Consider the following 144179-nt stretch of genomic DNA (forward strand, 5'->3'; position numbering starts at 1 on the left):
TTAACCTGAAATATTAATTCTAATGTTATCTTTTCACTCTCTACAGATGCTGACTGACCTGGTGAGCTTTTCTATCCTTTTTTGTTTTTATTTCAGATTATGAGCATCTCTTACTTTTGGATTTCTGTTTAAGTAGGTATATTTTGTCCCTAAGCCAGTTCACTGGCTTAGAAATGTTTCTGGGTTTGTCTCTGTCAATGAGTCTGCGAAGGAAGTTGAGGCCTCTGGTGACAATGAGAGCCATTAGTAGGGAATAATCACTTGGTCCAGGAGACTTCCAGGAGACTTGGAATCCCTGTACCACCTCAATTATCTGAGTTTCCTGCGCTACTGATTTTCCAACACGTCAAGGAAGTTCAATATATGCTGTTGACCCTGTGTTGCAGGCATGGCTTGCTGCAAAGTTTGCTGATGCTTTTTCTCCTGTGGCGTAGCAGATTTGACAACTATACACTGCCACTGATCCTGCTACCGGATGATTCCGATTATTCCAGGCGCTACTTTTGCTGCTGGTACGAGTCATCTAGGTCTTCAGCTGAGGGCTAAAATACCACAGCAGAATCAACACCCATTTCTGATCTAACAGATCTGAGTTGTACAATGCAGATCATACTGATATAATGTAAAAAAGAGAGCAAAATATCAAAGGCTGGACACAGTTTGATTCTCTTTTGAGACAGGGAGGTAGTCAGAGAAGAACTTCTTAGATTTGTTTCCTCATTTTGTCCTGTTTTTTCCCGCCACTTTATCAGGTATAGAATCACAGCTCAGATAAAATTTCAGCAATTTGCACATTGACACAGCTTGTTAGCAAGCTTGAGAAGACTCAACAATGTCAGTAACAAAATATCTTTTCTTGGATCATCAGTTACAAAATCCAATATGCACTAGCTTGGTTTGTTTCCAAACTTTGTGTTTGATGACAATTGTTATTTTTTCTCTGTATAAATACCTCCAACTCCAAACTGAGAGTAACATTCTTTACAATTAGAACTATTTCAGTAGATTCTGAATTCTTTGTGGATTCCTTTCATTTTTCTAAATATTGTACTTTCTTTTCCGACACTTATTTTATTGGCTTTGCAGTTTAGTGATGTATCTATGAGTCAACCTTTTCTTGTCAAGTAACTGTCAATTAGGTTCAATAGCCAAATCTTTTTATTTGATTCAGAAGTTTGTGATTCGAGCCCCATTTCAAAACATGGATAGATGATCTTAGCCCACTATTCTGTGCAATACTGAAGGATTTCTATATTAGTGAAAATATTGTATTTTCAATAATGATTAGACTCATCCAAGGAATGCACAAAACCACATGTCAACATTAGAATACGAGGCAAGCAGTATCTGACCATTCAAACACTGTAACTAACAAACAGATTAACGGATTAAATTAAAGCAATTATTTAAAAGAACGAAAGTTTCAGCTGAACAGTGTTTAAAACTGTCACCCTTGTTTTCAAATTCCTCCATTTCTTGCTCCTCCTACTTATGTTGTCTCTCCAACCACATCATACTCAAATTCTGTCACCCTACTTAGGCCTGAATCTAATTGCTCTGCCATTGACAGCTGCAACCGTAGCTCTGAATTTCCCTTCCCAAACCTCTCTGTCTAGCAATCACTCATTCCTTCTTTAAGATCTGCTTAAGATCTACCTCATTGACCAAACGTTTGGTCCTTATGTGGTTTGACAAGAACTTCTGTGTCATTACGTTATTGTGAAATGCCCCAGGACATTTTATTATGTTGTTTGCCTAGTACAAATGAAAGATGTTGTTATTGGTGTTGTAGCTCTTTGTCGAGTGTAAATTGGAAGCTACATTTACCTACAAAACAACTGTGAAATGCTTTAGGATATCTTGAAAATGTTAAAATTTTCCCGAGTTTTTCTTTTGCAGCTGATATTATACAACCTCCTGCTGTTATTTACCAACTCACTTCATCTCATACTGCAAGGCACCTCCAGGGTGGACTGAACATTGGAATCATCTCTTCAGCAATTCAAAAGTACGTTGCAATAAGTCTTCTAGCAAGCATCTCACTAGAGGTATTTACCTGAAGGGTACAGAGGCCTCTACCAAAGTACCAGTACTCAAGATTCGAGCGAGTTTGTCCCAGAGGCTACGGTTAATTTGTTTACTCTTCCAGCTGTATGTGATCATCAAAATGTGCACAGTGTGCAGTGTCTTTTCCAAAAAGACAAGGCACCATTTCTTGCCTTTAGTTCAGGTTGGACTTATTCCTGTGTCTCTTGACCACTGCTGTCCAGTCATACACCTTATTGGCTCTTCAGTATTCTTACACAAAATAATTTGAAGGATCTGAACAAAAGGATTTTAATGCTTCCTGAGCTGTTTGTAGCAGTACTCAGAATATTACTCTTTAAATCTTAAGATCTCACAAAAATCATGGAAGGTTCCCACCGTTATCTGTGGCCACATACCATCGTTTGACCTAAGCCAGTAGAGTACCTTTGCAATGGAAATGAGGCACATAAACACAAATAATGGGCTAGAAAATGTCAAAATTGTAAAATTCCTGGGCACATGGGCAAGTCCCGAAATGGTAGGCTAAACTTTGTCAGTGAGTACACCGAGGATTCTGCCCACTGAAATTGAGTTAACTTGGTGCAAAAACAGACAGAGCCCTTTCATTTGAATGGGGAGGTGTAAATGAGAGACCCACATAAATACAAAGAAAATTATATATTTTAAATAATTGAATTCTCACTAATGTCATAATTTAATTGGTTAAAATTACTTTAGAGTGCTTTAATACTGTTTTATTTAAAATGTTTATTATAATTCACATTTTTTTTATTATCTATTTTGTATGGTTATTTTTATTGTCTATATTTTAATAATTATATTAAATTATTAACAGTAAAATTTACTGTTTTTAATTGTTTTCTTGTTTGATAATTGTTTTCAAAAAGTTTCTGAATTTGCTGACATTTTGAAACATTTAAGGTCCATCATCTCTGTGGCATGAATTCACTGGCTGCCAAATTGTTTGCCAATGTTTCATGTCCAGTATTTTTTCTGGTATTACACCAGACTGGGCTCCAGCAGTGTGCAGGGCTTTGTCATTTTAGATCAGGAGATCACAATGTCAACATCAGTACATCCAGAAAAGGCAAGTCCATAGCCACCACATAAGTCAGTGTCAAGTGTCAATGACACTGTGCAAGCAACTATTTTTTACCTGATATTGAGTAACACTGTGAAACACCTCTACTTGATGTACCACGCCGCTCTAATATGGGCAGATTTTGACCCAGGCTTGATTTCATGCTCAGATTGACGACTGTTTGATTAGCACGTGCCCAAATCAACAGATGAGCAATGGGAATTGGGCTTTCCCAGGAGGGGAATACAAAACTGGACAAACTGTCTCATTAAGGATAATCATCTGTTTTTAGGTTTAACAAAGGTGTGCTTGAAGACCACATGTTCGAGACCATTACAAATAACACAATGCAATACATGATTTTGACAGGGAAAGGCCTTGATCCAATGGAAAGAAGATCCAAAGACAATTGGAGTCCAGGCTCTTCTGTACAGAATTAGCATATGCAGGAGAGGTTAATTGGCCACAGTATTTGTCCCAAGTAGCAGGTGAATTAGGGGGGAGAGTGGAGAATTTTGGCATGTGAGAATGGTTCAGGGAAACATGTGTGTGGCACTGCTTGCAGTACTCTGAGAGTTTCATCCATGTTATTATAAATATATACATAAAGACACATGACCACACTCTCTTCCTTGACTGCCACCACCCAAACCCCTTCCTACTCTCATCTCAGTTTCACTGCTTCTCTCCCCTAACTGCCACCCTTTAATCTCTATCCCCTTTTCATTCGCCCTTTTAGCCTGCATTATTTTCTCTCAGCCACACATTCCTGTTGTTAACCACTCGCTCTCACCCACCACCTCCCTCCCCTGGTCTCACCCTTCCTTCCCTTCCCACCTCAGGCCAAAGCAGCTTGAAGCCTGCGGTGAAGCCTTGCACTGCCAAACCGGCGCTAGGAAACCACGGCCGAATGTTTGCCTTCCCGGCGAAGGCAGGTGGCGGTCTCCCCGTGCTCTTGCGGCTGGCTCCGCAGCGGGTTCAAGCGAGTGGCTTCCCACAGAAAGGGTGGGACGTTCGCCCAGCGGGACTAGGCCCGACTCACCCGGCTGCCATGGTTACATCGCACCTGCAATGATCCTGCACTCAGCGGGACGCCGCCCGCGCTCTTCCATGGATACACTATTTCATTCTTTGCTCCCTAATAATAGTTATTTTTTTAAAACATTGATTTGAATTTACCGCAGGTTGCTGGCGCGTCGAGCTGCTGAATGTGTCCGCCCTTTGCTCGTCCAGGTGAGCGTTACACCTGAGCACGTGCGCGCTGGGCAACCGGTCTCCATCCATCTGCGGAGAGAGATCTGTCAGCTCTGCGGTGCATATATAAACTGATTCAACTCATATAAACTGACTCACTTTATCGCTTAGATAAAAAGCAAATTAAAAAAACCCATAGGTGTGAAAAAAATGCAGGAGGTATTGAGAAACTCAGGAATTATCTGTGGAGGGAGAAACAGTTAATGTTTTCAGGTCGCTGATATTTCATCAGAAATGAGAAAAAAAAATCAGAGATGAGTCTTTGATGCAGAGAAAGTACCACATTTCGAATGCCCTGAGGTTGTGAAAGGTGTTATGTAAGTAAAACCTTTTTATTCTTTGTTTGCTGGATCTGGATGATTCATTTGGGGAGTCAATTACTTGTCCTGGTTGGGGATGTTGTGTTGGCATAATATTGTTTGAATTAAAATATCTTCTGTCTGTTGTGATAAATAAATTGGAGCCAGCCAACAGACTATGCTGGCTTCACCTATTGCTTTCTGCAACTGTTTATCTGTCTTTCAACGTGTCAAAAAGTACATTATTTATTTGGGTTGCTTTAATGAATCGTGCTGTTTTATTTTGGGAACTATTTGGTGGTCTGGAGCTGGGGAATATCTTGAATTAATATTTTGTAATGGACAGCTGATTGACCTTCCTAGACTTGTGAAGATTTGGACATTTAAAAGAACAAATACATTGGGGGATAAAATGCAACACATGATGGTGGGGAAAAAAGGCAAATTTGAGAGGAAGTCGTGCCCCATAACAGTTGTTGAAGGAAGATCATCCCAATGACCAATACCACATCTGACTTCTGGACTCATAATTTCAGATTCTTTGGTTAGGAAAGCTACCAGTTTATCTCAGGAGAAATGCACACAAAGGAAATGCTTAAAGTACAATAGCAAATCATCTATTTGAGTGAATATTATTCAGGATTTCAATATGAAAAGGAATACTCGCGAGGTCAGGCAGCATCTGGGAGTTAAGATTAAAATGTGAAAGCTACCGAGTGAAAGCCTGGATCGTTTCTACAAGTCCTTGCTGGGGCTTGCTGACAACAGACTCCTTTTCCAACCAAAGGGGAATCAACAAATATTTATTCCAGCAGGGTAAACTTGCTGATAACATCAGCAAGGCCTTTGCTAGTTGTTTGTCAGCTCTGTTCTGCACCTTCTCCCACCCTTCCTCCGACATAATCCACTTACCAAAGGCACTGTTTATTAAATGATGAACTGTTAAGATGACATGTTTAGGTAAGCAATGAACAGATTAATTTTTGAAATGTAAAAGTGCTGCTATTAATCTGCTGTAGAAATGTTTTTTTGTGGCTGGACTGTAAATTCTTGTACATCCATTATTGGAGCAGAAATACGTGGGATAATATATTATGTAAAAAAAAATCCATACACTTAAATTTGTTTAAATGTAATAAGTATGAACTTGATTAGGTTTACTGTATAGTATTTTCCTGATACTGATTTTATCATTGCTAATGAGCTCGACCCAATTATAATCTGTTAATGAAAATGGTAAGGCTTCTCACTGTGAGATTAAGATGGGTTCACTTACGGAGATTGCAGATTGAAAAACGATGTAATCATAATCCCTCACATTTTGCTAAAGAAGGTATTTTAGACCCTACAAGATTAATGTTGATCAAATTAAGCGCATTAAATTAAACAGATCCATCATTTTTCGTAAAAATGACAAAAACAACATACAATTATAAATGGAGAATTTCACTTTAAAAATTGATACTGACAAGCTTTCGTGGAACAGATACAAAGTTCAATTCTTATAACTGTCAGACAGTAGTGATAATGCTTATCTTTAAAGATTATTTTCTGACCACAGAAATAGTGTAAATGTGTTACTTCAGGAAAAATAAAAATTTATTTTATTTTGAAACCCTCCCCCCACACCTAACTTGCCACATAATTATGCTCAGCTTGTGAATGATCATTTTCTGCACTCTGCCAAGCATAAAACGAGTAGATGAAGATAGGGCTCCCACTTCATTTCATTTCTACGTAATTGTCAGTCTCTCACATGAAGTTCAGTTTAAAGGTTGACAAATACATTCTGAATTCAACATTTTCTCCAGTGAAAGCTGCACACAAATTAAATTACATCACTACAATGATTAAAGAATATGTGTGGACTTGAACATCTACATAGCTCATCAAGAAATTACGGCCATAAAACTGGGCTCAGGAGCGAGCTTTGTTGTTTTGTGTTACAATGCATATTTGGCTGCATTTTCTTAATGAAGAGCATGCACATTTTTAATCCAGCTCATATTGCCCATAAAAATGAAAAGGACACAACATGTGTTTTGTTCCTGAAACCAGACAGATCTCGATGCCCAACCACATATTTATAAATAACATTGATTTGATGGCACCGTATCTCCTGTCCTTCAACATGATTGGAGATGAGGCAAAGGGTGATTGTACATAAATGCCTCTCAGGAGAGAGAGGTAGTGGAGGAGCAGGAAATCTCAGTTGAAGATTCCATCTATAACGTGCATTCCAGAAGCAGTCTCCAAAATGAAACTGACCAGGGAGTTTGAAGAGATTCCACTTTATCAAGGAAGCCCAATTGGGACCTGTCAAAAGTTGCAAACTAGAACTGCTACTGCAGTAACAACTTTCAAGAGGCAGTAAAGGTCAATTGTATAATTCTTTTAGTTCCAGGCAGGAGCCTGGGATACCAGGACCATCATTAAATTTGGCGCATATGGCTAATTTAGACAAATGACCATGGTTTGCACAGAAAGAGAATCAAATTCTACCTCTCTCTGGACAAAGAGGAACAGATAGAGTTACAGCACTAAAGCCATGAATTAAACAAGTGGCATCCAAAAATGTTATGTATGTTTCGATGTGTAATACACAAAGAAAACAATTCTCAAGGAATTCCAGACACAAAAATGGCACCAACCCCCTCCTCAAGCTAAAACCAGGGATTGTATCAGCGATCTTCACAGGTTATAAAATTAAAATTTGATTCAACCATGGTCTAAATACAAAGTGCTAGAGTAACTCAACGGGTCGGGCATCATCTGTGGAGAGAATGAATAGGCAATGTTTCCTTTCGGGATCCTGCTTCAGACTCTCTTCCCTCTACAGATGCTGCCTGACCTGCTGGGTTACTCCAGCATTTTGTGTTTTGCTCACGATTCCAATATTTGCCAGTCCTTGTATCTCAACCATGGTCAATCTGGACCCTCCCTGAACCCAAGGATATAATGCAACACATGATGTCACACCTCACCTGACAATCACCATATACATAATAATCTGAAATATGTTTTTGCTCAAGTTGACAAGTTCTAACTGAGATGGAAGTGATTTTGATAAGCAGTCAAAAGAAAAGACTTGCCATTGTTAAAATGTACTTAGCAATTTCTGACCTGTCCACGCTATCATGAATGAGTGATAAGAACACACACCCAACACAACCAAAACCTGGTGCACAATAGTTGGTTCCTCGGAAGATCACGTCAGGTAGTTAATTCTGGATTGCCTGTCTAGTAGAGGATTCTTCAGTGTGGTCAAGGAATGATGCTGCTGCTGCTTATGTTATTCATAAAGGGCCCAAATCCCCTATCGTCTGGTGCTGCATGAGATCAAATTCCTGTTGACCATACATTTCCACTGAAACATCTGTGGGCAGCCTTCGGGTATTGAATGATGCGCACCATTTCTTTATAACAGTCTGAATATTCCAGACCAATATTTAATGTGTGGCAATATCCACATTTGGGTAATTGCTCACTAAGACCTTTATAAAAAAATAAACCCAAAGGAAAAATAAATTAACGATGAAAGTCCAGGAATTAAAAATGAACAAAGCCTATTTGGCTCACCGTTCATATTACAGTCTGATTTGCATTTAAAGTGCTATGTGCGAAAAAATTATGCTGTAATGTGTGAAGTGTCAATACTGCACATTTGACTACTTCTTTCTCCTTGTAACAAAAAATACTAATTATATCACTTTTGGTGACTTGTTAATGTCAGTTAGTAAAGTGTGAAATTTTTAATGAAGTGGTAACTCTTTAATTTAAAGATTAAAAATAGAACTGGATAGGCACCCTATAATATGCTCCCAGGACAATGCTGGTTTGAGAATTCTACTTTTCCATGTAACATAAGATGTTTTTGTAACCCACCATGAAAATAATATTTTAAGTTGTACACACTGGCAAAAAGACATTTATGCGACATTAAATTGATATTCTCAGGGATGAATTCTGCTGAGTTTCCACTTAGAACTGTAAAATTAACAGTGGTTCTCCCACCTTCTCATGCATTCATCTGTTACCTTATATAATAGTTATTTTGTAGGTCCCCCTGCAGCAGAAATCCACATATTATTCTGGAATTGTTACATGGATAAGCCACATAAATAAAAATTTAAAATACTACGAACTTTCATCAGGTCAGGCAGCATTGTGGAAAGAGAGCCCTAGTTAATGTTTTCGATCAAAAACGCTGTCAGAACCTGGACAGACAAATAGTATTCATTTTCCTACACAATAGTATTCATTAACATTTCCCTTTCCATGGATACTTCTTGACCTGCTGAAGATTTCCAGCATTTTATTTTTATTTCAGATTTCCAGCAGCTGCAGATGTTTTGATTTTCACATCAGCCATTTGTTGTATAACTAAAGGAATAGAATAAACACACTCTGACTGTAGATGAAAATGGTGTCAGCCACAGCTCATGTCCCCAAGTCAGAGAGTTGTAGATAAAAGTCCCACACCAGAGACTTGTAGTCTGGTGCAGTTCTGAGAGAGTGCTGAACTGTCCTTTGGATAAAATTTCAAACACTATGCTCAGTTTGCACTTTTATCTCCACACTAAAGATCCCACACCAATATGTTGAAGGGAGATATTTGGCCAATAATTTCCTTACCCAGCATGAATAATTCAGATCTATAGAAATTTACCTTTGGCTTCTTGTGCTGAACAGGCACTTTATTAGTCATGACCCTTGGTACTCCTATCCCAAAATTAGATTCGAATCGCATTAACAGACCTGGATAGCAGACAGAATAGGGGAAATGGGGATTACGGCACATATTATTCATGGTATTTTAATGTTTAATATTGGACAGCACAATGACACAACTAGTGAAGCTTCTGCCTCACAGTGCCAAATAAATAGGATCAGTCCTAACCCCCTGTTGTCTGTGTGGAGTTTACACATTCTCGCTATGAGTGTGGGTTTCCTCTGGGTGCTGTGGTTTCCTCCCGTATCCCAAAGACATGCTGGTTGGTCGGTTAATTGGCCACTGTAGATTGTCCCTAAGTAGGGAAGTGGTAGAATCTGGGGGTGGGGGGGAGAGTTCACCAAAATGTGGGGAGAATAATAAATGTGATGATTGTGGGATTTGTGTAAATGGTTGGTATAGATTCAGCGGGCTGAATGTTTATTTCTGTGTTGCATCCTTCTTTGATTCCATGACCAAACACAAATAACTGTAACTGAACATTGAGAGAAATGAAGATTTCTTTTCTTTTGTTGAAAAAGGTTATTGGTTAGCACTTGGGCGATGGAACATATACATGTAGGTTCAAGCTGAAATGTTGCACGGCTCATGCTGTTGACAGTTGTTGCTAACCTGTGAGTGGACCCATAGAATCTTGCACATCCACCTGAGTGGACAGGCATAGCCATCAGTTAATGTCTCACATAAAAATCAGCAATTCCAACATTTCCTCTTTAGTGTGCTGGAGTGGCAGGCAAGAATTTTGATCAGTCAGATGCAGAGGCAAGAATACTACTTCATCCTTCAGCCAGAGTCCACTTTCAAACGTCGCCCATCCTTACTCTCCATTGATGCTGCCTGACCCGCTGAGTTACTCCAGCACTTTGTGTCTATATCTAGTTCAATTAAAAACATTGTTGGATGTTATTCAGCTCTTGTTGCCCAACAGCACCTTAACAATATCCAACTTCAGACTACTAAAATCTCCTTCCTGAGAGTGATAATTCCCTACACCATGACAGGAACAGAACCCATTCCATTTCCATAGACGTTGCTTGACCTGCTAAGTTTCTCCAGCATTTTCAGGTTTTGTTTTCTGATTTTAAACAACTGCAGGTTTTTGATTTTCATATTAGACATACAGTGCATTCAGAAAATACTCAGACCCCTTCACTTTTTCCACATTTTGCTACGTTACAGCCTTATTTTAACATGGATTAAATTCTTTTTTTTTTAAATCATCAATCTACACACAATACCCCATAATCAAAAAGTGAAAACAGATGTTTAGAAATTTTTGCAAAGTAATTAAAAAGAAATAATTGAAATATCACATTTACATAAGTATTCAGACCCTTTACTCAGTACTTTGTTGAGGCACCTTTGACAGCGATTACAGCCTCAAGTCTTCTTGGGTATGACGCTACAAGCTTGGCACACCTGTATTTGGGTAATTTCTCCCAGTGTTCTCTGCAGATCCTCTCAAGCTCTGTCAGGTTGGACGGGGAGCGTAGATGCACAGCTATTTTCAGGTCCCTCCAGAGATGATCAATCAGGTTCAAGTCCGAGCTCTGGCTGGGCCACTCAAGGACATTCACAGACTTGTCACAAAGCCACTCCTGTGTTGTCTTGGCTGTGTGCTTAGGGCCATTGTCCTGTTGGAAGGTGAACCTCCGCCCCAGTCTGAGGTCCAGAACACTCTGGAGCAGGTTGTCATCAAGGATCTCTCTGTACTTTGCTCCGTTCATCGCTCCCTCGATCCTGACTAGTCTTCCAGTTCTTGCCGCTGAAAAACATCCCCACAGCATGATGCTGCCACCACCATGCTTCACCGTAGGTATGGTATTGGCCAGGTGATGAGCGGTGCCACTTGGCATTTAGGCCAAAGAGTTCAATCTTGATTTCATCAGACCAGAGAATCCTGTTTCTCATGGTCTGAGAGTCCTTTAGGTGCCTTTTGGCAAACTCCAAACGGGCTGTCATGTGCCTTTTACTGAGGAGTGGCTTCCGTCTGGCCACTCTACCATAAAGGCCTGATTGGTGGAGTGCTGCAGATATAGTTGTCCTTCTGGAAGGTTCTCCCATCTTCACAGAGGAACTCTGGAGCTCTATCAGAGTGACCATCGGGTTCATGGTCACCTCCCTGAACAAGGCCTTTCACCCCCGATTGCTCAGTTTGGCCGGGCGGCCAGCTCTATAAAGAGTCCTGGTGGTTCCAAAGTTCTTCCATTTAAGAATGACGGAGGCCACTGTGCTCTTCAGGACCTGCAATGCTGCAGAAATTGTTTTATATCCTTCCCCCGATCTGTGTCTCGACATAGTCCTGTCTCGGACGTCTATGGACAATTCCTTCGTTTTCATGGCTTGGTTTTTGCTCTGACATGCACTGTCAACTGTGGGACCTTATATAGGCAATTGTGTGCCTTTCCAAATCATGTCCAATCAATTTACTGGTGGACTCCAATCAAGTTGTAGAAACATCTCAAGGATAATCAATGGAAACAGGATGAACATAAGCTCAATTCTGAGTGTCATAGCAAAGGGTCTGAATACTTATGTAAATGTGATATTTCAGTTATTTATTTGTAATTACTAAACTTAAATTCTAAATTTCTAAACATCTGTTTTTGCTTTTTTATTATGGGGTATTGTGTAGATTGTTGATTTAAAAAAATGAATTTAATCAATTTTAAAATAAGGCTGTAACGTAGCAAAATGTGGAAAAAGTTAAGGGGTCTGAATACTTTCTGAATGCACTGTATGTTACATAACTAAAGCAATCCAATGTCCACTCTGATTGTAGATTAAAATGATGGCAGTCACATCTTTTCTCCACTTTACTGATAATTTCAAGATATTGGTGAGAAAGGCATTGCAGGATTTCCATAATCTCAATTCAGCCTTGTTACAGTTTGAAGCATTTCAACAATTCTAAAGGGTCACAAGGGCAGAGACTACAGATTGTGAGAATTATCTTGCATTTATCTCATGCCTTTAACAATGAAACACACTTCAAGTTCTTTGCACTGGTAAATTCAAAATAAATAGACATGTGTGTACCAGTTTTCCTGCTGCTAAATCATAATTAATAAAATTAATAATTGGGTTTAATAGTCTGCTATGATTGGATTATGATATCTGAATTCAGCATTATAATATCTAGGTTGCTCCACTACACTAAATTTGAATTACTTGATCAATAACAATGTGATTTAACTCAGTCCAGTGACAAAATAACAATTTCTACCAGAAATGTATATTTATATACCTATAGAAAACAATTGAAATGGGGGAAAAAAAGCTTTGAGTGTCTACTTAAATATTCTATGGTAAACTATGTTTATTAATTGATGAAAAGTGAGTGAGAGTTCCTCAAATCAGAAACAATACAAATACATAGATAACTTTTCAATTGCATTTGGTGCTCCTGATGTGGCCTCCATTACATTGGCGAGACCACATGTAGTCTAGGCGACCGCTTCGCTGAATGCTTGCCAAGGCCTGCTGGATCTCCCGGTCGCGAATCATTTTAACTTCCCTTACCATTCCCTAAATGACCTTTCTCTCCTTGGCCTCCTCCATCACCAGTGTGAGGCCAAACACAAGCCGGAAGAAGAGTACTTCATTTTCCACTTGGGGAGATTACAACCCAACAGTATGAACATTGAATTCTCCAAGTAATACTCCCCTCCTCTTCCTATATTTTCCCCGATCCATCCCTATCCTGGTGTGCACACATTTCTCCCACCATTTCCCACCAATCTAGTCATCTTGCTCCTTTCCCCTTCTCCATTCATTGATCTCCTCACCCCGCATCTTATACTTCCTTTTATATCCTCATCCCTCCCATCTGTCCCCTTCCACCGATATCTTTCCCTTTGGCTTTACATTTCATTTCTCCTCTTTCCTTATTTAGCTCTTTATTGTCTCCTTTTCACCCCCTGACTTTATCATTTACTCCACCCATTTGCCAATCACCCTCCTGTAACTGGTGACTCTGGTATCCAGACTTTGCCCCACCCAACTTCTCTCTTCCAGACTTCTCTCCTCTACTCCATCAGTCTGAAGAATGATTTTGATCTGAAAAGTCTAACCATTTCCTCCACAAATGCTGCCTGACCCGCTGAGTTTCTCCAGCCTTTTGTTTTTTGCTCAAGATTCCAGCATTTGCAGTCTCTCGAATCTCCCAATATATATGTGGATAAAAGGCTTGGCTATCCTCATCATGAATGCCAACAGTAATTCTGCCTTTATTTATTTAATATGAAAACAGATATACAAGACTTCAGAAGAAAAACAATAGGGATGTGCTTACCTGAACAACTGATTGAAAATAATTTGGTCATCTTTTTCATATATGTGCCACCCAGCTTCCTGATGGACTTGGTGTCCTACCTCAATGAATGCCCTGCTGGCATAAGAAATTCAAGGTCTTGATGATGGTGGTAATCAGTGATCAGGTTTCCTCAACAGCCTTTTTTATGGTATGATTTTACTTCCATCAAAAAGGTAAACTTAGAATGTGGAACAGAACAGCACAGGAACAGGCCTTTGGGTCTGCACTGTCCATGCCGAACATGGTGCTGAATTAAATTAATCCCCTTTGCCTGCACATAATTCATATCCCTCCATTCCTGCCATATACATGTTGCCCTTAAATGCCACAATTGTATCTGCTTCCACTACCACTCTTGGCAGTGCGTTCCAGGCACACACATTCTCTGTATTAAAAAGACTTGCCCTGTGCATCTCCTTTAAACTTCTGTCCTCTCACCTTAAAGCAGCTGCCCTCTAGATTTTGACATTTCCACCCTGAGAAAAACGGTTCTGGCTGTTTACCTCAATTCATATCTCTCATTATTTAATATACTTCTATCAGGTCTCCCCAAACCTCCCGACATGCCAGAGGAGATAATCAAAGATATTCAAGATTGTGTTATTTGGTTTTCCATCATGATGGAAAATAGCACAGTACCTATTCAATTAGTCCAACAATCTGAAAGAAGTAGATATATGTGGTTAATATGATTAAGTATATTCATGGTGGATACGAACAGCAATTCAATCTCGGTTAAAGGGGAAAATCTGCATCATTTTCTTTATTTGAAAGCTAAAAGAAAAAATTGAGCCAACGTTTGTTGTACCTGGGCAGATAATGCCTATGCTGTTAGTTTGACTTGCTTTTCCCTATTGGGATACTTTTATTTTGCATGGGAAATAATTGAAAGTCCAAGCTGATAATGTAGCAAGTGCAGGGGAGACATCAAATAATGGAGCTAGCAAGTCTTCATCTCCTTGACCAGTTAGATTGTGAAATTAACAGCACTAGGATTGGGAAGGAACCAAAACATTAAATTCAGTGTTGCTCAGTTGAGGATGAGGAAATAGAGAGAAAGGATATTTTAAATTTGACACTTTTCAAATCCCTATTAATTAATGTTTACAGAAATGAAAGTTCACACTTCGGATGGTTAATATCTGTGCCAGTGAACTTATTGGCACTAATTAATAGATTCATCCCTTGATTTGCAGTGGGATTCTTGGAAAAAGTTTAAGTGGATTTCAGAAGTTGAAAAGGCCAGGCATTTTGGTAGTGTGTTTCTTTGCATAGAGAGTGTCAAGTTATTTATCATCGGGAGAAATAGCTTCCTAAATTGATGCTGCATACCTCAAAGAGGCAATGGGATTACAATAACAATTTGTAAAACAAATATCATTAAATCAAGGGATTACTGTACATCACATTATTAAAAGAGTACTTATAACCAAGATGGCTAAAAGCAACTTTTTGTGTGAGTTTAGTTCATCTCTGTCATCCAAATGTCATCACTTTCTGGCATTCAATGTATTTCAATGCAAGGCTGATGGTGAGATCCATTTTTTTTTTAATGAAGAGATAGTTGAGTAGTGTAACTGCAATGGCGTTATTGATATTTGAGATGAACTTGCATCTGCCTCTTGCCTTCAATTGCTGTACCATTTGTGCTTAAATAGTAGGAAGTACTATTAGCCTCACCTTTATTTTGACATAAAATTACAACCATGAAAGACAGATTAATGCACATGATTAAGAGAATAGTAACACCACAACCTTAAATAAACTGTTCATAAAATAAGCAGAAAATGTACATTTTAATTGTTAGCAAGCAGACATACATTGAAGCTTACTTACTGAGTAAAAGTCTTCAATGGGGACATGTTAATACTCTGGGAAGCTATTAAATATTTAGTCATTGATTTATATTTTTAAGAATTAATGAACTTAGTAAGGAACATACATTACAAGACTAGCTTCATAAAAAATGTTATAGCCTACTTTTAAGTAAAGTGCTGCTCAATTAGATCGACCCTTATAGCCCTGGGCTTTTCACGACTGGACCTGCCAAAGGCAGCAAATCTACCTCCAGTCTTTGTGCCTGTCATCGATCGTCAGAATTGTCAGCTGCATTGAGTGAAGTAGTAGAGAGCAGAGCATGCCACAACAGCCCAGCAAATCTGGTGAGGATTGTGCAGCACACCATGCAACCAATCTGAGTATCCTGTGTTTTTAGCATGCCAACGCCTCAGTCAATTACATAGCAAGAGGACCGATGAATATCATATTTCTCTTCATTAGCAGTAATTGAAATGAGACCAGTTGTTTCCATTCAGGGTTTTGACTGCAATGCTATAACCTGAAATCCATGTACATTGAGATTTGAGCAACCACTTCCTTGATTTTTGCATCTATTGTGTTGCAGATATCTCCCATCGGCGTGATCTGTGGGTTTAAAAAAAATCTCTATTGTGTGTAAGAAGGCAATTGAGATGGAAAAGGAATCAGTTATGATATGATGCTAGCGTGTTTTCACGTGACTGCTTGATAAGGTTTCCGTTCAAAATTTCACATGAAACACCATTGGCACAGGAGGGTTTAATTTTTATAAATCTGGTATGCTTGTCTCAACTGAAGGTCCATAATGTTCAGTGCAGTCAGTGCAAATAAGGCAAAAGGAATAATTGCTCTCAACTAAAGGAGAAATGCTACACCAGTGAAAATGTATTCACGCACTGATCCTTTGTCTGATCCATTATTTCAAAAGCAATGTTTTCAATGGATCAATTTTCTCACTTAATAAAAATGTCTTTAGTGAGGATATTCCAAATGATGTGACATGCAGTTAGTTTACTGCTTACTAAAGCCCAGAAATTATTGCTTGTGATATTAGTGCATAAATGCTTAATTCATTTGTATGAATTGCCTTTGTCCATTATTTCAATGGAGGGGTAACAGGTTAATGCTTAAATTATAATGGCAGACATTAATATTATCAGAAATAATTTATCACCTAAAATGCTTTGCATTGTTTATTCCAGAATGCTTAAATGTATTTAAAGGATAAGTTAGATAACTAAATACAGAAATGTCATTAGATTTGTTCTGTTTAACAATCGTGCAGCAACAAAGAAAAGGCTATTTTGGTATAGATCTAAAGTCAATATGTAAATGAGTCAATGAGCATATTTTCGTAAAATCATTAAGTGATACAAATGAAGATCAATTACCATACCATGGTTGTATGTTTTTGCACTTTCAAAATTACTAATATATTTTTGTCTTTGGGGAAAATCAATACTCAACTATAATTTTTGTAGGAAGAAACTGCAGACGCTGGTTTAAACCGAAGATAGACGCAAAATGTTGGTGTAACTCAGCAGGACATGCAGCATCTCTGGAGAGAAGGAATAGGTGATGTTTTTTGACTAACATGTTTATGATTATAGATTCCTTCTGCAATTGGCTGTAGGAAAGCAGTGCATTCTCCAAATTTCTTAAAATCTATTCAAATTTGGAAAAGATTGCTCTGAAACAAAGAACTATCTTCCATACTTCAAAGAAAGAATGAAGGAATAAAATGCAAATCCCACTTTATTTACACTTGTGTACTGTATAAAGATATCACAACTGCCAAGGACAAAGCAGTTTGGAGGTCATCTGAGACCGTGAAATCAATCTAAAAGAAAGGAAATTTATTTCGGCTTGAGTTGCTGTGAACTTGAGGGCTGCATCTGAGGGCTCAATGGAGCCAAAGAGTTATGACTGACTGTATACCTTACTTAACCCTGTAGCAGAAGAGGAAAACCTTCCTAATATTAGACTACATAAATATTTTTGCACTTTGAAAAATAATTTCAAGTCATTGCCTCGGTGTACTTTAGGAGTTTACCCTTTGTGTCAGTAGCACAATCTACATAAGGAAGTGGAAAATGATGAGTTGTGGATGTAATAGAGAAAGCCTAGGATGGGGGTGATGGTACAGTTGTATTGAGGTAAGGTTTAACTTATTGACAAGTAATCTCGGGTTAGCAAGATATCCAATGGTATATTTTGGAAAACATACATTTTTAATGTATAAAGCAGAAAAAAATCAAAAAGACTATTCAATGATATTTAAATACAAAATCCCTATGTGCTATGTTTTAAGCACTATGGTCATAAATATCCCTGTTTTCTGAGACAATATCTAATATTGTCTAATCTGTTTGATGTCAATTTGGGAATTAGGGTTAGCTTCTTTGACCCACAAAACAATATTTCCTCCCAGCTAATTCAGCTTCATGCTTTTCAGATGACGCATTATTAAAATCAGGTTGAAAAGACAGAATTTATTAGCTAAGATTGTAATCACTGCACCAGAAAGGATGCCGTTCTATTGTCACTAATGTTACATGCAGATCTTGTGTAAGGTCTTTCTTGGCACCATCTGGAAATGGTGTGGACTTGATCTTGGCAAGCCCAATTATAGAATCACATTTTGAAGCTCTGGCAAAAAAAGCAAACTGAAATGCTATCATTTAGTTGTAAGATAGCCAAGGATTTGTTATACTCCTGCACAGACCTCTTCCAACAGAGAGCTGTCTGTGTGCAATGATGCATGTGAATCAATGATAGTGAATGGGGAAAATAATAAGCCTTTTAAATAACAGATGTTGGAATTTCTATTTGGTTGTAACTGTAGTGATCAAATACAAACAATATAATGTTCCGTGTAAAAGTAATGATAGAAACAGAATCCAAATATTTTTTTTAGATTTTCCGTATTATAAATATTCTGTGAGCAGCACCTTGGCTGATATGATAGACAAGTGAATTATGTCCGGGAATCTATGATTCCAAAGTAAGCAAGTAGAATATTTGGGTTTTGCCTTGATCTACGGCAAGAAGGATGTGCTTGCCATGGCTGTGAACTCCAGATGAACAAAATTGTGACATGCACTCATGTCTCACATCAGCACCGTTCAAATTTATTTGGATGCTTGCATTGATTTTCTCTCCAATAAATTAGAATGACCATTTCCAATGCCATTCTAAATAACTTTCCTGCCATCAGATAGGGGAGGCAAGTAAACATTAATCGTTCTTCTTTCCTGTGAAATTGAAATGTGCATTGAATCAGCATGTAACCAAATCATGAAGTTAAATAGCTGTCATGGATGTTTTTCATTGCTAAAAACAACTACCTCCGTCGCTTTTTATTTTCCCAAACATTAAAACCACAGTGGTAGTACTAATCTAGAAATTCATAGAAACATATAAAATAGGTGCAGGAGGAGGCCATTTGACCCTTCGAGCCAGCACCGCCATTCATTGTGATCATGGCTGACCATTTACAATCAGTAACCTGTGCCTGCCTTCTCCCCATATCCCTTGATTCCACTAGCCCCTAGAACTCTATCTAACTCTCTTTTAAATTCATCCAGTGAATTGGCCTCCACTGCCTTCTGTAGCAGAGAATTCCATAAATTCACAACTCTCTGGGTGAAAAGGTTTCTTCTCACCTCAGTTTTAAATGGCCTCCCCTTTATTCTTAGACTGTGTCCCCTGGTTCTGGACTCCCCAACATTGGGAAACATTTTCCTGCATCGAGCTTGTCTAGTCCTTTATAATTCTATACGTCTCTATAAGATCCCCTCTCATCCTTCTAAACTCCAGTGAATACAAGCGCAGTCTTTTCAGTTACATAGCGCTGTTCTTTTTAAAACAAATTTACAGAGTGTAATAAGCTAGCAACCATTTTGGGGTCAAATTGTGTCATATCCAAAATTTGGCATAGCATTTCTTGTCATAAATCACCTCTGCACCAGTATTGCATACAGGATGACATCATTTACTTGCACTGCTCCTTTGTGTATTGGTAAGTGTTTGGAAAGATCCTTTTTCCATACTGAGACCCCAATCAAGTCTCACCTGGTATGTTCTCTCCTCATTACTATGGCACCCAACAATGTCACTGAATGACTTGACAAACTCCTTCAAATTCCAGGTCTGCAGCCACCTCTGCCCACCACCACTCCAACCGTCATTTGCAGGCTGTGGATGTGCAAAAGTCGTTAGCATGTCATGTAAAAATATTTTGAGACAATTTTTTTACACCCAGTGGCCTCCACTGGTGTGCTTGACCTGTGCACAGATCACCTGGATCAAGTTTGTTGAAGTGTGCAACATGCATTCAGGTTTACATAAAATCCATTGGGAACTCACAAAAATGTGCATCAAGGCAAATTATGGTGGATATTTTTAGAATACATAGTTTATTATCTGGAATAACATGTTCATTTGTTGCTGTTTAAACAGGACTTTCTTTAAATGTAAATGGAATCAATGAAAATAATGAATTATAACAATGTATCCTGAGAAATAATTTGTGAAAATAAAAAAAACCGTCTTAGTATTCTGTTTATAAATTTTAAGCTCTAAAGCATGGTAAAGGTATTTGGAGTGAGTTTCTGAGGGGTTGCTGGAAAGAATGGCATTTTAAACTGTCAGAAGTAGAAGGTGTAACCCAACAATCAGTGAGGGTAATGAATGTTAGCATTCCTCTCCCAGCCGACTGGGTGTGACATCCTATTGTAGAGAAAAGTGACACATCATTCGTCCTGTCAACTGCTGTGTCCCTCCTGCTGGCTGAGCAGCAGAGGAGCTCTGCTGTAGAAAGCTTTGAAGGAATGAGCTGGTGGTTGGAGAATACAGCAAGAACATGAAGACTAGGAAAGGCTGAAGTTCACAGCTGAGTACAAAAGCAACCCCTACATTTTGTGCTTATACCTGTTCTGCATTCAGAAGAGTCCCATCCAAAATACAAGAATGGCTGGCAGTGTGTGGAATTTTGCATTCAAAACATAACCGGGCAGTACAGTAAGAACAGTGAATAATATTGGAAAAATATAAAAGATATCTATGCAAATAAAGAAGAGCTCATTGATTTCCTTTTAATTAAATTTATTCACTTGGAACATATAAAACTGAAAAACATCCACAGTTGATAGGAATTTTGATCACAATTATTTAGTTTAGATATCTGTCACAGGACTGTTCATTAAAGGCTGAGAAAACCTTGCATTTTGTTGCCAATATTGTTGTATTTAAACCCATCAACATATGTAGTCTTGTCCTAAATTCTATTTTCAGCATTTGTTTTTGAGATAGCAGAATTAATAATGTTAAGAGCTGTTTTGTAATATCATTATCTTGGAATTATCAGCTGGAGCCTTACTGTAAAGAGATTTGGCTCTGCTGATGGAATATATCATATAGATTGAGTAATCTCCAGATAGATTACATTACATAAACTACTAATAATAACTCGGATCGATTATATATTGCAGTCAACATGAAATGAAGAAGGCATTCACAAATATGTCTGAACTCGCTCACTATCTAACCATGAAAAATAAAATCATGGTAACATACACCTTGTTAAATGTTTATATTCTGTAGGCTGATTGCCCTTTTTTCAAGGCGCAGGTACTTTAGGGTTGGAAAATGTAAATTAAGTAGTTAAGTGCATGGATTTCCTATTCAGAACATTGCTACAAGCAAAGCTGAATGTGCATAAAGTAAAACGCAGCATCATCTTTCCCAAATTACTAGCTATTTATTACATGATGCGCTGGATCATTAGGATTAACATTGCACACTGAATTTATTTCAAATATCATTTTTTTCTGTAGAGCAAGAAAAAGGTTAAGCTAGCTTTGACACTGTCAGCTAGGACACTATAGGAGGCTGATGGGATTTATTTAATCTCAAAAGAGATTGCCTATGGTGCTTTTAAGCAAATACAACAAGGGCTTCCCATTGGTTTAAACGTAACATCTTACCACTGTATTAGTATATGTAATCTCACTTGAACCTTGACCTGCAGCTTGATAAAAGACGGCTGTGATGCCTTGGAATGCTTTTGAATGAGCAAGGACCACAAAGTAAACCTGCTAAAATAAGCAAAGCTTTGTGCATAGGTAATCAAGAGCATATTATAGGAACATTACATTGAAATGCTGTTCAAATCGCACTCCATCCTAATTTGAAAACCTTCTGCGTTTCCTACATCACAGCCAGGTCAATTCAGTACATATCGCATTGGAGAAGTATCATCATTGCAAGAGTGTGTCAGAGCAACAAAGGATGTGAAATAAATACAGTGCTGCCAGCATTTCCCGTAACCTGAATGCCAGTACTCATTGAGCAAGGATATCCTAATGAACAGAATTCTTCACATCAAACAAGGTATCAAATTTACGTATGCTGCCCTGGATTCGTACAGGTGAGCTAATACAGTGCAGGTCCACCAACAATTTACCGGCACCCTTGGTTCCAGAGTCGTGCCATATTATCTGTTTTGCCGGACCAACAGAGGTCATGGCCTCGGAGGGGCTGGGTCGAGATACCAGCCCGCAAAGTCGGTCACGGAACTCAGCTATGGGAACGGATCTGCCGATCTGGTCGGGCCGGAGTTCCAGAGCCCCAGCCACAGGCAGCAAATTCGATCCGCCAATCTGCCAGGGAAGTCAACGATGTGAACAGATCTGTCTAGTCCATCCAGGCTGGAGTTCCAGAACCCCAGCCGCAGGGGGCAAATTCGACCCGCTGATCGGCCGTGGAAGTCCCCATGAGGTCAAGGTGCTCGCCCAGCCTAGGCGCTACATTTTCAGGGGGACTTCCCGGGCGAGATTTCAAGTGCATTCTCATAATTCTGTCTGGATTAAAGGCGATGCCGGATGACGAGTTGCTGAAAAATCATTGGTGGATGAAAAAATGTTTAATTGTAGCACTTGTAGTGCAAGGAAACAGTCAGAAATACGTGCATCACAAGATCCTAAAATAAATGACCTGATGATCTAATTTATTGCTTAGGTTGATGGGTCGCTGGGAGATCAAGAAATTCAATTTTGGATGCTCTTCAATGTTTTCGTTCCATAAGAATTATGAATAGAGAATAGCGAGAAAGAAGTGCGCTTTTCTCGAAAATTAAAGGCCAAGGACAAACCTGATAAAGATTTAATATTTCTGAAGGGATTTAATAGAAAAGGACACAAAGGTCTGGAGGAACTCAGCGGGTCAGGGAGAACATGGGAAGATGATGTTTCGGGTCAGGACCCTTCCTTAGACTGATTGAAGGGGGCGGGAGGAGAAAAGGGAACACTGGGAGAGAGGAGAGGCAGGACTCAGCGTGGCAGGTGATAGGTAGACACATGTGAGGGGGGGGGGGGGGGGTTGATAGGTAGGCAGATGGCCAAAGATTTAATAGGGTTAACATAGAGATGTTCCCCCTTGTAGATGTGTACAAATCCAGACATCTTAAATCAAAGGAAATGATAAATCCAAGTGCAAGATCAAGCTTAGAGTTGCAGAGCATGGGCCGTGTCACTATATTGCAGAGAAGAAGCTAGGATGTTTGTCGATGGCTTGTTTCAGAACGTGGTCATCACACAGGTACAGAAATTTAAGGATGAGAATGTCTGAGTGAGTACCAGGCATCCAGTGCAGGGAAAACAACATGCACAAGTCAATATTTATTGTTAAATAACAAGGAGAATAATTACTTCTTAAGGGAATACAAACACAAGCAAATGTGGTTTGACAGATTTGGAAGGGTGTGGTTTAGAGATCTAAGAGTATAGAAATACAGTACGTGAGGGATGTGACAAATGACAGAGCGAGACACAGTGACGGTAGGGAATTCTTAACCCCTCACCAGGGGAAGCACGAGGCTTCAAACGTATTTGCACATAGATCAGCAAAAACCCAGGAGAATCAAAATGGTAGTACTTTTGCAGGAGTATCACAATGTATCTGCCCTTTCCTCTTCCCCACAGCAGATATGGTGATATCCCAGATACATTTACCATACTCGACAAGATGATTCATTTTATGTCTTCCGCAAAGTTCCCAAAGGGAAACTCAAATATCCATTTCCACAACATTTCAGTGCAAATTGACCTCCAGGACCAGTCTGATTCTGAAGAAGGGTCTCGACCCAAAACGTCACCCATTCCTTCTCTCCAGAAATGCTGCCTGTCCCGCTGAGTTACTCCAGCTTTTTGTGTCTATCTCCAGGAGCAGTCTGTTCTGCAGCGATCATATGCATAATTAACCATTTGGTGGGTGATTTGACTGTGTTGAAATGTCAAGGCTGAAGTGCAACAACATGAAAGGACATTGCTTTGGCAATTTGCACTATCACCAAAGCAGTTTTTCTCTACTCGGCAACGTCCAAGGACAACTGTCCTCACTGTGGGTCTTCAGGGAACCAATCACAGAGCACCTGCAATATTGACATGGTCTGCCAATGAAAACCAATGTCATCACCTCCCACAATGTTTACCTCTTTGGTTCATTCCGGGATAGTACATCAAACAGGTTCATCATTTGAAGGTGAACAATAGGCTTTAAAAAATAGTAGGAGTGCTTTTTTCATCTTGCACACATCAAGTATGGTCTCTACATTTTAGCTGATAAGCACCGGGAATGTATTATCACTTCAAGATATTTAACAAATCATTATTATGGAACGTGAATATTGTTGTTCATAGTTTGGCTGGGGTTGTGAGGGCTATTATTTGGTCTTGACCTTGATGAAAAGCTTATTCTATATCTTTGCGATGAATTACAAATTTTCTTGTGATCAACCCTAGTTTAAAAAAATGTATCCTCTGCATCTAATAATCCATTGCAATTATTTTATTATATAATTATTAATTCTGGGTTATGAATTGTAAGAATCTTGTGATTATCGTGATTCTTGTGAATGAATTGTGATTATCTATATTGACCATTACAAACAACAGGATGATTTTTGAAGTCCCCACAGTTCCAACAGGCCCTAATCATAAAAAGAGCAATGAGTAGCCATCTACCACCACTGACACCAGAGACCCCTTTGCCACTAAACACTTAACAAATAAACAAACTCAATCTTAATGTGCCTTTGGTTGAATCCTGAAGAGGTCATTGATTCTGATGGAAGACGGATTTCCCCATTCCAAACATGCAGTGATATAAAAAATCCTGCCCCAATTGTGCAAAAATATATATCCCTCTTCTCTCATTGGAGAACCTGGATAGACCCCAACTGTATATGGTAGCACATTGGCTCCAATAACAATGAGCCCACCCCCTGATCATACAGCGACACTTAGTGGACCAATCAGTGAGTTACAACATTCTCTCTTTTCGACCACAATGCACCCCCTTCCCCCACCCCAGGTCCATTCAGCAATGTTCATAGAGTTGCCCCTGAACCATTTCAAATAAATAAGGTGGACATCAACAAATCTGGCCTCGTTCACAGGGTGACTCCCACCCCAGTCAAATTGTGCAAGGAGCACCCTTTTCTGGCCTCTCACAGAGAGATTCCCCTGGCGGCTTCAGTCGTGGGGAGATCCATCTCTCCTGAGCCAAATGCATATGTTATTATTGTCAGGTTCATGCTGATGATCAAGGGTGTAACTTTTGCCTTCTTCACACTGATACTGGACACATTGGATCAGTTTCTCCTTCTACTGCCAATGCCCACGTCGCTGATGTGATTGTTCTCAGTGTTTTAAGCTATCCAGCAACAGTGGTATTTTGCTGTATGTTAGGATTATTTAATTCAGTTTTACTTTGTTGAGATCCTCGGATTTCCCACAGTTACTTATAAAGTCTATTTCTTGCATTTTAGGATCATTCACTGGAGTCAACTTACCTCTTCAATCTTTTACACACTAAGTTACAAAGAAGCAATGTAGAAACAGCGTATTTTACACCCTTGGCTTTAAATTGACTCAAATATTAGTTCCACCAATCCCTGGTTCCTCCAGTCTTCTGACCACTTCCCCCCTTTTGTCATAATTTGAGTTTACTGCAAGCCACTCGTCAAGTTCATCAGATCCATACTATTTCTCCAATGATTTGACTGCAACTATGCATAGTTAATGTGATCATGTTCAGAAAAGCCTTTATACAGCCAAAGAAAAACGTTGCAGGCATATTGCTTCACTTCAAACAAAATCATTCCACATTTAAATTAAACAGAGTACAAAAAAGTAGGGCAATGTAAAACCCAGTTCATTCCAGTGATGGAAGCATTTCATAATTCATGAAGAACAGAAAACTCCAGTCACCCTCAATAAGACTTAGAATTTCCTCAGAATTGCAGCAGATATGGTTTCAGAAAAGCTGAATTCCTTTTGAGTTTATAAAATACTGAATATATAAGATTAGCATCAGTTAAACAGAAGCTTTCTGCAGGGAGGGTAGTTAAGTTTTAAGACAGGCACATTCCTCTGAACATTTTGTATAAAATAGAAACTTTCCATATAATGGAAAAATATATATATTTCTTTATTTTTAATCTTTAAACCTTCCTGACAATCAATTATAATTCCTAAGTATTTTGAACAGCCATTCTGCAAAGTTTAAACAGGATCATTGTCTTTTTTAATGCTGTGGTAGTTGGCTAGTATTCTGTGAAACAGTACCACTTTAGTTAATTGGATTCTGGAACTGTGATAAGAAATTTCAGCATAAGAAAATAATATTGGTTCTGTTTATTAAAATGCAATTTTCTCAGTACACTTACAGATCATAAATATGTTGTAGTGCATGCATAAACCAATCAAGCATCTATGACATCCAACAATGGCAACTGTATGACATAAAATTATACTAAAATGAACAACATGCTTTCCACTGAAACTATAAACAATGTGTTTCAAATTAAACAATGGAACCATTGCATAATTAACAAATAAAGTATAACACAGAATGCCTCCAAATCAGCTGCAAACTATTACTTGGTAAATTTGTTATAATAATTTATTAATCCAAATCTATCTAATGTGAATCACTGACACTGAACAGAGTGTCATTGCAATTGACAGCCTGTTGCACAAAATTTTATCCAACAACTGCATTGAATATAAATACTCATATGTTAACTGGTGGAGCATAGCACAAACAATATTGACCCACCAATCATTCCCAGCTCTGCACAATTCAAGACATCACTAGAATATTTCCATTGCCGCAAAATACAGAATTTTGTCTTGTTACCGGATAAAAACAGCTGCAGTAACACTGAAGCTGTCCACAACAGTTGAAATTATATATGAAAGTAGTCCTTCTGACTTTACATCTGATGCTGATCTTAAGTTGCTCCAGGGTAATATAGCTGTCAACATGTGCACACATCTTCAGGTAATTCCACAGAAATCACACTGCTTTAAATCTGATGAAATTCTGATGCCAAATGTGCTTTGTGCAGCAATAGACAGAAAATATCTCTGGAGTATCAACTCCCTGTTTCCCCCACCCCAAGCATGGTGATATTTTTCAGAGATACAATGCCTTCTTTGATTTAATGATCATTTCACACAGACTGCAAGGTTTATGATTATTTTAATATGAACTGCAGCTGCTGGAAATCTGAAACAAAATCAGAAAAGCTGGAAAAACTCAGCAGGCCAGGCAGCATGTGTTTCTCTTTCCACAGATATTGCCTGACCTATAATTTCAGTGCTAATTGACACCAGCTTCAATTCAAATAGACTAAAAATCTGCTTGCCTGACACTTTTATTCAGCATTGCATGGTTGATAATTACTCAAATGACATTTCCAGGTAATTATGTTACTCCAGAAACTTGAATGGCATTCCCGAGAAGGATTCTCCTTTGCATCTCTGCATAAATTCTATCTCAAACATGCATGTGATGAAACTTTTCAGCACTTCTTTTGGGTCATTGTGAGATAGACACAAAATGCTGGAGTACCTCAGCGGGACAGGCAGCATCTCTGGAGAGAGGAATGGTAGATGTTTTGGGTCGAGATCCTTCTTCAGACTGAGCGTCAGGGGAGAGGGAGACAGATATGGAAGGGTAAGGTGTAAAAATAAAAGGCAATGAGTTTCACTGCCCTGATTAAATGTTACTGATTGTATGCCTCGTTATCACCTTCCCCTCAGCTAACAATGATCCATTCTACATTTTCCTTTTAACCTCATCCCCTTTGATCTCTTGTTTTCACACCTTACCATTCCATACTCTATGTCTCCCTCTTCCCTGACTCTCTGAAGAAGGGTCTCAACCTGAAACATCACCAATTCCTTCTTGCCAGAGATGCAGCCCAGATCCATCAATAAACAAACCCCTCTTGCTTGCCACAACCTTGGCATGTGTTCGACAATAAAAATCTGCAATGACCTTTCAAGAGTGCACAAACTTGAGCCTGGGATGCCACTGAAATGTGTAATAAAGAGAATTTGAGTGAAACAATCATTAACTGGTCACTACTGTAACCATCATGTGCACCCACATGGTTACATCAGGATTCCCGGACCTGTGTTTATATTTTAAAACATGAATTTAAGATGCCTATAAATAAGTTATCCACATGCAGAATATATATATTTTAAGTAAATGGGTGACAGTGTATATTCCTCAGTATGTTCCTTTTGCATGTGCAGGGAAAGCCAGGGCAGAATTCCCCCATAACTTACTCTGGAAGATTGCCTTGATTTGCTGCTTCAGTTCAGATTATACATCTAGATTTACAGAATACACAAAGGAATTTAATTCAAAATATATTGATAATATATGTCTTGAAGAAATGACATACCTTCAAATACATACATTCTAAATTAGGATATGTGTCAGCAAAGGATAATATTCATATGAGCAAGTTACAGTTGTACTGTTTACTGGATCTACACAGCAAGGCATTTGGAGTACTCCTTGTTTATCTGCAGTTTAACTGGGCATGCTCTTGGAATTTACACATGCATAACTTTATATACAGAATGAACTGTAAAGGCAAAACAAAGTCCAACACAGTGTTTCAATATATTGAACATTTTGCATTATTTAGTACTGAGTTATTTTTGTGTATTTAATATATTGATTTAAATATTTTTATGTCTTTTGCCTTGTTAGGCTTCCAAGGAATTCTAGCAATTTAGTAGCTTTCTCAAAATGGAATATTAATTGTTATGGTTTTGCACATAATAGCACTTTGCATCAGCTTTGAATACTCTGGTTTTCTAGTTCAGTTAACCTAATCAGAACTTTTAAAAAAATAAACAAGCATTTCTCCATTAAATATGAGCTATTGTTAACCAGGATTAGTACGGCCTAAAATAAAAGATCAGAAAAGCTTGGTAGTTCATTAAGAGACTTATCAATTTGTCCTTAGTTCATCACTGAAGATCATTGTGTCATCCATTACTGTATAATTTATTCCATTTTTTCATTCTTAATTATTTTTCCCTATTTGCCAGCGGCCATATACATCAGACTAGATGTCATTACAGGATACGATTAGATGTCAGTCTGATGTTTGGTGCAGCCTTCCAAAGTATTTGCTTTTCCTGCTTCTTATATATTTGGTTCATTTTTTATGTTAATGTTTCTGCTGGTCCTTCTCACTTACTCAGAAGAGTAGGGATCAATTATATGCCAGAAACCCAGACACAGCTGTCTACGTAAATGCTCAAATGGAATCCTGATGGTATACTGCATTGTGAAAGATGCTGTCTTTCAGATGAGATAGTAAATCAAATCCGTTTCTAGTTGTATGGCACTATTTTGAAGATGAGGAGATTTATTGTTGTGGTCTGACCAATATTTAATTCTAGATTAACATAAGGAAAAACAGATCATTTAGTTATTTGCATATTGCAGTTTACGGAAGCTTCCTTTATACAAATTGGTGCTGTTTTTCAACTGTGCTGCATAATTAATAGGCTGTAGTGCGATCTGGGAATAGTCTCAAAACATGAATATCTATCTATCCATCTATCCATCTATCTATCCCTCTATCTATCTATCCCTCTATCTTTCCCTTTTTTGGTTCGCTCAGCCAAAAGGGTACACCAGAGCGCTACAATTTTTGGCCCATGTTACTCGCCATTATCCTGGGCATAATGTCCAACAACTCTCATTCAAATTGAAGTTACATTTTTAATGTTAGAGAGATTTCAAAGTTTAAAATGTTCCTTTCTAACCCATTTCTTGAAGGTCTTCAGCGTGTGACGTCACAATGGAACCCGTGCGACTGAGAGAGATGAGCTCGCGCTCCCCCCTCCCCGCCGGTATTCAGCATGTGACGTCACAATAGGACACGCACGACCTCCTCACTCGCCCAAACAAGATGGCCGCTGTTAGCGGGGCCCCATCTCAGTGCCTCCCCTCTCCTCTCTCCCCACTCTCCCACACCCGGGGGACATTCCAAGCAGGAGGGAGATGGTCGGACTGATGGTCCACTGATCCCTTTCGTCCCTTGAACCCACGGCATCCTCCAGTTCCCGCTCCCGCCCGGGCCCAGTGCCCCGCGCCATTACCGCAACACAAGCCGCAGCGGGCAGCTTCTTCTCCTCCTCCTTCAGCGCCCATTTCCACCGACGGCCCCGTCGCGGCACCAGAAAAATGGTGGCCGCTCTCCTCCTCCTCACGCTCCGCCATCTTGGGCGCGGCGCCGCGCCGCCGGCCTCGAGTAGTCCCAGCTCGGCCGACGCGCTGCCCGCCTCGAGTAGTCCCAGGTGGGGGAGAGTGAGACTGGGGGTGGGGGAGGAGAGGGAGGGGGTGGTGGAGAAGAGGGAGGGTGGGTGGAGGAGGGATTGGGGGTGGGGGTGGGGGGAGAGTGGGGCTGGGGAGGCCAGGGTGGGGTGGGGAGGAGGGAAGAGTGGGAGTGGGGGAGAGTGGGTGGGGAAGAGGAGGGGTGGGGGGAAGGGGGACAGTGGTGGTGGGGGGCAAGGGAGGGTGGGGGGAAGGGGGTGGTGGTGGGGGGAAGAGAGAGTGGGGGTGGGGAGGAGGGAAGAGGGAGTGGGGGAGAGTGGGAGTGGGGCAGAGTGGGGGTGGGGGAGAGTGGGGTGCGGGCAGGGAGAGTGGGGGGAGGGGAGGGTGGTGGGTGTGAGGGGAGAGGGGAATAGGGATGGGGAGGGGGGAATGGGGGTGGAGGCAGGGCTGGGGGGAGTGGGGGTTGGGCAGGGGAGGGGCAAGTGGGGACGGGATAGGGGGGATGGAGTGGGTCAGTCGGGGGAGGAGGGGGGATTGAGTGGGGCGGTTGAGGGTGCTACACCAATACAGGAGAGGCTTTGGGTCCAGGGCTCAGTGAGTCACACCCTCTCCCCTTCCCTGTTCCCCCTCACTTGGTCTAGTAAATTATAAATTCAAATTTTATTTCTTGCTTAATATTCTCAGTTTGATTCCTGACATTGGCCCTGGTGTCATGCCTCTCATTAGGATCTTTTGAAGAGCTTCCTCAGCGGAGGTTTTGTCAAGGCTACTGCACCTGCTTGACAATGATCACATCATTAGAGTTACCACTTCACACATTAGGAATCAAACTTACTGGGTTTCCAAAAAAATGATGTAAAGTGCTGGAGTAACTCAGCGGGTCAGGCAGTATTTCTGGGGGACTTGGATAGGTAATGTTTTGGGTCAGAACCTTTCTTCATGCTGATTGTAGGGGGGTGCGGGAAGAAAACCAGGGCAGACCAAAGCCTGGCAAATAATATATTGGGGGGTTTTGATAGGCAGATGGTTGGACCAGTTACTGGGTTTCCAATCTTTCATATTTACATTTTCAGCCGAAAACAAATCCAGCATCACCTGTCTCTATCTTTTAAGATTGCATGCTACATGAGAACCATTCTGATCAATATTTTTTTTTTTTAAATACTGCACCTTGTTTTAGTATAAAGCCCTTTCAGTTATAAGCAAAGGAGAAAATTGGAAGCAAAAATTGACTATGCAGAAGACATAATACACAATCTATATCCAATTTGAACTTTAAAAAAACCTGGGCACTTGTAGATGAGTTTCATTTCTTCCAACATCCATATCCTGAAGATGGCACTCCCATGCCACAAGTTTACATGCAGTCGTTTTGATTAACTGAATTTACGAAATAACTAAAAACTGGTTTTCATGGGCACTGTATGGACCTTTGTTATGTGTTTCTGGGACATAGCATTTTGTTCAGATGAACAGCGATCTGGGCTGACCACAATTTTTTCCCATCAAGTTTCCATTGCAATGCAATTGTAAATCCACAAATGCAAACTTTGAATGAATTGACAGGAAAAAGCATGTAACTTTCCTCTCCCTAGTTAAAGTAATTGGGTCCCAACAGTCCACTCAAATTACAAGGTACCCTTGCTCATCATTGACATTGCTTAATCTGAAAATATTGTAAGCATGGTACTGCTTGTAAACTAGTGAATTGAAATTAGTATTGTCATAAATATATTTTAGTCTTTTTGTGTGTAACCCTATGCGAGAACAGAGGGAAACACCTATCACCTTTTTTTCCAGCTTTCTCTCCCCCCCCCCCCCCCCAACACAATCAGTCTGAACCAGGGTTCTGACCCAAAACATTGCCCATCCATGTCTTCTAGAGATGCTGCCTGATCCGCTGAGTTACTCCAGCACTTTGTGTTCTATGCAAGACACACTTATGGAATTGTTTTCCTTTCTACGTGTCACATGCACATGATTGTGGAATTTTAAACACAGATTATGACCACAGGAAACAGAGTTACTACAACACTTGCATTGGTTTAAAAGTATTGCACCAGAAACCAGTGTGACTCAAACTTGGCTTCACCCTTACCATAAATTTATTAGTTATTTTCACTAACTATGCTCATAGCATTTTGAAGTGACTCCAAAATTAAGCTTGTTCATGTGGATGCAAGGATGATATTAGGCTTATTTAAAAAGGGTTTTGAACATTGTTTTTATATTTATTTAGAAGTTGACTATTTTACTCCAATGTAACCAGCAAACGATTCTCCAAATTTTGAAGTGAATATTTAATCATTTATAATAGACCAATGGATTGACACTGTGACCAGAAGGACCAGTTTTTTTTGTGATAATGCTGAAATAATGCCAAAAATATCAAAAATATTTTCAGTGCATTGTTTGAAATGCTGCCACTATATGACAAAACCAATTTCTATGCTTACAATATTTTCAGATTAAGCAATGTCAATAATGACCCAAGGTACCTTGTAATTTGAGTGGGCTGTTGGGACCCAATTACTTTAACTGGGTAGGTGAAAGTTACTTACGAAAGATTTAAAATTATAAACGTAAGAAAGTGGCATTTCTGTATGATTATTTGGTGTTAATAATTTCAATAAAGAGAATAGAATGCTCACAATGAAATAAACAGAACTGAATTAAAAACAGTGACTCACAATAAATAATGCATTCAAAACAACAATAATATAGAAAATAGAGTGATACAGTGTGGAAACAGGCCCTTCGACCCAACTTACCCACCAGCCAACATGTCCCAGCTACACTTGTCTCACCTGCCCGCGTTTGATCCATATTCCTCCAAACCTGTCCTATCCATGTTTCTGTCTAACTTTCTTAAATGTTGGGATAGTCCCTGGCTCAACTATCTCCTCTTGCAGCTTGTCCCATACACCCACCACCCTTTGTGTGAAAAAGCTACCCCTCTGATTCCTATTAAATCTTTTCCCCTTCACCTTAAACGTATGTCCTCTGGTCCTCGATTCACCTACTCTGGGATCAAAGGGTGACTGCCTACAAAATCATCCCAATTGATAATGCTAAACATTCCATATTCTAGCTTCAACAGAAGCAAATTTGGGGAGTGGAGAAGATCATACAATCATTACAATATTGCACTTTTAGCCGAACTGACCTGGGATGGATTTCTAGATGTATTTACTCCAGGACCAATAAACGGGGCAAAAGCATTGCGAGATGTTGGCTAATCCCATTGGTGAGTCACTGGGACTCCAGATTGACTTCTTGATAGTGAAACCAATGCCATGACGAACATCTCCTGTATATTGGCAAGCAAAGCGTAGACGTGACAACCACTTCACTGAGCACTTACACCAAGGCGCACTGCTATCCATTTTAACTCTCCTTCCCAGTCCCATACTGACCCTTCTGTCCTAGGCTTCCTCCATTGCCAGAGTGAGAACACATGCAAATTAGAGGAGTAGCACCTCATATTTTGCTTGGGTAGCTTACATCCCTGTGGTATGAACGTTGAATTCTCTAATTTTAGTTAACTTCTACAAACACTCTCCTCCCTCTTCCCCTCACCCCCAAATTTCCCCCACCAAAAGTCAGTTAACCAGTTCCACAGTTTGCAACAATGTATGTCTCTTTGGATCACACCATCTCCAGCCCACAATCAGCCTAACAGGGAACCTCCCTGCCTGAGATCATCTGTTGCTGATTTGTCCAGGTTTTGTCTTGCTTCCAGACCCCCCCAGCCACCCGCCCCCCCTTCAATTAGTCTGACAGAGGGCCCTAACCCGAAATGTCATCTATTTTCTCCACAGACGTTGCATGACGCGCTAACTTATTTCAGCATTTTGTGTCTACTCTTGAAGAATGGTGTTTTCTTCCTGTTTGACCTTCCAGAGGTGTTGTACAGATGGCTTTGCTCCTTTAACTCTCTTTCTCATGCCCATCATGTCTCATTCACCACAATGAGATCAATGCTGATAGCAGTGTGCCATTCAGATCACTCTCTCTACATTGTTTATGAGGGCCCTGGTGCTCCGGAACTCGAACTGCATGGTAAGGAGTGGAAAATATGTATGCACAATTCTTTTAATGTGGGGCAGACATTATATACCTGCTACCGTACACTCTCGGCAGAGTAAGGTTTTTGCCTAACAGTAAGGATGTCCAAGATGGTTGGGGATTATGAGATAAAAAGTAAAGGCAAGTAATGCAGAAAGTGATAAAGCACAGAAAGAGGCTCTTGAGACTTGAATCTTTAAGCTTAGACTGGGTTTTGTGTCCTCCTTTTGCTTGCATCAGTCACCTGCTCTTTCACCTTTACAATAGGATTGATGATTGTGTCTACAACCTGCTGTGTTATAGATTACCAGGTTTCAGCTGTGAACTAGCCAATATGGTCATGTTTGATGGTAATTTTTGTTTACTTCCAAGAACTGACTGTATTCTGTCTCATGCTATTGTTAGGTAAAACCTTTTGAAGAGGCCTTGGTCAAGACTTGTAGAAACTATTGGCTTGAGATCCTCCTCTTACCTTTGTTGGAATGTCCAGGGAAACAGAACAGCACAAACTTGACTTGACTAGACTTGACCTTTGCTCAGGACTGCAGAGTTTTTTCCTTGTGCAGAGAAATTGAGAGTATCTACCAAAAAAATAATTGACCCCTGTCAGTGTCATCACGAGTTAAAACAATATCTATTCATGGAGACTACTATGCAATCTGCTGAACAACATTTGGGAACACAGACAAGTTCTTTTGATGAAGGAAGTGTTGACGGATATATGAAAAATAAAAAATATTTAAACATTCTCTTTTCTAAAGCCATTGAGCAGTTCTTAATTTTAATAATTTAGATGGGAGGCAACCTCCAGCACACAAACAGTTGAATGGGTATACAGCAACTCGTGGCTGTCACAGATTCAAACAATATGGGATAAATTTAAAGTTTTTTGTTATCCCTCTCGGAAAACGCACAGAAGGGAAATAATGGGTCATAGTTACAGTTGCAACTATATACCCTGATTCTCTGACCTATTGTTCCTTTGAATGTTGTCTCCACAGGGACTGTTGGGAGCATTAATTGTGCTCCATGGTAAACTGAAGTGGCTTGATGCTAATATGCAATATCACCACTAGCAATGTTTTCGGTATTGCATTAGTCTCATGGGAAAAATCTGTAGACTGGGGAAACCATCAATTAAAAAGGATCAGATTGCAGCAAAATGAGCAGTGAACCAAATTTCAATCAACTGAAAAATGTGCTTTCATGGGTTATTACTAATGGTTGAGAAATCTTGCTTACAAAACAGTCCTGAACAGAGAAGCACAGGTAAAACAGTTATCCATTTAGCCCCTCAAGCTTGTTCCATTGTTCAATGAAATCACAGACATCTTCTGACCCAATTCCATATATATGCCATTGCTGATTTCCTTTAACTCCTTAAATAATATGTTATTTCAGATGCAAAATTAACGATCATTCCTTCATCAATTGCTATTTGCAGGATTCCAAACAAAGCATTAGAAGTATATAGAAATATTTTGCAAATTTAGTCCTAATCTTTATGGATTGATATCTACCCACTTAATGGGCCTTGACTTGCTGGAAATGCAAGCATTTCTGTGCCCATATATCAGCATTTCTCAGTTTCAATCCCACCAGGTTCATCATTCATTCATGGAAGCTACAAGCCTGATCCTCAAGCCATTCTTTTTTGGTGAATCCGTGGCAAAATACAAAATATACTATATTCCTGGGGGGTCTTGGAAGAGTAGATATGGAGCTGACACTTCCGCTGGCTGGGGTGGATAAAACCAGTGGTTCACAGAATCAAAACTAAGGGTTGACCATGCAGAACAGAGATGAAAAGAGATTTATTTCATTGTGTAATAAAGTTTTGAAATTCTTCACGCAAGCAGGCTTGGAGATTTTGTCACTGAATATATTCAAGAATAAGATCAATAGACTTCTAGGTATTAAGAGAATTAAAAGGCGATTTCAGGAATATGGAGTTGAGGTAGAAGACGGGTTATGATCTCATTGAATAAATGAGCAGGCACAAATTGCCTTTCCCAGAGTTTATTTGTTATGTGCTTCAATGATGGGCACCTCAGAGACAGCCAGGCAGAGCAAGAACTGTCAGTTAAACAGGGAATCTGACCAATAATCTGGTGATGAGACCAAGGATCTGGTGTATGTTAAATCTTATGCAGGAGCAGCTAATCCTCTCCCTTGAATGAAGAGTGAGAAAAGGAAAGGATAAAATAATTTACATTTTTTAATTCATTGAGTTTGCTTAAATGTTTTTAATACTTTTCGAAAAGTTTTAAAGTATTTTCATTTTTTATATATTTGTAATAAATTTGATAGTTTAATTTTTATATACCATTGAAGTTGATAAGAATTGAATGTTTCTGAACATGAAAGATTCTAAGATCTTCTCTGGTTTTATTGTTGGCTCATGCTGGGGTGCAGCTTTGCTGATGGCAAAGGTGTTTTGTGTTGTTTCTCACGTCCAGCTTTTCTCTCTCCCATTCTCCCTCCACAGAATTACATTATTCAAAATCTCATCATTTTTTATAGGGAAAGCTTTGGTCAACAAGCCAAGAATGGTGGATCTGGTAATGGTGAGTATTACCTCACAGGACCGTGGCAGCTTGGCTTGACAGCAAATTTTGTTCAAGTATCTTTAAAACTGAACAGATGACCCCCGATACTTCTAGAATGCACAACCATGTTTTATTTCCTGTTTATTGACTCCAAGCCTTATTTATGCTTTTTAGTATGTGGTCCCAGAATACTCCTAGTGTGAACATCTATCGAGATGAAGGCCAGCATTCCATTTTGCCTCTTTCATAATTTTCTGCCCCAGTCCATGATGTTTCAATTATTATTTACCTGGACTACCAGATCTATTAGCATTTGATTGCTTATAGGTTTTCACAACTTGGAAAATATGCTGAACTTCTCTTTCTAGCACATAATCTTATATTTGAGCTACCATTAACAACAAATGGATTTTTTTTAAACTGTAGAAGCCAATAATACTAGAAACACTCAACAGGTCAGGCAGCATCTGTGTAAAGAGAAAAAGAGTTATTTCAGGTCTGATTAATCTTTGTTAGACGCAAAGTTCTAAAGTTACATCTCCTCGTGCTTATACTGATGGAACAGCAGAATGCAAACCCAAGATTCACTATTAAAACCTATTCAGATTCTTATTATTAGACAACATCATCCATCAGGCCAAAGTAACACTGGAACAGTTAGATTGGTTGTTGAGATGGGTATCAGGGTCAGGTATCTTTTGTAGCCCTGTAGGAGCATTGGAAGAATAACAATTACTATCCAGTGATGAAGGTGTAGGTAGTGATCATGCAGACGAACATTTAATTCATAAAAAAGAGGGAATGTTGGATAGGCAGCATCTACGATAAATAAACATTTTTCTTTGATCCACTTCCTTCCATAACCACTTTTACATGTGTAACTACATGAACTGATATTGCACTACCAACCAAGAGTAATCCCCAGACATGTCAATCAAAGCATCTTGTTGATCCCTAGCAGTCATGCGCTGATGCAGGAAATTGGTTGCAGATGTCCTTCCTTCACATGGCAAATCTCTGCAAGTAATTTCCTGTTGAAGTAAACAATAAGATTTGGAAGTTGTTCCTGAGCATGGACAATTGAAATGCACATTTCTCCCAATGCTGGGGAGAGGAAAAGATGCGTGGACTCATTATTCTGTGATTTTTGGGGCCGATTGCCAGGTCATTCTTCTCAGCTTAATTGTGTTTAAATTCCTATTACAAGTACGTTTCAGGAATTTGGTTTGAGGTTTATGTAATTGGACACCACACAGCAATGGAACTCATCATCAAACCAAAGAGAACAATAGATATAACCAAAGATAGACACAAAAAGCTGGAGTACAATGACAAGATATATTGTATATTGTGTCTCTGGAGAAAAGGAATAGGTGACATTTCGGGTCGAGACCCATCTTCAGACTGAGTCAGGGGAAAGGGAAACGAGAGATATAGATGGTGATATACAGAGATATATAGAACAAATAAATGAAAGATATGCAAAAAAGTTACGATGATAAAGGAAACAGGTCATTGTTAGCTGTGACCTAGGTGAAAACCAGTACAGACCATGAAACTCAACAAGACTACTTTGAAGCTGGTACGACTTGGGGGGGGGGGGGGGGATGGAGAGAGGGGTTACTTGGAGTTAGAGAATTCAATATTCATAGCACTTGGTTATAAGCTGCCCAATCGAAATATGAGATACTGTTCCTCATTCTGATTTGGCCTCATTCTGACAATGGAGGAGGCCTGGGACAAAAAGGTCAATGTGGGAATGGGAAGGGGAATTGAACTGTTTCGAAATCAGGTAGGTCCAGGCGAACTGAGTGAAGGTGTTCAACGATACGACTGCCCAGTCTACGTTTGGTGTCGCTGATGTATAAGAATCCACACCTTGAGCAACGGATACAGTAGATCAGGTTGAAGGAGGTGCAAGTGAACCTCTTGCCTAAGCTGAAAGGGCTGTCATGGTCCCTGGACAGAATCGAGGGAGGAAGTATAGGGACAGGTGTTGCATCTCCTGTGGTTGCTGGAGAAGTTACCTGGGGAGGGGGTGGTTTGGGTGGGAAGGGATGAGTTAACCAGAGAGTTGAGGAGGGATTTGTCTCTGCGGAAGGCGGAAAGGGGTGGAGATGGGATGATGTGACAAGTGGTTGGATCCCGTTGGAGGTGGTGAAAATGTCAGTGGATTATGTGTTGTATTGAATGGCTGATGGTGTGAAAGGTAAGAACTAGAGGGACTGTCCCTGTTGCGACTAGGGGGAGGGCGTGCAAGAGCAGAGCTGTGGGGTACTGAGGAGACACGTGTGAAGGCCTCATCTATGATGGAAGAGGTGAACCCTCGTTCCCTAAAGAATGAGGACATCTCGGATGTCCTGGTATGGAACAGCTCATCTTGGGCGCAGATGCGGAGTAGATGGAGGAATTGGGAGTAGGGGATAGAGTTTTTGCAGGAAGCTGGGTTGGAAGAGGTGTAATCTAGATAGTTGTGGGAGTCAGTAGGTTATAATGGACGTCAGTTGATAGTCTATCTCCTGTGATGGAGGCGGTGAGATCAAGAAAGGGAAGGGAGGTATCGGAAATGGTCCAGGTGAATTTAAGTGCAGGACATAAATTGGTGGTGAAATTAATTAAGTCCATGTGTTCTACATGGGTGCAGGAGGTAGCATTGATGCAGTTGTCAATGCAACGGAGATAGAGTTTGGGGATAGGGCCAATGTCCCCAACCTTTGCTGAATAAAAGCAACTGATCCAGAAAATTAACATATTAGGATCCAGCTACATTTCCAAAAATTTATTAAAAATATGAACCAACTCCCTCATAAAAAGCTGCACTTAAAAATAATCCTGTAAACATTGCAATGCCAAGCTTTAACCAAGCTTTTTTTTTCCCATGGCCAATTTTCTGTCCATGTCAGCACCCTACCCCCAATACCATGTGCTCTAATCTTGCCCACTAATCTCCTATGTGGGACTTTATCAAAGGCTTTCTGAAAGTCCAGGTTGAGCCAAGATTAAATGCATTTACATCCTTCAAAAGTGGCAAAAATCTGCAGAAGCACTATTAAGACATAGAATTACTGAAAGCCTGCACTTAAAAAGTTAATTCAGTCATCATATTTACTATTTCCTGGAATTTGTAAGAATGTAGGGAATAGGAGCAGAGAAGCCTCCAGGTTGCTCCACCATTCATTGAGATGATGGCTGATCTGGTTTTGGCCTCAACATGTCCTTGCTCATTGCCATTAAATTTGATTTCCCTTAGGTCCACATATCTTTTATAGCATTGAATAAATTTAATGACTCGACAAGCAAAAATAAAACCAAAATATTCTGTTCCTACTTTTCTCAGTCTTATGAGGCTTATTCTTTATCAGGAGACATTGTCTCCACATTCTAGGCTTTCCCACAAGATGAAAAATCCTCTCATCATCTATCCTGTCAAGCCTCCTTGGGATCTTATATATCTCATATTCAAGAGAATATAAAGCCCATTCTGCTCAATCTTTTCTCATAGGCCAACCACCTATTTCAATGAATCAATTTGGTGAACTTTCCCTGCACCTCCAGAGCAAGAAAATCTTTCCTTTAATAAGTAGACTTAACTGGATACAATACTCCAGGTGCGATTTCACCAAAGCTTTGTTCAATTACTCCACATGCTTATACTGTTGCTCCCTCTTGTTACATTTGCATACTATTTTTCTGTTTATCTTATACAAGGGTGCCAAGATATCTCTAAAAAAAATTAATAGTCTCACACCATTTACATAAATTATTCTTGCCAAATTGGAAAACATCACATTTCCTCACTTTATATACATCTGCCATCTTTTGCCCATCTAGTTAACCTGTCAATTTCCCTTTGTTGACAGTTTTTTGATCCTATTCTTAATTCCCTGCTGATCTTTGTATCTTAGTAAACTTGTCCTTTATCTCAGTCGTTTATACAAATTGGAAATAGCTGGCCCAAGCACTAATCTTTGAGGTGCCTCACTGGTTACTACTTAGTGACACGAATATGACCAATTTAACTCCATTTCATTCCATTTTCTGTTTGTTAATCATTCCTCTATTTATATTGCCCTTAAACTTACAACTTATCACTTCAGACAGTGACACTTTATTCAAAGTCAGTTGGAAATCTAAGTAATTATATTCAGTAGCTTATTTCTATTTACCTTACATAGTCAAACAATTATAATACATTGGTAGACAGGATTTCCCTTGCATAAAAACACACTAATAAGGGGTAATCATGTTACAGTTTTCTAAATGCTCAATTATCACTTCCTTAATAATGAATGCCAACATTTTCCTACAAATGAATATTAGCTAAACTGACCTGTAGTACCTTGTTTTCCTGAGAAATCTTTTTTTCCCAGTGGAATGAAAATACTTATATGAACATCTTCTACTTCATAACTACCACCATACTTTTAATTCTAATTTCCTATTTAATTTGCCAACTCTTCCCTCATACATAGGTAGTTTATTTAAGTTCAAGATTCTAGGTTTGGACAGGTTTGTTGCTTAGATATGAAATTCTAATATAATATGATATGATATCATATCATATCATATATATACAGCCGGAAACAGGTCTTTTCGGCCCACCAAGTCCGTGCCGCCCAGCGATCCCCGTACATTAACACTATCCTACACCCATTAGGGACAATTTTTACATTTACCCAGCCAATCAACCTACATACCTGTACGTCTTCTCCAGGGAAGCTTTTAGTTTGGCATTACTAATTAACTTATTCTCATTACACATGGCTATATCAAAAATGATCTGTTGTCTGATTGGAACCATGATGCATTCTCCAAGAAAATCATCTGAAATACATTCTATGAATTGATCTACAAACTACCTTTACCAATTTGATTTTCCTAGTATATATGAACTTTAAAATTCCCTCGCTCCCTTTTATTGTGTTTTCTTTGTTACAAACCATGATTATCTCTTGAATGATAATCCATCCCAACAAACAGCGACTGTTACAGGGATTTATATCCACCCAAATAACAGAGCAGAAATGGATGAAAACACCAACTAGATCATTTAGCATCTGTGGAGATAAAACAGTTACTATTTTTGGTCAATAATCTCTTAATTTGTGGGTTGAGAAACAGAGTAAACATCTTTATCCAATAGATTTTTATCAGATCTTCTGAATAGTCATTGAGCTGAAACCTTGACTTTGTTTTCCTTTCAATTTATATTTACCTGGCCTGATGAGTATTTCCAGCATTTTCCGTTTTTATTTCAGATTTTCAGGACCTGAAGTACTTTGCTTTTTAGTTTATCAATACAGATGTAACAGTATCTTCTGTTATCACAATTTCCCCACACCTTATTTCCACTATGAAAAATGTTTAAGTATTAATGTCCTGGAATATTTAGTTCTCAGTCTTGGTCACCTTGAAAAAGATCTCTGTAATGGCTGTTCAGTCAGATCCATTCATCATAATTTGTGCCTTGTGTGTTTACCTATGTTGTTACACACATTTTATACATTCAGTTTCGAGATTTTATCTTTGACTTCTTACCATTTTCCATTCTTTTACCCTATGTGCTCTATCCATTACCGTTGCATTCTCTTTATCATCGCCACTGGGGACATAATGGACAATCAACACATTATGGGATTTTGAGACTCAGATTTGTGACTGCAGAAAACCGTACTCATCCCCTTGGCATTATTGTCTCCTATCACTGTCATTTTCTTTTTCACTTCTCCCATTTGAATGGCTGTCCCTACCACAGTGACGAGGTCAATTTACACATCTTGCCTCAAAGCTATTGGACATGTGCAAGACCGGAGATTAAACCATCACGACATCCTGGATGCCCATACCCATCAGATTCATTGGCACACCTCTCATGCCTGATCACTATCTAAATTTAAATCGCTTTTCATGATGGAGGTAGTCACAATAAGGTAAAATGTCCTGGTACTATTTTTATCATGAATTACAGTATTTATAGCTCAGACTCCAGTTTAGCAATTCTAAGCATTGTTCCTCAAAATGTCAACATTTTCTGCAGGTGTGAATGTTGTAGTTCCACCATTTTTTATGAATTCCACATACTGCAGCAGCAACCCACCATAATCCTCGTCACCTCTAAAAAAAATCCACATATTTAAAGTTTTGCAATTTTAATATTCTTTCAGCTATAAAAATCTTGTTCACAATCTTGCTTTTCTGTTATGTTCCCCGTTCTTCAAAGTAATTTAGTAACCAATGAAAAAATTCACCAAAAATTCACCATGTAATGCACCATTCACTCGCCTTTCATCCTAAATTCTTGAAGTTTGCTGCTTTAAACAGTTGATCACACTCTCACTATTTTAAACATATCTCAAGAACAAAACTTCCAAAGTTCTTTGGGTGAGACGAATAATACGGAACGCTATTGGAGTATCTTAACATATATTAAGGATCTTGCATGTACATGCATTCTTTCAGTATTTCCATATTAAATCACTTAGTCAATTGTAACTAAATAACTTGAGCAATTCTACTTATTTTTTTCACTTACGTTTTTGTATTACCTTAAACAACAATATAATATCCAGTTATGTATAAAATGAGGGCTGCAATTATTTCCAAGTATCTGTCCTATTCATTGTACCATGTAGATGGTACACAGGGCTCACTGTGCACTGGTGGTGGATGGAGTGAATGTTTATTGGGTGTCAATCAAGAGGGCTGCTTTGTCCTGGATGGGCTTTAGCTTCTTGAGAGATACAGCAGCTCCCACCCAGAATGGTGGAGAAGATTCGATCACACCTCTGACTTGTGCTTTTCAGGTGATGGATTCGCTTTAAGAAGTCAGGAGGTAAATAGTTTGCTGCAGTTTACAAGACATTAACCTGCCTTTGTAGCCACTGTAATTACGTGGCTGCTCCAATTAAACTTCTGGTAAATGGTATCGCTCATAATGTTGACTGAGGGATTATAATATCTCTGGGAAATACAAGCCACTGACTACTCAGAGAAGCATAGATAATCATTGTAATTTTTTAAAAAAACCAATTTGATGCAAACATTGTTTTTTGTGTGAACCAGTCTAACTGCAACTGCTCAATACAATTTCAAGCAAATTGATCAAATCTGGATTTTCTACTCAGGAGACAACTAAATCAATAATTAGGTCTTGTGAACTGTAACATGCATTTAACAGCTTCAACATCTTTGGTCATCTTACAAAGGAGTACTCTGATAGGGAATAGAAACATGGGATCATTAATCTTTCCATTCTTTCAAGATGCTTAATTTTGTATTCAGGATTCTGGCAACATGTGATTCAGAGCACCATGCACCTTATCTTCGAACACTTGATTCCTTCAAACTGCTCAAAACAGCCAATTTGCATGAGTGGCAATAGATAACGTCCTTTTTGCTGATTTCCCTTTTCAACTCACCCATCCTGCACTGACAAACAGGTGTAAACCAGATCTTGGACAAACCAGTTCTAATGCATTTTGACTACTGAATAGAATTATATTGAGAGGTGTTTGCTTTTTGTTCAAATATCATTTGAAGCAGGATTTCTTCACCCCGTCCTGTACACAATTAAATAAGCATTTCACAATTTGATGTGAAAATAAAATTGGATTTGAGAAATAATTATATTACAAGAACTACAATTGATCAAGTTGTAAATAAATGCATGCACCTGTCATGAGTCGACAATGAAATAAGCTCCACATACCAGTCTTGTAGATAAAGAGCAACAGACAAAGAGGAGAGTAGGTTACATCTTAAGATTCAAAGGAGGACAGTCTACATAACATGATTTAGGATTGGGTGGTTAAGGAAAAGACACAGAAAGCAGTGAGATGCAAGACTGAGTTGTCTCCAGTGGAGGGAGAAAGTTTATATTGCCTTGCTTCATCATAAATGTGGATCAATAAATTTACAGTGGAGAAATTGGTAGAAAGTCAATGCAATGTCATACCTATACTTATCTGGTAACCCATGCCTTTATTTTATAGTTTGGTAACACTAAATAAAAAATATAAATTATTTTGCAGCTCAACCTTAACAAACTTACATTAACTAAAGGATCCACTGATTTGGATGCATTTTTATGCTTCCATGAGATCTTCAAAAGAAAAGTTAATATGATACAAATAGATTTACAATATTGATTCAAATAAATTCATAAAATCACATTGCATTGCAATCATTTTAATTTCATCTTGTTCAGGCAAGAAACTTCACTTCCACAAAGGTGCATTCACAAATTAAATACTACTATTCATGATGATTTAAGAAGAATTTTATCAAAACCACCAATAATCAAATTGTGTGAATTGTCAACTTTAAGCAACCAATTATTTACCAAGCCTAGGGAATTTTTATTGCTTGGTAAATTCAACAGCTCCAACTTGTATTACTTAATTAGCAAAATGCAATTTCAAATACAGATTAAAAACAATCAAAACAAATACAGATTTAAACCACAAGAACCTTGATAATTTGAATTGAATGGTAAAAGGGTTAATAGCTTCTATAACATAAAACATTCCTAAACTGTTTTTAATCAAAAACAAGCAATGTCCATTGAATAAAGAGAATAGATTTTGCTCATAACTTTAAAGTTATACATCATACATACACCGATTTTACTCATGATCAACCATGCAATGTTATGTGTGTATGCTTGTGTGTTTTTGTATGTATGTGTGCCTGTCTGAGTGTGTAAGAGAGAGAGAGAGGGAGTGAGACATTTATGTTTGTCGATATTAAAAGGAAAAGTTTGTCAAAAGATTAATTTCCCCCATTTTTATGAAGTATATTTGTTTGAGAAATAAATAATAAAGTCAGAATTTGCGATGCTCATTTTAAATACAGCAATTATGCAAATCAGCTAACATCAACGCCTTCTGAAAGCTTCCTGCATCAATGGATCCAAAATGCAGAAAGACAGGCAATCATGAAATACAAACAGCCCTCAGCTTCAGCTAACCTTTTGTCATTATCATGAAAGGTCCTGCTGCTTCAGCGTTCTTTCTATTGTAGCTATTTGGGAAAATAAATCCCAGCCACCATGGGCAATTTGAAATGCAATCCATTTCAACGATTCAAATGCAATTTCTGATGCTCAATTAACGGAATTTCGTCCGAGCATTGGAATTTTTAAATGTAATTGCATTAATATTTAGTTCACACAACCAGGGAACCTATATTTGTATAACTAAACATAGGGCAGGTAAACTTGAGGAAAATTGTTTGTGCTGCACAAATTAATGGCTATATAGTTTCTTCTTAACTGGTTGACTGCTAATTGCTTAAATAATATATTATAAATTAGAGCACGGATTCAATAATATGGCAGTTAATGTAATTTTGCGAATAACGATTGAATTGTCTCTTTTAATAAAACAGAAATTATTTTAAAGAAATTGTGTATTGAACCTTGCATACTAGAAGCAGCTTAATAGAAAATTTATGTTCCATTTTTGTTTTATTCCTGTGCCAAACTCCATACTTTAATCATTGAGAACCATGTGCTCAGCTTGCCCTTCTAAGCAGTAGCTTAGAAATATGCAATAGTGCTTAACAATAACTTTTCCTTTAAAGTTCACTTCCTGCTGACAGAAAGCAATCTTAATAAGTGTATAACTATCCTAACTATCCTAATTTAATATGCTGCAATGCACAAATTGCAATATTGTAATTCTTCAATATCTTCAGGAGTCATTTTAATACAAGTATATTTGCCCCAGTATCAGGGATACCACCAACAAGAAGCTCATTTGAGAGATGAAGGAGTGCAGGTGTTAAGCAAAAAATAACAAACTGCGACAGTAGTTGAAAAATTCAGCATCTTCTACATTATTTTCAGTCTTTCTCAGTCTAACATTGACCATGGAAGCATAGAATGTCATGAGGGGGGCACCTTTGCAAGGCAAACCGTACAATATACAGCTCACTATATGGACCTTGGCACTGAGTAGGTTGTATCACTGCATGCTCCAAAATCAACAAAGTCACAGTACAAGGATGTTCAACATATTTAAATGTTGACCCAAATGAATGAAGAGTTTTGAAGGTGAAACTCTTAAGTTTGTTTGAAGCTCCCTAATCAGCTATCCTGACAACTGCAGTTCCCCTTTAATTAGGCATAAATGGAATAAAATCATACAATGTATTCTAGGCAGTAAAGGTTAAAGGTTGCTCCTAAAAGCTTATTTTTAACTCAGTAAGGGGCAAAACGTGGGTTGCATGACTTCTGATGTCATTGGGTGCATGACTGAAGCCAGAAAAATGTCAAAAGGATTTGGGTGAATAAACATGGAGGCATCCACACAAATTTCCCAATGGATCATGAGTACAATTTGCTCCCTTTTATATGTGATTGGCACATGGAAAATGGATGCAAATGGGTCACATTTTTAGGCCAAAGCATTTATTAGGACTCATTCTACAATCAGGTATGACAGAACTATGATTGTCTAATTACATTGCCCATTGGGATCATGTCTGGCTGGAAATGCCCAGTCAAGAAATTGGCCCTTTGGAATTGAAAGGTTCATACTTATGAAATAGATTTCTTAAGGCCTGATGAAGGACAGATCATACTGCAGAATGTTTTAAAAATTAATTCCCAATTGAATTGGAACAAAAAAAACTGAAAACGAATACTCAAGAAGGAGAATGTGATCCAAGCATCAATTCCCTAGCATTAATATCCTTCAACTTGATGAGTGCTAAGAAACTTGGAAAATATTAACAACAGCAAGCACTGTTCCATCTAGTCACGTGATAACTGATTCAGAACTTTGGAATTATTTCACAATATTTGAGTTTCTTTATCTTTCATATAATCTGTTTTACTTGGCAATAGATGATGTCTATTTAATCAAAGTAATGATTTCTATCATATATTTGAAATTCTTTTGACACATCTGGATTTAACACTTTATTGTTTTTGTTTGTCCAGAAATTGGACCAGTTTTTTTTACTTGCTAAACATGCACAGCATTAACACACAATCTGATCCCCTGCTAAGAAATTGCAAAATTGCCAAATAAATACATTGAAAGCCTCTTAATGTGGTTTATGCTCAACATCATGTATGAGAGTGCATGAAAATCGGCCCTTCGGCTCAACTCGGGAATGTTCACCAGGATGCTGCATTTACACTAGTCCCATCTGCCCATGTTTGGCTAATATCCCTCTAAACATTTCCTATCCATGTATCTGTCCGATTGTCTTTTAAATGCTATTATAGTTCCTGCCTAAACTACTTCCTTGGGCAGCTCGTGTCATACACCCACCGCCCAATGAGTGAAAAAGGTTAAGCCTTGGGATCCTATTAAATGTTTTCTCTCTCAACACATGTCCTCTGGTTCTTGATTCCACCACCCTGGGTTGAACACTATGTGCATTTACCCTGGGTAAAAGACTTTCTACCATGTGCCCACCTGGACTCCCACCTATATCTCCCCTCCACCTCCTTCCCCCACCCCCTCCCCCACTTCCCACTACCTTCCTCCTTCTGTTTTCATAATCCATAACTCTTCAAACCTGTCTCACAACTTCTGCGCAGGATGTGTGATTCCCAGTATGACAAACTCCCACCATCCACATCCTTGCCTTGCTGTTCACCAGGAAGGGCATCAGATATTGGATACATTCTCCCTGCAGCAGCCACAGAGCCGCATGAAAGGCTGCCAGGAACGGGGAGCAAAAGTGGGGAGGAAAGAAACATAGACTTGCCGTGCATGTAAGCAGCCCTCACACGATCATCAGGCCTAACTATGTTCCACTATGTGACGACACAGTGGCGGTGAAGCTGTTGCCTTGCTGCCCCGGGTTCAATCCTGACTACGGATGCTGTCTGTACAGAGTTTGTATGTTCTTTCTGTGACCACGTGGGTTTCTTCTGGGTGCTTCAGTTTCCTCCCACATTACAAATGCTTGTAGGTTAATTGGCTTCAGTAAAATTGTAAATTGTCCATAGTGTGTAGGATAGTGCTAATGTATGGGCTGATTGCTGGTTGGCGCAGACTCGGTGGGCCAAAGGGCCTGTGTCCACGTTGTATCTCTAGGATCTAAAGTCTAAACATTAGGATTTGTCCCACATGAAATGTGGGATAATAAATGAGGCAGACATCATTGTATGTAGCTCTGAGTGCATAGTATAAAAAGCAGGTCATCAGTGATGAGACTTCAAATGCCCTGACTATTGAAATCTAAGGATGGCAGATGCTGCATGCATAACATTAATGACATAAAAAGGATATCCTCATGTTGACACCTGATTGGTGGTCTCAACCCGATGTACTCCTAGTTTTTTTGTGTGATTGTTCAAAGGTCATAGATTGCTCTCAAGAGAGACAATTCCATGGCAGTAATGAGGAAATGTGCAGTGCATGACTTGATGTTATTTGCTATGTGACTGACATTGGCAAAATGTCAGAACATTCTAAGGTGACCGGTATTCCTGTTATATACAAGTCCAGACCTATTTTCTGATGGCACAGTTTCACCAAGAAATGATTGCTAATGAGATCTATCCAAGATTAAATTGTTTAATGTGTGCTTTGCTCATGAACATTGGGCATAAATGGATTCAATTTCTAGTCTGTTGATTTTAACCTCAATTGATTCAGACCTGAACCCACAACATCTCAAATTTATGTTTGCCAATAATACTTTAACTCAGTGTGGTACTAACCCAACTCATTATTTGTAACCACTCATTCATTTTAATTGATTTAATTTGCACATATAAATCAGAGGCATTGATTTTAGTTTCCAATATCTTGTGGAAGCATTGCCAACAATCACAGCCTGAATTTCATTTGAAGACGCAGTTGCAGATTTCTATAAGCAAACAATTTAATTTCATTTCATTTAATTGTTCAACAGCTTCTGGTATGCTGGTCACTAAATCTAATTAAAAGGCTTCAACAGTGCGCACACACCAAATGCTTCTTAGACATTTTTATTTAGTCTTGCACCAAGGAAAGGAGTCCAGATCAGATTGATACAGCTATGGGGAGAACATAAAAACTCTTCATAGGCAGCACTGGACACCAGGATCAATTCTGAATTGTCAGAGCTCAAGGCAGCAGAACGAATTGCTATGCCACTGAGAAGCTATAGCTGTTATCCTTGGAACAAGAGATTAATAAATGATTTAATACTAGGTGATCAAAGTCTTAGTATAGTACAGCCACTGGCCCTTTGGCCCACAATGTCTCCACCAATCATGATACCAAATTAAACTAATCCCTTCTGCCAGCACATGACCCATATCCCTCCTTTCCCTGCATATCCCTGTGGTTATCTGAAAGCTATTCAAACGCCACTATTGTGTTGGCTTCCACCATCATCCCTGATAGCACGTTCAGGCACTTGCTGCCCTCTGGGTAAAACAAAACTTACCCTGCACATCTCCTTAAAACTTTGCCCTTTTCACCTTAAAGCTACACCCTCCAATCTTTCCTGGGGAAAATGGTCTGTCTATTCCATCTATGCCTCTCACAATTTTCTGTACTTCTCTCAGGTTTCCTCTCAGCCTCCAACATCCAGAGAAAATTATCCAAGTTTTTCCAACTTCACCTCATAGACAACACCTTCAGATAAATGATGGTATTTATACCATCAAATACCATTCTGGTAAACGTCTTCTGCAACCTCTCCAAAGCCTCCACATCTTTCCTGGAATGGAGTGACCAGAACTGAACACAATACACTAAATGTTGCCTAACCAAAGTTTTATAAAGCTGCAACATGACTGACTAACTCTTATACTCAATGCTCTGACCGATGAAGGTGAGCATACCATCCATCTTCTTACCATGCTATCTACTTGTGATGTGACTTTCAGGGAGCTATGGATTTGGACTCCAAGATTCCCCTGTTGATCAATGCTGTTAAACGTCTTGCCATTAACTGTATACTTTCCCCTTATAATGGACATCCCATAGTGAATTATTTTCTGAGTGGTGTCAAGTTAGGAAAAGGGGAAGTACAAAGAGATCTGGGTGTCCTTGTTCATCAGTCACAGAAAGTAAGCATGCAGGTACAGCAGGCAGTGAAGAAAGCTAATGGCATGTTGGCCTTCATGACAAGAGTTGAGTATAGGAGCAAAGAGGTCCTTCTGCAGTTGTACCACACCTGGAGTCTTGCCATTGAGGGAGTGCAGCGTAGATTCACTAGGTTAATTCCCGGAATGGCGGGACTGTCGTATGTTGAAAGACTGGAGCGACTGGGCTTGTATACACTGGAATTTAGAAGGATGAGAGGGGATCTTATTGAAACATATAAGATTATTAAGGGATTGGACACGCTAGAGGCAGGAAACATGTTCTCAATGTTGGTGGAGTCCAGAACCAGGGGCCACAGTTTAAGAGTAAGGGATAGGCCATTTAGAACGGAGATGAGGAAAAACCTTTTTACTCAGAGTTGTAAATCTGTGGAATTCTCTGCCTCAGAAGGCAGTGGGGGGCAATTCTCTGGATGCTTTCAAGAGAGAGTTAGATAGAGCTCTTAATGATAGTGGAGTCAGGGGGTATGGGGAGAGGGTGGGAACGGGGTACTGATTGTGAATGATCAGCCATGATCACATTGAATGGCGGTGCTGGCTCGAAGGGCCGAATGGCCTACTCCTGCTCCTATTGTCTATTGAAATATCTCACACTTCCCTCACCACTATATTATTACCTCTCAGTCTCCCTGCACTCCAAAGAACAAATATCTAGTCTGCCCAACTTTTCCCCATAGCTCTGGCCCTTGAGTCTGCAACATCCTTATAAATCTTCTCTGCACTCTTTCCAGTTTAATGGTATATTTCCTATAGCAGGGGGATCAAAAATGAACACAATACCCCCAAATACAGTCTCGCCAACATCTTGAACAACTATAACATAATGTCCCAACCTCTCTACTCAATTCCCTGACTGTGGAAGGCAAGCCTACTAAAAACTTTTTTCACCACACTATCTACCAGTGATGCCACTTTCAGGGAACTATGCACTTGTACCCCTTGATCCCTTTGCTCTTCAACACTCTCCAGGTCCCTACCATTCACTGTGTAGTCTTGCCCTGATTTAACTTCCCAAAAAGCAACAACTCATACTTATCTGATTAAACATCATTAGCCATTCCTTAGCCCACTTACCCAACTGATTAAGATCCCACTGTAATTCTCGACAACCATTTTCAATGTCAAAGATACCACCTATTTTAGTGTCATCTTCAAACATACTGAACATGCCTTGTACATTCTCATCCAAATCGTTGATATAGAGGACAAATAGCAAAGGGAACTGGACTGATCTCTGAGGCATACCATTAGTCACAGACCTCCAATACGAATAATAAACTTCCACCACCACCCTCTACTTCCTATCATTAACCCAATTTTGTATCCTCCTGGATTGCATGCGATCTAACCTTCATATATTAATCAACTCATTAAACTTGGGAAAAGTACTTGCATTATTGTAGGAATTATTGACATCGTCACATAACCAGCTGCATTGTCAAGCCTGGAAATGTTGCCCAGCTCTGATTGCCCTGCCTTGTTGATGAAGATGCGGTAATTAATTGATGATAATAATGGAGTGGCACCTCAGAGAGTCTTAAGAATCAGTTACTCCAATGCGTAAATTGGGCTAAAATAGTTGATTGTTTGCTTTTCTTATTACATAGAAACATAGAAACATAGAAAATAGGTGCAGGAGTAGGCCATTCGGCCCTTCGAGCCTGCACCGCCATTCAATATGATCATGGCTGATCATCCAGCTCAGTAACCTGTACCTGCCTTCTCTCCATACCCCCTGATCCCTTTAGCCACAAGGGCCACATCTAACTCCCTCTTAAATATAGCCAATGAACTGGCCTCAACTACCTTCTGTGGCAGAGAATTCCACAGACTCGCCACTCTCTGTGTGAAGAAATGTTTTCTCATCTTGGTCCTAAAAGACTTCCCCCTTATCCTTAAGCTGTGACCCCTGGTTCTGGACTCCCCCAACATCGGGAAAAATCTTCCCGCATCTAGCCTCTCCAACCCCTTAAGAATTTTATATGTTTCTATAAGATCCCCCCTCAGTCTTCTAAATTCCAGCGAGTACAAGCCTAGTCTATCCAGTCTTTCTTCATATGAAAGTCCCGCCATCCCAGGGATCAATCTGGTGAACCTTCTCTGTACTCCCTCTAAGGCAAGAACGTCTTTCCTCAGATTAGGAGACCAAAACTGCACACAATACTCCAGGTGCGGTCTCACCAATGCCCTGTACAACTGCAGTAGAACCTCCCTGCTCCTCTGCTTTCCTGTTCTTGCCGCCAAAGTGGATAACCTCACATTTATCCACATTATATTGCATCTGCCATGCATTTGCCCACTCGCCCAATCTATCCAAGTCACTCTGCAGCCTCCTAGCATCCTCCTCGCAGCCAACACTGCCACCCAGCTTCGTGTCATCCGCAAACTTAGAGAGGTTGCATTCAATTCCCTCGTCCAAATCATTAATATACACTGTTAATAACTGGGGTCCCAGCACTGAGCCTTGCGGTACCCCACTAGTCACTGCCTGCCATTCCGAAAAGGACCCGTTTATTCCTACTCTTTGCTTCCTGTCCGCCAAACAATTTTCTATCCACCTCAACACTGAACCCTCAATACCGTGTGCTTTAAGTTTGTACACCAATCTCCTATGTGGGACCTTGTCGAAGGCCTTCTGAAAGTCCAGATACAACACATCGACTGGTTCTCCTTTATCCACTCTACCAGTTACATCCTCGAAAAATTCTATAAGATTCGTCAGACATGATTTGCCTTTTGTAAATCCATGCTGACTTTGTCCGATGATTTCACCACTTTCCAAATGTGATGCTATCACATCTTTAATAACTGACTCTAGCATTTTCCCCACTACCGATGTTAGGCTAACTGGTCTATAATTCCCCGTTTTCTCTCTCCCTCCCTTTTTAAAAAGTGGGGTTACATTAGCTACCCTCCAGTCCTCAGGAACTACTCCAGAATCTAAAGAGTTTTGAAAAATTATCACTAATTAGTTTAGTTTAGTTTAGAGATAGAGCGAGGAAACAGGCCCTTTCGGCCCACCGGGTCCGCGACGACCAGCAATTCCTGCACATTAACACGATCCTATACTTACTAGGGACAATTTTTACATTTACCAAGCCAATTAACCTATAAAACCTGTACGTCTTTGGAGTGTGGGAGGAAATCAAAGATCTCGGAGAAAACCCACGGGGAGAATGAACAAACTCCATACAGACAGCACCTGTAGTCCGGATTGAACCCGGGTCTCCGGCGCTGCATTCGAAGAAAAGCAGCAACTCTACCGCTGTGCCACCGTGCTGCCCAACACCATTCTGAAAAGCAATGTGTGTTGTTATAACAATCCATCATCTTTCATGAGTATATTTTACCCCATTGCCTTTCATCGATGTTCACATTTTTAATGTCATTTTCACAACTTGCCACAGGAAGATTTGATCATAAGAATTACCACGACCCTGCCGTATCATAATTTGTGCTGAGCGGCACGGTGGCGCAACGGTAGAGTTGCTGCTTTACAGCGAATGCAGCGCCGGAGACTCAGGTTCGATCCTGACTACGGGTGCTTGTACGTTCTCCCCGTGACCTGCGTGGGTTTTCTCCGAGATCTTCGGTTTCCTCCCACACTCCAAAGACGTACAGGTATGTAGGTTAATTGACTGGGTAAAATGTAAAAATTGTCCCTAGTGTGTATAGGATAGTGTTAATGGGCGGGGATCGCTGGGCGGCGCAGACTTGGTGGGCTGAAAAGGCCTGTTTCCGCGCTGTATCTGAAATATGAAAAAATAATATCAGCAAAAGCATACTAACAAATTGAATTTAATAAACACTTTTAAGTATTAAAACTTCCCAAGGCCCTTTAAGGCAGCATTTTCAGAAAATATTGTTACCATATTACAAAAAGAAATGTTAGGACAAGAGAGTGAAAATTGTAAGTATTTATAAAAGGCTCTCTCATAGCAATATGTCAAGGAACTAATTATGGAACAGTCTATTGTGAAAACCGTACTGTGTGATGAGACAAGATTAATTAGTAAATCTTTCGGGAAAGAACCTACCTGCAGAACAGTGATCACTATATGACAGCATTTCAAATTTAGCTTGAGAGCAATATCGAAAACTAGGATCTTATAATTAAACAAAGTCTTACAGAAGAATGAGATGAGAAGGTAGATTGGGAAATTAGATTAAAGTATGACTGGAAAAGCAATGGCCAATACAAAGAAAATGGATAATTTTCAATCATAGATTCCCTTGGAGAAAACAGACTCCGCTGAAAGAGTGTGGCAACTGTGACTTGGTAGTGAATGAAACTTAAGGCAACTCTTAAATCTTTTAGATTAAAGAAAAAATCTTGTAATTATGCAAAAAACAGATGTGAATCCAAGTTTCAGGATCCAAGTGTCAGGATGATTAAAAAAGGATGACTAAAAAAAGAAGGAAAGTAAACCTGGAAGAAGAATAGAAAAAGACTGTAAGGGATATTAAATGTAAATTCAAAGAGAGTTGTAAAAATAAATGTGGGATGATGAGGGAGAGAGAAAAGGAATCGAACAAGCGGATAAGAAAATGGCAGATAAATGAAATCATTATTGTTTCTTTTCTTTGCAGCACATTCATAAATAGTAAATCAGTGAAGAACTTAAGCTTATGTGAGAGTGAGAGATCTAATGAATTTTACTACAGAGAAAGTTTTTGAGTAACTCGTTGGACAGAAGGCCACAATTCCTCTTGACACGGCTTGTAGCTTACAACTTTCTAAGAGTGGCTTCAGAGCTGGTGGATATATTGGTTTTGAACTTCATGAATTCCGTTGCATTCAGTTGTCCTGTGAATTGAAGGCAGCATAAGTACAGCGAGATAAGTCTTAACTGCTGTTAAATAATGGAATGTGCAATGTGAAAAATCTACACACACATACACACACAGCACTTGAGGTCAGAATCGGACTCGAGACACTGGAGTTATGAGACATCTGTACTACCTACAGTGCCACAGTGCTGCTGGGACGTACTCAATATTTACCACCTGAACAAGCCAATATGTGAATTGATTACAGTATGTTAAATCTTAATTACAATCAAACAATTTCTTTAGAATGGCAATATAGTTTTAAAAATGTGGTGTTCATTCCTTGAATTCCTTGAGTTTTTCATCTTTTTTTGGGGAGGAAGGGAGAATTAGGCCAATGTATAACTATAGTTTTTTATGCACCAATTTTTATTGAATAAAAGGCTATGATTTCATGCTCTGTACTCTAGCAAGCCTATTGGAAGGAATGCCCAATTACTAAAGTATCTTTGCATCGCATCTTTGATCTAGTTTCTCTGCAGCTCGGCCCCGAAACAGTAGCCTCGACATAGGGTGCAAGTTGAATCAAGAGCTAAAATTGGCATGTCGCAAATGTAATGCTACGGTGGTTATGGGAGATTTCAACATGCAGGTAGATTGGGAAAATCAGGTTGGTACTGGACACCAGGAAAGGGAGTTTGTGGAGTGCCTCCGAAATGGATTCTTAGAACAGCTTGTACTGGAGCCTACCAGGGAGAAGGCAATTCTGGATTTAGTGTTGTGTAATGAACCTGATCTGATAAGGGGACTCAAGGTAAAAGAGCCATTAGGAGGCAGTGATCATAATATGATACGTTTTAATCTACAAATTGAGAGGGAGAAGGGAAAATTGGAAGTGCCAGTATTACAGTATAGCAAAGGGGATTACAGAGGCATGAGGCAGGAGCTGGCCAGATTTGACTGGAAGGAGGCCCTAGCAGGGAAGATGGTGGAACAGCATTGGCAGGTATTCCTGGGAATAATGCAGAAGTTGCAGGATCAACTCATCCCAAAGAAGAGGAAAGATTCTAAGGGGAGTAAGAGGCACCCATGGCTGACAAGGGAAGTCAAGGACAGTATAAAAATAAAAGAGAATAAGTATAACAAAGCAAAGAAGAGCGGGAAGCCAGAGGATTGGGACTCTTAAAGAGCAACAGAAGATAACTAAAAAGACAATACGGGGAGAAAAGATGAGGTACAAGGGTAAACTAGCCAATAATATAAAGGAGGATAGTAAAAGCTTTTTTAGGTATGTGAAGAGGAAAAAAATAGTTAAGGCAAATGTGGGTCCCTTGAAGACAGAAGCAGGGTAATTTATTATGGGGAACAAGGAAATGGCAGACGAGTTGAACTGGTACTTTGGATCTGTCTTCACTAAGGAAGATACAAATAATCTCCCAGATGTTCTAGTGGCCAGAGATCCTAGGGTGACAGAGGAACTGAAGGAAATTCACATTAGGCAGGAAATGGTGTTGGGCAGACTGATGGGACTGAAGGCAGATAAATCCCCAGGGCCTGATGGTCTGCATCCCAGAGTACTTAAGGAGGTGGCTCTATTAATCGTGGACGCATTGGTGATCATTTTCCAATGTTCTATAGATTCAGGATCAGTTCCTGTGGATTGGAGGGTAGCTAATGTTATCCCACTTTTTAAGAAAGGAGGGAGAGAGAAAACAGGAAATTATAGACCAGTTAGTCTGATATCAGTGGTGGGGAAGATGCTGGAGTCAATTATAAAAGATGAAATTGCGGAGCATTTGGATAGCAGTAACAGGATTGTTCCGAGTCAGCATGGATTTATGAAGGGCAAATCATGTTTGACTAATCTTCTGGAATTTTTTGAGGATGTAACTAGGAAAATTGACAGAGGAGAGCCGGTGGATGTAGTGTACCTTGACTTTCAGAAAGCCTTCGACAAGGTTCCGCATAGGAGATTAGTGGGCAAAATTAGAGCACATGCTATTGGGGGTAGGGTACTGACATGGATAGAAAATTCATTGGCAGACAGAAAGTAAAGAGTGGGGATAAATAGGTCCCTTTCAGAATGGCAGGCAGTGACTAGTGGGGTACCACAAGGCTCGGAGCTGGGATCGCAGCTATTTACAATATACTTGAATAACTTGGATGAAGGGATTAAAAGTAACATTAGCAAATTCGCAGATGACACAAAGCTGGGTGGCAGTGTGAACTGTGAGGAAGATGCTATGAGGTTACAGGATGACTTGGACAGGTTGTGTGAGTGGGCGGATGCATGGCAGATGCAGTTTAATGTGGATAGGTATGAGGTTATCCACTTTGGTGGTAAGAATAGGAAGGCAGGTTATTATCTGAATGGTGTCAAGTTAGGAAAAGGGGACGTACAGCGAGATCTGGGTGTCCTAGTGCATCAGTCACTGAAAGAAAGCATGCAGGTACAGCTGGCAGTGAAGAAAACCAATGGAATGTTGGCCTTCATAACAAGAGGAGTTGAGTATAGGAGCAAAGAGGTCCTTCTGCAGTTGTACAGGGCCCTTGTGAGACCGCACCTGGAGTACTGTGTGCAGGTTTGGTCTCCAAATTTGAGGAAGGATATTCTTGCTATTGAGGGCGTGCAGCGTAGGTTTACTAGGTTAATTCCCGGAATGGCGGGACTGTCATATGTTGAAAGACTGGAGCGACTAGGCTTGTGTACACTGGAATTTAGAAGGATGCGATAGGATCTTATCGAAACATATAAGATTATTAAGGGGTTGGACGCGTTAGAGGCAGGAAACATGTTCCCAATGTTGGGGGAGTCCAGAGCCAGGGGCCTCAGTTTAAGAATAAGGGGTAGGCCATTTAGAACGGAGATGAGGAAAAACTTTTTCAGTCAGAGAGTTGTAAATCTGTGGAATTCTCTGCCTCAGAAGGCAGTGGCGGCCAATTCTCTGAATGCATTCAAGAGAGAGCTAGAAAGAGCTCTTAAGGATAGCGGAATCAGGGGATATGGGGAGAAGGCAGGAACGGGGTACTGATTGAGAATGATGAGCCATGATCACATTGAATCGTGGTGCTGGCTCGAAGGGCCGAATGGCCTATTCCTGCACCTATTGTCTATTGTCTATTATTTTGAACACCAAGTGCAGACTTTAACTATATTTATTTTAACAGTCAATGGAATGTGCTTTGAGCTGACCCTATCCTTGTCTCGTGAACAGTGGAACCTTGATCAGCACAATTCTCAGAGATTGTGGTAGCTTCCTTGTTTTTTACTTTTGAGACTCAAATCCCAATTCATGGTTATTCAGGATTACTGTATCAGTCCCTGAGGTATATTTTCAATCATAGTTAATAGCAGCATAAAATATTCGTAATTTTTCATCAGATTTCCAGAATTTACCTTACATGTCTGTTTTGTTGGGGGGAAATATATCAACCCACCTTAGCCCATTTTGCGTATTCACCGGGAGAATCTCTAATGAACTGTAGACAAATTCCAAATCAGTAAAGTGGGTGATTCAAACTTGGATTTAAACTGCTAAAGACTAATGCTCCAGTGGTGTTATTTCTAGCAACAACAACAGCTTTTTCCCTGCTTTGTTATCAGCATAAACTTCAATGGGTCGCCTTTGAGGTCTCTGGTCTGGCAATCCATGATACAAGTCATACAGGCCAAAAGATCGATTTGCTTTCTATTTATTTTAATCCTGGGGGTATTCTAAACTGTGAAGTTCATTTCAAGCACGGTCTCGTTCGTCGTAATCAATGTCTTAAAATCTGTTAATGTTTTAACGCTGAGAAATGAATGCGAAATGAATGAGAAATGAATGCCCCCCCCCCCCCCCACCAAAAGAGAAAAAAATATACCCATTTAATGTGAGGGCCATTGACCCCTTGAAGGGCTATACAATTTCACTGCTTGTGATTTCTGGAACCTCAGCTGTGTTCTGGTGAGCTGAAAGAACTAAACAGTGTGCTGGAAGGCAAACATAAATAAATCTCCGCATTCACTGTCAGTGATGTTGAATAATCCCTAACAAGCCAACATGAGCTGCTAGACCATATATCCATGTTAATATGCTTCACTACCAACTACTCTGCAATGACAAAACTTAGTGACTCACCCATTATTTCTAAAGTATTGATTTTTGCAGACAATTAGTGAGCATTTGGTAATGATTATTTCTAATACATAAAGAAAATATCCTCAGAAATATTAAAGTTGAGGGTCCTGTTTTCTTCAAACACCATTTAGCCTGAGAATTATATTCTATATTATATATATCAACATTCTTGGGAATTTCTACGGCCTCTCCTCAGATATCCTTTGTTATTAAGTTGTAATAATATTAGAAAACATGTCATTTATCAGGCTACCATCAAACTACAGTTAAATATCAGGCAATTGTCAGTCCAAACTGAAAGCAATGACCCCATGCATTCCTAGCGGGAAATCAATTGGTTTGCACAGATATCATACAGCATGCAAATGGTTTAGGAAGGAACTGCAGATGCTGGTTTAAACTGAAGATGGACACAAAATGCTGGAGTAACTCAGCAGATCTGACAGCATCTCGGGAGAAAAGAAATAGGTGATGTTTCAGGTCGAGACCTGAGAGTTACGGGAGAGGGAAATGGGAGATATAGAGGGTGATATAGAGATACAGAACAAATTAATGAAAGATATGCAAAAAACTAATGATGATAAAGGAAACAGACCTAGCTGTGAGCTAGGTGAAAACGAGTTACAATAAAACTCAACAAGACGACTTTTAAGCTAATACGACTTGGGTGGGGGAGGGATGGAGAGAGGGGGATGCAAGGGTTACTTGAGGTTAGAGAAATCAATATTCATACCACTGGGCTGTAAGCTGCCAAAATGAAATATGAGATGCTGTTCCTATATTTGTATTTGGCCTCACTCTGACAATGGAGGAGGCCCAGGACAGAAAGGTCAAGTGTGGGAATGGGAAGGGGAATTAAAGTGTTTGGCAACTGGGAGATCAGGTAGGTCCAGGCGGACTGAGCGATGGTGTTCAGCGAAACGATCGCCCAGTCTACATTTGTTCTTGCCGACGTATAAGAGTCTATACCTTTAACAACAGATGCAGTAGATGAGATTGGTGGAGGTGCAAGTGAACCTCTGCCTAACCTGAAAGGACTGTCAGGGTCCCTGGACAGAGTCCAAGGAGGAAGTAAGCGACAGGTGTTGCATCTCCTGCAGTTGCAGGGGAATGTACCTGGGGATGGGGTGGTTTGGGTGGGAAGGGATGAGTTAACCAGGGAGTTGCGGAGGGAATGGTCTCTGTGGATCGCGGAAAGGGGTGGAGATGGGAAGATGTGACTGGTGGAGGTTTCCCGTTGGAGGTGGTAAAAATGTTGGAGGATTACATGTTGTGTGCGACGGCTGATGGGGTGAAAGGTAAGGACCAGGGGGACTCTGTCCCTTTTGTGACAAATGGGAGGGGGAGCAAGAGCAGAGCTGCGGGATACCGAGGAGACACGTGTGAGGGCCTCATCTATGATGGATGAGTGTTATCCCTATTCCCTAAAGAATGAGGACATCTCGGATGCCCTAGTATGCAACACTTCATCTTGGGCGCAGATGCAGCATAGGTGGTAGAATTGCGGTTGGGGGATAGAGTTTTTGCAGGAATTGTATCTAGATAGTTGTGGGAGTCAGTAGGTTCATAATGGACGTCAGTCGATAGTCTATCTCCTGTGATGGAGACGATGAGATTAAGAAAGGGGAGGGAGGTGTCGGAAATGGTATAAGTGAATTTGAGTGCGGGATGGAAATTGGTGATGAAGTCCACAAATTCTGCATGGGTGCAGGAAGTAGCTCTGATGCAGTCGTCAACAGAGATAGAGTTCAGGGATAGGGACAGTGTACGCCTGAAACAGGGATTGGTCAATATTTGTCGCTTGTTCATCAGTTCCCCTTGTGCTCCCATTGAAACAGATGACTTCCAAACAATGTTTCCTTCCCGAGCTATTACGGAAAGTTTGGTTTGAGAATACTCATGGAACAATACAACCCAGGGACAGGGTTTTTGGAACATATATTCTCTGGTTTGAATACATTATTTGCTTGATTTTTATTACCGTCTGAATTAGTCTGCAACCTTCAAAGTGTGTGAGAAATCCACTCCATTAATGGCCGTTTAGACTCAAGAACTGAAGTTAAAGACATTCAGCTGCAAAGGATGTGAACAGGTGTTTCCCATGAAGAGAGGCATACAGCAACATTAGAGATTGAATTTACACATTGCCCACTGCAGACAGGGAACCTCAACGATTTAGATGTGAATGTGCACCGCATGATTAGTAAGTTTGCAGATGATACTAAAGTAGGTAGTATTGTAGACAGTGAAATGGTTATCAAAAAATACAGCAGAATATCAATAGCTGGGAAAGTGTGCTGAAGAATGGTTAGTGGAGTTCAATGCAGATAAATGTGAGGTGTTACATTTTGGGAAGTCAAATCTGGGTAGGACATTCACAATGAATGAATGTCGAGCAAAGAGGATCTGGGAGTACAGGTGCACAGTTTCCTGAAAGTGGCGTCACAGGTGGATAGGATAGTAAAGAAGGCTATTGGTATATTGACCTTCATCAGCCAGGGTATTAGAAGTTGGGACGTTTTGTTATAGTTGTACAACACATTGGTGATGCCGCATTTGGAGTATTGTATTCAGTATTAATTACTCCGCTAAAAATAGGATGTTATTAAACTGGAAAGAGTTCAGAGAAGATTTCTAAGGTACATAAAATCATGTGGGGAATTGATAGGGTGAATGCACAGTCTTTTACGCATAATACGGGAATCAAGAATCAGAGGACACAGATTTGAGGTGAGAGGGGAAAGATTTAATAGGAACCTGAGAAGCAACATTTTCGCTTCGGGGTGGTAGATATATGGGATGAGCTGCCAGTGGAGGTGGTCGAGGCAGATACAATAATAACATTTAAAACACACTTGAACAGGTACATTGATAGGAATGGTTTAGAAGATATGGCTCAATGCAGGCCAATGGGACTAGCTTAGATAAGGCACCTTGGTCAGCATGGATGCAATGGGCCAAAGGGCCTGTTTCCTTGCTGTATGATTCTCACTCTCCATGGCTCTATGCACACTGAAGGTGGATCTCCTGTATATCTTTTCAAACAGAAATTGGACAACCTCCAGACATTCAGGAAGAGGAGATGATTAAAACTAATAACACATGCAGGGCAAATGCAAAGGGGTATGTTTAGAAATAATAGTCATCTCTAATATGAAGCATTAGAAAAGTGTAATAATTTGTGCCTTGCATCACTAACCTAAATTTTGTGTACTTTAAATTAATTTGGGTTTGTCATTGTGACTTTATAGTAATAGGCTGTGTCTCTGGAGACCCTTTATTTACGCATTCAAGGAACTTGGACATCACTGGTGAAGTCAGCATTTATTGTCCTTCTCTTATTTGCCCCTAAACTGAAAAGGCAATTAAGATTCATTGGTCGATGTGGGGGTCCTATGAAGGCTACGGACAATAGACAATAGGTGCAGGAGTAGGCCATTCGACCATTCAAGCTAGATCAAGAAAGAAGGCCAATTTCTTTTGCAAAAGAAGATTAGTGAACGAGATAGGTTTTATGATAAGGTAGCAGTTTGTTGATTTATTCTAAGTTTATTTAATTGCTTGATTTTAAATGTCTTAGTGGTCATGGTGAGATTTGAACTTGCATCTCTGGATTAATGGCCAATTTCTCTGGATACTAATCCAGTAACATACAGAAGCATACTGAATTACCCATTAACAAGAATATCATCTCTTCAATAATAAAAATGATCCAATGAATGAAAGAACAGTGCTTTGTATTTACTCTGCAGTACTTGATGGTGGCAACTTTATTTTTGCCACAGAGATTACAACAGCTACTCTCCCACTGTAGGTTATCAAACAGTACAATCTCCAAATAGGCTCCCCACTACATAGACGAGGGTATTCTTTTTGACTTTGCACTATTATTGTTTTTTTATTTGTCTGTTTGGTGTGTGTGTGTCTATATATATATGGATTTTATAGCCCTCCAATAGCTATGATGCCACATCCAACCTAGTTAATTACAGATGACACAAAAGACTGCAGATGCTGGAATCTGGAGCAAGAAACAAACTGCTGGAGAAACTCAGGTCAAGCAGCATGTATGGAGGCAAAGGGATAGTAGACAGGACTGAGAGTGTCAAGGAGTGATAGTCAGTATAAAGAGGTGAGAGGGAATGGTGAGGCAGGGACTGGCAAACAATAGGTGGATCTGGATGAGGAGAGGGATGATGGGCAGGGGGAGCCAGGTAGGGGTGGGGGAAGTGGTGAAGTTAAAAGACCATGACAAGTGGGTGATAGGTAGAGACAGATAGGCAAAATAAAAAATGGGGTGCTCAAGGAGCCAAGTGGGGAGAAGAGTTGTTCACACTTTAAGCAGAGAATATTAATGCATGTTCAACTTTTAATTAAATTTTAATCACTTCTTTATTTCCATTAATTTATTTAATACTTTAAAATGTTAGAAATTGAAGAAGTGTTGAAATCTAAAGTAGAAGTTGAAAAAGCATCAATTGTCTGTGGCCTAAAGCGGAACAACTTGAAGCTGTCATCGGATGCTTCTGTCATGGTCTGATCTAAAACACGTCGTTTTATTTCACTTTTAGAAACATAGAAAAATAGGTGCAGGAGTAGGCCATTCGGCCCTTTGAGCCGGCATCGCCATTGAATATGATCATAGCTGATCATCTACAATCAGTACCCCGTTCCTGCTTTTTCCCCATATCCCTTGATTCCTTCAGCCCTAAGAGCTAAATCTAACTCTCTCTTGAAAACATCCAATGAATTGGCCTCCACTGCCTTCTGTGGCAGAGAAATCCACAGATTCATAATTCTCTGGGTGAAGGTTTTTCCTCACCTCAGTCCTAAATGGCCTATGCCTTATTCTTAAACTGTGACCCCTGGTTCTGGACTCCGGGAACATTTTTCCTGCATCCAGCCTGTACAATATCATATCATCATATATGTTTCTACAAGATCCCCTCTCATCCTTCTAAATTCCAGTGAATACAAGCCGAGTCGTCCCTTTTTATCATCATATGTCAGTCCCACCATCCTGGGAATTAACCTGGTGAACCTACGTTGCACTCCCTCAATGGCAATAATGTCCTTCTTCAAATTAGGAGACCAAAATTGCACACAATACTCCAGGTGCGGTCTCACAAGGGGCCTGTACAACTGCAGTAGGACCTCCTTGCTCCTAAACTCAAATCCTCTCGCAATGAAGGACAACATGCCATTAGTTTTCTTCACTGCCTGCTGTACCTGCATGCTTACATTCAGTGACTGAATCACAAGCACACCCAGGTCTCGTTGCACCTCCCCTTTTCCTAATCTGACACCATTCAAATAATGATCTGCCTTCATGTTCTTGCCACCAAAGTGGACAACCTCACATGTATCCACATTATACTGCGTCTGCCATGCATCTGCCCACTCACCCAACCGACCCAAGTCACCCTGCAGCCTCATAGCATCCTCATCACAGCTCACATTGCCACCCAGCTTTGTGTCATCCGCAAACTTGGAGATGTCACATTTAATTCCCTCATCTAAATCGTTAATATATATTGTAAATAACTGGGGTCCCAGCACTGAGCCTTGCAGCACCCCACTGGTCACTGCCTGCCATTCTGAAAAGGACCCATTAATTCCTACTCTTTGCTTCCTGTCTGCCAACCAGTTTTCTATCCATGTCAATACCCTACCCCCAATACCATGTGCTCTAATTTTGCATACTAATCTCTTGTGTGGGACCTTGTCAAAGGCTTTTTGAGTCTAGATACACAATATCCACTGGCTCTCCCTTATCCATTCTACTTGTTACATTCTCAAAAAATTCCAGAAGATTAGTTAAGCATGATTTCTCCTTCATAAATCCATGCTAACTTTGACTGATCCTGTCACTGCTTTCCAAATGAGCTGCTATCACATCTTTAATAATCGACTCAAGCATCTTCCCACTACTGGTGTGAAGAAGAGTCTCGACCCGAAACGTCACCCATTCCTTCTCTCCTGAGATGCTGCCTGACCTGCTGAGTTACTCCAGCATTTTGTGAAATAAAAACCTTCCTATACTCTTCCCACTACTGATGTAAGGCTAACTGGTCTATAATTCCCTGTTTTCTCTCTCCCTCCTTTCTTAAAAAGTGGGGTTACATTGGTTACCCTCCAGTCCACAGGAACTGATACAGAGTCGAGAGAACATTGGAAAATGATCACCAATGCATCCACAATTTCTTGGGCCACCTCCTTGAGTACTCTGGGATGCAGACCATCAGGTCCTGGGGATTTATCTGCCTTCAGTCCCAACAGTTTACCTAACACCATTTGCTGACTAATGTGGATTCCCTTCAGTTCCTCCCACCCACTAGATCCTCGGTCCCCTGGTATTTCTGGAAGATTGTTTGCATCTTCCTTAGTGAAAACAGAACCAAAGTACTCATTTAACTGTTCTGCCAGTTCTTTGTTTCCCATGATAAATTCACCTGTCTATGTTTGTAAGGGACCTACATTTGAATTTAATCTTTTCCTTTTTACATATCTAAAGAAGCTTTTAGAATCAGTTTTTATATTCCCCACAAACTTTCGTTCATGCTCTTTATTCCCCCTCTTAATTAACCCCCTTTGTTTACCTCTGTTGAGTTCTAAATTTCTCCCAGTCCTCCGGTTTGCTGCTTCCTCAGGCCGATTTATATGCCTTTTTCTTGGATTTAACACTGTCCTTCATTTCCCTCGTTAGCCACGGTTGAGCCGCCTTCCCCGTTTTATTTTTTCGCCAGACAGGGATGAACAATTTTCAGAGTTCATCCATGCGGTCTTTAAATCTTTACCATTACATCTCCACCGTCAACCATTTAAGTATAATTTGCAAGTCTATTCTAGCCAATACCCATCTCATATCTTCAGAGTCTCCTTTCTTTAAGTTCAAGACCCGAGCCTCTGAATTAACCATGTCACTTTCCATCCTAATGCAGAATTCCACCATATTATGGTCACTGTTGCCCAAGGGGCTTTGTACAACAAAATTGCTAACTAATCCTTCCTCATTACACAATACCCAGTCTAGGATAGCCTGTCTTCTAGTCGGTTCTTCTACATATTGGTTTAAAAACCATCCCATATACATTCCTTTTTTTTTTTTTTTTTTTTTTTTTTTTTGAAAAGCATATGTACAGATAGAAATAAAAGACAAATTTGTTACAAAGTTCTTACATAGCTTCAATTTTTAAATTTTTAAAGAGAGAAAATAAAAAATAAAGAAGAAAGAAAAAAAAACTATAAACTATTGGGAAGCGAGAATAAAAAAAATTAAAAAAAGGTATAACTATAAAAATTAAAGGGGGTAGATCCGGGAGACAATAACCACAGTTGTACATCCAACCCTAAACTCAAGTTTCAACTTTTAATTTTAAATTTTTATTTTAGTCCTGTGTCAAACCCATTTACTTTTCTAAAAATTCAATAAATGGAGACCATATTTAAAAAAATAAATCAGGTTTGTCAATTAAGGCAAATCTTATTTTTTCCAAATGCAGGGTCTCTGTCATTTCCGTAGTCCACATTTTAATTGTGGGGGTTATTGGTTTTTTCCAAAATTTAAGTATTAATTTTTTCGCAGTTATTAAACTGTAATCAAGAAAATGTACCTGACTTGTTGTAAAGTTTGTAGTATGTTCTGATAATCCTAATATAATTAATTTTGGATCCATATCCAATTGCTTGTTGATAACTTTAGAAACTATTAAAAAAATATCCAACCAGAAATTTTGCATTGTTATGCAAGTTACGAAAATATGAGTTAAATTAGCTTCTTGAAATTGACATTTATCACAAATAGGAGAGATACTAGGAAAAATCCTATTTAATTTCGTCTTCGAATAATGTAATCTATGTATTATTTTAAATTGTATTAAGGAATGTCTAGTATTTAATGAACATTGGTGTATATGTTGTAAACTTTCATCCCATATATCTTGCATTATGAGTTGGTTCAATTCGTCCTCCCATGCTCGTCTATATGATTCTGATGACGGAATGTCAGTATCTAGGAGAGTATTATAAATAAAGGATATTAATTTATTTGAATTATAATGTCGATTCAGGCATACATCAAGAGTTTCTGGACCTCTAAATTTATATTCTTGCATGTGTAATTTTACATAATCTCTAAGTTGTAAATATCTAAAATAATTATTAACATGTAATCCGTACTTCTGCTGTAAATCCTGAAAAGAAAGAAAAGTTCCCTTATGATAAAGATCTCCCACCCTTTTAATTCCATAACTTTTCCATTGAGCAAATCCTCTATCTAAGACAGACGGTTTAAAAGAAGGGTTATTCGCAATAGGGAGGAAAGCAGGTAATTTACTCAGTTTTAAAGTAAGATTTAATTGTTTCCAGGTACGGATAACACTGTGTATAATCGGATTACCTCCATATGTTTTTTTATTTAAATTTATTGGAGCTAAGAGGATCGCACCAATATCAAATGTTAAACAATCCTCTTTCTCCATCTTTAACCAATCCGGTTGTTGATCAGTGTCATCCAACCAGCAGGTTATATTTTTAATATTAACCGCCCAATAATAAAATAAGAAGTTAGGTAAGGCAATTCCTCCATTAGTTTTAGACTTACATAGATGTCTTTTATTTATTCTATGAGTCTTGTAGTCCCAAATAAAATTAGTAATAATTGAATCAATTTAAAAAAAAAACTTTTTTGGAAGATAGATCGGAATTGCTTGAAATAAGTATAGTAGCTGTGGAAGAAAGATCATCTTTATAGCATTACTACGACCAACTAATGATATAGGAAGTGTTTTCCAAAATTGGATATTTCTGTGTAATTTAGTAAGTAAAGGAGGAAAATTTAATTTAAATAAAGAAATATATTTCCTAGTCACGTAAATTCCAAGATATTTAAACATCCCATATACATTCCAGGTAATCCTCCTCTTCAGTGCTGCTTCCAATTTGGTTGGCCTAATCTAAATTGCAGATTAAAGTCACCCATGATAACTGCTGTACCTTTGCTACACACATCCTTAATTTCCTGCTTGATGCTATCCCCAACCTCCCTACTGCTGTTTGGTTGTGGGGTTTGGTAGACAGAGAATGCTGGAGTAACTCAGCGGGTCAGGCAGCATCTCTGGAGAGAAGGAATGGGTGATGTTTCAGGTCGACACCCTTCTTCAGTCTGAAGAAGGGTCTCGACCCGAAAAGTCACCCATTCCTTCTCTTCAGAGATGCTGCCTGACCTGCTGAGTTACTCCAGCATTCGGTGTCTACCTTCGATTTGAACCAGCATCTGCAGTTTTTTTCGAACAAGTGTTTTCTGTCCTTGGCTATTTCGCAGTTCTACCCATACCAATTCTACAGCATCCAAGCTAATGTCTCTCCTCGCTATTACATTAATCTCCTCTTTAACCAGCAATGCCACCCCACCTCCTCTTCCTTTCTGTCTATCCTTCCTGAATATCGAATACCCATGCATATTTAGCTCCCAGCCGCGATCACCCTGGAGGCTTGTCTCCGTAATTCCAACTATATCATATTCATTAACTAATAACTGCACATTCAATTCATCCACCTTATTTCAAATACTCCTCGCAATATGGCACAAAGCTTTCAGGTTTGTTTTCCTTTTCTCCCTTCTACCTTTTGCTTCTGTCCTCCTTTTATGTCCCTCTGTCTCCTTGCATTGGTTTCCATCCCCCTGCCCTACTAGTTTAAACGTGACCTTTCCTACACTCTCCCGTTAACTGCACGCATACACATCCATGTTGTTGACTCCACCCGCCCACTGTTTAGTTTAAACCCATCCGTGTTGCACTAGTAAACCTGCCTGCCAGAATGTCGGACATCCTCCAATTAAGGTGCAACCCGTCCCTTTTGTACAGGTCACTCCTGCCCCAGAAGAGATCCCAGTGATCTGGAAATCTAAATTCCTGCCCCCTATACCAACACCTCAGCCACATATTCGGATCCCCTATCTCCCTGTTCCTACCCTCTCCAGCACGAGGTTCTGGAAGCAACCCAGAGATAACCCACCTCGATGTCCTGCTTTTCAGCCTCCTACCTAGTTCTCTATACTCACGTTGCAGAACCTCCTTCCTCTTCTTACCCACGTCATTTGTGCCTACATGCACAACTACTCCCGGCTGTTCACCTTCCCTCTCGAGGATGTTCTTGTCGGTCTGCGACATCTTGGACCACGGCATCAAGAAGGCAACACACCTTCCTTGAGTCTCGCCTGTCACCACAGAATCTCCTGTACGCACCCCACCACTATGGCTCTGCCTGACGTCGGTCTCGCCGGTCTCGCCTCAGTGCCAGGATTCGAGTCACAGACCTGTCCGTCGCTTGGACTGGAAGCATCATCTGCACCGACAGCTCCCAAGAGAGCGTACCTGTTTTCAAGAGGCACTTCCACTGAGGTCTCCTGCACTAGTTTCATCCCCTTCCTTTCCGTCTCTAACCATCGCTCCTCTTGTACTCTTAAGATGTTGATCAGACTGCTATGCAGAGCCAGGATTGCCAGATTTTATTTTAGTGATTTGCCAACAAAATTCAAAGCTAGTATGAGGAAAACATTACTTAGAACATGAGGCCTTCCTAAGATCCAAAGCTCTAGCAGTATTGGTAATATTTAAAGCAGTGTCACTCTGCTATAATTGGCTCAATTTGGCTTTGCTCTGCACTATTCTTTATTGATGCTTGGCATTGCCAGCGGGCTCCTACTGCAATCGTAGATTGCTTATTTTTCTTTCTCTTTCTGCAAATTGTTACACAAGATAAAAATGAAGAGTATTAATGAAAGCAGGATGTATGGATCTTTTTTTCATAGAAACTCAAAATTAAAGAAACGTGGAAAACAAAATTAAGAACAATATATAATATATTGTATAACATTTAACATATAATATAATAACATGTTGAAAAGCTGTAGAGAAAAATATAAAGTGATTTTATCGGAGAAAAATACAAAGTGAAAAAGCATATTTTTAAAATTTCATTCAACCTTAGGACTCAAAATAATCCAGCTATTATGACAGAGAATATTTTCATACAAAAAAGCAACAAGCTTTTTGAAATGTCCAGACTCACAAAATTATAACTGTATATACTGACAAAAAGAAACTCAGTTGTTGAAGAATGGTTAAATGGATAAATTACTATAAAGTTTTTGTGGGCTTGTGTGCCCCATAATTTGGCTGCATCGACAATAAGAAAAGGGTAACAAAAGTACAGTGGGCAGAACAGTGCTGCATTTAGCGTGGCTGGTGCATAGCTTCACTGATGCAGGTTCAGCAAACACTGATGCTTCCTGGGAGGAGTTTGCACATTCTCTCTCTCTCAGCCCCTGGGCTCCCTGAGTATTCCAAGCAGACCAATAGAACAGTACAGGAACAGGCCTCTTGCCCGAACAATTTTTGTGCCCAATTTGATGCAAAGTTAAACTGAACTCAGCTTACGTAATCCATATCCCTCTACTCCTTGTACTTCCAAGTGCCTATCTAAAAGCCTCGTAAATCCCACTATCACATCTGACTCCACCACCCCTAGCAATGCATTGCAGGCCACCATCACTCTCTGTGTGAACCTGCCCCGCACATCTGCATTAAACTTTTCTCCTCTCACCTTATAGTTATGCCCTCCAGTGTGGAACCTTTCCACCCTGGGGAAAAAAACATTCTGACTGTCTAGCCTTTCTATGCTTCTCATAATTGTATATACTTCTATCAAGTCTCCATTCAACCTCCGATGTTCCAGAGAAAACAATCTAAGTCTATCCAACCTCTCCCTTTAGCTGAAACCCTCTAATCCAGGCAGCATTCTGATAAACTTTGTCTGCACCCTCTACAAAGCATCCACATCTTTTCTGTAATGGGGCGACCAGAACTGTATGTAGTCTTCCCACATTTCAAACATGCTCTGGAAGGTTAAATGGCTGCTATGACATTGTCCTTGGTAATTTAGGTAAGTAAAATAGGTAGGTAGCAGGAGAATCAGGGAGAAGATGATGGGCATGTGAGAGAGAATTGTTTACAAGGGGAAAAAAAGATAAATTGGGCTACATTGAAGACTGAAATGGATAAATAGAATGCACTGAGAGATAGCACAGGTGTGACAAGCTGAATAGTCTCCACCTATGCCATGGGAAAAGTGTAAGATATGAAAACGAAGTAGAAACATGGAACAGGAGAAAGGTAACTCTGAGAAAGAATGAAAGGTTTTACCAAAAAGTACTGAAAGGTAAAAATAGAATCAAAAAAGATACTAAAAGAATGAATATTTTCGGAAAAAATAATTCCTTTGCCGTTTGGCTTTATATCCAGTACTGACTTGGCTGTGGCTGACTTAGTTGGCCACAACTGGAATTCTGGTTCAGAAAAATTAGTTCTCAACTGGCGGCATATCTAGTTGAGGTAAGTTACAGGTTTGTTGATAAGTAAAACTTATGCACATATTTTAGATTTTGTTTTAATTCTTATGTTTTGTCAATGAATCAGCCTCTTTGATTAGTTTTGAGTCTAGAGGTTTCCAGGTTTAAATATAAAATGGCTCCTCTATCAGTTCTACAAAGCACACTCCTTTCCTGTTCCTTGGTGTCAGGGGAGGGGCAGCCATTTTGTTTGACAGCATGATAGTTAAGACTCCTGAGATTTCAAAGTGGAATTCTTTATTCAAAAATAGACTTAATTCCACAGCAGTTCAAGGTAATTACTCTCTGCCCCACATCCACAAAAATAAAGCAATAGTATAAATTTTGATTTATTGCACACAAGAAACAAAAAAATTCATGGTACTTTAATGTCACTTGTTGACAGATGTCATAATATTTTCCCTGCATGTCATCTGTCAACCAGTTACATTGAGTGTCAGCAATAACATCAGGATAATTTACTGCCACGACATATTGTCTTTCCTTAAAGTGAAACAATATAAAAGAAATGCAGGTACCTAAAAACAAACAAGACTTTTCTTTCATGTATTTCCTACTGAAGCTATCAGGCCAAGTCAAGCACAGGGGGCCAGAGATTAACCTTGTCCTTAATAGGTGAATTATTTTTTTAAAGCTTTTCATACAGGTGCAAAAGGTTGGATTAAATGTCACAGAGTGTTAAATGACTGGGCCATTAAAAACATTAGCAACGCTTCTTATTCACATGCAGTTCAAACTGGCAAAAACAATATGGCAAAAAAAATATTTCATGGAAGAAAATAAAATCAGTGCACAGAACATGGATAAATTCATAAACTCTAGCTTGTCTGGAATTCCCAGACCTTACCCATAAGTGCCAGTTCTATAGTTTGTTTCCTGGAAATCCAATGTCCAACATTGCCCAGCTTATTTATGGGACATGGGCTACGATTGTAAAGCTGTATCTACTTCCTACCTTTTATCCATGTCGAGGTTGTTCAAAGCCAATCACAGAGGTTGACATGAGACTTGCAGTGGTGGCTGGATTTTCTAATTAAAGCAATTTAACAATAATCCAGTAGTTGTTGAGATTCTTTTGCTTTTTTCAAGGGAACCTTCCAGAATACTGCTTTTATTGGACAAATATGATTTCAACTCTTCACGGATCTAAGTCAATTTAGCAAACATACCCACCACAGTATCAATCATGTTCTTAGTGTGTATGTTACAAAATAGATCAGTCAGTTAGGACATAGAATTGGTGGCAGTGAAAACTAAAAGATGTGTACAATTATTGACAATTACTTTCTGGAAAATGACAAAAAAATAAGAGAGTTTAAAAATTATACTTTGAATTTATATTTCACTGTTCGCTGCCAGTGCATTTTTGGAAATTTAGGTACATGCTGATACAATTATCATCGTTTTTAATAATTATTAGAAAATTGTGTGTTGTGCAAACATCTGATGCATAGCCCTACCAGAAGTACATTGAACATAGAACAGTACAGCACAGGAACAGTTCCTTCCGCCCACAATGTCTGTGCTGAACATAATGCTAAGGTAAACTAACCTAATTTGCCTAAACGTTCTCCATACCCCACCATTCCCTGCGTCAAATATTACAGACAATCAATCTGAAGAAGGATCCCCACCAGGAACATCACCTATCCATGTTCTTCAGAGATGCTGCCTGACCTGCTGAATTACACCAGCAATTTATGTAAATCAGCATTTGCAGTTCCTTGTTTCTGCTATATATTACAGATTTTGAAGGAAAATTTCCCCCATAGTTATGCCTCTTGGATCATAAAAGAGAACTGCAAGAATATTGGACAATATTCTAGAGCCATCAAATAACACTGTTCAAACTTTCTTTACCTGCCACATGCAGTAGTAAGTGGACAAATGTCCTAATAGATTTGCCATTGATGGCAGGCCCCAAAGGCTTAGATAATTTCCCTGAGATATCCCTAATGGAGGGATACCAACCTTCTCTGTCCTTAGGTAGACACAAAGTGCTGGAATAACTCAGACTGATTCGGACAGCATCTCTGGAGGAAAAGGATGGGTGACGTTTTGGGTCGGGACCCTTCTTCAGTCCCCAGGTCAGCTTACTTGCTGAAAGCTTGGTTTCAAGAGGGGCATCCTTTACTCTCACTTTCAAAAGATTTCTACCTCTTTGTATTTCATTGGATTTTCTTCCCACCCCTTTTGCAGCAGCAGCACCACAATGATCTCCACTATAGGCTCTCTCTGATTCAGTAACAAGATTCAGAGGTGGGACAGATCTGGAGCTGTGGGGGTGGGGTTGCGTTCCATCAAAACTCTGTACCAGAATTAAGATCAGCCTTAATATCAATTCTTAATAACGTTAGTAATTTGGATGCCAAATCCAAATATAAGTTGTCAAATTTGCTGACACCACAGAAATGGGGAAAGTTTCCACACAGACAAGACTTTAAAAGAGTTGCATTATCAATGGCGCTTTTATTGTCACATGTGCGAAGTGCTAACACAGTGAAATTCTTTTTCATACAAACAGTCCAGTAGAGTAGTGCTATATCCCCGATTCTCGATTAGCAAGTGTACAGAAATAGTGTACTATGCATCCATGTAAGAAGTGCATGTTTTGGCGCCATTAGTACTTAATTTTGCTTTGCAACGGAATATGCATGTGAGGAATACATTTAACATTGATAGATATGCAGATTTACATGCTGGCCAAACATATGCACGTTATATGTACGGTACGGTAGCGCAGCGGTAGAGTTGCTGCTTTACAGCGAATGCAGCGCCGGAGACTCAGGTTCAATCCTGACTACGGGTGCTGCTCTGTAAGGAGTTTGTACGTTCTCCCCGTGACCTGCGTGGGCTTTCTCCGAGATCTTCGGTTTCCTCCCACACTCCAAAGACGTACAGGTATGTAGGTTAATTGACTGGGTAAATGTAAAAATTGTCCCTAGTGGGTGTAGGATAGTGTTAATGTACGGGGATCACTGGGCGGCACGGACTTGGAGGGCCGAAAAGGCCTGTTTCCAGCTGAATATATATGATATGATATGATATGGTGATTCCAATCATATTAGCACAGGAGACCAAAAATCAAAGCAAATGAAAAATCCTGGAAAATCTAGAATAGGAAACTACCAAAAAATCGGCAAATAGACCCACATCAGTTCAAAATTTTTGAGTGGGCCAAAATATAGTTGGAGAGATAGATGTTTTCAGTTCTGGTCACCATGAAAAAAATGAACTGGAGAGGATGTAGCAAAGTTAAGTACAAAGGGAAAATATAATAAAGAAATATCAGAAGATTCAGGCTCTTTAGTCCTGGAAGAAATGATTAAGGCAGGGCACCTCATCAAGGAATATGAAATATTTCATGGTATATTCAAGATAAATCCAGAATATTGCCACAAAGTAAGCTGCAGAAGCAATATCAGCAAACATAAATTTAAATTAGTGAAAATAAATTAAAAACAGATGCTAGGAAGAACCTCTTTAGCCAAAAAAAAAGATAAATACTGGATAAATTAACCAGTAAAAATAGAAGTGATTGAAATATTGAGAATGATCGCCTTGTTGGTGGATACTGAAATTAGAGCGCCGGTATACTACAGGAAGATTAAATGATTTAAGTCATCCTTTTTAGTGTTTTACTTCTTTTTCATATTTGTGTGAACTTTAGATTAAGTTGTGTAACTTAAACAAAACTATTTGATGCAGAAACAGAAGTCTAATTATGCATCTGCTTACCACAACCATTTACTGAAAACTGTGGTCCTGTTGCTCACACTTTTGATTTGCACTCCCACTGGGTAAAGTTCCTAGCTGTCAGAATACACTTTTAATGACAGAGAGAAAAAGACATTTTACATTTTATCCATTCCTTGACTACCAAAAAAAATCCAATTCCTCCCTCATCTAAAAGAAGCAGTAATTCTTTTTCATAAAATATATATGAAGTTCAGGAATAGACATTTAGACTTTTGTAGGTATAACTGAGATATTAGATATGTAGTTCAAAAGAGCACTTCAGTAAATTGCATCCTTCAAACAAAGCTAATATTGAGCTGTTTTAACTCATGAAATATTAACATTAAGAAATAGAAGCATGTCAAACAACACTACTTCAGGAATGGTTTGCAACATATTTGTGTTGTTTTGTACTTTATCTAATCCCAAGAGATATCCATGGTTACCTCACTCCACTAAATGTTCGGGTAGAAATTAATGCTGGTGTTAATAGCGCCGAAACACTTAGCTCATTCATATGACATTCCTCTGCTATTTTAACAGAGGTGCTAAGCCATTTAAAATATTTCTGTTTAACTAAGGAACAGATGAATGCCATATGAATATGTAAGCATTCATCCACATAGTCCTGTGTGCAGTCATTTCTGCTCTGTTCATTAATTTAGATGCATGAATAATCTAAAATGAAAACTAATGATATATTGCTGTAGCCATGGTTTTCTTCTTTCAGTATCATACCACAGATTATTATTGTGAATACATTAACTTTTTTTCCCTGGGATAAAATCAAAAGTACGCTTAACTATCATAAATATAAGGCAAAACCAAGCAAAGAATTGACCTTAAGTGAGAGATACAATAGAAAGCAAATTCTACAGGAAAATAAAATTCTCAAAGTCTTTTTGGTCAAAGTATATTTATTCCTGAAAAGCCAAATGAGCGGAGTTGTCAGTGTATCCATTTTAACGGTTATTCAATTCAGTATTTTCTTCCTTTGAACTCAGAATCGGTGTGAGGGATATATGGTGAGGGATTGGGGTGGAATTAATTATACTCCCTCCCAGTATATAAGAAAATAGATTTTAAATGCAACCATCACTGTGTACATTTGGCGATCAAAAAAATTGCAAAAGAGAAATTCAGCCAGTTAAAAATGAATATTGCTCAATTTAGCTTATGTTAATTATATATCACTACCTCTCTTTGAGCAGGCAAGTTTTATTTCAGCTCTAGGTTTATGTGTAATCTGCTAGAATATCTGTTGAGTCACAAATCACTATAATTTGCGTATAGTGATTAAATTTTACAGTTCTGAATTTACCCTACAAATGCCTGGGTTCTGTGTGTAATTTGCACAATGATTTATCAGATTGATAGTAGAGGTAATAATTAATCTCTGCTTTCTAATATTTCATGCTAACAGATGCTAGGTTGCTTAAACCATTAACATTTGTCAGCTGCCATTAGTAATTTCTCTAACGAGATTTTTGTGTTCTGCTTTTGAAAGTGTAAGTGTTATATGTTATACATTGTCATATTTGATAATTCCTGAGGCCTTTATTAAAGAGATTTACAGAGTTCAAAAATCCATATTTCAGTGCTATTTAAATTCATGAACTTGGAATGTGACAAATTTGCTCTTACTTTTTAACATTATCAAGAGTGACCTTATAGTCACTTCATTTTTTTAATCTTACAGCATTCAGAAATTAGTTTGGTTTACATTTCATTATTCGAGCATTTGTGACTGCTTCTGTGTTATTTGTAATTGTGTGCACTGTAAACGAGATTCCATTTTTATCAGTTTTTTATCTCAATTACACCAGCATTTACATTTTAATCCAGTTTAGCTTGCAATTAAAATGCTTTAAAATTCAACTCCAGATGTGTCAAACCTCTGGAGAAACCAGCTCGGTTGTGACACTTTTTTAAAATTGATAAGTATGGCATACAGTGAAGACAAAATCTCCCTCTGATTACCAGGGTAGTCATGTTACTTTCTGAGTGATGTTAAAGATTTGAATGGCACAATTCTTATAATAATTTTTTTTGCAATCTAACTTTTATTCTCAAAAATATAAATGCAAGCTATTATGTTTTAAAACATAATTAGAATGATGAATAGTAACTGTGGAGAATTTTAATGCTTGGGTCTTTTAACAAGGGTTTCATTTTCTGGAAATATCTGCCTCTAAGGACTTTAAAAATTCTACATTCTGAATTGCCTATAATATTGGAAAATTATGAATAAATATGAATAATTTTCCTTCTACTTGAACTGAATTCTTTTTACCTTCTCTCTGTGATGCCAATGATGCAGCACCTCGTGCTTGGGCTCCAATGAATCTTTCAGGCTCCAGGATCATGTTTGATATTGTCAGATGGCCTGGAAAATTAAAAACCCAATTAAAAACTCAGCACGTGGGTCAACTTCTCTGCATATCAAAAGGCCTCCTCTGGCTATCTTAGCCAAATTATATCCGTTAACAACTCACTTTCCAGAAAGTGCAATAGAAGACCATTTATGAGTAATAACTACTTTCCAGATGATACTTTTCAAACATAAACTGCTTTCATGGCAGCAGAAAAAGTACAAGTTGTAATCAAATTGTCAATTTCTCCTTGGAAATGCAAAGGGTGCATTGTGACTCTAATTGTTAGCAGGAGAGTTGTATTTTTTTTCACAAACTGAACATATTTATATATTTGCCTAACCATGAAAGATTTTCTCCACCTTGGTCTGTAATCCCGACATAAATAGCATGATTAAATTTTAACCCACACTTGGCTTTGTTTGAGACATTCAGTGCAATTTTTTATATGAAAAAAGAACTGACAAAGAAAAGCAGTCGGCAAGTATTCCTATTTTGTAGCACTATTAATGATTTCTAGAACAAGTATAATTTATATGTGTTAACAATTATAAATTAGTGACATACAAGTAAATTAACTTTTTTTACAGGGAACTGACAGTGTGAAGCCAATCTTAGCAGTGATAGTTATTTCTTACATTCTTCACAATTCATTGCAGAGCCATTTTAATTATCAAAGCAAATAAACAAGTAGAAATTAATTACTGTAAGCAAAAATGTAGCTCTAAAATTTCCAAAATGTTCATATCTTTCTTTGTTAGAAAATATTTGGTTTCTAAATATATGTAAAGAGATTAAATCACTGATGTATTCATCATTTAAAATAAAAGTATACCAAAAATGAATTGAAAAGACATTTACCACGAAAAAGCCATGAATGTTTTCCAAAGCACAACCTCTCCAAAGGTTTCTCATGAGGCAACACAACTTCAGTTCCTGATCTTTAGCTTGTTTTTAAAATCTGAGTTAAATAGTTTAAATATCATCACTGATCTTCGTAACTCAAATGTTTGCTAATTGAAATAAAAAACACATTTCAGGGTAAGACATAATAATACAGCTGTTAAGATTGAGCAATTTTGAGTGCTGATGCGCGAATGGGACATAATGTTCCTTTTTTCTGACATGGATATATTTTTCTGTCACTTGGCAGAGGCTGTGTTCAGGAAAAACTAAAGACTTGCACTAAGACTCAGGAGGTGACAGCTAACCTGGTAGGTCATAGGATGTCTTCTGAATTAGCCTTGCTTTAATTCTCACTGAAATTCACAGTAATGGACAAGGAAATGGGCAGAGACATTTGCTTCACATATTTTATTTTCATTTCATGCAGATTACATATTCTGTCCTTATTAATGAGATGAGCCTATACCACACACTGCTCTATATTTAGTACCAGGGACCACACAGTTGATAGGAGGGACTACTCTATTGTCTTGTGATCACAGTCAGTTTGACATGACGCTAATTATGCCGTCTTTATTTAAATTTACCCAAGATGACTGCCTGTTCATTTGTATGCTTGCTTTTGCAAGACAGTAAACCATATATTCCATCCAATATGGCTGCTCGAACAATTCTGCTGTACCAAAAAGCAACCATCTTTCCAACACAAATTGCGTAAATATTTTTAGATTAGTTTAGTGATACAGCGAGGAAACAGGCTCTTCATCCCACCGAGTCCAAATGGACCAGCGGTCATCCTACACTAGTTCTGTCCTACACACTAGGGATAATTTACTAAAAGCCAATTAACCTACAAACCTCGAAGAGAAGATAGCTCAGATAGCTCCTCTGTCCCTCCCTTCCCCTCCTCCTTCCCAGATCTCCCTCTATCTTCCTGTCTCCACCTATATCCTTCCTTTGTCCCACCCCCGACATCAGTCTGAAGAAGGGTCTCGACCCGAAACGTCACCCATTCCTTCTCTCCCGAGATGCTGCCTGACCTGCTGAGTTACTCCAGCATTTTGTGAATTAACCTACAAACCTCTACGTCTTTGAAATATGGGAGGAAACTGGAGCACCCGGAGAAAACCCTTGCGGTCACAGGGAGAACTTGCAAACTGTACAAGCAGCACCCTCTCATCAGGATCAGATCTGGGTCTCAGGCTCTGAAAGGTGGCAACTCTATCACTCCACCACTGTGCCACCCTATATATATTTTTAGGGGATATAGCATGGATAGTTGGTGGACTTTGTGTTCTGAGCACAAGTCGGAAATTCTGTTTAACTAGGTCATCTCTGTGTCCTAAAGACACATGTTTCTCTCAACAGCAAACAGTCATACAAATGGTCTGATTTGTTTAACACTTATTCATTTAAGCACCTCTAAGTTACATTTTCCAACCCCTTTGCATTTATTCACCATGAGTTCTAATATTGCTAATGTGTAACAATGCTTATATTTACAACTCATCAGCTGATATTTTGCTTGAATATCAGGTACTTACCAAAGTCAGTTCTGATAGGCCATATGAAAAATCATTTTACATGGTTTGAGATTAAATAATAAAGAACATCTATAAACAATATGGCCACTCTCCCCAAAATATGGACACAGACCATACTAAATGAACTGACTCATGCAAAACAACAATTTACATACATGTTCTGCCTTTAATGTACCAAAGTGCATCAAGATGTTTAATCAGAGTATCTATAAACTCTTTGGCACAGAAGGAGATCACAATACAGATGATCTGCCTTTAAGGAGACCCTGAAGGAAAATAAAGGTATTACAAAGCTTCAGGGAGGGAAATGCAAAGTTTAGGAACAAGAAAGCTGACTACATGGTATAATTGGTGGAGAATTTTAATGGGAAATTTGCAAGAGGCCAGAAATGGAAAAATGCAGCGATCCTGAAAAGCTGAATAAGATAGGGAGGGCAACATCATCAGGATTTATAAAACAAGGAGGGTTTTAAAACTAACATTTTGCCACACAGCGTGAGCCAGAGAGGCAATTTGGATTTGTGATAGTTCTATATACATCTGACAGAAAAGGTGTTGAATATTTGTGAATTCCAGGTGCAAACCTTCACTAATGTAGGCTATCTGCTACAACGATAGCCTTCACTAACATGGGCTATTTTTCATAAGAGTTGAGTAGGGAAAAGCAAAATAGATGTTGGATGCAATCAAAGGTTGCATCATTTTTTTCTGTTTTTTTTAGTGTGTTTCTTTACACTGTGACTGCAACAAGTTTACATAGAAACTCTATTGTGGTGGTGCTCCAGGAAAGTGATCCTTTATTCATAACACTCATGATCTTTGGAATGCGAAAGATTGTTCTCAGCATACTTAACTGAACAGGATTTTATATAGTAGTTACAGTATGTTATTGGGCTAAAAATCTAGGTCTTGCTATGGTAGTAAGGGAATTTAAATTCAATTAATGAAATAGATCTGGATTTAAAATCTACTATCAGTAATGGTGATTGTAAAACTACTCTACTGTCATAAAAATCCATCTGGTTCATGTAGACATAAAATGCAGGAGTAACTCAGCCGGTCAGGCGGCATCTCTGGAGAGGAGGAATGGGTGACGTTTCGGGTCAAGACGCTTCTTCAGACTGATTCATGTCCATCCATTTGGTTCATGTCCTTTTGAGGAGGAAATCTTTTGGTCCACCTTGATCAGGCTCACATGTATCTCCAGACTCAGTCATTTGGTTGCCACTTAACTGTCCTTTAGCCTACAATTAGTTGTATCAAGATTTCAGTGATGTTAAACTCAATGCACATATTTAAGGGCGCAGGTAAGTGGCCTTCTTAAGGACAATTAGGGATGGGTAATAATTTCTGGCCTTTCCAATGCTGTCCACAACCTGCGAATGAATTAAGAAAAAATCCCAATTCTGCAGGAGATATATTGCAAACATTTTAAGTTCATTTTAATCTGCCTGCCATCACAAACTATCACTGTAAATCAACATACCATTTTACAACTTCAAATTTATTACTGACGTGATAAATACCTATATAACACAGTTAGCTGGGATCTAGGAAAATGTTAATTGAATAAGTATTGGGACAGTAGTGAAAATTCCCATCTGTTCTTGCCATTTCACTGCTAATATTGCCTTTGTGATCATTCTTCATCTGTTAACCATGCACTATCAATTCGATCGGTGAATTGTTTTGCCAGATTCAGAGGCTTCTTTGAGCACATCTCCCATGCCAACAACCCCTTCCACTTAGAAGCTGGAAGTATAAGGGAATGTCACCACTTCTCCTCCAAGCTATTTATTATCCCGGAAGTATATTGTCGACCTTTCACTGGAACTGGTTCAAAATTCAGAATCTCTCTATCTAACAGCACTGTGAGTGATTTTACCAGGAGGACTGCAGCACCTCAAGAAGACAGCACAGCACCACATTCACAAGGGCAATTAAGATGGGCAATAGATGCTGTCCTTGCAAGCGTCGCCTATGCCCAGTGATAAATTGAAAGGAAAGTGTTGATCATTCGAAGAAACAGATTTTGAAATCCATCCTCTATATAATGGATGACACAGCTAGTCGATCTTCTATGACATAGCTCCAGCAATCCGCATTCAATACTGATCACAGGTACAGTCTGTGTGGAGTTTGCATGTTCTCCCAGTGTCTGAATGGGTTTCCTCTGGATGCTCTGATTTCCTCCCACATCCCAAAGATGTGTAGGTTAGCAGGTTAATTGGCCACTGTGAGCTACCCCAATTGGGTAGGTCAGTGGTTTAATATGAGGATGGTTGGTGGAATTGTAAGAAGAATAAAATAGGAATAGTGTTGGATTTGTATAAATGGGTGCTTGATGGTTGGTGTGGATTCATTAGGCCAAAGGAATGTTTCCATGTGGTATAACTCCAATGAACTAAATAGCAAAAGAATGAAAATTAAACAACATAGTTAAGGGATTGCCAGGTATTTATTAATGGTTTGACTCCCCTGAAGAATATTGTGAAATAAATATATGCAATTGCAATACTCTCCATGAAAACATACAGTTGAATAGGCTTATATCTGCTGGAATGTAGAAGGTTATTATTTTCGGCTTTGAAAGAGGTTGATTGAACAGGTGGGGAGGAACTTCTTTCCACCATGGATGGAGTCTAGGTCAAGAGGACTTTAAAATCAGATCCTGACTTCTTAAGGAGGAAACCTTTTTTGAATAACTGTGAAAATGCAATATTGACTACATAAAGCTAAAATAAAGTCATCAGGCAAATATTACACAGCTTCTACAGTATGCAGTGGATAGTGATGACATACTGTACATAAAATCATACACTGTAATAATTGTCATGCATTATAGGTGTGCATGCCTTAGGAGTGACCTTGTTTTTCATTCATTTCACAAAAGATAATTCATTTACAACATCAGAAAGCATGATCTCCAAACCAAGTGACAATTTGACTGATAAGTGGCAAATTGTTAAAAAATATATAAATGGGAAACTGACATTATTCATATTCATTCATTTATGAGGACATTCATGTATTGAACATCTCAACAACAAAAAATCTACCTCAATTGGCTTTGCTGACTGCTAGATCTTGAGTTTGCTTTCCCTTCCATATAACAATATTTTGGGGATTATTTAAACTTCAACTATTCAACAAAGCTAAGTTGGTCAGTATTCAACGAAGACAGGAATTAAAATAGACTGGACGTAGATTCACCATTCACTCATTTAAACCACACAATGTAATTTTTAATATGGCCATTCCGTTACCTAACTGTTGAAAGAAAGCAAATTTGGATATACCTTTATCAATGGATTTGATTTTATAACCAAAACAATTATTTGTAAAGAGCAACAATGTGTTTAATCTATTTGTAAGCTAGAAGGTGGAAGTAAGGAAATACTATAAAAGAGAGTGGAAAAAGTAGGGAAGGAGAGAGGTAGATACCTAATTAATATACCAATCATTGGCAGGATGTTCATGGAGGCAGTTTACTTATTCTACCCAAAATTACACAAAGGAACCAGAACAGCTTCAACATTCAGCTCAAGCAGTATCACGTGGGACATTGTCAGTGGTGGTGGTAGAGGGAGGATCAGCTAAATCCCAACTTCTGTTGACAGCGAGTCAAAGTAGGGAGATCAACGTTGATCTCTGAAAGATTAAAATGCAAGCTGGCAAATGATAAAGAATCATGCCTGTCCACTAGGTCCTGGAACAACAGATGGTTTATTCCATAGTAACAAATACTTGTAAGGACACAAAGTGCTGGAGTAACTCAACAGGTCAGGCAGCATCTCTGGAGAATATGAATAGGTGACATTTCGTGTCGAGACTGTTCTTCATGTTTTCCTGGGCTGCTGAGTTACTCTAACACTTTGTGGCCTTTTATGTATTAATCAGCATCTGCAGTTCTTTGATTCTCTATACTAACAAATACTGGGCACTGGACCACATCATTGTGAATGCATAAATCTGTGTGCAGCTAACACTTAACAGTTAGCTACACAGATGGTAGCATCAACTAATTCCACCCTATCAATGTGGCTTGGAAATTGATGTTCCAGAAATGCCCACTCTTAACCTCGTACAATTTAGCACACATACAGCAGCAGGAAGGAACCCCCTTCACTTCAATACAGAAACAATAAACTGCTCTTGTTTGGTACACTAACATGTGCACAGAACTTACATCCAATCCCTGATGAAAAATATGACCTTGGTCAAATACATATGAAAAGTCACACAGTGGCTTTTCTCACACTAATTAATGTTCTAAAATGGTACTTACACTGCTATCCATTGGGAGCTCATGGCATGACTCACAACTGCTGCATTATTGTTGTGTAGACAGTGTTTGGGAAATGAGTCAGCAGGAAAGATTGCCCAAAGACGAGAGTAATCACAAAAGGGCGAATACTCAGCTCTCTCCTCTGCTGGGAGGCTGGGGTCTTATTATTCTGCAGAAGAACTGACCCAATCATGATTACTTCAAACCTCTGCCAACTGTGCACTGGTCGCAAGTGATGGGAGGAAAAGCCTTGCAACAGTGGAGGGAGCGCCAGGGAATTACTCCACGTTCTCACACTTGAAAAGTTAGGCAGGAAGGAACTGTGTGCAGGATGCCAATGTAAAAGTGCAGACACTTTAATTGGGATCTTATTTATAAGCTCTGTGTGATCTGCCTCTGGTTATCTAAAGGACGTAGATTTCCTCCCAGATCCCCAATTTCTCATCAGAATTTCAGGAAAGGTTTGCTGCATGACCATTGATGTCATTAGTAACATGACTGACAAAAGAAAAATGTCAGTTTCCCCAAGGGGAATCACTTCCAGAAGTGTTGAGACCAATTTGCTTTTTTGATTCAGGGTAACGTCATGGCAGTAGTTGGAGATGACATTACTGATGGTTTGTCCAATGAGCTGTATGGATAGACACAGGCGAGGTGCTGGAATACTAGAGGATAGCTAATGTTGTGGCTCTATTTATGAAGGCCTGTAAGGAAAAGCCTGGGAACTATACATCAGTGAGCCTAACATCTGTGGTAGTTAAGTTCCTGGAGGGTATTCTGATGGATAAGATATATATGTACTTGGATACACAGGGGCTGATTAGGGATAGTCAGCATGATTTTGTAAGTAGGAGATTATGAATTACGAACCTGACTGAGTTATTTTGAAGAAGAAACCAAAAAGGTTGATGAGTGCAAAGCCATAGAGGTCTACATGAAGTTCAGCAAGGTATTCAATATTTCTTTGTGGTAGGCTACTCTGGACGGTTAGATTGCATAGGATCCAGAGAGAGCTAGCTAACAGGATAGAAAATTGGCTTCATGGAAGGAAGCAGAAAATGATGGTGGAGGGTTGTTTTTCAGACTTGAGGCCTGTGACTAGTGGTGTGCCTCAGAGATTGGTGCCAAGCTCATTGCTGATTGTGGTTTATATCAACGATATAGCTGAGAAGATACAAGGCATGTTTAGCAAGTTTGTAGATTACACTAAAGTCAGTGGTATTGTAGTTAGTTAAGATGGATATCAAAAGTTCTTGATCAGCTGGGCAAAGGCTAAAGTACTCAGATATTGGCTATCTGCTGCAATTGGATTTGAAACATCAGCCATCACATTTTGCAAAATAGTTAGGACCACAAGTTGTAGGAGGAGTTTCCCAGAACTATTAGCAGGAAAGGATAAGTTCCATACCAAACTATTTGATAAGTAGGGGATGGGCTCCAATGGGGTCTTTGCCACTGTAACTGGGCTTTCTAGAATGCCAGCTAATGCATGGAGCTTTCAGTTCTTTGAGTGTCGACATCATCTGTTGTTGGTCCCAGAGAAGAGCTTATCTAAGTTCTATCCAATGAAGTTGAATCCAATGAAGTAGCCAATAAAGTAAGGACAATGAAGTTGTTACTGATACCAGATACTAGATACTGGTATCAGCAAAATAATTTCTTCCAGACCAAGCTGCAGGAAATTTGCCCCAGGTGACTTGCTAACTACAAATTCCAAACTAAGTCATCCAATGGCAGTCACAAAGGTAAAATGTAGTAATTATGTACTGTACAAAAGCGTACTGGAAATGCTATAAATCTGAAATAAAACAGAATATGTTGGAAATACTCTACTTCCCTACAGCCATCAAGCTATTAAACACTACAACCTCAAATGAGCTCTGAACTTCAATAGAGTATTATTATTATTGTTATTATTGCACTACTATTTTGGTGTGTACGTATATGTGTGTGTGTATGTGTATATATGTGTGTGTATGTGTATATATGTGTATATATACATGTGTGTGTGTGTGTACTTGTGAGTGTGTATATATACATACTGATCTTTTTTTCTCTCGTTTATTATATTGTTTACAGTGCACTATGTTTACATTTTCTGTTGCGCTGCAGCAAGTAAGAATTTCATTGTTCTGTCTGGGACATATGACAATAAAACACTCTTGACTTGACTTTTGAAAACTCAGTAAGTCAGGCAGCACTCACATAGAGAGAAACAGTTAATGTATCAAGGATTATTTTCACTCCCCTTGGGCCTTTTCAGCACTATTTTACTGATTTGTAGTTCCTTGCTACCAGTAGGGAGAAAGGCAGAATGGTGTGTTTATGGTAACGTGTATGGACTGAACTTTGAGATATGTTCTTTCAATATCTGCAGTTTGCAAATCAAATGATATACTGTAGGTTGGGGCATTGAGCGGAGGAGTAGTGATTGAATATGAAAATCAATCTCCCTGGATCGAACCCCACAGTTAATTCCTGACCAATGGCCGTAGCAATGATGACTCTTTCACTTGCGCAAGAAAACAAACAGCAAGGTGCTGGAGGAATTCAGCAAGTCAAGCAGCACATATGGAGGGAAATGGCCAGATGACGTTTCAGCCGGGACATTTTTTCAAGACTGGAGTATGGGGGATGTAGTTTCCATCAGCTATCTCATCTCTACTTCAGTCTAGAATAAGGGTCCTGGCGTAAGATGTCATCTGTCCATTTCGCTTCACAGATGCTGCTTGACCCACTGCATTTCTCCAACAGTTTTTTTTTTCTCAAGGTTCCAACATCTGCAGTCTCTTGTGACTCCATGATACTTTTACTTCCTCCACTAGTAGCCAGACATGTCAACTGGTTTTTAATTGGTGATGCTCCATTAATATGCCAAACCATTGTGCAAGGGAGAGAAAGGTACACCTGTGAATGTTGTGCAATATGTTGGATTTTGAGGTTGTCATGAATGAACAGTCAAGAGTAAATGTTACCCATATGGTTTGATGTAAAACATACACCTAGTTGCCCAACATCTCTTACTGAATCATTGTAGCCACCCAGATTGCAATGCTCCTCTGCTTTAAGAAGTCCAGGCTAAAGGGGGTACTTGCCATTGCATCCTACTATAAAGTGTTCAACCAACCAACAGAACTACTTGGAGCTGGCTTAGTGAAAGAACATCAAAACGAAGGTAGCACACCCTTCGTGTGTTATTTGCATCAAATCAAACTGATTTGAGTAAATCAGACATGATGAATCCACCTATCCATTTACTGGAGCTATAAAATTTAGTCCTCAGTACCCCAATCAATGCCTCGCTATCTCAGCAGTGCACCCATGTTACAATTAAGTTTAGATTGTAGCTTAAACTCTGGGATAAGAATATTATCATTGGCCCACACTTGGAAATTAAATATATTATTCAGCTCCTAATTGCACATTTTTGCAAAACTATATCTTATTCCTCATAAATACAAAGATATACTAAAGGTATAAATAAATTTTAAAAAATTGAAAAAAATATATATATTTTGCAAATAGCTGCATAGAATGTTTAAAATGACCAAAGACAATTCTTTCCGCACCAGGGAAAAAACATCCAATCCGTAATCAAAAGAGCTAATTTTTATATTTTGTTTGATTTAAAATACTCATAAACATTGTTCTGGTTGTGAATCAGGTTCACAAATAGTACCTCAGCAGCTGAAGCAAATCTAGTATTGTTTACAATCATCATACGACCACCATCTAGAATCCACACCATGGATCTGAAGCAAAATGATGAACAAAGACAAATTCAAAATATACTTAACCACAGCACTCGCTGCAACCCACACTTTATATTTGCGGTTAGATAATATCTGTATTCATGTACCTAGTTCATCAAATAGGGTGTTCAGGCACCATGCTTCTATTATTATGCATCCACTTTGATAAGTGCAACATCAGCACAAAAAGAAAGTCAACTCTTGGACGCTTGATAGTGCCATTTCATTGCTGGTGAAAATGACATTGCATTCTTATTGTCAATGGGAAGGATTCATGTGGAAATATCTGGTAAACGTGTAAATGTATAACAGGAAGTAACCTCTTTAATGTACTGTCAACTATTTAAAACTGTAACCTACCAAAATTTATCATTGTATGGATGTTCAGCATGTTTTTCAGCTTTTGCTGATGGCAACACAAGAAGCTGAACAGTTTTATCCCTATAAAGAAGTAGCAGCAAAAAGCTCATCCACGGACATGCTACACAATAGAGGCAGCAACTTGTACTCTGCTTCTGAATGTCAAATTTCAGTAGTTGAATGAAAAGCCCTGGTGCTTCCAAGTAACACTTTTAGTATTACCGACCAGGGATGTATTTTTCATTCTGATGCAGGGTCTCAACCCAAATATTGACAGTCCCTTCCCCCCCCCACAGATGCTGCCTAACCTAATAAGTTGTTCTAGTAATTTGCATATTTTTCCTTATCATAGATGTATTACATTATATTAAACCAAAAAGTGCACAACTGAAAAGGTTTTTTTCCCATGAATGATATCTGCAGAGAATTGTCTGTGTTACACAAACCTGCCAATAATGGTGGGCAATGTACAATGGACTAACAATTATTTTGTTCGCGACCCCACCGCCACAGAACTCAGGGGCACGAGTTGAAAGGATTATGCAATACTGGAAATGGTAGGGGTGGAAGGCTGGGACAAAATCAGAATCAAGAATATAGTGGAGATCATTGGAAATTGTAATGAAATGTCGTGGGTTGGTAGAGGGTAGGTATAAGGCTGGTCACCATGACTTAATGCTCAACTCCACCTTGTGGGTCCAGTGCAAGCAACACTATAAATAACACTAAAACAAACATCACAAGCGCTGTGAAGGTCTGTGCAACATCTATGCATTGGGAATGAGTTCCATGCATTAACATGTCTGATGCATGAAGGATCCAAAAGAAGTAAGATGAAGTCTTTGAGCATCTTACAGTCGTCCACCCTCTCTCTTTACAATTCACTTTTCATTGAGATTGAATCACGAACTGGATGAAGCACAGTTCACATGATCCAATTTGCAGGTAAAAGAAGGTTATACATTAGGGCAAGTTCAGATTCAATATATATATATATATTACTGAGAAGAAAAATAGGATCACCTTCATGCTGAGAATATTGTTAGGCAGTTATAAAATTTGTCAACTCTGCGATTTTTGAAACTTGTTAAAAAAACTAAATTTCATTCAAATTCCTAATAAAATGCCTAGTATGCCATTTGGAAATCATTGCCTGATTAGGATAACTATTTGCACCACAACTTGCAAATTAAAAGTGACATTTAAAAATGCTAATTTAGAAAGAAGATTAACAAAATGATATATTTTTTATAATTTGCATGTGGATTGAACATTGAAAACATACATGTTCACATGATGCCCAAACAGAATCATGCAATGCAGACAGCTGCAAATGAATGCACACAATCCATTGTTTTGACTGTAATGGGGTCTGTCATATGAGATCAAAATGCAGAGAATATTTACATTTTGCCACTCACTGTGTCTACACCGTGCGACTTACAATTTTCCCACATCAATGGACATGCTTTAATGCATTATGCAGTCATGACTCAATGGCCTAGCCATGTCTGTTGGCAATGAATACTGATGGATAAACAAGTTTAATTTATCAAAAAAGGCAAGCATTTTATGTAAAATGATAAGGAACTATTCAGATTCCTTAGATTATCTATTCATCAACTGTATTTGGAATATTAATTGATTCACTGGATGTGCAATTTCCCACACCTCAAAAATGGATGTACACAGTATTAGAACTGAATTTTATATATGAAGTATTAAAAATGCCCATCAATCAATATGGGGCAACTAACAGAAGGGAAACTAGAAGCCCAGCTTGACTTAATGTCTCAGCGTAAGCACTTCATGTAAGAATGTAAAGCACAAAATATTAAAATGAAACAAGCAATTTCTTAAGATCTTACAAGGCATTTTCACTTTAAATATTGTTGAATTATGTTTTTTGTTTTTTTTAATCTATTAAGAACTCATACAATCTTATATTTAGAAATAAGTAGAACTGCAAAACCATTTTTTTTCCTTTGTTTTGAATCAAATAACTTTACTAGCATTTCAATTTACAAAGATGCCGATTTATTTTTTGTAATTTCACAAGCTGTTCTCATACCGTAATCCAAAATGTATTATTAAGTTGATTGCACAATAAATTTTCCTTTCTAAATTTGCTATAGATATTGCACTTTACAGTGTCTTCATGGTCATGATATCAAGACAAGTACAAAACTAAAATGCAACATTGTTTGCTTTGATGGATATGGATCTGAACTTAGAAAGAAACAAATATTGAAAATTATTTTAATTGGATAATATTTCATCACAGCCAAGACTATGATATTTCAGAGTCCTTAGTGCTTCAGAGAAAATACTTTACTTCAATTTAGCTTAGTGGAAGTAGTAGTAGTAGTAGTAGTAGTACAATGATTTATTACATTAGCTAATTGTTTCAATCAGCATCTCTATTAGGTCTGTTTTTGATAGAATAATGAAGAAAATGTGATAAGCAGCATTGCGGTAATTACATTTACTGAGAATATCAAGATAAAAGCTTCCCTGCCACTAGTCAATAAATCTGGTGGTGGTGATGATGGTGATCTGTACTTACCATCAGAATTTGATGTAAATCCAAATTTACGTATATAAATGTATTTCTGCTTAGCATGGCAGATCACTGAATGGAATTCTATTTTTTATGCTCAGGCGCACACGAACGTTACTAATGTCATATCTCTGGTATCGCCAAATACAGTGATAGAATTCTCTTGTTATGTGCATGCAGAGTACCTCACGAATGAGTCCTTACATGCCTCACAAGAACATCAACTAACTGTCAATTTGGTTTTATCATGTACAATCTCAAAAAAAACACAGGCAGAGTATCTGGGCACTCTGTATCCAGACTGCACTCCATCCATGATGTGACAGGATTGAGGCCAAACTAAATTGCAAGCATCAACAGTGAAAAGTAATATTCATGGTTTAACAAAGGCCAATAATTACTTTTAAACAGATGAAAAATAAGTTCACAAAAACTTCATTTCCAACCTGTCAGTTGTGCAAGATTACAAATAAGAAGACTGTTTATGTAAATACACTTTATGTAAAATATACATTTTACTCAAATCAGGACAAGATCTGTTTTTATTAAGAAAATGTCACTGTGCATTACTAGTAGTAGAAATGCTAAATAGTGAATTTGACACAAACCACCTTTTTTATTAAATGAATGTGAATGATATGCAACTCAAAGGAGCTGCAGTAAAATATTTAGGAATTTGTTTATACAAAAAATGCGTCAGCTGTGGGTTTAAAAAAACCTAAGTATTACCTAACACAGAGGGAGGATGATGTTAAAATACACATTGGAATAGAAAGGAAAATACTCCAAATGGTATGATGCCAGTGGAACATGTAATGAGTACCAATTGCTTTATGTGATTTTAGAACTAAAGATTCAGAACAGATAACACATTTGGTTTCAAATCATGGATCTATCCCAAGTTATTAAGAAAGGCCTGATGTTAATGCTCTCATTGTAATCAGTGTAATATTATGCTAAAACAGAATTAACCAACTGGAAGAATAAGCAGCAGTCCCTCCAGTGGTTGTCTGTATCTATTCTTCTGCAGTTGCACTGTGTTGGTCAAACAAATTAAATTATTGTAGCAGTATGTAAGTAATTTCATGTAAATGATGGTGTTAATGTTCTGCAATGCACTGCTGGCAGTAAGCTGGTCCGTTTTGCAGCAACAATGCTTCATTCCTCCTCCTTACATATACTGGCACATAAATGAATTAAAAAATCTTTACATTTGATTATAACTTATTTCTCATAAATGCTGGTTGCTTATGTGTTAAAAAATGGATCCTCTTTTTCCAAGTAATGAACAAGAATGATGAAGTCAAGGTTACTTGAAAATTGGTTTGCAGGATTAAAGGCAAAGATTTCATACCGCCAGATTTTAGGATATGTTAGCAGTGTGACAAACACGAAGACGGATTTTTTTCTGGCATGAGCCATACTTTCATTTTGTAGAACCCAGTAATGAAAGGAATCAATGCAAAATTTTCAAGGTCAAAAATTGGTATTATATACAATTTTAAATGAAAAGAGTCACAGATACACAACCCTATCAACTGTGCTGCGCTGCTGATTTGAGAGCCATGCAGTACACACATATGGATAATTGAGTCACCTATAGTCTGCTCAGAAGATATGTCTCGCCAATGATTCCTATCCAAATGTTACCCTTGTACAATAAAAATCTGAATTTTAAATCCTTTAAATCATATCTCATTTTAAATTCCTGGAAATGAAATACAGACAATAAAGATTATTCTAAAACTGCAGTGTATTCATTCCAACTTTTAGTATCATTACGTACATTAAAGATGTCAAGTCCATACTGCTTTTAATTTTAACTCAGCTGCTTTCGTGAATTTGGCTGAACCCATTTCATTTTAGGGGCTACAAAGGCATTGTGGAGGTTTCATCCTGATTTGTATTGTGATCATTTTCAAAATTAAGAAGTGTATCCCTGCTTCTCATCAAAACCTAGTTAATGAGATGACTGTCTTTCGATAAAGGAAATGATAAAGCACCCATGCCATAAAGCATAAATTAATGCTTCAGGGTTAAATACTGGAACTAACTCGTGTTTCAACAAAGGCCCTTACCAGTAGTTAAAATAACTGACTTAAATACCTTCTTCATACATGCTTACTGCCTTTTTTTTTTTAACTCAACTGAGTTTTTTTTGTCTTTTTTGCTTCAGATTTGCATTGCAGGTATTATATTTTGCAAATTATTGCATGCACCATTTGGCTCAAGTGAAAGCAGTTATAAGTGGACGTGTCAGCTTGAAGCAATACACAAATAGATCAGGGTATCAAAGCTTTCTAAGGCTTGGATATTGCAGCTGAAACCATTGAATAAAATACTACATGGAAAATTAACGATCTAAAGAAAGAAACACTTAATTACAATAAAGTCAAAACCGAAGATTCGAACAATTTTAACTTCTGATAAGCACTGTGCAGCACTGGAGAAAAGCTATAGTGATAATAGGTTTGATACATATTCTTGCAAAAATTATATCACATTAATGAGGTGGCTTAAAGGGCTCATGCATTTTGTAAGAGGCATTTCAATGTATTAGTATAATTAGCAGTGATGAGAAAACTGTTTGGAACTGAATTACCTCTCACGAGTTCATTTGAGCTATATGAAATTACACCATGCAAGAAGGAAAATTATGGAGCCATCCAGGGAGAGTTCATGCCTGATTTGATCATAACCACTAATTGGATGATCATTTTTGTAAAGCCTTTCAAATGGTTGACAGTTTCTGTCTCTCATTTTTTTAATGGACTTACTCTTTGCTTCCCGAACAAGGCAACTAAACATAGAGGTTTTTCTGGGAATCTTAGTGGTTCTGGGGAGTCTACAGGTGTAATTGTCTCAGTTTTGAACAGACCTTGTCCCTTAATTAGCTGCCTTCTCGAGACCCCTAATGAGAGTGGCTTTTCTTGATAATAATCTGAGAGAATACCTGATGAGCGAGGCTCTCCAAAGTCAGATGCTTGTCAGCAGACACCATACGACAGCAATTTAATGAAGTTAAAAACTGACCTGCTTCTGAATGCTGGACTGGCACCCATGTCATACAGCCTTTTGATTCCTGTTAGTCTGTTTCTGTTACATGTGTCAAGTGAATTAGGGTGGGAGTTCTGGAAAGAGATGGGCTAAAGATGAAGGAAATGGGAAGGGTAAATTATAAGCTGGAGTCATTGTAAGAGAGCACCCCCTCTCCAGTGATTTTAATTAACGTATTTATTGATCAGATCTGGTAGAACACCACTGCTTAATTCCTTAAATGTTATTAAAATGATTATGTCAGCATCATATATTATGCAAAGCCATTCACACAGCATTATACTCCAAATACAGTACCAATTTAGAAAATGTGGACACATTCTAACTTCCTAATATATTGCTGAATTCATCTATGAATATATTTCACTTTGGTAATTAACATATTTTAAATGAATATTTGTGATGCAACAATCATCTCTGTCAAATGATATAAAATCTACAGAGTTGATGCAGGGGTACAGATAGTGGAATACATTTTTGTTATTCAATGGCCCTGGCATTTCCATAATTTATGCAGACTCAGGAACTAGGACTAATTTCCTACCTCACTTATGTCCAAAAATAGTATATTTTAATAATTTGTTTTACCACTAGCTTGAATTTCTATCACCTTGACTTATTGGCATTGTAAGTGTAAATATATTTAAAAATCAGCATTTTTAAAATGGTTTGAAGTCGGAAGGCTGTTACTGTTATCAGCTGTTAGCACTGAAATCACATTGGCACGGAAACTATTGTTGCAATATTTAGAGTGCCAAGACGCCAGTTTGAGAAATTCTAACTTCCTTTCGTGATAAGTTGGTAAAAACTTCTCTGCATTTAAACATTAAAATATAGTTTTTCTTGCATTATATTTATTTTCCTTCTGTTATTCCAGTTTGCAGTCGATTTACTTTTTGTCCATGACAGCCCAGTTAATGCTAGTGCTCAGCCATGTCATGCTGTTTCGTAGAACAATATATTAGTACATTGATATGCAACAACTGTTTTAATATATCTTAAGATCCGAGGAATAGCACCAAGTGCACTATTTAGAACACATCCTTCTCAAATGAGTATTATTGATGATATAGTTAAAATCTTCAGTATGTGTACTTCATGTCAAGCTTTGCTATTATAAATTCCTTTGTCCAAGTTTATACTGAAATTCTCCCTGTAAAACATTGCGCACTAGTACAACTTCGCAAGTCCTAACACCAAGCACCACCCCTTCCACATACTGCAAAAGGAATTGCAGCATCACCAATGGTAGGAGACCATAATTGCACACCACAAGGTTTTTTTCCAGTATAAAAATGATACAGGAACATTTTCACAAATATTTTTAAAATCAAGTATCTCAATCAGCCACCATAACCTCATTAGGCTCTCTGATTAACATTTCTATGGGATTTCTCCAGAATTTAAGGCAGTTGATTGGAAGAACTCCAACATAAATTTTGAAATAAGATTTAAAAATGGGCCATGATTTAAGATTGGGATTCCTGGTCCAATGAGGAAATGGCATTTATTGGCTAGTTCTTTAAAATTGCTCAGAAGAAGAATCATGTAATTCAGCAAATTATTTTTTTGTACTAAGGAAAATTTTAATAGCCTCACTAAGTTAGCAATTATACTTCTGATTAATTAAAAACCCCTCTTACTTTCATCCCAGTTCTTCTGACCAATGTTGGGTTCTAATTATGCACTAGGATGGCATCTAGGATTTCAGTTTTTTTTAATATAACTTATACCATAGTGTTCTAACAAATCATGACATTTCCTTACACCCGGCAATTACAAAGGCCAAAAGGGCAAAGAGATGGCTTGACAAAATTCTTCCATGCTTCTTTATATCTTTTTGGACAATAAGGGAACTGGAACGTAGCTTTGATTTTTAGTTGTTTGGGAACACAACCTGTTTACTTTTGGTTTATACTGGCACTAACATAGGCATAGGTGAAATAATTCATCGCTGCTAAAATAATTATAAGCCCAAATCTGCAAGAAGTATCAGACCATGCTTTCTCTTTTATTAGTTCATGCATTGTGCATCAGCCTAAAATTGAACTCTAACTGACAAGATAACATTAGTAAGGTCTGCAGTGATTGTAGACATAATGCTAGGGTGTCACTGATCTCACCCAAGCTTTCTTTGGCAGCCTACCAGATTTTCCCTCACTATGGCAGCAGCTGCAAAAGCTGACTATAATAACACAGTAATTTGCTAATTACTTAGGCAGGAAACTCAGTTTACAAAATATTAAAAATGCACCTTAAAGGAATCAGTGCACTTGAAAGAGGCAACAAAAAGAGTAATATCTTGATGACTTGAGAACACTTTAAAGTAAGTACTTATTGTATACTGTCAATATTTGCACATATTATAAACACTTCAAGGTCCAAAAAGGCATTTGCAATGTGTGTGCATGCAAAACCTGAGTTGCACCAGACATCAGAGATTATGTACGTTTCTGTGGGGGGTTGACAGCAAAGAAGCTGAGAGGAATCTTCCCTTACAGCAGAACATGGAATTTGAAGACATGATTTTGACAAATGTAGAAGGTGATGAGGAAGAATTTCATCTTTCAAACGTCCATGAATCTTTGGATTTCTCTTTTTTAGAGACCTGCGGAGACTGTGTCACTGAACATGATCATGATTGAGATTCATTTTGGACTGTCTGCATATAGGAAATAGGCAGGAACATAGAGTTAAACTTAAGATTGTATCACCCATGATCTTACTGATGAGTGGAGCAGGCTCAAAAAGCTATATCTATTTCTACTTTATATGTTATATCAAATGAATGAGACTATGAGTACATATACAATAATTTCCAACTCAAGTATGCACATTAGCCCGATCATCATGTCAATCAACATGCAACTCTGGTTTGGTTTCAGATATGCCTGCCTCACAACTTAACCTTCAGACTAACGTCACTGGTTAAACACACTGTTGCAGGATTTGTTCCACCATCGGCACCATGAAACGGGATCATAAGGTTAGATGCTGATTAATTTTTTTCTGGCAATTGCTGTAAATTTTACATGTTTAGACTCTCTGGAGTTGGTTTAAATTGTAGATGTCTGCATGGGGCTGTCAAGAATGTGTTAAATGAGCATGTTGATGAACTGGTGTTTCTGCAAGATCCATTTCTGCTCAGATATGGGTGCATTTTCAAAATATGCCCTTAGTCACTCTACGTGATAAGGAGAATGAACATGCGATACATAAAGCCGGGTGTAGGAGAGCATAAGAAGGACTCTCAGCAGGAAGCCATACTGGCCCAAGTTGTATCTATTGTATACGCTGTTCCAGATGTCAACTTCTCTACATCGGCGAGACCAAGCGCAGGCTCAGCGATCGTTTCGCTGAACACCTCCGCTCAGTCCGTCTCAACCAATCTGATCTCCCGGTGGCTCAGCACTTCAACTCCCCCTCCCATTCCCAATCTGACCTTTCTGTCCTGGGCCTCCTCCATTGTCAGAGTGAAGCCCAGCGCAAATTGGAGGAACAGCACCTCATATTTCGCTTGGGCAGTTTACACCTCAGCGGTATGAACATTGACTTCTCCCACTTCAGGTAGTCTCTGCTTCCCCTCTCTATCCCCTCCCCCTTCCTAGTTCTCCCACTAGCCTCCCTGTCTCCGACTACATCCTTTCTTTGTCCCGCCCCCTCCCCGGGCATCAGTTTGAAGAAAGATCTCGACCCAAAACGTCACCCATTCCTTCTCTCCTGAGATGCTGCCTGACCCACTGAGTTACTCCAGCATTTTGTGTCTACCCTGGCCCAAGGGATCCAGCAGGCAGTTCTCCTCCTGAACCTGAGCAATAAATAATGTGTGAGTGGTCTGCACTTGACTACATCCTGGTCCTTGAGGCTTGATCGCTGACTCTGATCTCCACTGTTCTGTTCCCACTACCTTCCAAGAATAGATCTGAATGAAAGCCCATCCCTCATGTGTCATGCTAATTCAATGTTTCCTAGGTCAGATTCAGCTGTAGGATGCTGACTGGCATCTGCACCAGTCACTATGCAACTCTCATTTAATAGTTGATCTAGTCTATATTTTGTTTATCTATGAGAGCGCTGAAAGAATAAAAATAGAAGTCTAATTACAAATGTAATGCAATAATAACCTGTTTCATGTTAAAAATTCTTTTATTTTTATTTTTTAATATTGTTCACAATTGGAAAATAAACCAGAAGGGAAAAAAATGCCCATTCGCTCTTGAACCATGTTTTGACAGTCAAGGATATTGTGGCTGATCTGCCTCCCAAAATACTTGTCTGGTTTCCTACTTCCTTTAATTCTCGTACCATCCGATAATTCCATAATCTTTCAATATGCTTGGTGACTGACCAACCACACTCCTCTTGGGGGGAAAATTTCAAAGATTATTAAGGGCGGCCCAGTGGTGCAGGGGTAGAGTTGTTGCCTTACAGTACCAGAGACAATAAAAAGAAAGAAACGTTTTTATAATTCTGGTAAGATTTCTTTGCACTAATACTCTAATCTCGTTGTAATTTAACTGCCAACCAAATGCATTTTGGATCACTTGCTGTATCAGCATGGTAGCTTCCGATGATTCAGGCATATGTATATCCAGATAGTTTGCAACATCTATTGTCATAATCTTTCAGATCTTAATTTTTTTCTGATTTTCTATTTTTTCAAACAAATTGAATATCTCCACTTTTCCAAGCAGTATACCCCACCTGCCATATCTTGCCCTTTCATACAACCTCTCTGTTGTCTAGAAATGTATCTCCAGTGGAGAGTGCTAAATGATTGCATGTTCTACTCCATTACTGAAATTTGGTTCCATTGACTTCCAGAAATGGCATTGAGTGTTGTCTAGCACTACTAAGTAGGGATGGGATCATCTGGGTATTTATTCTATGTCAATTTATGCATCCATGTTACAATTTAATGTCATCCATAGGTTTGTACCTTTGAGAGACTTGGATGCATTATACGCAGGCTCACCAACTAACTTTATTTGTATATCTTTTCAATCATTGAATTTCATGCACTAACCCTTCAGGTAACCAACTAGTACCAATCTGAACATGACTCATTTATTCCTACTCTATGTATTTTATTCTTTAACCAATCTTCAATCTAAGCTCATATATTATCTCCAGATCCACCAACCTTAACCATTTTTGTATTAAACTTTGAGGTTTGAATATTTTTGTTGGATTCTCCCTTCCCTCGCCTAATAGCTACAACTTTAAAACTTTCCAACAGACTTTACAGGCATGATTTTACTTTCATAAATCCAACTTGACTTACATTTTGACATTCCATCTCATCCAGTAATAAATTATAGTATTTTCCCAAGTTGTTGTTTCCAATGTTGATAATCTCCCAACTACCACCGACAACAACCCCATTTAACAATCTATTGTCATGTCACTTGCAAGTTTACTCTTGTTTTCTATTTTCTGTCACTTGTTCATTCTTTTTTGAACTGCAAAATCCTCCCAATTTTCAATCTTATATATTTTCCCAACATTATGTCTCTTCCCCAGATTTTTCACCATATTTACTTCCCATATTAGCTACCTCCTTTCTTGTATGGTTTTCATTCCTTATTCCATTCTATGTTATCATATAACGTATCTAAGGTGAGTGGAGAAAAATGTAATAGAGATATGCGGGGATGTTTTTACACAGAGAGTGGTGGGGGCCTGGAACACATTGCCAGGAGTGGCAGTGGAGGCAGATACGATAGTGTCATTTAAGAGGCTTTTAGATAGGCACATGGAAGTGCAAGGAACAGAGATATGGATCATGTACAGGCAGATGAGATAGTTTAACCTGGCATCATGTTCGGCACAAACATTGCGGGCCGATAGGCATTCCCTGTGCTGTACTGTTCTATGTTCTCTCTGTCTCTCTGTCTCTTTCTCTTCCTGATATATATATATATATATATATCACGATGAGCCAAAACATTATGCTACTTGCTTAATATGCTGTTGGTCCTCCGTGTGCCGCCAAAACAGCGTCGACCCACCGAGGTGGGTCCTGCCCTGTCCTGAGGACTGTCCTGTCCTGTGGTATCTGGCACCAAAACATTAGCAGCAGATCCTTCAAGTCCTGTAAGTTGCGAGGTGGAGCTGCCATGGATCGGACTTGGCGATCCAGCACATCCCACAGATGCTCATTCAGATTGGGATCTGGAGAATTTGGAGGCCATGGCAACACTGTGAACACTTCATCATGTTCCTCAAACTATTCGCGAACAATGTGTGCAGTGTGACAGGGCGCATTATCCTGCTGAAAGAGGCCACTGCCATCAGGGAATACCATTGCCATGAAGGGGTGTACCTGGTCTGCAACGATGTTTAGGTAGGTAACATGTGTCAAACTGACGTCCACGTGAATGGCCGGACCCAGGGTTTCACAGCAGAACATTGCCCAGAGCATCACACTCCCTCCACCGGCTTGTCGTCTTCCCACAGTGGTGCCATCACATCCCCAGGAAAACGGCGCACACGTACACGGCCATCCACGTGATCTAAAAGAAAATGGGACTCATCGGACCAGGCGAACTTCTTCCACTACTCCAAGGTCCAGTTCCGATGCTCGCGTGCCCAATGTAGGTGCTTTTGAGGGTGGAGAGGGGTCATCATGGGCACTATGACCGGTCTGCGGCTACCTAGCCCCATACGCAGCATGGTGCGATGGACTGTGTATTGTGAAACATTCCTCCCGTAAATGTGAGGTTATCCACATGTGGCGGCAAAAACAAAGAGACCGATTATTATCTCAATGGTGTTAGATTAGGTAAAGGGGAAGTGCAACGAGACTTTGGTGTCCTTGTACACCAGTCACTGAAAGTAAGCGTGCAGGTACACCAGGCAGTGAAGAAATCAAATGGCATGCTGGCCTTCATAATGAGAGGATTTGAGTATAGGAGCAAGCAGGTTCTTCTGCAGTTGTATAGGGGCCCTGGTGAGACCACATCTGGAGTATTGTGTGCAGTTTTGGTCTCCTAATTTGAGGAAGAATGTCCTTGCTATTGAGGCAGTGCAGCTTAGGTTTACAAGGTTAATCCCTGGGATGGAGGGACTGTCATATGATGAAAGATTGGAAAGACTGGGCTTGTATTCACTGGAGATTAGAAGGATGAGAGGGGATCTTATAGAGACGAATAAAAATTATAAAAGGACTGGACAATCTAGATGCAGGAAAAATGTTCCCAATGTTGGGGGAGTCCAGAACCAGGGGGCAGTCTAAGAATAAAGGGGAAGCCATTTAAAACTGAGGTGAGAATAATTTTTTTCATCCAGAGAGTTGTGAATTTGTGGAATTCTCTGCCACAGAAGGCAGTGGAGGCCAATTCACTGGATGAATTTAAAAGCGAGTTAGATGGAGCTCTCGGGGCTAGTGGAATTGAGGGAAAAGGGGAGAAGGCAGGCACAGGTTACTGATTGTGGATGTTCAACCATGATCACAATGAATGGTGGTGCTGGCTCAAAGGGCCAAATGGCATCCTCCTGCACCTATTTTCTATGTTTCTATGCATCAGAACATTGTACTCTGCTTCAGAACTGAATTTCAGACTCAGAGCTTAAAACATTGCCACAATGGTTTAGCAGTTAGTCCCACTGACCAGCGATGAATTTCTGAGATGTCTATTTGCTGTAACTTATTAATTATTTCTTTAAATGTTCACCATCACTTATTGGCTATCATACATTTCAATATTGTTTCCCAATCAGTGTTAGCCAATCCTATCATCTTTGCTGAATAGTGGTTTTGTTCAGATATAAGGCCTTTTTCGATTTAATTCAATCACTCCGAAACAGGATATAAAATGATTTTAAATTGATAACATCTACTTTCACTTGTTCAACGATCACTCTGTTTATTTGATAGCAATTTTAGTTTTGTTGGTCTCAAGTAGAAAATAACATCACAGAATATTTTGTTTCACTTCCCGTATCTACTCGTATATCTGCATTATATTTCTAGCACCCAAGATACATTTATATGACTGCATTTATGTTTTAATGTATTTTGCATCCATACCATACTTGATTTGCATCATTGTATTTATAAAAGCATCAAAATATACATGTTTTATTCTATTCCAGGGCTTTTTAGTGTGACTGACAAAATAATGAAAAATGTGAGTGACAAGAAGCTGCCAACCACCATCTTGAGAATTGCAGCAAATAGAAAATGGCACAGGATGTATTACACTACTTATGAAACTTTCTTGGTTAATTTTATCTAGAGGCTCTGTAATTGCAAATATTTTATGTGTGTGTACGAGAACACACCCAAGTGTATCAACTGCAGTGACATAAAGAACTTCAATGACAGAAAATAATCCGTCCCAGGTTAAATTACCTTAGTTTTCGTTAGTGTTGAAGCATAACTGTTCATTCAATCAATACAGCTTGTTTCCCAGAGTAACTGGCTCAAGATGAGAGGCAACTACAGGCATTTCCCTTCAGAAGTGCACTTATGTATGGTGTGAGTTTGTGGTCATTTAGAGAGGCCTTTATTGGTCTCCAGAAAGTAAACTAAGCAGAGGATAAAAATGACCTCTGCATCTGATCAACATCCAGAAATCTAAGTGGTGTTCACCTGTGGGCAAAACATAGATGTGAGGCCACAAAAAAAACAAATAGCTCGCTGTACTTCATTCAATATGCTCAAGCGTAAAGAGTGGTCACATGAAAATACAGGAGAATGACGAGCTTTTGTGGAGCAAAGTTCAAGTAACAGAAGGAATGGGATAAACTTAATAGAAAGAATACAATCACTAGAAACCTGATCTGTTAGCAAGAATAATGTATCATAATTAGCTAAAACAAAGCACAATTTGTTTTCATGGCCAATCATTGGACTACTGTTTCCCTTGTTATGTAATTTTGATGATATATGATCAAAGTTGTTATATTAAACATGTATGTGTTAGAACCTCAATACATGCAAATGAATCAGTTATTTGGTGGATTTACCTGTTTAAGAGAATTATCAGCGTATTAACATAAAACACAGATATGACTTATTGTGATTTTTGAAAGATTTCTTGCTGCATTATTGATGCCATTTTTAAAACAGGGACGATAAGTAAGGTACCTTAATGTCCTCTTGATCAAAATCTGTTTCACTGAAAGATGATGGCAAATAACGAGAAAGATACAGGAAAAAAATGCACAGAGACAGCTGTGGTCAGGCCGGGGGCTAGTGTAGTCATTACTGCAGAGATGGTGCCATGGGTTTTTACAAAAGAAAGGGTCACGATGATACAATGTCACCCAGCATGTGTGAAAGGGATAACATCTGGATCTATACTATGCCTCAAAGGAAGTGAAGAAATTTAACCAAGGTTGTAATAATTGTTTTTTAATTCTCAATAAAGACTTTTCTTCAGCACTCTATTAGAAAATTAGCCAGTTATAAATAAATTAAATTATGAAGATATTACGGATGCGTGCTGAGGAACAAAAGGAATAGTGCATTAAAAAAGAGAATCTCATGACAAAAAAGGTATCAGGATTTGATATTTATACAACAGATGTCTCACCCAGGGACGCAGCACTGCTGAAACAGCAGGAAGTCCCAGTATGTTCACTTTATACAGGATTTTCCTTTCTGCCAGATGCCTGTTTTTGTAAACTATGGGAAATCTCCAACACTGTGATTTACATACCAGTTTTAGTTAAATGCCTAGCAATGCTTTGTGGATTACACCATTTTCTATATAAAATAACGCAATCCTTTCACTGTCATCAAATATATTATTCAGTAACACAAATTAAAACTGGTAATTATTTTAGTTTGTTCATTTGCATTAATTCAAATCATTAAGCTATTGTTTTATTTTGGTTTATTTTAAAGACACAGCATTGATCTATGGCCTACAGCCCCCCTAATCCATACCGGTTATTGATCACCCATTCATGCTAGCTCTACATTATCCCACCTTCATATCCGCTCCCTACACATTTAGGGGCAAGTTTACAGTAGCCAATTAACCGACCAACCCGCATGTTTTCTGAGATGTAGGAGGAAACCCAGAGCCCCCACGTGACAGGGAGAACATGTAAACTCCATACAGATAGCACTTGAGGTCAGAAGTGAACCTGGGTTTCTGGTCCTGTGAGGCAACAGCTCTATCAGCTACGCAACTGTGCTGTCCTGACGAAAGTCAGGAAGTTTACAAAGATGACAGCAGCACACTATCAATGTGAGGCAAACTTTAGATGGAAAACTCATGAGAATCTCCTGTGCATCTCTGAATTGCTAATGTCTCCAAAATACCGATATATCACACTACCCAGAATCAGGTTGTATATTGCAAGTGTCCAAAATAAATGACAGGGGAACACAAAGCATACAAAAAATTGCTAACTTATTCTTGTCATTTAATCATAAATATTGGAGACTAATTCTTTACTTATGACAGTTTGTTGTTTGCAATATCTGGGTCTTTTCTGATGTGAGAATATGTCAGTTAACTGTTAGCAACAAGGCAGAATGGATAATGCAAGGCAGAATGGAAAATGCCATAAAAATCAATATGGTTGGAGAATTTTCAACATTGGCAGTGACATGATTAACAACAAATTTATTCAGTGTGGCCGAAAGCAGGCTGAATTAATAGGCCTGAGACCTACTTTAACTGTACACCTTCTATTCAAAGTTATCTCACATCCCAGTCCTCAATAACTCTTAATGATATTCAACCCTGCTGTTGTGATACCATTCAGACAATTTCAGTTTCATGATACTAAAGCGCTGAAATTGCCTTCTGCAATATTAGTGACAGGCACATTAACACTTTTGTATAAAATTCCTCCCTCTACATTATTAACGTATTTGTTAAATAATTTGAAGAAAGCTGGTTAATGACTGCAGTAGTCTATGGAAATTAAGCAAATTAAGTCATGACTTTCCTCTCATGCATTTCCTGACTATAGCACCCTTAACATAGCATCACTGCTGGGAGCTTGCATAAAATGGGCTCAGTTACAAACAGCATGTTAGCTGTGATTCAGCTGGTAGTGATCTTGTTTGAGTCAAAAGGTTGAGGGCTCCACTCCCTCTCCAGAGGGATATGCACATCAATGTGAACTGAGGTTCCATTGCAGTATCGAGGGAGTGGGGCACTGTTGGAGAGGACATATTTCAGAAGGGACATTACTCCAAGGGTATGTCTGTCATCTTAAGTGGATATAAAAGATCTCAGAAGATCAAGGGATTTGGCCTTGTGTTCTGGCTGATTTTCACACCTTTAATCAGCACACTAAAACAGACCATGAAGCCAATATCACTTTACTATCTGTGGGACGTTGCTGTGTGCGAATCATCTGCTAATTTTCACACTGCAGCATAATTTCAAATAAGTATACCTCAAATAGTACATTAAGGAGTAAGGCATATTTTTCCCAATTATACTTCTTAGGCTTATAGTGGAGACTGTCTGCTGGATTGCACCTGCAGACGCCAAATCTAAGGGGAGCTATAACACTCATGATGAAGTGTTGAAAATGCAATGGAAGCGTTCTATGTCTTACAGGGGCCAGTGGCTCATAATCCTGGACTACCAATGTCTCACTATTGACTTTAAAAAGTATGTTAAGTAAGATGCTCCCACTGCATTTTTCAGCAATTGTACACTGAAGAAACATCATGACAATCCATTAGCTTGAGAGAGGTTCGCTTGCACACTCATTTCCCAGCTATTAGATCATCGATTCAAATTTTGCAGAAACAAGGAACAGCAGATGCTGGTTTACACAAAAAAAGGTACAATGTGGTGGAGGAACTCAGCGGGTGATGCAGCATCTCTGGAGAACAAGGATAAAAAGGGTCTGAAGGAAGGTCCTGACCAAAACGTCATCTATACATGTTCTTCAGAGATGCTGCCTGACCCATTGAGTTACTCCAGCACTTTGTGTCTAATTTTGAAAGTTGTGTGGATACTCTTGTTTGACCTTCTGTTTTGGTGTGCCCTTCTCTGTAGGTTTCCCTTTTTTTTGTTGCTATTTTTGAGATTACTCCCCACTTTTCCCTTCTCTTAAACGATAGTTGACCTCTGAAATGGAAACAGCCTCTGTTAGCTGTGATAGGAATACATTTGGGAACATTCCTTCCCTTTAGAGAGATTGAGGATAAGATGCAATGCAACGATTGAAAGGAAACCAGCCTGAGGTAGGTTGCACAGAACCACTGTTATCAATTTATTTATGATCAAAGATTCCACCAGCGTTATCTCACCATGTTAGAGGAGAACTGCTTTTCCCATCTAAGCTGAATCAGATCTCTGAAAATCAAGACTGGGCTCCCAATGTGCCATATCACTGAATGAGCAGAAGAGTGGTTTGTAAATGCTAGAAGCTAAATGAACTCAAGTACAGTAAAAGTCACAGGGAAGACAACAGGTGTCAACAAGAAACCATGTGGGCCTTTTCCAAAGCTGCCTTTATTCATGTTCACAGCAGATTGCAGCTTCCTGAGGCAAAGCCTTGCTTCCAATAAAAAAAACTTACAGTTTGAAATATGTAGTGAAAAGAAATAGAAAGTATCAAGATTAACATATCAAATTCTTTTTCAGTGCAGCGAATCCAATGAGACGCCCCTGCCTGGGCAACTGATTACCTCAATTTAATCCACTCCGCCATTTATATAGACAGCTGTATTGGTCATCGGTGATAATTTACATTTAGTTCTATCAGTAGCTCATATAATGCCATTGTTCTGGGGGATGTTTCCAGTTATATTGTACAAGTTATGTCTGTGCGGAATTCCCTTCTTCAAGGGTGGCACAGTGGCACAGCGGTATAGTTACTGCCTTACACCGCCTGAGACCCTGGTTCAATCCTGACTATGATCCTGTGCTTGTCTGTATGGAGTTGGTACCTTCTCTCTGTGAATACCTGGGTTTTCTCCGGGTGCTCTGGTTTCCTCCCACACTCCAGACATACAGATTTGTGGGTTAATTAGCATTGGTAAAATTGTAAATTGTCCCTACTGTGTAGGATAGTGCTAGTGTACAGGGTGGTCACTGGTAGGTGCGGACTCAGTGGATCAAAGGGCCTGATTCCGCGCTGTATCTCTAAAATAAAGTCCAAAGTAAAGTGATTAAATGTAGGTCTGAAACAGATCAATCCCAAACTATGGTCGAAAAAGCTTAAGAGACTAAACATCTTTCTCTTTACCCTACATTACTGCTCTGGATTCTGAATTTCATAGTTCTTTTCAGAGATTTGAGTGAAAAAGTCATCAATTAATCACGCACAGTAGTTTAAACTTAAAAATTGGAAAAGCAGGCTGAATACTCTAATATAAATTTAGCACAACTGGAAAAAAAGCTGTAATCTCCCTATTCAGCAAATGCAGCTATCTTATTTGTTTAAATGTTACAGTCTGACAGGAATAAAGCTTACATTTTACATTAATGGTTGGTACGATGGGAAATTGGACAATGAGCAAGGAACAAATGGTAAATACAGAAACATTTACACCTTATTTTCAATTAGAACAAATAATTTATAAGCCATATAATTTGTTCATTTAGTAAACTAGGCTTTGAACTATGTTCATCCAGCTTTTTGTATATTCTATCTAAATCGGTTGAAAAACCATCCTCATATCAGTCATTGTATCATAGTTGTTATGTTGCTCAACAATTAATCCAGATGAAGAGGTTCAAATCCCAAGAAGGTGGTTTGAGAACTTTGACTCAATTAAAAAAAACTATATGCTGTAAATCCTATGATGTCATGTGGACTCCACTCATCTACACATTAAAGGCTACTTACAGTGGCCAAATAACCTACCAAAAGGACACAAAGTGCTGGAGTAACTCAGTGGGTCAGACAACATTACTGGAGAACATGGACAGGTCTGTCTGATTGGGCCATTACCTCATTTGGGGCTTTTGCTGTAGCCTGCGCATTAAGCCCAAAGATGGCATAGTGGCACAGCTAGCACAGCCAGTACCTCATACACTTTAGATACCTATTCACTCCTGACCTTATGTGCTATCTGCATTGAGTTTGCACGGTTATCTTGTGATCATGTGGGTTTCTTCTGGATATGTCCGTTTTTTCCATGTAACCCCAAGATGTACAGATTGGTAGGTTATTTGTCGAAACAAGGAACTGCAGATGCTGGCAGATGTTGGAAATACACCTGAGAAGAGAGGAACTGCCTATGTGGTATATGAACACATTCATTTAGTCTTCTGGAACTAGCCATGGCCTTTGTTAAGCTTCTTCAGTGCAGCCAAAATACTGGTATTTATGGAATTATGGGAAAATTGCCCTCACGTGTCTGAATACAAAAGTAAAATTGATCCAACTTGGTCAATTCCTACTTTATTAACTTATTTCCAAATGTCACCAAAATGGGGAACAAAGCTACCCAAAGACATCAGAACATTAATGGAATTAATGATATTCTCACTGCTGCTCAGATTAGACTTCCACTGAACAGGCCCTTACAAGTTATACTAACAATTGAGTTTTTTGAGGTGACAAAGGAGATTGATGTGGTAGGGCAGTGGATGGTGTCTACATTGATTTTCATAAGACATTTGATAAAGTCCCTCATGGTAGGCTGATTCAGAAGATTAAGATGCATGAGATCCATGGTGATATGATAGTATGGATACCGAACCAGCTTACCCATAGAAGATAGAGAGTAGTGATGGAAGGGTGTTAGTCTGCGCTGGCTGGAGGTCTGTGACTAGTGGTGTTTCTGTGCAGGGACTTTTATTGTTTGCGATATATATAAATGAATTGGACATAAATATAGATGGGCTGGTTAGCAAGTTTACAGACAACTCCAAAATTGGTGGAGTTCCGGACCTTCAGGAAGGCTGTCAAAGGACACAGCAGGATATACATCAGTTGCAGAAATGGCTGATGGAATTTAATCTAAGTAATTTAAGCTGCTGCTCTTTGGGAGGTTGAATGAAAGGGGAATCTGTACAGTTAATGACAAGATCCTTAACAGCATTGATGTACAGAGGATCAAAGTCGTTAGGTCCCTGAAAGTGGCAACACAAAAGATAGAGTGGTAAAGAAAGCATATGCTGTGCTTGCCCTCACCAGTTGAGGCACTGAGTTGAGAGTGAAGAAGTTACATTGCAGCTGATTTTGTTAGGCCATAATTGGAGCGTTGTGTGCAGTTCTGGTCGCCTCAATGCTGGAGTAGGCTATTTAGCCTCCCAAACATATTCTGATATTTAATGACATCTGTTGTCTAACTCTATCTTCCCACAGTGTGTCCATATTTCTTAATGCTTTATTTAAAATCCATCAAATTCAAAAATAACTATTGACCCAACGATAATTGCTGTTGATGAATAACAAACATCTGCCACTCTCTTTGGAGTATTTTTCTAATCCTCCAGGATAACGGCCCGTCATCCTGGAATCCCTAAGCACCAGAAACTGCTTTTGGCCAAACAGCTCTAATTGCAGCTCCAGTGATGTGCTGAGTAAGTACTTAATTTTAAGAAGTTTCACGAGTCATCTGAAATTATAAACAAAGATTTTGCTTGTCCATTTAGGTGGTTCTTCAGGATTACCATGGATTATATGACAATAACCCAGGAGTATTCTTCTTGAGCCAAAACTAAATTGGAGTTTATGAAGCTACTTACTGATTATCAGTTTGTAAAAATCTGACTGTATTCACATTTACTTCACCATTGGCCTTGATAACTATTGTAATACCAAAGCAAACTTGTTGACTGTGAAGCATTCTGGGCCTTCCTGAATAATGCACTAATTTAATCATGGTCTTACGTGTGTTGCAAATTGATTCTATTTTTTTTGCAGTCGATGGCACAGTTTTTAAATTGGCCAAGTGTTTAGGTCCAGCATGGAAATCTCGAGATTGCACTTTGAGGCCTCCAGAGTCTCTACATTGTTTGACTGACATCTGTGCATAGGCAGAAATATCCGTCAAATATTGGAAAGTTCAAAGTCATGATCTTCAGTACCTCTGAAAACCATTTGTCTCCATGGAAGATGGCTGTTGTTGATAACCCTGCTGTCATACTTCCCATTGGAATAAACTTAAGACCATTTAGCAACATCACAAAGACTGCCTACCTTCTTAGCAACACTCAACTGCGACACTCCTTCAGCTCATATCTGATGAAACCTCTCGATCATCCTTTGTTGCTTGTACTCTTGGTTATACCAACACTCTCAATTACCCTCCTTTATTAAAATCATCCAAAGCTCTTACATCCATGTACTGATTAACATAGTCCCATTCACTCATGATTTCTGCACTCACTATCCACAAGCATCAACAACAACTTGAATTGATGCAGATTACATGTACTGTTGAAGTATAGATCGATGTCACAGGATGTCTTGCCACTTTGCTATATCCACAGAAAGATCCTGCCACAAGGACGCAGTTTGGAACTTTTCAAGAAACAGTGATTTTCGACCTGGGAGTGATTTGATGTCTTCACTGACCAAACAGAAGCCACCTATGTACAGATCACTGTTCCCAAAGAGCAACATTTCTACTTAGATTGCCACTGTCACTGGATGCAAGGATGTAAGTCATTGAGCAGCCCCTGGTTCTTGAGACCAAAGGGATGCCACATGGGCGGAGTGATTTTTAGTTTATGGGGGTCACTGCTGTAGGAGCAGGTATGTAGCCGATACCGTCTAGTCTCTATTCTGCAAGAGCTCTCACACCTTCACAATTCATCTGACCACACTACGTGCAGTTCTGACTCTGAGGAGAAGAGTGAGGAAAACAGGGCTGACACTTCCAAGTTAAGATCTTTCTGTTGCAACTGTGGTTCTGGAGATTGGTAGGTCATTACACCGTTGTGTGCCCAGTCCCCTGAGAGATCATCTGTTGGCAGCTTCAAGACATTGCCATCACCTCTCACAAGGGCACCGACTCACCTCACACCATGGTCCTCAAGCCGCATGCTCACCCACACCCCACAGCTCGCCAGCTCAGAATGCCCCATCAATTATGTGGGCAGAAGCCTCGTGCTAGCCCATGGAGAAAAACAGCTCGGTGGATTATCAAGTGCATTTGTGTGGACTAAAGAAGATAAAAACAGCATTCCAGGAGCCAAGCTACAGCCTCTCATTCTGACATGATGCCAGGACATCAAACTCACGTAAGTGTTGTCAAACAGGAAATATAGTGGCGTGCTAAAGTTTAGGGACGAATGTAATGATTTTTGATTTGATACCACCTTGTCATTAATGAATCCCGAGCCACTAGCACATTTCAATTGCGTCCTACTTAGGGAAAAATATTCTTCATTGTGTTGAGGATCGTGACACCAGTGTGACAGCTGCTGGCATCACTGAAGATCCTACTAGGCTTCACCTAGAAAAGTTGCAGATGTCATGCCTGTCTGGTCAACATACACAAGTTTAATCTTGATTGCTGCCTGACATTGAGTGATGTTTTCCTGCTGCAAATTACATTCTCAATATAGCAGGCCACATAATTGTGAAGTAAGTAGATACACACCATACCTCTCACACCATTCTGGCAATGATTGGATATGACGAGCAATGCCAGGTTTATTGCTGTCTGAAGCATTTAGATCCCCTTTTGTTCCATTCTTACAACTTGGAGTCCACTGCTGAAACAGACAAGAGACAGAGGAATATGTGGGAGATGACAAGGTGAGGTTGTGCAGTAAATTATTCAGGGAATGAGATTGTTCTGTGAACTGGCACAGACCTCATGTGCCCAAATTACTTTCTTTACAGGTTTAAGGATATATCGTGTATGATAACACTTCTTTTACACTTTTCATTCTCTTGGTGCCCTCTCTGCCCTCAATGTGGGCGATTGAAGGTGACAAGAACAGGTGAATGAAGGATGATTGCTTGCAGAGGAAAGGAGAAAAAGACCGTATCAGGAGTATTGTGTACTGTTTTGGTCTCCTAATTTGAGGAAGGACATCCTTGTAATTGAGGCAGTGCAGCGTAGGTTCATGAGATTGATCCCTTGGATGGCGGGATTGTCATATGAGGAAAGATTGAAAAGACTAGGCTTGTATTCACTGGAGTTTAGAAGGATGAGAGGGGATCTTATAGAGACATATAAAATTATAAAAGGATTGGAAAAGCTAGATGCAGGAAAAATGTTCCCAATGTTGGGAATTCCAGAACCAGGGGTCACAGTCTTAGAATAAAGGGGAGGCCATTTAAAACTGTGAGAAGGAACTTTTTCACCTAGAGAGTTGTGAATTTGTGGAATTCTCTGCCACAGAGGGCAGTGGAGGCCAAATCACTGGATGAATTTAAGAGAGAGTTAGATAGAGCTCTGGGGGCTAGTGGAATCAAGGGATATGGGTAGAGGTTGGGCACAGGTTACTGATTGTGGATGATCAGCCATGATCACAATGAGTGGCGGTGCTGGCTCGAAGGGCCGAATGGCCCCCTCCTGCACCTATTTTCTATGTTTCTATGTTTCTATAATGATCGGATGCAAAAGTTATGAGCTGTGTGAAATATTTTGCGTCTTATGCTGATAGTTCATCAGTTCTAAATTGATCTAAATGAACGTCAACTCACTAAGGGATTTTTCATTGCTTGAAACAAGTTGGATAAGAATGTAGGTGATATGATTAGTAAGTCTGTGGATGACACCAAAATTGGTGAATGTGGGGACAGTGAAAAAGATTGCCTTAAGTTACAATTGGATCTAGATCAACTGGAAAGTGAGGAAAAGAATGGCAGACAAAATGTAACTTGCACAAGAACAAAGTGATGCATTTTGATAAGTTAAACCAGAACAGAAAACGCACTGTGAATAACAGAGCCCTGTGGAGTACTGGAGAACAGCGAGAGCAAGAGATGCAAAGACATAGTTCTCTTAAAGTGGCATCACAAGTAGACAAGGTGATGAAGAAAGCATATGGCATGAGTCTGAAACGTCACCCATTCCTTCTCTCAAGAGATACTGCCTGTCCCGCTGAGTTACTCCAGCATTTTGTCTACCAAAGCATATGGCATGCTTGCCTTCATCAGATGGGCCGTTAAGTACATGAATTAAATATCATTAGCTGTACAAGACATTGATGAGAACACAACTGGAAAATTGTGTGCAGGTCTGGTCACCATATTACAGGAAGGTTATGATTAAGCTAAATGGATTGAATAAAAGAAGAGATGAGATAGCCGGAGACAATCTTTTTGCTTAGGTTAGGGGAGTTTAAAACTAGGGGGCATAGGTTTAAAATGGGAGAAGAAAGATTTAAAGAGCACCCGAGGGCAGATTTTCACAGAGATGGTGATGGGTGTACGGAATGAGCTGCCAGATAAGTAGTAGAGGCAGGTACAAATATTTAAAAGACATTTGGATTTGGACAGGTTCATGCATAGGAAAGGTTTAGAGGGATATTGGTCAAATGCAGACAAATGTGACAGGCACAGGTGTGGGCGTGGCCAAGTTGGGACAAAAGGCTTGTTTCCGTACTGTATAACTCTATGACTTGATTAAACCCTCACTGCATTTCCATAGCCAGTGAATACCAATCTGCTTAAGATGTTATATATATTGCTCTCAACTGCTACAATTCTGACTATCCCACCATTGATGAAGACAGGCTAATATTTCAACAGTTTACACAGCAGTGTGCAGCTCATCCAAAAATGTGTGTTTTATGTTAAGATCAAATTAATTTAAGGTATCTGTATCTAAATGCTGGAGTAACTCAGCGGGTCAGGCAGCATCTCTGGAGAGAAGGAATGGATGACGTTTCGGGTCGAGACCCTTCTTCAGACTCAAATTAATTTAAACTAGGTGTGGCTCATCAAACAGGAGATTTGTAGAAATGTGTTTAAGTTCTCAGAATTTAAGATTTTAGATACATTGTAAATAAATTTAGTTTTCATAAAGAGGAGGGAATGAGAGATTATAAGTTCATATATTCTAGTAGCAGAATTAGGCCATTCGGCCCATCAAATCTATTCCGCCATTCAATCATGACTGATCTATCCTTCCCTCTCAACCCCCCTTCGCCCCATAACCCCTGACACACATTATTTCTGATTCCTGGACAATCATTGATGTTAAGGAATGTGGTGTTGCACTCGGTTGCACTGGCAACTGCCAATTTTGTTTAAGAAAATAACTGCAGATGCTGGTACATTTATTCACAAAATGCTGGAGTAACTCAGCAGGTCAGGCAGCATCTCGGGAGAGAAGGAATGGGTGACGTTTCGGGTCGAGACCCTTCTTCAGACTGATGTCAGGGGGGTGGGACAAAGGAAGGACGTAGGTGGAGACAGGAAGATAGAGGAAGAACTGGGAAGGGGAAGGGGAAGAGAGGGACAGAGGAATTATCTAAAGTTGGAGAAGTCAATGTTTTTGTTTTGCTTTGCACTATATTGTTTTATTTATTCATTTAACTTTTTTTTGTTTGTTTATTATGCTATCTATAGAGTACTGTGCTTACAAACCGGCTGTGCTGCTGCAAGTAAGAATTTCATTGTTCCCTGTTGGTACATGTGACAATAAAACACTCTGACTCCCTTGACTCTCCAGTGTGAGCTAATAACTCAATTTGTGTTGGTGATTCTTATTTAGCAGGTTCCTTAAGAAAAGCATCTCTCGGCGAGACAGACTCATACAGCCTGTGTCTCTCTTCTCTGCTGTGCTGTGAGATGAGGTGGCTGCTCTTCAGCTAGTACTTGCCCCTGTTGCTTTTCTTGTCCTCCTGCTTCCCTTGCTTTGCTGCTCGCCAGACTCTGTCTCATGCCCCTCGCGTTCTGGGTCTTCCTCTGGCACCAGCTGCTAGCTTGGATTGACCAGCTTGCGAAGCATGCAGCATACCAGCATGAAATCTCTGCACCTGATTAATGTACCCACAGAAAACCCCAGACTGGTGCTGGCAATGGAATCTTAGTTTGAAACTACTAATGATTTTTAATTAAATGAAAACAGAAAATATTGGAAACACTCAGCAAGCCAGGCAGCATCTGTAGGAAGAGAAACTGACAAAGGGTCTTAGAACTGAAACATCAATAATGTTTTTCTTTCCGCACATACACCTAACCTGCTGCATGCTTGCTACCTTTTTTGTTTTTATTTCAGATTCCCCGTACCTGCATTTTTTGCCATTTTCAACGGTTTTTCTTAATCCTTATTTTCATAACTTTCATTACATCAGCATTTGCCTGTTATGTTGCGAGCTGATGTGAGTAGTCAGGGAAGTTGTGGGTAGCCCTGCTTTGCCCATCACATCATCTTAGTCTCCCTGTGAATGAATCTGTCGCATGTGCTTACCAGAAACGTGGCACTGATCATGAGAAGTTTACCTCTGATGACCACAAACATTTTAATATTAATGGAGTGACTGCATGGGTTTTCTCTGGGTGTACCAGTTTCCTCCCACATTCCAAAGTGTGGTTATGCAGGTTTGTAGGTTAATTGGGTTCTATATATTGTCCCTTGTGCGGTGGATAGAACTGGTGTTCGGGTGATCGTTGGTCAGTGCAGACTTGGTAGGCCGAAATGCCTGTTTCCATGCTGTATCTCAAAACTGAACTAAACTAAACAAGTGTTGAACCTGTGAGGAAGTTCGTTTTTCAGTATTAGTAAAGTTTGTAATGAGGCAAATCTTGCTTTGGCCTTGAGATTACCAGCCACCGGCCCTTGGGTGGTCTGTTCAGAGGCCGATCTCCAAGTCATCAGTGTGGCCCACAGTGCAACAGGCTTTGTCTTACCACTCCTCTCCTCCAGTTTTCTCTCCCCCCCAACAAACAGTCTGAAGAAAGGTCCAACCCGAAATGTCATCCGTCCATGTTCTCTAGAGATGCTGCCTAACCGGCTGAATTAATCCAGCACTTTGTGTCTTTTTTTGTAAACCAGCATCTGCAATTCCTTGTTTTTATTTCTAAAAATCAGAAAGCATCATTAAAATCATGATTTATCTGTGAGCAAAATCTCTGAGTTTTGCTCACAGAGTGCAAAATCTCAAAACAAAAAATTAAGAACTAATCGCAAACTGAGAAAAGACACAAATCATTGGAAGAGAAATCAAAAGTAATTTCTTCATTTTATCCAAAATATTAAAGCATTTGGAGGGAAAATTCAAATTAAATAAATGGAAATTCAAGCCAAACTTTGCATCATATAAAATGTAAAAAGCATGATGATTTGGATTCCAATTTTTAGCCTATCTTAAAAATAAGGGGATCCCAGTGAAACAACACTTGGAATATTGCAGACAGATTGGGTTTCTAACCCAAGTTTATGATAGTGGGAATGCATCAAAGATTTACTGGATTCAGTCCTGAGTTGCTTGAGGAGGCTGCACAGTTTCACTAGGGGGAGAGATTCAGAAAGCTGAACCCATGCTGTATATCATTGAATTCTTCCAGGATGTGGTAGATGTAAAGTGAATGTTTTGCCTGATTAAGAAATCTAAGATAAAGGGTTAGCTATTCTGTGCTGAAAAAATGCTTCACCAGAAGACAGTGAGCAGACTGTGAAGGCTCATTTGCTAAGTACGTTCAAGACTAGAGAGGGACAGATTTTTTAATATAAGAAAATCAGGGAATTTGTAGGTTGTGTGTGAGGTGGCGGTGAGGTAAAGGGCCTGTTCCGCTTAGGCAATTTTAAGGCAACTGCCGGCGACTAGGCTGTTGCCTACAGTTCGCCGGGGTGTCATGGGCATGATCGTGAGGAGTCTTCAAAGAATCGTAGTGGATTTCCGCGCTTCGCTGAGAAATTAACCGGATTGAAATTTCTCGGCGACAGCTGGCTTGTCGCTAGGTATCGTTGCTTATTGCGGGCGCTGTCGCATGTGTCCCCAGGTTTGCTAGGTTGTCACAGATGCATTTAGAAGCACGTAATATTAAATTAAGTAAAGTCATTTGAAGATACCATTAAATACTTGTGTTTAACCAATTTATTTACCGTCAGGACATTTGACAGGTAGATTGGAGGCGAAAGTTTGACGGTCAGGTAGGTGTGGGAATTTCGCGATGTTTATGGCCAACAGCGATTACTTTTAAAGTAGGCTCCCAACCCAGATATGCAACCCAGAAACCACATATGTATCTCCCGTACATTTTCATAGAATGCCCACACTCGCACAAAAATCCATTTAACCACGTTTAAAATTAAATTTCTTAATACTGCTATCAGTAATCTGGAAGTCAATCCAGTTTATGCCTTGTTACCGTGAAGCTTGGTTTTCAAGTAACCCGGGCAAGATGTTATATTTCAAAACTATCAAGTAATTACAGACTTGTCAGTGATTTCAGCGAAAATTAGGACGCCGGAGAAGCATTGATAAGCGTGGGAATTTTGCGATGTTTCCGAAGACGGTGTAATCTCTTAGCCAGGTGCTAGTTTCACAAAAAAAGTAACTTGTATCGACCTGACTCGGCATTGTCGTGGTCATTGTCATCGGGTAAAAGAATATTTTGGCGATCTGTTACGACTTTGACAGTCGCCGGCAGTCGCCTAAAAAATCGCCTAAGTGGGACAGGCCCTTAAAGGGGCAGATACGAACAACTGACCAATTGCTTCGTTGTTATGTCATAGAATCATACAACATGGAAACAGGCTCTTTGGCCAACTCACCTATTACGGCCAGCTTCTTGTCTTTCTTATCAAGCTCCAAAGCTGCCATTGACGTAGGATAGTTGGAACGAGATTTTCTTGACGCAAACAATCAGCAACAGTGATCTCCACAACGTTTCATTTGAAGTTAGTCATTTATTTGAAGTTGCAATATAACATATTTGCATATCTCTTGTCATTGACTTGTTATTGATAAAAATTGGTAAAAATCTAATGTCCTACTGTATCTACGTGACTTATTCAAACTGCCAGATCTTATCTCCAGCAGATATTTCTTGCTGATCTTCTATCAGCAGGTTCTTTCAGCCGATGTTATCAGCAGCTTCCTCTGGCTGACCTATCAGCCACCTCTTCACGTGAACCGAAGAAATATGTCGGAGCTGGATGTTCTCTGGCTCCGCCCAGCCCATATGTAAGCATAGTATTAACCTCTTAGTGTCCAAAATGATACAGCAGGATATAAAATAATATAATATAATAAAATAACTAATAAACACAAAATAGCTCCTACACACCGGCCCCTAATTGTTATAAGTGTATAATGCAATAATTACTAATAAACAATAAAAGGAGCCAAAAGAATTTCATACATAATCAAAAAAGCATGCACTATACATTGGCATCTAGTCTACTATAGTGAATCATCAATCTTCAAGATCACCAGTCCGAGCTGTACTCAGGTATCAGCTTCCAGTAGCAGACATATCTTGGTTATCCGTCTTTCCAAGATGTTGCTTTTAGTCTGAAGTTGAACAGTACGCACGAAACCTTGTGCCTCTGGTATAGTCTCCAATATTCTGTCCATTAGACTGAATCTTCTTCAGTCTTCTTCTCTTCCAGCTTAAGAAGCGGTCTGCTTTCAATCCTCTTGATGCTTCACCTGCAGGATTTTCCTTTGTGCTAACATATCTCCATTGTGATACGTCAGTAGCATCCCTTACAAAAGAGATTCTGTTTCCCATAAATGTTTGAAAGCATTTGGTTTCATTGTTGATGTACCTAAGCACCATTGTACTGTCAGTCCAGAAGATGGATTTGTCCAGTTGAAGCTGTAATTCTTTTCGCACCATTGTGTCAACTCTGGATTTTTCCATTATGAAGTCATGGTTGTATTGCTTAACCAGAAGCTCTTCTTGGCTTGCAATAAATATTCGATTCACAGCAGCGGCAGAGCAGCCATTTCCATCCCTGCTGTTGTGGTCTTTTCTCAGTTCACCATCCAGGATAGTTTCATGTGGAACAGAGATTTCTGGATGGTCATCTTCAGCTTCGCTAGTGATGGATTCATTTCGTTTTCCACCGTCGACAAAAACTGTAGAGTTCTCTGCAGAACTAGTTTTTTCAGCAATTACTTAGGTTGAAACGTCTTCAAGGTGTGCTGGGTTTTCTGGTGCAGGATCCCCTGAAATTTCCAGTTCTATCATTTCTTGATCCGAAGATTCCCGATTTTCTGGTATTGCTTCAACTGCTTCATCATACACAGTCAGTTTAATATCTGGTATTAGTTCCGAGTTGGTCTCAGTCATCTCTGTGTTCAGACAAGTATTTTCAGGACCAGATTCTCCAGTCAATGGATCAGCTTGGACTGCTTTGGAGGAGATGTAAGTTTCATTACCGGCCCCGATATGGTCACACATCTGAGGAGAGAGAACAGCATCACTCGCACTTGGCTTTTCATTCTGTTCTGATTTCTTTTCCTTGTCCTTTTGTTCAATATGAAGTATTTCAGAATGATCTTCTTGTACCTGTGTTTCTACAGGTCAGGTTCTGTAGTCGTTGCCAAACTGCTTTTGGCTGTTTGCGGCTTTTCCCTTGCCTTAGCAAAGCTAGGGCCTTTGAATGTTCCTCCTTTCAAATTAGAGTTCATCCCATCAGTTGCTGTCAAGCTGCATCTTGATTTCCTAGCCTCAAGTGCATTGAGTCTTGTCTTGGCTGCTGCTATTGCAGTATCTTGTTCCAATTGTTCCTTCCATCTTCTAAGCTGTTCCTTGTGGCTCTTCCTATCGAGCTCCATTTCCAATTGCCTCTTCCTGTCGAACTCCATTTCCAATTGCCTTCTCTTCTGTCCTTCTTCCTTGTTTTTCAATTCTTCATCTCACTTCTTCTGTTTTTTCTCCTTTCTCTATTCCTGTACCTCAATCTCATGCCTGTCTTCCGTGATGGCAGCCTATTCTTCGAGAACGGCCATGTCTGCCTTAGCCTTCATACGAGCAGAGTGCGTCCAAGATGCACGAGATGAAGAACGAGAATTGAAGATCAATTTAGAGTTTGAGACATTTGAAGCACTGCCTTCAGGTCAAATGATATCTATGCTTACACGTCTCTGTTGTGTAGCATTCTCAGCAATGGAGTGTGTAGTTTGATGGCCATCCTTAGTACCTTGTGTAAACCCGATAAAAGTTTCCACTGTTTGGTGAATCCACAGATTTTGCTTTTCGAGCTCATCTTTACCAGTGCTTCTTTGATTAATTGAATCAGGTTAGAATGTACTCCATTTACATTTTCACCTGATTCCATGTTCTCTTTCAACATTTCTATTAACTTCGTAGCTTGTTTATATCTTGAGGTTTTCTGTTTTTCTTCTTCTTCAATCTCACGCTGGCTTTTCAGGGAGGCAACCCACTCCAGAACGTAAGAGAACTGAAGTTTCACTTATTGAAGAAAAATCATTGTCCCTTTGGGAATCCATTCTGATGGCTCCACCTACTGGCCGAACATCAGATATATATATATATCTTCTATATATATCAGAAGCATACTTGTACGTCAATATCCCTTTAAGACGTATTGGCACAAAGCCATATCTCTGGAATTCAAAACAAGCTGAAAACTTGCATTGCTCAAGGTCATTTCTTTGTTCTCAACATTTTTCAGTCGTAGTCGTATACAACTTTTGAAAAACAGCTTTCCAATAAAGCTTACTGCAACTGGATTTCAAAATTTAAAATCTCCGTAATGATTTTAACGCCGACAATGACCCCGTAGCTGTTTCAACTTCAAAGTTTAGCGACAAAACAGTCTTAATTTTGTTAGTCGCTACAAACTTCAGTCTCTACTCCTAGAGCCAGTTCCTTTTAAATAACTCTTTAGAGACAGATTTACTTTATCTTCTCTCTGACCGAGGATAGCTCTTGATCTATTTTCCCCGGCTGAGCAAGCACTTACAGCTTATCGCTCACAAAGATAATTTCTTACAATGCGCTCCGGCAAAGATAGATTTTTACAATATTACAGCCAGCTTCTCATCTTTCGTATCAAGCTCCAAAGCTGCCATTGACGTAGGATAGTTGGGACGAGATTTTTCTTGACGCAAACAATCACCAACAGAGATCTCCACAACGTTTCATTTGAAGTTAGTCGTTTATTTGAAGATGCAATATAACATATTGGCATATCTCTTGTCATCGACTTATTATTGATTAGTTTGGTAAAAATCGAATGTCCTACCATATCTACGTGACTTATTCAAACTGCCAGATCTTATCTCCAGCAGATAATGCTTGCTGATCTTCTATCAGCAGGTTCTTTTAGCCGATTTTATCGGCAGCTTCTTTGGCTGACCTTCTATCAGCCACTGAAGAAATATGTAGGAGCTGGATGCTCTCTGGCTCCGCCCAGCCCATAGGTAAGCATAGTATTAACCTCGTAGTATCCAAAATGATACAGCAGGATACAAAATAATATAATATAATAAAATAACTAATAAACGCAAAATGGCTCCTACATCACCCTTGCGGACAGAGATGTCCATCTGCGCTAGTCCCCTTTGCCTGCATTTGACCCATATACATCTAAATCTTGCCCATCCATATACCTGTCCAAATATCTTTTAAACGTTGTCATTATATCTGTGTGTTAGAGTTACAGAATAGCAAAACTGAGAATACACCCTAGCTGATTAGGATTAAGATGAAGTGCATGAAACAGAATGCATAACTTTATAATTGACCATACATTCAATTTTTCTTCGTGGTGATTTATCCATTTGAGAAATTGTTACCAGGTGAGAAAATACTCTTGGAATCTAGTTGGGTTGACAGACTACTTTTAAATCTTTCAAATCAAGTCAAGGGACTCACCCTTGAAATAGAGGGGGGGAAATGGTGATTCAACATTCAAAATCATGCCACTTCAGTCTGCAGAGGAGGACTGGTCTAAAGAGAAAGTTCATTGTATAAATTATGCCCTGAATAAGTTATGTACTGGAATGCTGAAAAAATAAGTTAATTCACCATTACAAGAGTAGTGTAATATGAATTATATTCCTTACATATGTTGAAGGAGGGAGAGTCAGCTCCATCTACTATTTCTTACAATTATATATAAACTGTAAAATGAAGCAGCTTAATAGCTCAGATATTATGTGACTCGGAGCAGTGTTTTCAAAATACATCAATAAAACTAAAGAAATGCACAAATTAAAGAAATCTAGTTCAGAGTCTCATGTTTCTTTTGCACCTGGGTTATGATAAAATATTGAGTAGAATCAGCTTACTCCTCATTGTAGGACATTCAGACTGCAGATGGAATGCAAATACTAATTAACATTGGGGAATATTTAAGACACTTTTTTAAACACGTGTATGCAAGGTTGGTTAAGTCATGAGAAGATTATAACTGAGAACGAAAATAGCACAGACAATAATTAATCACAGTCATTCTCAGAAGCAAAGCATCTTCAAGGAAGTTAAATACCTGGGCCACATGTCAATCTATCCAAAGGGCCAGGTTGTAATTAGTTTTATGCTGAGATTCAGTGATAGACTTAATTTCCATTTGTGCCTATAATAATTTATATTCTGTCAATTAATAACCTCTACCTAAGTGCCTATTGCAATTCTCAATGAGTAGTCTTGCAATTAGATTCATTGTTTTAACTGAGATGATATGAATAAAGTATCATTAGAATGCATCCCTGAGTCAAACATTATCTTTGATGAATCAGGCAAAAGTAAGTTAACTCATTCTACCAATGATGGTTCTGCAACTTCATACTGATTAATTTGGGTTAAAGGCTGATGGATTGGACGAGACAATTTGGAGGTGAGTTAAAAAGCCCATTTGAAAACACTGCGTGTCACTTGGAAAATTATCACATTCTCATGGCTTGACATTTTTTCCATGGTACAACCTATGTTTTCTTTCTCTAAAATGAAAGATGCAGAACCATGTCCATATCTGAATTACTGTAGTCTTGCTTGTCCCTCATCAGATTTAGCTAGACCTCAACAAGCCCCTAAGGCCTTTATCTTCCCCCTGACAAAGATGTTTCTTACACTAGAATCATCCTCAAAGTTTGCTGAGAGTTCCTTTTGTTCACTAACAATTATCTCCTTAGGCACTTCTACTACATCTTGTGAAGGACTCCTTTGGCTGCACCCCTGAGAGGAACTCACGGACATTTATGTTACGATGATAGGAAACATCTGAGAAGGAATGTGTCCCCTGACTCTAAATCTTGTCTCCTTTTGAAGTCAATGGAACTGAATTCAGAAATCAGCATACAGTGCATAGGCGATTATTTAATCGATTATTTAATTCATCGATTATTTAACGCTGCTGATTCAAGGAACAAGTTGTTCAGATCTGTCATTCGGGGTTTACTGTTTTGTACTTGCCTGTGAAACATTATATCCCCCTACACCTTTTCCTACATTTACTCTGAAACCCTTTCTGACCAGTGTTACCTATCGCATTAGTTATGGCCCATCCATAACTAATGCGATCGGTAACACTCGTCAGAATTGTCTCATCCATTCGACCCAACATCTTCACCTTCAACATCGTTCTAACTAAATTGGTCTTTTCAGTCTTTGACAGAGTTGTCCCTGATATCCTTTTCCCTGATAACAGCTTAAACATTGTTGTCTAACATAATGGGATTGCCCTTTGCTCATATACTTACACCTAATAATAGCCAAAGCATTTCTTGCAATGGCTTCCCTTCCTACCTTTACAAAAACTCCTGGGGATCATCTTTAACTTTTCCTCTTAGACAAGCATGCACTGCCCCTTACTAGCAACATGATTTTCAAATTTATTCGTGAGACGTGGACATCCCTCATTGGCCTTGAAATGAGGAAGTAATTGAAAAATGTCAACTACATTGTTAAGTCTGGAATCACATATGAATGCATATTTCCTTCTCTGAAGGACATTAATGAATCCTAGATAGACACAAAATGCTGGAGTAACTCAGCAGGACCGGCAGCATCTCTGGAAAGAAGGAATGGGTGACGCTTCGGGTCGAGACCCTTCTTCAGACTGATGTCAGGGGAGAGGGAGATACATAGATAAGGAAATGTAAGGTGTGAAAATAGGACAAAGGGAATGGAGATCAAGGAAAATGTAGAATAGATCATTTTTAGCTGGGAGTGGATAATAACAACAAAGCAAACAGAGATAAAGTGTAATTGGAGACACTAAGACTGGTCGGAGAACTGGGAAGGGGAAGGGTGGAGAGAGAGGGAAATCAAGGGTTACTTGAAGTTAGAGGTCAACCACTGGGTTGCAAGCTCCCCAAGTGAAATATGAGGTGCTGTTCCTCCAATTTGAGCTGGGCCTCACTCTGACAATGGAGGAGACCCAGGACAGAAAGGTCAGTGTGGGAATAGGAGGGGGAGTTAGTGTTTAGCAACCGGGAGATCAGGTAGGTTTAGGCGGACTGAGCGGAGGTGTTCAACGAAACGATCGCCGAGCCTGCCCTTGGTCTCACCAATAGAGAGTAGTCCACTTATGGAATAGCGGATACAGTAGATGAGGTTGGAGGAGGTGCAAACGAACCTTTGCCTCACCTGATAAGACTGTCGGGGGAATAAACCCCATATGTGTTTTACAGCAGTCTGGAAGATTTATAATTATCATGAATTAATCTAACTTTTACTTTCATATTTAAACAAAAATTCAAAGCTACCATGGTGGGATTTCAATTCATGTCTCAGGATCAACACTCCAGAACTTTGGCCGATAGTCCGGTAACTTAGTAAAAACAAGGAACCACCAATGCAGGTTTACAAAAAAGGGCTGGAGTAACACAATGGGTCAGGCAGCTTCTCTGGAGAGCATGGATCGGTGGCGTTTCAGGTTAAGACCCTTTTTCAGACATAGTAATTTACTCCCTCCACCACTGAATGCGCCATTTAGGTTCCATCGCCAATGTGCCAAACATATCTTTCCACTGCGCACTGCCTTCATTCTATCTAAATTCCAGCTTTGGGTGAGTCATAACCTACGTGAGATCAAAGCCATTGCCTTTGTCTGCTTTCATTCTGCCTATAATCCCATGCAGAATCAGATTGATCCCAACGCTCAGCCTTCAATTTAAAGAGAGGCGATTGCAGATTCCATACCTCACCATCACAAAAATATATTTTTTAACACCACCAATCTGAAGCATCCATCGCCAGCTTCCCCAGTCTTGAGATTCTCATGTTCCCCTCATGGTAAAAAATCTTTGATGCTCCATAATCCTCTCATTGCAATATTTTCTATTGTCAGTTTCCTATCATGCATTATTTGGCACTATGCCATTGCCATTGTTTTCATTGCCCTGTATTATGCTCAAAATCCTAGATCCACAATTCTCCTTCTTCTGTTTAAGTTCCTTTTCACCCATCTCCACATCCTCCCCTCCATGTAACCTCTTCCAGACCTACAACTCCACCTGACTTTCTCGTTAGACAGATCTTTCAATTATGTTATTTTATGTTCGGGCAAGTTTTTTACACAGGGAGTTTTTTACATTGGAACGAGCTGCCAGAAGTGGTAATGGAGGCAGATACGATAGTGGCGCTTCACAGGTTTTGGGATAGGCACATGGATATGCAGGGAATGGAGGGTATGGATCACCTACAGGCAGAGAAGATTTGTTTAACTTGGCATGTTCCTGTGCTGTACTGTTGTATGTGCTATGTTCACATCTGGGAGCAACTTTGGATGTGAAAGTTATGTGTAAATGGTGGTGCGTTTATTAGAAATAATTAATATTGCTAAATTCTTCAGTTGGGTAAAAGGCCAACAATTGGCTTGACAATGGTTACATGTGGACATTCTATAATGGATATTATACATATTGAGTTGTAGACATTTTTAATAATCCATTTTACTAGACGCTATGATGTGCCAAGACTAAATATTTTTTAGGTTGACTGATAAAAGTAGGAAAATCATCTTAATTTTTCTCTCCCATCTGTCTCTGACTTCCAGCTTTAGCCTGTTTGGATGTGCATTCTCCCGGTCAATTGTCAAACTTTGTACATTGGGCTTCGATAGTATTCGCTTTGAGCAATTTCTTGTCAGATCAGCAAATATTTGAGTCAATCTATTTATTGGCCAAACTAGCTACATCAATGAATTCCTCTTGCTATGCACCTCAGGTGATCCCAGGGTAGCAATAATCACAGTGTACCTCTTGCTAACCTCTGTTCTTGGCTAATGCGGTGGACAACAAGCCTCATTTGAACAAGGAACTGCAGATGCTGGCTTACTAATGAAACACACAAAAGTGCTGGACTAACTCAGCGGGTCAGGCAGCATCCTTGGAGAACATGGATAGGTGACGTTTCAGGTCGGGACCCTTCTTCAGACTCAACATGGATCGGTGATGTTTTGGGTCGGGACCCTTAATATGGATAGGTGATGTTTCGCGTTGGGACACTGTTAAGGGGTTCTTACCCAAAACATCATCTATCCATGTTCTCCATGGATGCTGCTTGACCCACTGACTTGCTCCAGCATTTTACAAGCCTCGATGACAGCAGAAATAAAGCAAAACTTTGCAAATGCTGAAAACCTGAAATAAAAAGAGGGAGCACTGGAAAAATATCAGGTCAGACAGCATCAATGGAGACGGCAACAAAGTAAATGAACATTTTGACCAGATTATTGTGTTACTTACCTGAGTTGTTCATTCTGTTTCACTCACCTTGGATAATGCCTGCACTGCCGAGTATTTCCAACATTTGGTTTATTTGATTTCTCATGGCTTTTCAGAGCATAAAGAAGTTACGGGAAATGCCAGGGAAACAATGAGTGCATAATCTGTTCCGGTTGTCCACACTTGTTCATTGTGGTGGCCTTTTCTATTGATTTATGCCCTGAACTGGTAAGAGTCCAGCCACGTAATAGAAATGGAAAGCTTGTTCCTGTTTCTGGCAGCTTTCCAAATGGAAATTGTCAAAATCACTAGCCCTATGGAAAGAGTGCAGCAGTGACCTGCTTGTATTCACTAAAGGTTGGGAGATGTGATATAAATCTCCCAGAGATGTCTGGAGGGAACATGCCACACAAATTCTCTAAAGCAGCTGTCACCTTCAAAGATACGGGAAAATCTGTTCATGTGCTGGAACAGAGGTGCAAAGTTTGACTTCAGGGCAGTCCATTGCCCTGTCTTCGCTTCCATCAAGGCAGCTACATTTGAATAGCTCCTAGAATGAGAATGTTTCTCTCTACACATGATAATGTGACAGCAAGTCCAAATGCCACATCTAAACTACAAATATATAGCTGCATGATGTACCTATCTTGATCACACAACTGCAGGATCTACAAATTACCCGAAGGTATTGATAGTTTTATGCAAAGGAAACCTCCACCCCCATTCAACCAATTACACAAATATTCACACATAACTTGCAGTAGAGTACTGTTAATTCACTCTCCTTGTGCAATACACATATCGTTATGATATGTAAGTGATCATAGAAGCTGCTTAAATATAATTGCCCACTGACAGTTTTAACTGTTAGGACATAGAGCAAGAACAGGGAAAGCACCTCTTCTGACAAGGATTGGTGGAGAAGGAAAGAATCTCTCTGGCAGTGTCCTTTGAACGTGAACAATTAAGCTATTGGGTGCAGTCTAGGCTGCGCAATCATTTATCAAAATGGAAAAGTCTTCAATCAGCCTTACACACAGCTAATGCAACGAATCCAAGCAATTCCAAATCACATTAAAATATTAGGGTGAGTTTCTCCAGATTACCCTTCACAATGTTGGCAGCAGGCCCATTGTGCTTGTTAAATTGGCACTGCACGTCAAACTCCCTCCCCCTCCCCCACCCTAGTCGTCCTACCAGTTCCACTGTTCGCATTCTTGTATCCCTCTCGTTGGCACATCTTTCCCAGTCAACATGGGGCATTTTGGACTCCACCTTTCCTGATGTCATCTTTTGCCGGCTCTGATTTGTTCTGGCCTTTCCTCGCTCACTTTAACCATAAAGATATCTTGCCTCTTGTGAAGTGGCAATGGTGAAATTGCTGTCAACAGCTCAGCTAAGTTTCCTATGCCCTAGCAGTCTCGAGGAGGCTCTGAAATAAGTAAAGTAATATCAGTTGAAGAAGGGTCTCGACCCAAAACTTCATCTATCATTGTTCTCCAGGGATGCTGCCTGACCCGCTCCAGCATTTTGTGTCTTTCCTTGGTAAATCGGCATCTGCAGTTCCTTGTTTCTAAAACTTGAATCATTTTCTGTAATAGGTAGACATGCGTTTTGTTGGACTTGTGGAAGTTCACATTTTTATTTCAGTAATCTCAGAAAAAGTGCCGAGTTGGAATTAGCCTTCTTCAATGTAACCCCGTGAAACCTTGATATTCAATTAAGAAATAATTACATTAATAATGCATCTCTCAAAATTTAGTGAAGGTACCAATTTAGTGAATGTAACTAAAGAGAACCAGGACTTAATATTCCAATTGGGCATCATTATTAATATCTGTCAACCTTGAAGTGGGGACTGACCTGCCTCATATTAACCTGATCAGATTGCATCATTAATATACCAGCTCAAATTAAGTCTGTCTTTGAAATTCACTGAAGAAAGTGGAAGGAGGACAAAATTGCATCTAACCAGCTCTTTACAAATTTACATTTTTTTAATATGTGTTTGAATCCTTATAAATGGTTTTTCGATTAACTGATGTCTAATCTGGAACAAAAACAACACATATTTCTTGGTTGGAGGAGTAGAGGCAATGTGGAATGATGTGTCCATGAAATGCATGGTTCAGCTCCCCACACCTGAGCATTTTCTCCAAAGGTCATTTATACACCTTGACAAGGAGAAAGTTAAGACAAGATAGTAGACTAGTTTCTTTACTGATCTTATTTTCAGTCCCAAAGTTAAATGTCGTATTGGAACACAGCCACAATAAATTCTTCTTAAATGTATGCATTTGTCAGTCACAAACATTTGACTATCCATTCCTTTTCTAGAAAATGTATGTGAAGGAAGATTCAGTTTGAGAGATCTATTGTCCGAATATCAGATTAATTGCAAAGAAGCAACAAGTTTAGAATAATAGACATAATCAAAACATTAAAAAAGTCAAGAATAATGGTTTAGATTACACCTCCACTATGTTCTGCTAATCTCACTATAGAACTCCATATACACGGTCCCAAGAAGGCACATCAATGCCTCAACTTCCTGAGGAGACCGAGGAAATTTGGCATGTCTCCAGTGACCTTTACAAACTTCTACAAATGCACCATAGAAAGTACACCATCGGGTTGCATCACAGCTTTTTGAGAACAGCTCAGCTCAAGACTGCAATAAATTACAAAGGGTTATTAGATGTTGCCCAGTCCATCCCATAGACCAGATATCCCACCATTGAGTCCATCTACACTTCACACTGTTTCAGAAAAGCAGCCAACATAATCAAAGACTTGACCCATCCCTATCATTCCTTCTTTTCTCTGCTTCCATTTGGCAGAAGGTACAACAGCTTGAAAGCATGCACCGCCAGACTTAGGAACAGCTTCTTTCCTTTTGTTATCAGGCTTCCGAACTGTTCTTTCTTAAGCAAGGATTCTGTTTGATTCATCTCCACCCACTGAGGACATTGGACTATGTCTAAGGAACTGATGCAATGCAATGCGCTACAATGCTTAGAACTATATTCTGCAGTCTGCATCTTCTCCTTTGGTTTATCTATTGTACTTGAGTTTGAACTGATTATATATGATATGTATAATCTGTTTAGATAACATGCAAAACAAAGTTCTTCACTGTATTTCGATATACGTGACAATAATAAACCTAAATCTATTCGTTTTGTGGATTTGGCGTTCCATATCGATATAAGTATTGGAAGACTGTAGAGAATATAAGTGGTATATTTTTAGTATCAAATTGAACCAGCACAATACTTGAACAGAAAATTGGATGAATGGTGGATGAAAATCTCATAGAATTTTCCAAACATTAACCCCATTTTTATTTATTAATTCGATATAACTGATTCGCAACAGATTTAAAGAAAAAGTCTAACATTTATTTTCAAATTCATTAATTAAAGGTAGATATTGTACCAAATGTTTTTCAAATGCATTTTGACACTTTTTCAAATAAAATCTATTTGTTTATTAAAAGTATCCTGTGCTGGATATCTTTGAATTGGATGTGAGGTGTGGGGTAGTTGGGGAAGGTCTGGGGAGAGGATTACAAGGAGAATATTAGGAAAAGATTGGAAAGGAAGATTGTGGGCATAAAATAGGTGTAAGTGAATTACAAAAGAAATGTTGGGCAGGTTCTGAAGCAGCCATTCAATTCGCTTCTATTCTTTTCTCAGTTGGTGCATAGCATTAAAATCAATTATCAAGGGGTGCTTATAAATTTCTGATTTGGATCAACAAAGGCCAAAATGAACAATCAAAATTTCTACATTTATTTTACATTTTGACAAGTTGAAATGTGAACTCTAATCTGTGGGAGGCTTACATGCATGTGGAGACACAATAGACTGAAAATGCTGGAATACTGAGCAAAAATACAAACTACCAGAAGTACTCAGCAGGTCAGACAGCATCTGTAGAGGGAAATAGACAGATAACACTTCAGGTTGAGACCCTTCTTCAAGACAGGAGTGGAGGGGAGATAGCTGGAGAAACGAGGTGAGGGAAAGAACAGGCAAGTGGTAGGTGGTAGGTGGATCAAGGGATGAGGGTTCATTGGTAAATGAGTCTGGTGGGGAAAGATAGGGTGGAGGTAGTCGCAAAGAATGGACATGATAAGTGAAGAAGACAGAGCTGCAGTAGAGGAATCTTATAAGAAAGGAAAGTGACCTTTCTGATAAGAAAGGAAAGAGGCATCAAATGCAATTCAGTCCTTTGTCTTCTCCACTTACCACCTTTAGGCTTTGTGATTCCTCTCCCTTTCCACATTCCTCTCCCTATCTCACTCAATGACCAATTAACCTCTCCTTACTTGGATCCACTGTCATATGCCAGTTCTTCCCTGAACCCTCCCTCTCACCTCTTTCCACTAGCTATCTCCCATTTACTCCATCATGAAGAAAGGTCCTGACCCAAAATGTTGTATGGTCAATTCCCTCCACAGATGCTGACTGATCCGCTGAGTTTGTTTGTAATTGGTCGGCAACCTTAGGTAAATGATCAAGCAAGCACTGAACAAACTCAACTGGAGCATTTCTGTAGAACCATGCACACAACTTACATGAATAGCTATTTTTTATTTAACTTTCAGCATTGTCATTTTTACAATGTGACTGTACATGTATAAGCAGAAAGCCATGTGTATTTTAAAATACACTATCATGTTGACACAAAAAAAATTCCCATTATCATTCAATAACAGCCAAGGTTGCAATGACATTCGTAGGTTGCATATTAAGCTTGGCATATGGATACTATGTCAAGCACAATTGTCTATTATAAATAGAACAGTATTGTTATTTTCCCTCCTGAGCAGAGTCAGCCAGCGACATTTTGGCATTATTTTAATACATTCCCTTCAATATCTGGGGCTTGTTTGACATATATGTAAGCATGGTTGCTATCGTGATACACAGGGAATTGCTAGGAACCAAATTAAGTGGAGGTCAGACATACGTAAGGAGGAAATATGAAATGGATTTGGAAATCTGAATTTTTGAATAGTGCACGATAATATAGAGGATAAAAATATGACAAATCCAAATGTATTATTTACACATTTTTACCAAACAAAATATAGGTTTATCCACAGAAATTTAACCTACTGACTATATACCAAATTACAAGCAAATTACGCATGCTGTTCATTAATCCACGTAAAATAGTTCAATTTCCCAGCGACATGCTGACCAAGATTTACAATAGTCGTGATGGTACTGTCATGTTTTGTGCAGGGGTTGCAGATGTATAGTGAAACTATAAAACAAGCTAGTTAGAAAAACTGATACCAAGCTGCACAACACTACTGCGATAAAACAGTATCACTAGTACATCTGTTACTAGCACATCACCGAACAATGAACATCCAGAGTCAGCGAAGGTCAATATGTGCATAGCAGTTGCATGTAATTCAATCCATGCTTCTGCATAATTCAGATACTCCACTATATATTTTTTAATCTATCACAAATCTTAAACCACCTTCCAAGCCTATTTCTATGCTCTTATCAAAGAAAAGTGGGAAATGTTCAATTGGTCACGAAAAGATTTAGCCCTAACCTCACAAACACAACTTCTATTAATCCCTTGTTTAATTTGATTTATAGTTTAGTTCATTATCCTTTTTATATTAGTAATTATTTCTAAAATAGTAGAGAGCCACCTTATTCCAGAGTTCTAAGCATTTGATTTAAGGCCAGACTGCACAAAATCATGAGGTTCATAATGCTGGACTCTGTCTTTCTGAGGTCTGACATTTCAAAATATTTATTGCTCTTCTGCATTACTGCATTCCTTATAGATCTTAAGGTGATTGGTGGTTTTAAACCATAGTGCAATTAATAAAATCTGCAATCGTTCATTTTTATTATTTATCCATGCTGCATATTAAAAGAGCCAATTCTCTGTCTACATTAAGATAAGGAAGTCAGTTCAAGAGCTTGTCTGATGCATAATAAACAGATAATTTTCAGATGTAGACCTCCCTTGCTGCATTCAGTCTGAAGCTGTTCCAACCGAAAGCACAGATTCTTTAATATTTTATTGATCAGATCTAAACCTTCTGCCCAAAGTGGCAATTAAATTTCAATTAAACTGACTGAATGCATCATATTAAATTTCAGCGCTTTACGAGCTATCAGATAATGCTGCAGGACAAATCTTCAGTATGATCACACACTTTTCAAATTATATTATCCTGTTCATTCACAATAAAAATGACAGTTTTAGGTATACTTTCAATATTTCTTGAGTATAAACCCTCTAATGAACACATTTTACAGTCTTTAAATCAATTATTATTAGATATTTTAATAAAGGGAATTGAGCACTTTGTTTTATACACTGCAGAGAAGTTATTATAATATTACACTGTCTGCGTGTACTGGACAGTAATGGCGACACATTGAATAGATTTTTCAATGGCTTAAAGTAATTTTCTAAATTTAATTAGTGGGCAAAATAAAGGGATTTACATATTCAACATAACTTTTTTTTCCATTAATGGAACTTTATCATGGTGCATTAAGGGACATTTTGTTTTTCATTTCCTAATGATTACAAATGAAACAGATTACTACACGTTCATTTGTTATGAAGAATAAATTCTAATCTGCTTTGTGTTCAGAATGTTGCATAGCAATTAACTACTGTGTGTTAAGCGCAGGTGCAAAGGACAATTGTTGTAAACCTCCATACAGCATAGAAAGTTATGAGAATTTCAAATACTAAGATGGTGTTGTAAAATAAAGGTGCTGATAAATTATTGCATCCTTTGTTTCTTAAGAAAATAATTTTTCTTGTGCCTTCTTCACTCTATTTCTTTGTGCCTGGGTGTCTCTTGTATCCTTTCATCCTTGTTTCAATGATTTCATCACACATTTGCTGCTTCTTTTTGTAATATTGCCACTGAAAAACCATATCAAGCAAACTCCCGAATCTGCAGTGAGTAATTTAGTACCTATAGGCAATCGCAATTTCAGGGCTCACTGCTTGTTTTTCTAAAATGTACTTTAGGAATTAGTTACTCCAACCACAAATCAGTTGAATTTATGCACAGTTGTAACACAGTTTATGGCCTCATGGTACATTGCTTCAAAAACAGCAGATGTGAAATTATGATAAATATAATGAAGGTTTTTGCCTGATCTAGTGAAGTAGAGAGAGATCTGGAGCGTGTTTACCTATCCCATACAGTACATTTAATGTCTTAGTCAGGTCTCCTGACAACAGCTGATTAATGTCCTCATCTCTTTTATTAAAGATAAGAGTAGCACTGCAGTCAGGAGATAGAAAGCACACCATAAATCTTCGTAAAATGAGCAGTCAAATAATCACTCATCAGAAATGAAATCTACATATATTAACACTAACACCCAGTCTTCCATGTGCATAACCGTTAAAAAAACATAAAGAGAGTACATTCTGTAAATTTTCATTTTTCACAAGGACTATTCGGTTAATGTTAGAGTTCTCGTAACCTGGATGCAGAGAATTCACCATTTAAATGCATATTTGAAAGGACCAGATGCCCTGTCATTACGTTAAGAGCACTGAGCAGGCAACAATTAAGCGATTCAGTGGAAAGACATAATGCTGATCTATGCTAGCAATTAATCACAGAATACATTAGACAGTGATGGGTGACCTACAAATTTTTGACAAAATAATTTTTCATCATGTTGCCGATTTCTTAGCTTAATATGCCTGCAAGGCACAAAGTCCAAACCTGTCATTTATTCCATCTCTCCTTGACAGGCGGCAACCTGTCTTCCAGACAAAATGAACATTATCTGTGCTAGCTAGACATTTAGTGCAGGGCTTAGCTTATGACTAATGATAATAGGCAAGCAGATATGTTTGAATCTGGAATAATGTTCTCTTTGTTAGGGACATTTTTTAAGAAAGGAAAGAAATAGGTTTATTGTCTCCAGAATTAAACATAATAAGCTACCTTTAGGAACACAGTAACACTATTATTTACACATTTTTATATTATTTAACTATATCTGCTTAGCCAAATTTCCAAAAATTCAAGGACTTAAATTTTTGTGGTGCTGGATTGTGCATATTTACAAATTATTTTTAACTATAGCATATTTTTGGCTATATAATTAATTCTCAAGAATAAAGAAGGGTCTCGACCCGAAACGTCACCCATCCCTTCTCTCCTGAGTTGCTGCCTGACCTGCTGAATTACTCCAGCATTTTGTGAAATAATTAATTCTCATCATTTATATTGATTTCTCCTGCAAAATACACAATTTTTCAGCACAGGTACCATATTAATTCTCAAGTCAATGAATGTGAGATGTATTATACTGTGGCAAACAATTTTTGAAAGTTTGACATATGATGGAATTTTCAGTCCTTGGAGTTTCCAAGATTTCCTCATGTACACTCTACCTTTCCTCACCTCACCCCTCGAACCAACTGCACAATTAATTTAGATGTCCATTTAATGCCACCAATGAAAGAGCTAAAAAAAACAATAAACTCTGAATTAAAAGCAATTTAGTTTTGACAGATATTCAAATGTGAAGGGAGGTTGAAATGAGTGCGAATGCAATTTAATCACAAAACTTCAGTCAGTAGAGTGGAAAATGAGCATTGGGCCAGTGACTGCTATTGTCGATTACTTTAAAATTTGATCTTCTTAACTTTTCAAAACCAACATTTATTCCACATTTATCTCTGTTGCATTATTCAGTTCATATTATATTTATTCAGTCCCCTTACTTTCTTGAGCATATGAATCGGTCATCACAGAAGCTTTCATCCATGTGTTCTATCATTAGCAGATTCATTACAATCTGCCATCCAGAGTCCACTTATCTGGAACAAGTACAGGCACTTTCAATTAATGAAACAGCAATGTGTTACCTGTAACATTAGAGTAATTTATATAGAGCTCAGTCCTTGTCACTCAGAAACTTTTGCTTCAATAACAAAATGACTTTCTTCCTGATTATCCTTCCCATTATATTGACAAACTAAGCTCCGAAACAGTTTGAAGATAAAGTGCAAAGTAAATATTAATCCAGCTAATAGTCAAGGAGTGGGTCACTTTTATGTAATGTCGAAATGCATGAAATAAAATAGAAAATGGTTGTCCTGGTGTTAATGTGCTGTGCCGTTACTTGGTATTATTCCAATTCTCTACTCCAAGTGTTTGTGTTAGTGAGACGAAGATCCTGAATCAGAACCATATTGTATAATCTTGCTGTTTTCATTTAAAAAGCAAATGAAAGCAAATAAATGCTTTCTGAGGCTAATCAAATGGAAACATACTTATTTAGCCTTGTTCAAAACTACATCTTACCATTAGCAATTTAAACAATCAAAGACCACAGTGGCAGCCCAGTGATGCAGCAGCAGAGTTGCTGCCTTACAGTGACAGGTTCGATCCTGACTACGGGTGCTGTCTGCACGGAGTTTTTGTTCTCCCAGTGACCTTGTGGGTTTTCTCAGGGTGCTCCGGTTTCCTCCCACACTCCAAAGACATACAGGTTTGTAGATTAAGTGGCTTTGCTAAAACTGTAAATTGTCCCTAGTGTGTAGGATAGTTAGCGTATGGGGTGATCGCTGGTCGGCGTGGACACGCTGGGCTGATGGGACTGTTTCCGCGCAATATCTCTAAAGTCTAAATTAAAGACCAAAACTTTCCAATACTCTTTTACCAATATTTTCTCGGCATGAAATCATTAATCACAGAAAATATCACGATCAAAGATCATGATCCTTTTGCAAAGCTTATCCCTTTGTTTTAGACAAAGGTTAACATATAAAAGAACAAGTCTCTTTTAATTGACAAGATATATTTTAGGATTTTTTTTTTTGATTTCTTCCTTCCCCTTTTTCAGACATTTGTAAGCTACAGCTTTCAACCTCTGTACACTCCCTGACAAATTTTGTATCTTGTTGTTTATTCTGTGCAAACTAGACCCCCATGTTTGGTGATTTTCACCTCTTTCAACTTGGCCAGGTATGTGCTTTGAAGAAACTGCCCACTATTTATTTCTACTCACTCAGACAAAAGTGATCAGTCGATAAGGATGAGGAACATGAACCCAGGTTGACAATTTTTCCTTTCATTTTCAGTGGTGCTGAGACAATTGTAGAATCTTTGATAACAGAGCATGGAAAAGAGATTGAACGTGGAAATCTCCCGGACACACTTACATTACACCAGGTGGTATATTAACTGTCGAGTTTTAATTTTTTTAGAACTGAGCTTTCCATAAACATATGAAACTTTACTCATATACACACATATCCATTGTGTTAAAAGAATGAAAGGAATTACCTTGTTGTGTAAATTCTCTCAATATTATTGTCAGTTTGATTATGAACCAGCAATAGGAGAGGATGATATAACATTTTGATACTAGTAAATTGCAATGAAAGAAAGACATGTTGGAGGTGCAGGAATGAATTTTAACTGGCAAGCTAGATGGGAAAGGATCTCAAACAGCGTTTCCACTCTCAAATTCTTCTGGTTTGGCACTTAGGTTGTTGCCTCGTATGTAAATGTTAAAAGTAGTCCTGTGATGTCAACACAACACTTCAGTCAGCAGTAAAAGTACCATAATATTTATATCAGAGAGCAAGAAATACTTTTATAGAATTTCTTTGTGGCTTTCACAGCCTTGGTCAGCAGCCAGTGAATATGATAAAGATGCCTTCCAGGAGAGCAGAGAAATATTTCCTCTGAGTGGACTGGAGGTGCAGGAATATTCCTTTCCTTTACTACTACACTCCAAAGAAGTACATGTTGGTAAGTTGATTGGCTTGGTATAACTGTAAATTGTCCCTTGTGTGTATAGGATAGTGTTAGTGTGCAGGGATCGCTGGTCAGCACGGTCCCGGTGGGACGAAGGGCCTGTTTCCACGCAGTATCGCTGGTCAGCGTGGTCCCGGTGGGTCGAAGGGCCTGTTTCCGCGCTGTATCTCTAAACTAAACTAAACTAGTAAAATTATAAGCATCTCTTTCCCAGACTAACATTCGTCCTTCTTGTAAGACAAACAATGCCCACTCCACATCTTCCAGATGCCAACCCAGAAATTTCTGGATGGCTGCCCATCAAATATTAATGGAGAATGTGTGTCATTTTCCAAGCCACTTGAGGTAGGAAGTGCATTTAAATGAGACGTGGGGATTAAAGTAACCTCGGACTGATGGTTTAGGCACTAGGTTCATTCTACACTTATTTTGATGGTTACCCATACCTACCCATTAAAATCAACTTTAAATAAAAAATTCTGATCATTTTTCCTTTTCTGAAGTTCCTTCTGACATGGTTGTGACTTGACTTGTTGTCATCCTTGGTGCAGAAGGCTGCATGTTGCCAATGTTTTTGCTAGCTCCCACTCCAAAGACTTGAGGACAAAATTCCAGGTTGACATTACATTGGCATTTCTGAGGTAAAGCTGCACTGTCAGATGTGCTATCTTTCCCATTACCTCTCAGGTTGTATGTAAATGATGCCATGTTAGTATCTTAAAGAAAAACAAGGAAGCTATCCCTGGTAACTTGATCCAATATGTTTCCCTTAAACAATAACACTAAAACGAGGTATATGATCATTATCGTATTAATGTTTGTGAAAACTTGCTGCTTGAAATTGACTGCAGCATTTTCTATTTTAGAATAGCTACCACACTTCAAAGGTACTTTATTTGTGGTACGGCACTTTGGGATGGGCTCAGAGGAATGTGTGCAAGAAATCAAGTCATTCCCTTTTTAAAAGATGATGTTAGTGTCCACGGTGAATAGTTTTGTTTTCTCTTGGATAGCAGATATCATCTTCGTTACTAACCATGTAAACTTCTACTTTGTACTGTGGGTTTATTTCACTAGGGTGATTTATGGTTTATTTATTATTTCACTGATAATGGTCTAGCAGTGAAGTCAAGAGAATTATGAGTGTATTTGGTCCAGTTAAAGCCACAGAGTGAAGCTGGTGCATTTTTCATTTAGAATTTATTGTGATAAGGATTTTGTGGGTACTTTGCCAATCACTGAAAAACTCTTATTGCTTATTAATGGTTCAAAGAAAATGACTCTTTTATCTGCCAAGGAGCCAGTTAAAATAAAGGATGTTCTACTCAGTCTCATTGTCTGGAACCATCTCAAGAAAAGGTAATGGTCAATTGCATGATGCAATAGCCAGCAAGATCCCAGTGCACAAATTGTACATGGTTTTCGAATATAGATATTTCTGTGAGAATTTTAACTGTGCTTTGTGAATTATGCAAGACTTTTGATGATTTTGACTGCTATTTTCATTTAGATTCAATGGAATCTTCAAAATCTTTAATAAGCACTCGCAGATTAAGAGCGTATTAGCTGATCTTTTGATCTATTAACTTAAATTGTTTGGTTTTGTTGCTAATAACACCATTGTCCTCCTTTCATCGGTGTTTCTGAATGAGTTCTTTTGTCACTTTATGAAGGGAATATTGTCTCCTGTAGCTTTTTTACTACCGCTGTCATAAAACAAGATTAATGATCTGACTTAACTGGGAGATGCAACCCCAAAGATGGATCCATTTATCTACATGCTATCAGTAAATGTGTTACAGCTTTTAATCAAAGAAAGCCTTTTCTGGATTTGTTATAACTGCAGATACAAAGTGCCAATATACTGGTCTGTGAACCATGATAGTATTAACTGTGGAGAGATTTAATCCCGACATTTCATTTTCTTCTGAAAAAGCTTTTAAAAAAGTCAGTTGCAGCAAATTTTTGTTGTAGTTTCCTTTCTGTTCGAGCAATTATGATCAAAAACAACATTTAAAATTTAAAAAAACATTCTTTTTAACTGATTCCTTTTTTAATGGAAGATTTCCAGAAAGGTTATATTTACAAGGATGTTGCCAGGACTCGAGGGTCTGAACTACAGGAAAAGGTTGAGCAGGCGAGGACTCTATTCCTTGGAGCACAGGAGGATGAGGGGTGATCTTATAGAGGTTTACAAAATCATGAGAGGAAAAGATCAGGTGGACGCACAAGGTCTCTTGCCCAGAGTAGAGGAATTGCTCAGAGTAGATGAACTATGTTTAAGGTGAGGGGGGGGGGGGGGGAGATTTAATAGGAATCTGAGGGTGGTGGGTGATGGAACAAGCTGCCGGAGGAGGTAGTTGAGGCTGGTACTGCTGCAATGTTTAAGAAACATTTGGACAGGTACATGGACAGGACAGGTTTAGATGGATATGGGCCAAACACAGGCAGATGGGACTAGTGTGGATGGGACATGTTGGCCTGTGTGGGAAAGTTGGGCCGAAGGGCCTGTTTCCATGCTGTGAGACTCTATGACTCTATGACTCAGTATGTGAGCAATATGGAAATTCAAGCCGTAAGACTTTAGACTTTACTTCAGAGAAACAGCTTGGAAACAGGCCCTTCTACCCTACCCAGTCTGCACCAACCAGCAATCACCCCCATACTATATACACTAACACCATCTTCCACACCAGGGAAAATTTACAATTTTTACCAAAGCCAATTAACCTGCAAACCTGTACTTTTTTATAATGTGGGAAGAAACCAGAGCAATTGGAGATATCCCAAGCAATCACTGGGAGAATGTACAAACTCCATGCAGTCAGCTGCCATAGTCAGGATCTTACCCGAGTCTCTGGTGCTATAGGGCAGCAACTCTACCACTGCACCACTGTGCCGCCCAAGTAAGACAGAACCTGAAATAGTTTAGCACTTTGGTGGGATAACTGGAAAATATCATACCTATCTAAAGAAGTTCTTATTTTAGCTACGCTTGATTCCGTTAAGCTTTTTTAAATTAACCATACATTACTTAAACTCCCTTGAAGTGCTTTGCGACATTTTTACTAGCTCGGGGCACCATACTAATGGAAGCTCTTATTGTGCGGTTCATGGCACCAGATCTTCCTTAACCATCTATATGGTAGTTTTATTGAGATCGGTGTTATATTTTTAAAGTTATTCACATTTTTAAGTTTAAAAGGAGGGGAGGGGGAGGGGAGGAGGGAGGGGGGAAGGGGGGAGTGGGGGAGTAGGGAGAGGGGAGGGGGGTTTGAGGAGAGAGGGGAGGGGGGAGGACAGGGTGCTGCACCAATGCAGGAGAGGTTTGGGCCCAATGGGTCCATTTGGTCTAGTATTGACTAAGCTTCTCACACCCAACACTTCAATGAGATTGAACCAAGAAAAATAGGTAACTTTTTTGGACCAAAAAAAACAAACTGGAAGGACTCAGCTGGTCAAACATGCATCTTTGGAGGAAAATGGATGGTCAATGTTTTGAGTTGAGACCCTGAATCAGGACTGAGAGTGTAGTGGGAAGATTTCCTGAATAGAGAGAACTTTTAAAGTGAATGTTGTTGGTATAGATAATAGTTAAATATCATGGTCACAATATAGCCATGAACATGGAGGATTTATACCTAAATAACGGAATTTAAGATACTTTACAATTATTGAATGAGATTTAAACTGACAGCTTTGACTGGAAAATGTCCACAACAATGCCAAGAAGAATCCTATTGTTACAGGATTTAATCCTACTGGTGGTGGAGATCCATATCATATCATATCATATATATACAGCCGGAAACAGGCCTTTTCGGCCCTCCAAGTCCGTGCCGCCCAGTGATCCCCGCACATTAACACTATCCTACACCCACTAGGGACAATTTTTTACATTTACCCAGCCAATTAACCTACATACCTGTACATCTTTGGAGTGTGGGAGGAAACCGAAGATCTCGGAGAAAACCCACGCAGGTCACGGGGAGAACGTACAAACTCCTTACAGTGCAGCACCCGTAGTCAGGATCGAACCTGAGTCTCCGGCGCTGCATTCGCTGTAAAGCAGCAACTCTACCGCTGCGCTACCGTGCCGCCATCCAGATTGACACTGTTTAGAACTTTTGTTTTTCTCAGTGCATAAAGTCTGGGTACCGACTGCATAATGGACAACTTAACAACGGCATGTACACATACAGTTCAAAATGTGCAAAATATATCATTAAGAAGGCTTGAAAAACAACTGAAGATCATCCACAGCCTTGTTTGAAAATGCTGGCATGTGGAGATGCAGGGAATGCAGGGTTATGGCTTATATGCAGGTAGATAAAAGATGGTCTTGGCATCATGTTCGGTGCAGACATTGTGGACAAAGGGCCTGTCCTTGTGCTGTACTATTCTATGTTCTTCCGCTAAGTCTTGAATATTTATCGTTTATGATGCCTCTTATGCTTCTATAAACTTTACAAGAGAACTTATTTTATGCTTTTTAAAAAATTAGTACAAAAGTGTTTCAATCTGTTAAAAGAACAGGACATAATTGCAGATATATTGTAAATGTCAAAGCAGTGATGCACTTTGCTACTATTATTGTTTCCACAAATTTATGTTTAGAATTTTAGTGAAAAAATCCTTACAAATCAAAACTGAAAAACTAAGTCATGTAAAACTTAATTTTATGAGACAAACATACAAGTTCTATGTTCTCCAAGGTTAGCTACAACTGGAGCTAAATTGGAGCAAAGTGGTGCATATAAACTAATCTCTATATTATCTCATGTTTCTTCGACATTCAAGGTCAAGAAGACGTCTCTTGTTTTATAGTTGTGGATGGGGTGTGAAGTTGCTGGCAAGGTCAGCATTTATTATCCATCTCTAATTCCCCTTGAAAAGGTGATGATGGCAACTTCTTAAATCATTGAAATCCACCTCGCAAAGGTATTCTCACTGTGCTTATAGGTATGATATACAGGGTTTTATTATGATAAAGGAAAAAAGTCAGGTAGTCATGAGACAACATGACTTGGAAGAGAATGACAAGTGATAGTTTATTCCCAATTCGATATTTGAAGCTTCTCCACAATCTCCATAGACAATAATTCCTTCCCTCTTCTGGGAAGCTGTCTGTTACTGAATTAGCTATTTGCCCATGTTATGTTGTATCTGACCTTGATGATAGCTTTAAGGCACATATCTGCATCAATTCACCTCTGTGAGATCAGTTCCATCCCTATTTCAACCTCATACGCTGTTGCAGCCCTCATTTATATCCTTGATAATTCTAGATTTCACTATTCCCGTTATAGGAGTCTGGCTTCTTTGGTTGATACAGTGCATTCAGAAACTATTCAGACCCCTTCACTTTTTCCACATTTTGTTATGTTGCAGCCTTATTTTTAAATGGATTAAGTTCATTTTTTATCATCAATCCACACACAATACCCCAGAATTAAGAAGCGAAAACAGGTGTTTAGAAATTTTTGCAAAGCAATTAAAAAGAAATAACTGAAATATCACATTTACATAAGTATTCAGACCCTTTGCTATGATGCTCAAAATTGAGCTTAGGTTCATCCTGTTTCTATTGATTATCCTTGAGTTGTTTCTACAACTTGATTGGAGTCCACCAGTGGTAAATTAAATTGATTGAACATGATTTGGAAAGGCACACACCTGTCTATATAAGGTCCCACAATTGACAGTGCATGTCAGAGCTAAAACCAAGCCATAAAGACCAAGGAATTGTCCGTAGAACTCCGAGACAGGACTGTGTCGAGACACAGATCTGGGGAATGGTATAAAACAATTTCTACAGCATTGCAGGTCCCGAAGAGCACAATGGCCTCCGTTATTCTTAAATGGAAGAACTTTGGAACCATCAGGACTCTTCATAGAGCTGGCCGCCTGGCCAAACTGAGCAATTGGAGGAGAAGGGGCTCGGTCAGGGAGGTGACCACGAACCCGATGGTCACTCTGACAAAGCTCCAGAGTTCCTCTGTGGAGATGCAAGAACCTTCCAGAAGGACAACTATATCTGCAGCACTCCACCAATCAGGCCTTAATGGTAGAGTGGCCAGATGGTAAAAGGCACATGACAGCCCACTTGGAGTTTACCCAAAGGCACCTAAAGGATTCTCAGACCATGAGAAACAAGATTCTCTGG

The 144179-nt window shown here is 39.0% G+C and overlaps 1 long non-coding RNA gene across 3 annotated transcripts; it reads left to right on the forward strand.

Annotated features, from left to right (window-relative positions):
* The first annotated feature begins 4583 nt into the window (after positions 1 to 4583).
* LOC144597623 (uncharacterized) lies at positions 4584 to 103495 on the forward strand. 3 transcript variants are annotated; one of them, XR_013547769.1, is made up of 3 exons: positions 4584 to 4701; positions 97651 to 97751; positions 102863 to 103495. It is a non-coding gene; the product is annotated as an uncharacterized LOC144597623 (long non-coding RNA). The 3 variants fall into 3 exon arrangements; XR_013547770.1 differs by lacking the exon at positions 4584 to 4701 and adding an exon at positions 79451 to 79512; XR_013547771.1 differs by lacking the exon at positions 4584 to 4701 and adding an exon at positions 97019 to 97091.
* The last annotated feature ends 40684 nt before the right edge of the window (positions 103496 to 144179 follow it).

Source organism: Rhinoraja longicauda, chromosome 10 (genome assembly GCF_053455715.1).
Source record: "Rhinoraja longicauda isolate Sanriku21f chromosome 10, sRhiLon1.1, whole genome shotgun sequence".
NCBI classification, from domain to species: domain Eukaryota; kingdom Metazoa; phylum Chordata; class Chondrichthyes; order Rajiformes; family Arhynchobatidae; genus Rhinoraja; species Rhinoraja longicauda.